Genomic DNA, 144179 nt, shown 5'->3' with positions numbered 1-144179 from the left:
ACAATCTCAGAATCAGCGGGATCCGTTTAAGCGTTTCAGAGTAACTACCTCAAAGTGACAGTGGTCAGAATTTTAAAAATTGGCCTGGTCATTAACGTGCAAACCACCCTCGGGTTAATTTTTTTTTTTTTTTTCCACAGGTACTATGGTACCCAGATTTGGAGTCTCCTCTACTCCAGACTCTGGTACCACCCGCACATTGAATCGCTTAACCCTGCTGTTCTGTTTGCATTTGCTATACACTTGTACTGTTCCCGGGTCAATATGACCCGACCTATTAATTCTTGATTTTTAGCTACTCTAAGTGTTTTATTTGAATACTTTTTTCATTATTATACTGTATGTGAACATGGTTGATCATAAACAAATTAAAAATTTAAATTCAAACTTAATTTATTTTTTTTCATAAAAAGGTTACACAGGCTTTTTACAATTATCTTTGATTGTTGGCATTCTGCACACAAACAAAGAAGCTTTACATTACTATTACATGAAATTTAACTTTTTGAAAACAATATTTATAAATCAGCAAATGAAAAATCATAAAAACTTCAACCTTTTTAGAAAGAAAAAACTGAACATGTTCATGCGTTTTTACACTGAACACAATAATAAGACACATGTCCTTTACACAGATATTTTGAACATCCAGCACATGTCAGATTAGTCTTATTGTGACAGGAAGATGGACAGAAGCTACATCTCTTCCTTTTTTTGCTGGTAGCTGTGCTGGTGGAGGCCATGGATGTGGAGTCTCTTTCTTGAGCATGCTGGACACTTTTTACAATGGCTGTTGCTCCTTCACTTCTGGGGGTCACTTTTCTGCTCTCAATATATGGCCTAACCAGGGATTTTCCCAATTCCTCAAGAAATAATCTTTTATGCAGCTTATTCCGGTTCCAATCGGGGTCGATTTCTCTCCATAAGACAAATGCATTGTATGCAGAAACGTCCAGTATGTTATAAAATAAAATCATTGGCCACCGATTGGTTTTGCGTTTGCATGTATATGTTGATATTGCTTGGTCTAAAGTTTCAACTGCTCCCTTTGTGGCATTCTAATCCAAAATAATGTCAGGCTTTCTGTCTTCTCTATCACTTACGGCATTGTCATGGTGCATTGTGCTCATTAGAATTACCTGTTTGGTTTTTTTTGGAACATAAGAAGCAACAGTTGTATTTCCAGAAAAATAAAAAGTTGAACTGAACACCTCTCTCTTGCTAAGGATACCTTGCGGTAGTTCAGGTTTGTTTTTTCTTATAGTACCCAGCATGGTAAGTTGTTTTTTCTTCAACATCTGGCCTAGTTGATAGGATGTAAAAAAGTTGTCACATGTGACATTTTGTACTTTTAAGCCATGAGTCAAATCGAGAACAACACGCATACCCTGATTTTTTTCAGGTCTTACCAGGGTTTTTTCCTGTATACACGAACATTTAGAGCATATGAACTTTTGCTGTCGCAAAGTGTCCAGATCTTGATGCCGTATTTTGCTGGCTTACTTGGTATATATTGTCTGAATGGGCACCTACCTCGGAATGCCACCAGTTGCTCATCAACAGTTACATTTTCACCACTATTATACAATTTTGGTAGAATCTCTACCCATTGATTCCAAACATTTCTAATAGGTGCTAGTTTATCTTTAGCTCTTCTTTCCATTCTATCCGTTTTAGAATCAAACCGCAGTACTCTAGAAATTTCATGAAACCTTTCACGACACATTGTAGCTCTAAATATGTCGCGACCGGTTTCGCAATTCCACAAACTTTTAGTTGATTCACCATAAGATTTGTATACTCCCGCTAAAAGAAGTAAACCAATATAAGCATTTAGAGCTGTCACATCTAATTTTTTCCATTTATCACCATAAACTACTTGTCCCTCAATGTTTGTCATTTGTATTATAATATTTTGGATAGTCATATTTAGGAACAATGCGAATGCTGATCCTATATCAGATATTCTTGATGTAGCGTACCTTGTAGGACCAGGAGTAGCTTTTATGATATTTTCAGAGGACAATCTACCAGCCTGTCTAGGCTGCAAGTTCCAAATTACACACTTGTTTTTAGAAGGGATTTCTTGCATCCGGCTAGTTGTCTGGGTATCATGTTCCTCTTCATACTCCACTTCAGAATCCGAATTTTCAACATTGCTTTCCATCTCACTTATGTGGTCCTCCTCTTCGGACATTATTTCCTGTGGGACATCATCTTCTGAATCAGAGGCGTTGACAAGCTCTTCCAATTCAGCGTCAGTCAATATACTTTTTCGAAACATTTTTATCTAAGTTTGGAAAAGAAAAGAATAGTTGTAAAGATATGTATTCACAGCGTCAGTCAATAGACATTTTAGAAACATTTTTATCCAAGTTTTGAAGAAAAAAAAAATAATACCTGTAAAGATGTGTATTCACAGCTCAGTGCTCTCGCTCACAAATTCCAGTGTCTCTTTCACAGGACTTAGCTTCAGGGTGTAAGTCAAATGACTGGTGTCCAATTTATAAGACAACAGTGTCTTCTCTCACAAACTGAAAATGCATTTGACTAAATAAGTACTTGATTACTGATAACAGTGTAACCCCCAGCCTTTGAATGATAGACAACCAGTCTCATCTCTCACAAACAGAAAATGGATAATACTAGATAATTACTTGCTTACTGATAAGAACAGTGAAACCACCACCATTTTGAGATGAAGTACACATAAAAAACACAACTTTTGCAGTCAGAAATAATCAGAGACCTGTAGAACAGTATAAAATGCTATCGGGTCAAATTGACCCGAACAGTACAAGTGTAACAATCAGCATGTAGCAAAAAGTAAACAAAAAAAATATATAGAGCTCCACAAATGAGGAGAAGTCAAGATACCACTAGTTTCAAATCCTCATATAAAAAAATCTACAGGGTCTCAAAAATCATTTTGGGTCATATTGACCCGAACAGTACAGCAGGGTCCACATGTAGTCATACGGATATTAAGCGATTCAATGCAAGTCAATGGCAGTAAAAACGCAGTGCTTACGCAAAATAATTGGTAGTGCTGCGGATTATTCCGCAATGATAATCCGCAGCGGAAATTTCCACAGCATGTGCACAGCACATGCGGATTATCATTGGGGAACATTGCAGACCTTCTACCAAGCGTTTAAGCGTTTCTGCGGCGGAATTGCTTTAAAAAAAAAAAAACGAATAGTGGGCACACAGCCTAAGGGTAAAGTGCCCCCTTCCTCCTCTCACCCTCAGCAGCTCTTACCTTTTATACTTTCTTTTAGGTGGTGTACAATTATCTGGATTTTTGTGGCTCACAAGCTCTACCCTTTACAAGCTTCTTATAGAAACAAAGATTGAAAATGAGTCCGGCTTCCTCCCATCATATCACCACAGGTCTTTCAGCAATTATCTGACAGTGTACATTGTCCTCAGTATGCTACACAGCTCATTACTGTGTTCAGAAGGACCTGCAATGATGTCATGGCCTTATCACTCCCTCCCAAAACGACATGACATCCTCAAGCTGCGTTCACACATTGCGTATTTCCCTGCGTTTTTTTACGAGCGCTTATTTCCTGCTTTTTTTACCAGCGTTTTTTAACGCAGGTAAAAAAAAGCACCTCCATTCACACACTGCGTTTTTTCCTGCGTTTTTTTACGGAGGTGCAGGAGAAAATTGAAGTGTGAGGAGAATTGACACCTGTATGTAATGTAATGTATGTGTATGTATGTAATGTAATGTATGTGTCTGTGTGTCGTGTGTGTACTGTCTGTGTCTATATGTCGTGCGTGTGAGTGTCCCCCTAGCAGTGTATGTACAGACAGCTTCTGGCTGCAGTACATACACTGCTTTAAAAGAAAAAAAACTATGGATACTCACCTATCCGATGGATGGGAGAGGTGTCCGGTCCGGTCCCGCGGCTTCCAGCATTTGCAGTGAAGCGATCAGCTGACCGGAAGCCGGTAAGCTACAGTCAGCTGAACGGTTCTCCGGCAGATGCTGGAAGCGGTGGGACCGGAGCGGACGCCTCTCCCATCCATCGGATAGGAGAGTATCCATAGTTTCTCCTGTGCCTCCATAGAAAAGTGCTGGAATTACGCAGTGTGTGAACACTGCTGCGTAATTCCATCGCTTATAATGGGCACAATAGGAGAAAGCGCAGGACGCAGCTGCGTAAAGAATTGACATGTCAATTCTTTACGCAGCTGCGCTTTCACGCTGCGTAAAATCACACTGTCTGAACGGCAAAGTGAATTTCCCATTCACTTTGCTGGCAGACACAAGGCACATTGCGAATTTTGAAAAAGTGCGCGCAAAAAAAACGTAATGTGTGAACGCAGCCTCACATGGCATGATCCACCCCCTGGCCCCTCCACCAGCAACCCTGACTACAAAAAAGTAACAAACACTGGTGAGTACATGATAAAAATAGCAGGGGCCTGAAAGGCCCCCGTTCCGTACAGATGTGGTTTTCCCCAAAAAAGCATTGTTACACCAAAATGCCTATCAAAAAAATTTATATGAACAACGGTATATTACCAACAACATACTTGAGGAATACCTAGAGTTTCAAAATTCAAAAGTAATTTTGCAGATAATAGCAAAAAAGTAAGCACCAGGGTCTAAAAGGCCCCCGATACGCATTGTAGGGTTAACATGATACCTTGGTTGATGAAGTCAGTTCTGTGGTTCTTGTGTAATCTTTACTTTCAGTTTGGAGATGATATGCTCTGCTTCGGGGCAGCATCTGGTGCTCTGATTACATTTTCAGCTGTATGCTCTTATGGCAGGTCACGGTGCCTTCACTGACCTGCCTCCTATTTTACATAATGCATCTAGTAGTGCAGGGCTAGGTAAAATAGGAGGCAGGTCAGTGAAGGCACCGTGAGCTGTCATAAGAGCAGATGAATATGCAAGCACAGCACCAGATAGAGCGCCCCCACAGGCCATCCTGAAGCACAAGCATATCATTATCTATAAACAGAAAGTAAAGCTTACACAAGAACCACGGGACGGATTTCATCAACCAAGGTATCATGTTAATCAGTGTAATGTTGCCCACCTGACAGTATGTAGTTTACTGAGCACAATCCTGCTGACAGGTATGCTTTAAATTAAAGGCGTTGGTCGCCTTTTGTCAAGCACAAAATCACTGATTTCCCGGTGCAGTTATCTTCTCATTGACTGATCGGTCATTTCCCATCTCAAAAGAAAGGAAAGCACTTTTTTTTTAACCCACCATTGTAAGTGCATTAAAAAAAAAAAAAAAGTCTTTGTAACATGGAATGTACCATTTATGCTTTGTTAGGTGCAGGCATATTGAGCACAAACTGTATTATATAGCCAGCAACCAAAGGTAGCACTGATCGCCATTGTATAACCCCTTACATGGAATCCGTCAGCAGTTTTTTTGCTATGTAATCCGAGCACAGCATAACGTAGGGGCCGAGACTACGATTCTAGGATATCCCATGCCATCATGTGACCACAACTTCTGACTAAGCAAGTCACAAGCTCTCAACCCAAGTCTATGAAAGCCAGAAAGAGGGTCTCAGCCTTGTATTGAGTTGTGACCTCCGGCAAACTCTGGAGCAATACAGCAGATAAACTGCTAGAGAACAACGGGAGCAGTGGTGATGGGAGAAGATGGCACAGATGAGAGTACAGACAGAAGCACCATTCCAGCGCAAGATAAAAACCAAGATCCCGCTGGAGTTCTGCTTTAAAGAGGTGGTGCACGACATTGTATAACGTCCCCCATCGATTTAAACCTTGCAAGTCTTTGTAAATAGCTACTGCTGCCATACATGGCTGTTAGCAGCGCCACCGCTGACCGCTTGATCCGCATCACGTGAACCTGACTACAGCCGCCGGCACCTTGCGGAATTCCCCAGATGTGACCCAGTTGCATGCACTCACCCTGATTGACCTGGGCTATGTTACACCGAGCGCCACAGTCCAGTATCCAGCATGCGCTTGCGGCAATGAAAGCAGAGAGGGAAAGCGCGTGCTGGATATTGGGCTGTGACTTGGGGTGAAATGCCACCCACAGCCCAGTCAACTGGGAGGGGAGGAGAGCGCATGCGACTGGGTCACACATGGGGAAATCAGGAAGTTGACGTGACATCAGAAGAGGCTGCAACCGGGAAGGGAGGGAGTGGTCACATGATTCAGACCGAGCTAACAGCGATAGCGCCGCTCACAGGCACATGGCAACAAGAGGTATTTACAAAATTTTAATTGATGGAGGCATTACACAGTGTAGTTGACCATCCCTTTAGGCTATGTGTCCACGATGCAGAAATGCTGCATATTTTTTCCGCTTCTCCCTGGCAGGAAAAACGCATGCGGATTTTGCATGCGTTTTTCTCGCCAGGTAGAAGCGTTTGTCAAGCGTTTTTGCATGCATTTCTGCATGTGGGTTATCAAGTGCTTTTCCAAGCGGATTTTAGCATCACTTAAAAAAGTGCTTGACAACTTGTTCACACTATATAAATCCATGCAACCGGCACAGATTTATAGTAGTGTGACCAAGTTAGTTAAAAAAAAAGAAAAAAAAAAAAAAAAAAAAAAAAAAAAAAAAAGAATAAGAATGGTAAAAAATAAAGATTATACTTACCTTCCGATGTCCTCCCGGTGTTTTCTCTGCTGCGTCCGGTCTCTTGCACTGCTCGCGGTGGTGTGAAGGACCTGCGGTGACATCATTGAGTCATGTCACATGACTCAATGACATCACCGCAGGTCCTTCACACCACCGCGAGCAGTGCAAGAGACCGGACGCAGCAGAGAGAACACCGGGAGGACATTGGAAGGTAAGTATAATCTTTATTTTTTACCATTCTTATTCTTTTTTTTTTTTTTTTTTTTTTTTTTTACAGTTTCTATGGTACCCAGGTCTGGATGAGAGTCTCCTCTCTTCCAGACCTGGGTACCATCCGCACATTGAACCGTGTGATATCCGCTTGTGCACATGTAGTCATGCGGTCCAATGCAAGTCAATGGCGGCGATTATGCTGCGTGTCCGCAAAATTAATGGGGGACGGATTACCAAGCGTTTCAGCTGAGAAAATTCCACAGCATAAACATTGAAAAATGCTTAGTGGGCACACAGTCTTAAATTTCAAATCAACGTAAACCGTACTGACCTGCAGAATTGAACTGCCAGGTCATCTTACAAAACCGTAAAAACAATGGCGGCATAGTGTGTCCCCCTCCTATTTTCTAGTACATGATATAGTATAAAATGAAATGGTGTTAAGCTTTGCCTAAAAACAAAACAAACAAAAAACCCCACTTGGTTACATAATCAGAATAAATCAAACTTTGGGCTTTAACAAAAAAATATATATATTAATTTTAATTTTTTTAATAAAAAATAAAAAGGGACAAAAAAAAAGTGTAAAACAAACAAAAAAGGGGCAAATAAAGGATTATCTTCTTCCCCCAAGATCAGCTCCTACAGAATACATAAGGAAAGTTGTGGAAAACCGAGTAGGTCTGCAGTGAGCTCTAGTGTAGCCCTCAGGAAAGCTCATTCACCAGGGACACAACACCCAACATCAACCCTACGCCAGCTCCTACACACATACCGGACGCTAACGGACCGATTTCACTTGCGCCTATGCCGCCGTTATTCAGCGGTAAAAATCGATATAACACCCGGATAACACTCACCGTACAACCACACGAGCGAACGACACAAAATGGCAACTGCCGAAGCTGCGCTGTAAGAGCTGTGAAAGAGATGGGCGGGGCTCACACATAAACGCCGTTGATTGGTCAGCTCAGGCTGCGTTTTACATGATGATTGGCTAGTTTAGTTTCAGCCTTGGTGGACAGGAAGTGGTTCGTTACTCGGCGGCAAGCGCTGGCTCGCTTCTTCCTGAAGGCGGCGGCCATTTTGTCGCTCAGTGATTCCTATTCACGCTTGTTCTCGGTGGCGCCGTGTAAAATGGTGAGCAGGAAACTGCTCAGAACAGAAACGTATAGAATGAGTTAGCGCATACGCGATACTGAAGTGATACAGCGCATGCTGTTAATGTTTTACCTCATAAGGCATGCAGCCATTTTATGCTGAGGTAACTTCCCATTCTGTCACGTTTCCACAAAGTTTTTCCTCACGTGTGAGCAGGAATTTGCACCAATGGCCTCAATGCAAAATCTCAGACTTCCACAGCCTATTTTCCATTTTTGCTTCTTCCAAAGGCCATAACTTTTTATTTTCCATCGACATGGCCGTACAAAGGCTTTTTTTTTTTTTTAAGAACAAGACGTATTTTCCAATGAAGCCATTCATTTTACAAAACAATATACTGGAAAATATGAAAAAAAAATTGAAATGGCGGAAAAAATGCAGTTTCGCCATTGATATTTTTGGAGGTGGAGGTTAAAACATTCATTGTATGGGGAAAAAAAAATTACCTGGAAATATGATTCCCCAGGTGTGTACGCTCATAAACATACCAAACTTGATTAGATTTATTTTTTTTTGCATTTAAACGGGTTGTCCACTACTTTATATTACCCCCCAAATATGTCCCCCCAGGGCCCCTAAGACTTTTTGCAAATACGTTATGTTGCAGATAATGCCTGTGAGTGGCGATATCACTGGCCGCTCACAGGTGACCCCCGGCTGCAGGTGGCTCTGACATCCGCTGATGTCATGACAAGTGCTGGCAGCAGCCGGGGATCTTTTTCTTACTGGTTCCATGGTGGATGCCAGGCTGTGGGCGGGGTTACCCCCCGCGTCACACCCGTGCGCGGTGGATGCTAGTTGTGATGCGGGGAGGGTATCCCCGCCCACAACCCAGCAGACACCGCGGGGTCCCCAGCGCTGAGTCACGCCTCACTTGTCGTGACGTCAGCGTGGGGTCACGTGATGCCTGTGAGCGGCCACCGATACACGAAACAGGAGTGAAGGCGTCGGGGTCGGCGCATGCGCATAGTGCTATCCGACGCCATGTGCAGTGTGTCTTCAGCAAAATGGCGCTGGACAGCGCGGTATGGGCACGCGCCTACTCCGGCGCCACACTCTTCCCTCGGCCTCCGTCAGAACAGGACACCGCAGCGCTGGAGCACAGGGAAGAAAGGTGAGTATAAGTGTTGTTCTTATTTTGTATGTGTGCAGTGTGAAAGGGATGAGGGGGTCACACATACCAGGATTCGGGGATGTGGGGGCCACGCATACCAGGATTGGGGGATGAGGGGGCCACGCATACCAGGATTGGGGGATGAGGGGGCCACGCATACCAGGATTGGGGGATGAGGGGGCCACGCATACCAGGATTGGGGGATGAGGGGGCCACGCATACCAGGATTGGGGGATGAGGGGGCCACGCATACCAGGATTGGGGGATGAGGGGTGCCATGCATACCAGCATTGGGGATGAGGAGTACCATGCATACCAGGATAGCATTGTGGGGTACCATGCATACCAGGATGAGGGGTACCATGCATACCAGAATAGGGATGAGGGGTACCATGCATACCAGGATTGGGGGATGAGGGGTACCATGCATACCAGGATTGGGGGATGAGGGGGACCATAAATACCAGGATTGGGGGATGAGGGGGGCCATGCATACCAGCATTAGGGATGAGGAGTACCATGCATACCAGGATAGGAATGCGGGGTACCATGCATACCAGGATGATGGATGGGGTGCCATGCATACCAGGATGAGGGGGGTACCATGCATACCAGAATAGGGATGAGGGGTACCATGCATAACAGAATAGGAATATGTGGTGCCATGCATACCAGGATTGGGGGTCAGGGGTACCATGCATACCAGAATAGGGATCAGGGGGCCATACATACCAGGATTGGGGATGAGGGAGCCATGCACACCAGGATGAGGGGTTGGGTGCCATGCATATCAGGATTAGGGGAGGAGGAGGCCATACATACCAGGATTGGAGGATGAGGAGTGCCATGTATACCAGGATGAGGGGTACCATACATACCAGAATAGGGATGTGGGGTACCATGCATAGCAGGATGAGTGATGGGGTGCCATGCATACCAGGATGAGGGATGGGGTGCCATGCATACCAGGATGAGGGGTACCATGCATACCAGAATAGGGATGAGGGGTACCATGCATACCAGGATAGGAATGCGGGGTACCATGCATACCTGGATTGAGGGATGAGGAGGCCATACATACCAGAACTGGGATGAGGGGTGCCATGTATACCAGGATGAGGGGTACCATACATACCAGAGTAGGGATGCGTGGTACCATGCCTACCAGGATGAAGGATGGAGTGCCATGCATACCAGGATGAGGGGTACCATACATACCAGGATGAGGGATGAGGTGCCATGCATACCAGGATGAGGGGTACTATACATACCAAGATAGGGATGAGGAGTGCCATGCATAGCAGGATTGGGGATGAGGAAGCCATGCATACCAGGATGAGGGATTGGGTGCCATGCATACCAGGATGAGGAGTACCATACATACCAGGATAGGGATGAGGAGTGCCATGCATACCAGGATTGGGGATGAGGGGTACCATGCATACCAGGATTGGGGATGAGGGGTGCCATGCATACCAGGTTTGGGATGAGGGGTGCCATGCATACTGGGATAGGGATGAGGGGTAACATGCATACCAGGATAGGGATGAGGGGTAACATGCATACCAGGATAGGGATGAGGGGTACCATGTATATCAGGATGAGGGATGGGGGGCCATGCATACCAGGATTCGGATGAGGTGCCATGTATACAAGGATAGGGATGAGGGGTACCATGTATATCAGGATGAGGGATGGGGTGCCATGCATACCAGGATGAGGGGTACCATACATACCAGGATAGGGATGGGGAACCATGCATACCAGGATTGGGTATGAGGGAGCCATGCATACCAGGATGAGGGGCGCCATGCATGACAGAATTGGGGATGAGGGGTGCCATGCATACCAGTATTGGGGATGAGGGGTGCCATGCATTCCAGGATTGGGGGGTGAGGGGTGCTATGCATACATAATTGGGGGTGAGGGGTACCATACATACAAGGATTGGGGATGAGGGGTGCCATGCATACCAGGATTGGGGGTGAGGGGTGCCATGCATACCAGGATTGGGGGTGAGGGGTGCCATGCATACCAGGATTAGTGGTGAGGGGTGCCATGCATACCAGGATAGGGATGAGGCGTGCCATGCATACCAGGATAGGGATGAGGGCAGCACATAACAGGATGGAGGAACAGGATTGGGGGCAGCACAAATACCAGGATGGTGGCAGCACATACCAGCATGGGAGACCATATACCAATAAAAATGCTCGCCACCCGGGCGTAGAACGGGCTAAATAACTAGTATATATATATATATATATATATATATATATATATATATATATATATATATATATATATATATATACACACACACAATACAGACCAAAAGTTTGGACACACCTTCTCATTTAAAGATTTTTCTGTATTTTCATGACTATGAAAATTGTACATTCACACTGAGGCATCAAAACTATGAATTAACACATGTGGAATTATATACTTAACAAAAAAGTGTGAAACAACTGAAAATATGTCTTATATTCTAGGTTCTTCAAAGTAGCCACCTTTTGCTTTGATGACTGCTTTGCACACTCTTGGCATTCTCTTGATGACCATCAAGAAGTAGTCACCGGATATGGTCTTCCAACAATCTTGAAGGAGTTCCCAGAGATGCTTAGCACTTGTTGGCCCTTTTGCCTTCACTCTGCGGTCCAGCTCACCCCAAACCATCTCGATTGGGTTCAGGTCTGGTGACTGTGGAGGCCAGGTCATCTGGCGTAACACCCCATCACTCTCCTTTTTGATCAAATAGCCCTTACACAGCCTGGAGGTTTGTTTGAGGTCATTGTCCTGTTGAAAAATAAATGATGGTCCAACTAAATGCAAACCGGATGGAATAGCATGCCGCTGCAAGATGCTGTGGTAGCCATGCTGGTTCAGTATGCCTTCAATTTTGAATATATCCCCAACAGTGTCACCAGCAAAGCACCCCTACACCATCACATCTCCTCCATGCTTCACGGTGGGAACCAGGCATTTAGAGTCCATCCGTTCACCTTTTCTGCATCGCACAAAGACACGGTGGTTGGAACCAAAGATCTCAAATTTGGACTCATCAGACCAAAGCACAGATTTCCACTGGTCTAATGTCCATTCCTTGTGTTCTGTAGCCCAAACAAGTCTCTTCTGCTTGTTGCCTGTCCTTAGCAGTGGTTTCCTAGCAGCTATTTTACCATGAAGGCCTGCTGCACAAAGTCTCCTCTTAACAGTTGTTGTAGAGATGTGTCTGCTGCTAGAACTCTGTGTGGCATTGACCTGGTCTCTAATCTGAGCTGCTGTTAACCTGCGATTTCTGAGGCTGGTGACTTGGATAAACTTATCCTCAGAAGCAGAGGTGACTCTTGGTCTTCCTTTCCTGGGGCGGTCCTCATGTGAGCCAGTTTCTTTGGAGCGCTTGATGGTTTTTGCAACTGCACTTGGGGACACTTTTAAAGTTTTCCCAATTTTTCGGACTGACTGACCTTCATTTCTTAAAGTAATGATGGCCACTTGTTTTTCTTTACTTAGAATTAGTATTATGGCAAGAAAAAAGCAGCTAACAGTCTATCCAGGAGGACTATCAGCTGTGTAGCCACCAGACTTCTGCACAACACAACTGATGGTCCCAACCCCATGTATAAGGCAAGAAGTCCCACTTATTAAACCTGACAGGGCACACCTGTGAAGTGAAGACCATTACCGGTGACTACCTCTTGAAGCTCATCAAGAAAATGCCAAGAGTGTGCAAAGCAGTCATCAAAGCAAAAGGTGGCTACTTTGAAGAACCTAGAATATAAGACATATTTTCAGTTGTTTCACACTTTTTTGTTAAGTATATAATTCCACATGTGTTAATTCATAGTTTTGATGCCTTCAGTGTGAATGTACAATTTTCCTAGTCATGAAAATACAGAAATATCTTTAAATGAGAAGGTGTGTCCAAACTTTTGGTCTGTACTGTATATATCTCTACACTGCTCCAAAAAATAAAGGGAACACTTAAATAACACATCCTAGATCTTAATGAATGAAATATTCTCATTGAATACTTTGTTCTGTACGAAGTAGAATGTGCTGACAACAAAATCACACAAAAATTATCGAGGGAAATCAAATTTATTAACCAATGGAGGCCTGGATTTGGAGTCACCCCCAAATTAAAGTGGAAAAACACACTACAGGCTGATCCAACTTTGATGTAATGTCCTTAAAACAAGTCAAAATGAGGCTCAGTATTGTGTGCCCTCCATGTGCCTGTATGACCTCCCTACAACGCCTGGGCATGCTCCTGATGAGGTTGCAGATGGTCTCCTGTGGGATCTCCTTCCAGACCTGGACTAAAGCATCCGCCAACTCCTGGACAGTCTATGGTGCAACGTGACTTTGGTCGATGGAGCGAGACATGATGTCCCAGATGGAGGGGGCCGTAGGAGGGCAACAACCCAGCAGCAGGACCGCTACCTCCGCCTTTATGCAAGGAGGAACAGGAGGAGCACTGCCAGAGCCCTGCAAAATGACCTCCAGCAGGCCACAAATGTGCATGTGTCTGCACAAATGGTTAGAAACCGACTCCATGAGGGTGGTATGAGGGCCCGACGTCCACAGATGGGTGTTGTGCTCACAATCCAACACCGTGCAGGACGCTTGGCATTTGCCACAGAACACCAGGATTGGCAAAGTCGCCACTGGTGCCCTGTGCTCTTCACAGATGAAAGCAGGTTCACACTGAGCACATGTGACAGACGTGAGAGTCTAGAGACGCCGTGGAGAGCGATCTGCTGCCTGCAACATCCTTCAGCATGACCGGTTTGGCAGTGGGTCAGTAATGGTGTGGTTTGGCATTTCTTTGGAGGGCCGCACAGCCCTCCATGTGCTCGCCAGAGGTAGCCTGACTGCCATTAGGTACCGAGATGAGATCCTCAGACCCCTTGTGAGACCATATGCTGGTGCGGTTGGCCCTGGGTTCCTCCTAATGCAGGACAATGCCAGACCTCATGTGGCTGGAGTGTGTCAGCAGTTCCTGCAAGATGAAGGCTTTGAAGCTATGGACTGGCCTGCCCGTTCCCCAGACCTGAATCCGATTGAGCACATCTGGGACATCATGTCTCGCTCCATCCACCAACGTCACGTTGCACCACAGACTGTCCAGGAGTTGGCGGATGCTTTAGTCCAGGTCTGGGAGGAGGTCCCACATAAGACCATCCGCAACCTCATCAGGAGCATGCCTAGGCGTTGTAGGGAGGTCATACAGGCACGTGGAGGCCACACACAATACTGAGCCTCATTTTGACTTGTTTTAAGGACATTACATCAAAGTTGGATCAGCCTGTAGTGTGTTTTTCCACTTTAATTTTGGGGGTGACTCCAAATCCAGGCCTCCACTGGTTAATAAATTTGATTTCTGTAGTATCGGCGTCTCTGCCCCCTGACAGGCAGAGACGCCGTCCCTTTTACCGCCGCGCTCCCCGCCCGGCGTCCTCCGGCGCTCCTGTTTCTGCTGGCGCGCGTAGCTTCCCGGGCACTGTGTTCTGGGCGCACGCGCTCCCTCCCCCCTAAAGGGGCCGCGTGCGCCGTCCTAAGGAGTCCCCGGCCAATGGCCGGAAGACCTCTCATATATAAGGCACCTCCTCCAAAATGGAGGCGCCCGTGCAAGGTTGTAGCTTGTGTCTTAAACTCTGCTTCAACCCTCAGATCCCGCTGCTAGCCCGACTACCAGTCCTGCCTGCCTGCCTGACTACTAGTCCAGCGCGCCAGCCTGACTACAAGTCCAGTCCGCCAGCCTGACTACAAGTCCAGTCCGCCAGCCTGACTACCAGCCCTGTCCGCCAGCTTGTCTACTCTCCAGCCCGACAGTCTGTCTACAGTCCAGTCCGCCAGTCTGTCTATGGGCCCTGCCCGCCTGCTTACTTGGAAGCACCTGCCTGTTACCTGCCGTGCCTGCCCGCTTACCTGGAAGCACCTGCCTGTTACCTGCCGTGCCTGCCAGCCCGTTTACCTGGAAGCACCTGCCTGTTACCTGCCGTGCCTGCCAGCCCGTTTACCTAGAAGCACCTGCCTGTTACCTGCCATGCCTACCAGCCAGCCTACCTGAAGGCTGCTGCTCTCATACAAGGTAGGTCCCAGAGTAGCACCTGGTCCCTCTGCTCGGTCCCTCCCTGGTCACCGAGTCGAATGAGCCGCCGTACGACCTTGGTCAGTCCGAGTTGATACCTAGTTACGCCCCTCTGGTCCCTCCTTGCACCGCAGTACAGAGGTTCCACCACCCGGATCCGTAACAGTTTGCACGGGCCATGGTAACCGGTGGCCCCCAGGCCCCTTCGTTTGCTGACCTGTATCAGGAGGTTTCTCGTCAGAGATCCCAACAGGAAACCATCCTGACCTACCTGAGGTCTGTCAAGTCTCGCCTGGACATGCTGTCTGTTCCACCTGTGTCCGCCTCAAGTCGAGCGACACCCGCTCCGGGAGCGCCGCTGCCTACCGATACCACGGCATCCAGCCTAGGACCCCGGCTTTCTGCACCTCATTTTGGAGGTGACTCCGTCCTATGTCGGGGCTTTCTGAACCAGTGCATGCTGCACTTTGAACTTCTGCCACATCAGTTTCCCTCCGACCGGGCCAAGGTGGCATTCATCATGTCTCACCTCACCAGGGAAGCATTGCCATGGCTAAACCCTCTATGGGAGAGAGGGGATTCCCTGGTGTCCGATCTTCCGGCTTTCCTCACCGCCTTCCGGAGAGTCTTCGATGAACCGGGACGAAGGATTTCTACTGCCTCCTCATTGCTCCGTCTCCGCCAAGGGAGTCTCACCGTGGGCCAGTATGCCATACGGTTCCGTACCCTCGCTTCTGAGCTTGCCTGGGACAACGAGGCCCTGGTGTCCACCTTCTGGGAGGGTCTTTCCGGTCGGATTAAGGACCAGTTAGCCGGCCGGGACATTCCCACCACCCTTGATGACCTGGTGTCACTAGCTACCCGGATTGACATCCTTTTCCTAGAATGTGCTAAGGAGACTACCCGGGAGAGAAGATTTCCCCGTCTTGCTCCTGTGTTCCAGAAACCGGCTCCCCAAACAGCAACTCCCCGGGCATGCTCGCCCAAACCCATGCAGATCGACCAGACCAAGATGGTCAAGTCTTGCCAAGAAAGACGCCGAGCCGAGGGGAGCTGTTTCTTCTGTGGTAGTAAGGAGCACCTGATCCGCTCCTGTCCGGTGAAGCCGGGAAACTCCAGTGTCTAGGACCGCTCGGAGAGGTCGTCCTAGGCAAGAGTAAATCCTCTCTGTTCTTGACTTTGTCCATCTCTATCTCCTGTGGAGAGAAACGCTTCTTTGAAAACGCACATCTGCACTCCGGAGCCGCTCGGAATCTCATTTCCCAGTCCCTTGTAGAGAAGTATGGCAGTCGCTTCAGTGGATGGAAGACTCCTTCCGGCGATCATCTTGCTCGTCACAGCAGGTAACCCTGCAGGTGGGAATGCTGCACTCAGAGAGAATCTCCTTCCATGTGCCTTCCGGACTCTCTCACCCCCTTTTGCTAGGTCTACCCTGGCTACAGAGACATGAAGCCATTCTGAATTGGCAATTCGTGGAGGTGCTCCGTTGGGGGCAGGATTGCCATGAGACCTGCCTGGTTCCGGTTCGCCCGGCTCGACCTCCATCTACTCCGGCTAATTTACCTGGTCTACCGGCACCTTACTGGTCCTATGCTGATGTCTTCGACAAGAAGGAGGCAGAGACACTGCCACCTCATAGGCCATATGATTGCCCTATCGACCTGGTACCCGGTGCCACTCCACCCCGTGGGCGTATTTACCCGTTGTCATTGGCCGAAACCCGGGCCATGTCGGAGTACATCGAAGAAAATCTGGCTAGGGGATTCATCCGGAAATCTTCCTCCCCGGCTGGAGCCGGATTCTTCTTCATAAAAAAGAAGGACAGTTCACTATGCCCCAATATCGATTACAGAGGACTCAACCAAATTACCATCAAAAACAAATACCCCCTGCCGCTCATCTCTGAGCTGTTCGACCGCCTTAAAGGCGCGAAGATCTTCACCAAGCTCGATCTTCGTGGGGCGTATAACTTGGTCCGGATCCGCCAAGGAGAGGAGTGGAAGACAGCATTCAATACCCGGGACGGTCACTATGAATACCTTGTGATGCCCTTCGGTTTCTGTAATGCTCCCGCCGTCTTCCAATAATTAGTTAACGACATCTTCCGTGACCTCTTATATTCTTGTACCTGGACGACATCTTGGTCTTCTCTCCGGATCTTCCTACACACCGGAGGGATGTTCGTCAGGTCCTGCTTAGGCTCAGGCAGAATCACCTATATGCAAAATTTGAGAAATGCCTCTTCGAGCAGACCTCTCTTCCATTTCTGGGCTATATTATCTCTAAGACTGGTCTACGGATGGACCCCGAGAAGGTCTCTGCCGTCTTAAAGTGGCCCTGTCCGGAGGGGTTGAAGGCGATTCAGCGATTCCTGGGCTTCGCCAACTATTACCGTCTCTTCATCCCACATTTCTCTTCCCGGACTGCTCCCATCTCTGCGCTCACACAAAAGGGAGCAAATCCTAAGGAATGGCCATCCGAAGCGGAGGAGGCCTTCCTCTCCTTAAAACAAGCCTTCTCTTCTGCCCCTGTGCTGCACCGTACGGATAGCAGTTCTTTCTGGAGGTTGATGCTTCCTCTTCCGGAGCCGGAGCGGTGCTCATCCAGAAATCTTCATCCGGGAGAATGGTAACCTGCGGCTTTTTCTCCAAGCTCTTCTCCTCGTCTGAGCGCAACTACTCCATAGGAGACCAAGAACTGCTAGCCAGCAAATTGGCACTGGAGGAGTGGCGTTACCTGCTCGAGGGGACTCTGCACCCGGTGGTCATCTATACTGACCACAAAAACCTGGCATATCTACAGAATACCCAAAGACTCAATCCGCGTCAGGCCCGGTGGTCTTTGTTCTTCACCGCTTCAACTTTACCCTACATTACCGCCCGGCGGACAAGAACGTTAAAGTCGGCGCCTAATCATGATCCTTCCTGTCTTCAGTTCAAGAGGCGGAGCCTATGCATATCATCGATCCTTCCAAAGTGATGAATGTGGCCCCTTGGACCTGTCTCGTCTCCCACCCGGTAAGACGTTTGTAGTGGTTCCGGATCGTAAAAAGGTTCTTGACTGGGGTCATTCATCCAATCTAGCTGGCCATGCTGGCCAGAAGACCTTCCTGCTCATTACCCGGCATTACTGGTGGCCTTCCCTGTGCAAGGATGTTGTAGACTTCGTCACGGCCTGTTCGTCCTGTGCCCGCAACAAGGTTCCCAGACATCTTCCAGCCGGCCGTCTCCTGCATCTTCCCGTACCTGCTGCCCTGTGGCAACACATTGCTATAGACTTTATTACTGATCTTCCTGTTTCTGCCGGTTGTAAGGTCATTTGGGTGATCACCGACCGCTTTTCTAAAATGGCCCACTTCCTCCCTCTGCCTGGTCTCCCGTCAGCATCTGTGCTGGCTAAGGACTTTGTCCATCACATCTTTCGTCACCACGGCCTGCCCCTCCACATTGTGTCTGATCGGGGGATCCAGTTCACTTCGCGCTTCTGGAGAGCCACGTGTAAGCTGCTGGATGTCACCCTGGATTTCTCCTCTGCTTACCATCCGCAGTCCAGTAGCCAAGTGGAACGTATCAACCAGATCCTTACCAGCTTCCTCCGGCACTTAGTCACCGCTCACCATACCGATTGGGTGGAGCTCCTACCATGGGCCGAGTTCTCCTATAACAACCATGAGAGCGAATCTTCTTCCAAGTCCCCGTTCTTTGTGGTCTACAGGCAACATCCCCGGATTCCGTTTCCCGTTTCCGCTTCAGTGGACAACCCTGCCGCGGAGTCTCTGGTCAGCGAATTTTCCACTATTTGGGAGAACATTAGATCCGCACTTCTTCATACCTCCGAGCGGATGAAGAGACATGCGGATAAGAGACGTCTGGATCCGCCTCAATTCCGTCCGGGAGACAAGGTTTGGCTCTCCTCCAAACATGTTCGTCTCAAAATACCCTCCTATAAGTTGAGTCCACGGTTCATCGGTCCATTTCAAGTCCTCAAGCAAATCAACCCAGTAGCCTACAAGTTAAAACTCCCGGCCACTTACGGATTCCCAACTCCTTCCACGTATCTCTCCTCAAACCAGTTGTGCTTAATTCTTTTTCCGACAAACCAAGTACCTCCCAAGCTCCGGTCTCCGCTGAGGACGTCTATGAGGTAGAGAACATTCTGGCCACCAAGAGGGTAAGAGGAAAGACCTTTTTTCTGGTGGATTGGAAGGGGTTTGACCCAGAGGAGAGAACTTGGGAACCCAGGGAGAACATCCACGCCCCGCTTCTCCTTAAAAAATTTCTTTCAGGCCTAAAAAAGAGGGGGCGTAAAGGGGGGAAAACTGTAGTATCGGCGTCTCTGCCTCCTGACAGGCAGAGACGCCGTCCCTCTTACCGCCGTGCTCCCCGCACACGGCGTCCTCCGGCGCTCCTGCTTCTGCTGCTGCCGGCGCGCGTAGCTTCCCGGGCACTGTGCTTAAGGCACGCTCCCTCCCTCTTAAAGGGGCCGAGTGCGCCGTCCTAAGGAGTCCCCGGCCAATGGCCGGAGGACCTCTCATATATAAGGCACCTCCTCCAAAATGGAGGTGCCCGTGCAAGGTTGTAGCTTGTGTGTTAAACTCTGCTTCAGCACTCAGGTCCCGCTGCTAGCCTAACTACCAGTCCTGCCCGCCAGCCTGACTACTAGTCTAGCCCGCCAGCCTGACTACTAGTCCAGCCCGCCAGCCTGACTACTAGTCCAGTCCGCCAGCCTGACTACTAGTCCAGTCCGCCAGCCTGAATACAAGTCCAGTCCGCCAGCCTGACTTCCAGCCCTGTCCGCCAGCTTGTCTACTCTCCAGCCCGACAGTCTGTCTACAGTCCAGTCCGCCAGTCTGTCTACGGGCCCTGCCCGCCTGCTTACCTGGAAGCACCTGCCTGTTACCTGCCAGCCCGTTTACCTGGAAGCACCTGCCTGTTACCTGCCGTGCCTGCCAGCCTGTTTACCTAGAAGCACCTGCCTGTTACCTGCCGTGCCTACCAGCCAGCCTACCTGGAGGCTCCTGATTGTTACCTGCGGTGTCTGCCAGTCCGTCTGCCCGGATCACCCGTCAGCCTTCCTGCCGTGCTCATCTGCTGTACCGGTCAGTCCCTGCCTTCTGACCAGTGCGAGTCACCTGCTCTCATACAAGGTCGGTCCCAGAGTAGCACCTGGTCCCTCTGCTCAGTCCCTCCCTGGTCACGGAGCCGATTGAGCCGCCATACGACCTTGGTCGGTCCGAGTTGATACCTAGTTACGCCCCTCTGGTCCCTCCTTGCACTGCAGCACAGAGGTTCCACCACCCGGATCCATAACAATTTCCATTGATGATTTTTTTGTGATTTTCTTGTCAGCACATTCAACTTTGTACAGAACAAAGTACTCGATGAGAATATTTCATTCATTCAGATCTAGGATGTGTTATTTGAGTGTTCCCTTTATTTTTTTGAGCAGTGTATATATATATATATATATATATATTAGATAAATATTTATATATACTAGCTATTGAGCCCGTTCTATGTGCGGGTGGCGAGCATTTTTATTGGTATATGGTCTCCCATGCTGGTATGTGCTGCCCCCATCCTGGTATTTGTGCTCCCCAATCCAGTTGCCCTATCCTGTTATGTGCTGCCCTCATCTCTATCCTGTTATGCATGGCACCCCTCACGCCCAATCCTGGTATGCAAGGCACCCCTCATCCCCAATCCTGGTATGCATGGCTCCCTCATCCCCAATCCTGGTATGTATGGCCCCCTCAGCCTTATCCTGGAATGCATGGGCCCCTCACTCCCATCCTGGTATTCATGGCACCCCTCATCCCCAATCCTAGTATGCATGGCACCCCTCATCCCCAGTCCTGGTATGCATGGCACCCCTCATCCTGGTATGCATGGCTCCCTCATCCCCAATCCTGGTATGCATGGCCCCCTCAGCCTTATCCTGGTATGCATGGGCCCCTCACTCCCATCCTGGTATGCATGGTACCCCTCACTCCTATCCTGGTATACATAGTACCCCATCCCTCATCCCTAGCCTGGTATGCATGGCACCCCATCCCTCATCCTGGTATGCATGGTTCCTCTCATCCCTATCCTGGTATGCATGGCACCCCATCCCTCATCCTGGTATGCATGGTCCCCCTCATCCCCCAATCCTGGTTTGCATGGTCCCCTCATCCCCAATCCTGGTATGCATGGTACCCCTCATCCCCCAATCCTAGTATGCATGGTACCCCTCATCCCCCAATCCTGGTATGCATGGTCCCCCTCATCTCCCAATCCTGGTATGCATGGTCCCCCTCATCCCCCAATCCTGGTATGCATGGTCCCCCTCATCTCCCAATCCTGGTATGCATGGTCCCCCTCATCCTCCAATCCTGGTATGCATGGTCCCCCCACATCCCTATCCTGGTATGCATGGCACTCCATCCCTCATCCTGGTATGCATGGTTCTCCTCATCTCTATCCTAGAATGCATGGCACCCCATCCCTCAATCCTGGTATGCATGGTCCCCCTCATCCCCCAATCCTGGTATGCATGGCCCCCCCAAATCCCTATCCTGGTATGCATGGTACCCCTCATCCTGGTATGCATGGCACTCCTCATCCCTATCCTAGTATGCATAGTACCCCATCCCTCATCCCTATCCTGGTATGCATGGCACTCCATCCCTCATCCTGGTATGCATGGTTCTCCTCATCTCTATCCTAGAATGCATAGCATCCCATCCCTCAATCCTGGTATGCATGGTCCCCCTCATCCCCCAATCCTGGTATGCATGGCCCCCCCAAATCCCTATCCTGGTATGCATGGTACCCCTCATCCTGGTATGCATGGCACTCCTCATCCCTATCCTAGTATGCATAGTACCCCATCCCTCATCCCTATCCTGGTATGCATGGCACTCCATCCCTCATCCTGGTATGCATGGTTCTCCTCATCTCTATCCTGGAATGCATGGCACCCCATCCCTCAATCCTGGTATGCATGGTCCCCCTCATCCCCCAATCCTGGTATGCATGGTCCCCTCATCCCCAATCTTGGTATGCATGGTCCTCTCATCCCCCAATCCTGGTATGCTTGGTCCCCTCATCCCCCAATCCAGGTATGCATGGTCCCCTCATCCCCCAATCCTGGTATGCATGGTCCCCTCATCCCCCAATCCTGGTATGCATGGTCCCCTCATCCCCCAATCCTGGTATGCATGGTCCCCTCATCCCCCAATCCTGGTATGCACAGTCCCCTCATCCCCAAACCTGGTATGCATGGTCCCCTCACCCCCAATCCTGGTATGCATGGTCCCGCTCATCCCACAATCCTGGTATGAATGGACCCCGTACATCCCTATCCTGGTATGCATGGCCCCCCCACATCCCTATCCTGGTATGCATGGTACCCCTCATCCCCAATCGTGGTATGCATGGCACGCCTCATCCCCAATCGTGGTATGCATGGCACCCCTCATCCCCAATCCTAGTATGCATGGCACCGCTCATCCCCAATCCTGGTATGCATGGCTCCCTCATAACCAATCCTGGTATGCATGGCCCCCACAGCCTTATCCTGGTATGCATGGGCCCCTCACTCCCATCCTGTTATGCATGGCACTCCTCATCCCTATCCTGGTATGCATGGTACCCCATCCATCATCCCTATCCTGGTACGTATGGTACCCCTCATCCTGGTATGCATGGCACTCCTCATCACTATCCTTGTATGTGTGGCGCCATGCTGCGCATGGTGCCACAGAACCCAGAAGGGTGCATTGACGGATTTATCCACAAGAGGCCCTCACTACATGCAAACACCTCCACCTTCCATCTCATACCAGCAGAGGGAGCCCTGATAGGGATATATAAAGGGAAGGTGGAGCCAGGCAGCTCAGTCTAAAGTTAGTGATTAGATAAGTCTACAGTTAGTGTTCAGAGAGGAGCACGCAGGCTGCTGTGTGAGGCAAGCTAGGCCTCCAGCAGTACTGAAGCCTAGTGAGGGCCCCGAGCGTGGCCGAAGGTGAGTGGAAGAAAGGAGTGATAAAGGGGGCAGAGGAGCATACCAGGCTCACCCCAGTATATATACCGGACACCGGGTCCAAGCCTACCGGGACCCTTTACGCCCAGTAGGGATAACCGGAATCCCAGGAGGACTACAAGTCCCTGGCAAACCGGAAGCTAGACACATACAGGACCAGGAACCACGAAGGCCCCGACGTCCAGGGAAAGTGGTTACCAACCGGAGGTCCTACTTCAGAGCAACAGGTGGAGTAGAAAAAGCAAGACACATAAGCTAGGCACAGTTGCAGGCTGGCCAGGAGCTTACACGGAGGCAGACACGGATCAGGAGGCCTTATACCCGCTCCCTGGGGAGAAGTCCAAAAGTGCGCTCTTCACCTAGAGTACCCTGGACTGTATTTACCAGCTGTTCCAGTAAAGGTAACGAAGCAAAACCCCGTCTCTGTCCGTTACTCCTGCTGCATTCTCTACCTGCACAACAACGCCCAGCGCACCCACCATCTATCTATCTACACTGCCCTGAGGCCCGCTCCACCTGTGGGGAGCTGTACCATCTTTAGCTGCCTTGTCACCTGCCTCAGAGGACTGCTGCAGCGCTGGTGACCTTCACCAGACACCACAGGTGGCGTCACGAATTTCTCTGAACTTTATTAGTAATCGCTACCCCTTTTGTGCACTGTCCGCCCTGGGCCAGCCACCGTGATATATATATACTGTCCCCAAACAGTAAGGCCCCCAGGGGCGCGACATCCCAACTGGCGTCACGAACAGGATTGCGTGCCCGTTGCCACCTGGTACTGTGCGCCTTAAAAAAGACTGTAAATCTTACTGTGGTGAAGTTTTTTCCCGCCAATTGCCGCTGTTTCCCGCCATTATCTGCCATTTTCGGGTTGCCGCGCGGGAAGAAGAGGGGTGTAACAGCTGGAAGCGCGCAAAGTCGAGGACACGCCCCGCCCCTGACGTTGAACCAGGAAGCGTCAGGTCCTGGAAGGAGCCAGAGGACGTCAGAAGCAAGCGACGCAAGGTCCTGAAAGAAGACCGTCGCCCGCGGAGCTGCGGCCTACCTCAATGAAAAGTTCAGAAGGTAGGCTCTAGTTCACTAGGGGGGCACAACGATGTCCGAAGCCCAGCAGAGCGCCGGAATACCGGTTAACGGCCCCGATGTCACACTTGCGATCGACGCTGAGCAGGCTGAAGCGGCCGCTCCACCAGCAGGGCCTGTAACCCCTGTCATACCTATGGCCCTGCCGTATATCCCGGGAGCAAAGTGGTTTCCCCAGTATAATGGCAAACCAGACACCCTGTCCGGATTCAAGAGGAAGATATGCGGCATACTGGACATGTATTCTATGACTGGTAAGCAGAGAGCCGCTGTAGTGTTAGGACAATTGACTGGTGCCGCTGAGCGTGAAGTTGAAACCTGGCCAGACGCAGACCAAGAATCAGTGTCCACCATCTTTAAAAGACTGCAAACAGTGTTTGAAAACCGCACTGAAACAGATCTCCGGATGAGGTTCTACCATTGTGTCCAAAAACCTGAGGACATTATCCTGGACTATGCCTGGCGCTTACAGGAGGCCCTGCGGTCCCTGAAACAGGTTAGTCCAGCCAGCATCCATGATGAAAATAAAATGCTGATGGAACAGTTCATCCGGGGGTTAAAGTCCCAGGAGGAGAGCAGAACTGTATGGTGGTGGGCCTTAGACCATCCAGATGCCACCTTTGACACCCTTAAGGACATGGCTATAAAGGGCCTGCAGCCCCTGGAAACAACAGACACTGCTATCCAGCGTTACCAGGGTGGGGCCACCCCCGTGCCTGCAGCACCCACCGTTCCTTCACTAACGGCCGAAACAAGGAAGCAAACAGTGCCCCCTAGCGAGCTGGACAGCCTACGCTCTGAGGTGCGCCAGCTAAGTAAAACCCTGGCCACTGTCATGAGCACCCTGCAGCTACAGACGGAGCCTGAGCCAGAAGGAAGGATCTTGCTAGCCGACAGCCCTGATGATGTCCCCTGGATGAGAAGAAGAAGGAGGACAACGCCACCCCGTAGGGCGAGAAAACCACCCCGGAGGGGGACAATGCCGCCCCGTGGAAGGACCAACGACCAACGGCGCCCTCCAGAGGACTTCATTTGCTACCGCTGCCATAAAGCAGGCCACACCACGCGGAGGTGTCCTTTAAACGAGGAAACCCTGGGGCCGAGGGCCGACACCCAGGAGTAGACCAACCAGGCCCATCAAACTGGTACCACCGGTTCGTGGGAGGAAGACCTTTCCTGCCAATTGTGGTGGACGGCATCGCGACCCCTGCCCTGCTGGACACAGGATCTCAGGTAACCATCATGCCTGATGTCCTCTACGATTCACTGACTGAGGACCAATAACTCAAAATATATTATAACCACCAACATACACAAAAATTACTGACTGAGGTGGAATAGCAATAAATAAAAAATGATATTTTATTATAAATATTAAAATATGATGAACAAACCACCATACTAAATGCAGTTTATCCTGTATGTCCCCTCCTTTATCACACGGGTCATACTCAGGATATTAATATTCCCTAAAACCAATCACCCAATGTGTAATAACTGATGTCTAGACTACTCTCAATATATCTCTATCCTAAATTGCCAACCCTTAGACGAATATAAGCTATTTCCACAGGGGGAACATGGAATTATTATTGCACTTTGCCCTCTGCAGAATATAAGACTATAGACCCCTTCTTATCCTATATATAGTCGGGGTTATATGAAAATGGAGAGGTTTAAATTATTTCCACAGGGGGAGCATAGAATTATTATTGCACTTTGCCCTCTGCAAAATATCAGACTCTAGACCCCATCTCATCCTATATATAGTCGGGGTTATATGAGACAGGAGAAATATTAATGTAGTAAATCGCATTACACATAAAGATGCATACCCTTTACCACGTATAGAGGAATCCCTGTCTGCCTTAAAGTCTGCAAATTACTTCTCCACCCTTGACCTCACTAGTGGGTACTGGCAAGTAGGTGTTGCTGAGGAGGATCGGGAGAAGACGGCCTTCACCTCCCCGATGGGACTCTGCGAGTTCAACAGTATGCCGTTCGGACTCTGCAACGCCCCCGGAACGTTCCAGAGATTGATGGAGTGCTGCCTGGGACACCGCAACTTCGAGACTGTACTACTATACCTGGACGATGTGATAGTGTACTCCAAAACGTATGAGGACCACTTGAAGCACCTGGCAGAGGTATTTGAGTCGCTGTCCCGGTATGGGATGAAGCTGAAGCCCTCAAAGTGCCACCTGCCCAAGCGAAAGGTACAGTACCTGGGGCACATCGTCACTCCAGAAGGAGTAGCACCAGACCCGGAGAAGGTCACTGCCATCCAGAAATGGCCGGAGCCGAAGAGCCTCAAGGAGGTACGTCAGTTCCTGGGACTAGTCGGGTATTACCGGAGGTTTGTGAAGGACTATACCAAGAAAGTGGCACCTTTGCAAGATCTCCTGGTAGGACAGTCCGGGAGAGGCAGAAAACCCCCTGTTTCAGTGGGGTAAGGACCAAGTTGAATCCTTTAAGGTGATGAAGGAGATCCTGACCGTCAAAGAGATCCTAGCCTACCCTGACTACAGCCAACCGTTCCTGCTGTACACTGATGCCAGCAACGAGGGATTAGGAGCTGTGTTAAGTCAGAAGCAGAATGGCCAAGTAAAGGTGATCGCCTATGCAAGCAGGAAGCTCCGCCTGACCGAGAGGAACCCAGAGAACTATAGCAGCTTCAAGTTGGAGTTCCTGGCCCTGGTCTGGGCCATCACCGAGCGGTTCAAACACTACCTAGCCTCCAGTAAGTTCACTGCCTACATAGACAATAACCCCTTGACTCATCTGGAAACAGACAAGTTAGGAGCCATGGAACAACGATGGATGGCTCGACTGTCAAATTACCAATTCACTATTAAGTACCGGGCGGGCCGCAAGAACGCCAACGCCGATGCCCTGTCCAGGATGCCTCACCAGTCGGACACTGAAGAAGTGGATGACCTGGAAGAGATTGAGCTACCTGCCTTCCACCGTAATGGAATGGTCCACGAGCAACGAGCCTCCAGGAGGCATCGCGGTAAGACGCTAAACCCTTTGCCTCACCACAGCTGGAAGGAGACCCAGGACAGCGACCTGGTTGTCAGCCGTATCAAGGAACTGATAACCCAGGAAGGTTCCTCCCTGGAGAAGGAAGCGTTTCCACAAGCCAAGCAACTGTGGGGTGAGAGAAGCCGGCTGTTCATCTATAGAGAAAAGCTGTGCCGAAGGTACGTCAACGCGAGGACCCATGAGATGGTTTGGCAGATCGTAGTGCCCAGGACGGACATCCAGATGGTGTTGGAGGCCTACCACGATCAAGCGGGGCACTTTGGCTGGAAGAAGCTAGAAACCCTGCTAAAAGGTCGGTTTTACTGGGTTGGAATGCGGAGCTCCATAGAGAGATGGTGCCGAGACTGTGGACCCTGTAGCCTCAGAAGGAAAGACTACAGCAGCCAGAAGGCACCCCTGCAACCCATCAAGACAATTCGACCCTTGGAGATCGTGGCCCTGGATCATGTCAAGCTGTCACCCAGCAGGTCAGGATATTCCTATGCCCTGACCATGGTGGATCACTACTCCCGGTTCCTGGTGGTAGCCCCCTCAAGGATCTGACGGCAGAAACTGTGGCGAAGACGTTTCAGGCGTACTTCTGCAGGCCCCATGGATACCCAGAGCAGGTGCTGACAGATCAAGGCTTAGCCATTGAAGCCGAATTGTTCAAGGAGTTCTGTCATCTGTACGGGTGTAAAAAGATCCGGACTACACCGTACCACCCCCAAACCAACGGTCTCTGTGAAAAGATGAATAACATCGTCATCGACCTGCTGAAGACCTTACCACTAGAGGAGAGAAATCAGTGGCCAGACCTACTACCTGACCTGGTAGATCTGTACAACCACATACCTGTGAGTTCCACCAATTGTACTCCAGCATATCTCATGCGAGCAAGACCTGGAAAGTTGCCCATGGACCTGGAGCTTGGTGTAATAGAACCCGAAGCAGATATATCCACTGAGGACTGGGACACGACCAGACAGGAGCAGTACAGAAGAGTACAGGCCTGTGTCGAAGACGGTCTCACTCGGGCACGGGGCAAGCAGGAAGCCCACTACAATAAAAGTGCCCCCACAGAACCCTTCACACCAGGAGAAGTGGTGTTAAAGAGGAAAAGGAGAAACCACAAACTTGATGACCAGTGGGAGAGAGAACCCTACACTGTGTTAAAGTCAAGATTTGATAGCAGGAAGACCTGTCTAATTACCAAGGACGGAGGAAGAACAACTGCAATGGTATCAAGAGACCACCTGAAGTTGTGTCCAGATCTGCTAAAGCCCCAGGAGGAAGTGCCTCTCACTGAACCGGAGGGGCCTAAAGAAGAAGTAATCCACACTGAATTAGGAGATTGGCCCCAAATAGGAGGAGCAGTGATAATACCTGTGATCCCCTTCTTTCAACAGCCAGAAGACCCTTTACAGCAAGAAGAACCTATAAGTGCTCCAGAAGAGCCTGCTCAAGAAGAATCCCCGGAAGAAGGATTCCCGGTTGGAGCAGAGCAAGAAGGCCCAGCCAATGGTACACTTGCCAGTCCCATGGAGAGGTTAAGGCAGTTTTACAACCTACCCACACATAGAGCTGACAGGGTAACAGATACAGATACCATTCACACTCCCGTACTACGCAGATCCACACGTAGCACCAAAGGCCAGGCCCCTGTTAGGTTTAGTGAATAAATAGAAATATCTACAGTATAAATAGTTGCCCCTGGGGTATATTATTATTGTGAAATTTTCATGTATTCATTTATTGTTGTGTTTTGCCTTGCTAATGGACAATTTGGGTGATATGGAGACTTTTCTATTGTATTTATTACCCGTAAGGGTATATATAAAAAGACTCTGTGGCTGAGGACTGTGAGCAGCCCAAAAACTGTTCATGTACATAATTGCACTCCCTGGAGTGCCTTGTTACAGACCACTGAACAAAAACCCATTTGGCGTGGCGGAAGACGTGGTCCATCACCTGGATCACCTATGCCCTGCACCCACGCCCAGGGCCTACGTGGAGGGTTTGCGGACGGGTCCCTCATGCTACCATGTACTTTTGGTGAAAAGGACACCAGGTTACGGGACTTGCAGTTACCTTATTATTGTAAATATTGATGTAATTGTTATTATTGTTGTTTAACTTGTTTTTGCAAAAATGCTTCAGTCCAGGAGTACTGAGTTTTACTAGGGGGGAATGTGGCGCCCTGCTGCGCATGGTGCCACAGAACCCAGAAGGGTGCACGGATGGATTTCTCCACAAGAGGCCCTCACTACATGCAAACACCTCCACCTTCCACCTCATACCAGCAAAGGGAGCCCTGATAGGGCTATATAAAGTGAAGGTGGAGCCGGGCAGCTCAGTCTAAAGTTAGTGATTAGATAAGTCTACAGTTAGTGTTCAGAGAGGAGCACGCAGGCTGCTGTGTGAGGCAAGCTAGGCCTCCAGCAGTACTGAAGCCTAGTGAGGGCCCTGAGCGTGGCCGAAGGTGAGTGGAAGAAAGGAGTGATAAAGGGGGCAGAGGAGCATACCAGGCTCACCCCAGTATATATACCGGACACCGGGTCCAAGCCTACCGGGACCCTTTACGCCCAGTAGGGATAACCGGAATCCCAGGAGGACTACAAGTCCCTGGCAAACCGGAAGCTAGACACATACAGGACCAGGAACCACGAAGGCCCCGACGTCCAGGGAAAGTGGTTACCAACCGGAGGTCCTACTTCAGAGCAACAGGTGGAGTAGAAAAAGCAAGACACATAAGCTAGGCACAGTTGCAGGCTGGCCAGGAGCTTACACGGAGACAGACACGGATCAGTAGGCCTTATACCCTCTCCCTGGGGAGAAGTCCAAAAGTACGCTCTTCACCTAGAGTATCCTGGACCGTATCTACCAGCTGTTCCAGTAAAGGTAACGAAGCAAAACCCCCTGTCTCTGTCCGTTACTCCTGCTGCATTCTCTACCTGCACAACAACGCCCAGCGCACCCACCATCTATCTACACTGCCCTGAGGCCCGCTCCAGCTGTGGGGAGCTGTACCATCTTTAGCTGCCTTGTCACAAGCCTCAGAGGACTGCTGCAGCACTGGTGACCTTCACCAGACACCACAGGTGGCGTCACGAATTTCTCTGAACTTTATTAGTAATCGCTACCCCTTTTGTGCACTGTCCGCCCTGGGCCAGCCACCGTGATATATATATATACTGTCCCCAAACAGTAAGGCCCCCGGGGGCACAACATATGCATGGTACCCCATCCCTCATCCCTATCCTGGTATGCATGGCACCCCATCCCTCATCCTGGTATGCATGGTTCCCCCACATCCCTATCCTGGTATGCATGGTACCCCTCATCCCCAATCCTGGTATGCATGGCACCCCTCATCCCCAATCCTGGTATGCATGGCAACCCTCATCTCCAATCCTGGCATGCATGGTCCCGTCATCCCCCAATCCTGGTATGCATGGTCCCCTCATCCCCAATCCTGGTATGCATGGCACCCCTCATCCCCAATCCTGGTATGCATGGCACCCCTCATCCTGGTATGCATGGCTCCCTCATACCCAATCCTGGTATGCATGGCCTCCTCAGCCTTATCCTGGTATGCATGGGCCCCTCACTCCCATCCTGGTATGCATGGCACTCCTCATCCCTATCCTGGTATGCATGGAACCCCATCCCTTATCCCTATCCTTGTATGTATGGTACCCCCTCATCATGGTATGCATGGCAGTCCTCATCCCTATCCTGGTATGCATAGTACCCCTTCCCTCATCCCTATCCTGGTATGCATGGCACCACATCCCTCATCCTGGTATGCATGGTTCCCCTCATCCCTATCCTGGTATGCATGGCACCACATCCCCCATCCTGGTATGCATGGTCCCCCTCATCCCCCAATCCTGGTATGCATGGTCCCCTCATCCCCAATCTTGGTATGCATGGTCCCCTCATCCCCCAATCCTGGTATGCATGGTCCCCTCATCCCCCAATCCTGGTATGCACGGTTCCATCATCCCCCAAACCTGGTATGCACGGTCCCCTCATCACCAAACCTGGTATGCATGGTCCCCTCACCCCCAATCCTGGTACCCCTCATCCCCCAATCCTGGTATACATGGCACCCCTCATCCCCAATCGTGGTATGCATGGCACCCACCATCCCCAATCGTGGTATGCATGGCACCCACCATCCCCAATCGTGGTATGCATGGCACCCCCCATCCCTCAATCCTTGTATGCATGGCACCCCCCATCCCCCAATCCTGGTATGTATGGCCCCCTCGTCCCTATCCTGGTATGCATGCCACTCCTCATCCCTATCCTGGTATGTATGGTACCCCTCATCATGGTATGCATGGTATCCCATCCCTCATCCTGGTATGCATGGTACCCCACATCCCTATTCTGGTATGTATGGTAACACTTATCCTGGTATACATGGCACCCCTCATCCCAATTCTGGTATGTATGGCATCCCTCAATCCTGGTATGTCCTCCTCATCCCTATCCTGGTATGCATGGCACCACATATTCCTATTTTAGTAAGCATGGTACCCCTCATCCCTATTCTGGGATGTATGGTACCCCATCCCTCATCCTGGTATGCATGGTACCCCGCATTCCTATCCTGGTATGCATGGCACCCCTCATCCCCAATGCTGGTATGCATGGCACCCCTCATCCCCAATCCTGGTATGCCTGGCACCCCTCATCCCCAATTCTGGTATGCAAGGCACCCCTCATCCCCAATCCTGGTATGCAAGGCACCCCTCATCCCCAATTCTGGTAAGCATGGCACCCCTCACCCCCCCCAATCCTGGTATGCATGGTTCCCTCACCCCCCCAATCCTGGTACCCATCATCCCCCAATCCTGGTATGCATGGTACCCCTCATCCCTATGCTGGTATGCATGGTACCCCTCATCCCCAATGCTGGTATGCATGGCACCCCTCATCCCCCAATCCTGGTATGCATGGCACCCCTCATCCCCCAATCCTGGTATGCATGGCACCCCTCATCCCCAATCCTGGTATGCATGGCACCGCTCATCCCCAATCCTGGTTTGCTTGGTACCCTCATCCCCCAATCCTGGTATGCTTGGTACCCTCATCCCTAATCCTGGTATGAATGGTCCCCCTCATCCCCCAATCCTGGTATGAATGGTACCCCTCATCCCCCAATCCTGGTATGCATGGTCACCCTCATCCCCCAATCCTGGTATGCATAGTCACCCTCATCCCCCAATCCTGGTATGCATGGTCCCCTCATCCCCCAATCCTGGTATGCATGGTCCCCTCATCCCCAAATCCTGGTATGCATGGTCCCCTCATCCCCCAATCCTGGTATGCATGGTACCCCTCATCCCTATGCTGGTATGCATGGTACCCCTCATCCCCAATGCTGGTATGAATGGCACCCCTCATCCCCCAATCATGGTATGCATGGCACCCCTCATCCCCCAATCCTGGTATGCATGGTCACCCTCATCCCCCAATCCTGGTATGCATGGTCCCCTCATCCCCCAATCCTGGTATGCATGGTCCGCTCATCCCCAAATCCTGCTATGCATGGTCCCCTCATCCCACAATCCTGGTATGCATGGTCCCCCTCATCCCCCAATCCTGGTATGCATGGTACCCCTCATCCCTATGCTGGTATGCATGGTACCCCTCATCCCCAATGCTGGTATGCATGGCACACCTCATCCCCCAATCATGGTATGCATGGCACCCCTCATCTCCAATCCTGGTATGCATGGCACCCCTCATCCCCAATCCTGGTATGCTTGGTACCCCTCATCCCCCAATCCTGGTATGCATGGTCACCCTCATCCCCCAATCCTGGTATGCATGGTCACCCTCATCCCCCAATCCTGGTATGCATGGTCCCCTCATCCCTCAATCCTGGTATGCATGGTCCCCTCATCCCCCAATCCTGGTATGCATGGTTTCCTCATCCCCAATCCTGGTATGCATGGTCCCCTCATCCCCCAATCCTGGTATGCATGGTCCCCTCATCCCCCAATCCCAGTACCCCTCATCCCCCAATCCTGGAATGCATGGCCCCCTCATCCCCCAATCCTGGTATGCATGGTCCCCCTCATCCCCCAATCCTGGTATGCATGGTACCCCTCATCCCTATGCTGGTATGCATGGTACCCCTCATCCCCAATGCTGGTATGCATGGCACCCCTCATCCCCCAATCATGGCATGCATGGCACCCCTCATCCCCAATCCTGGTATGCATGGCACCCCTCATCCCCAATCCTGGTATGCTTGGTACCCTCATCCCCCAATCCTGGTATGCATGGTCCCCCTCATCCCCCAATCCTGGTATGAATGGTACCCCTCATCCCCCAATCCTGGTATGCATGGTACCCCTCATCCCCCAATCCTGGTATGCATGGTCACCCTCATCCCCTAATCCTGGTATGCATGGTCACCCTCATCCCCAATCCTGGTATGCATGGTCCCCTCATCCCCCAATCCTGGTACGCATGGTCCCCTCATCCCCCAATCCTGGTATGCATGGTTTCCTCATCCCCAATCCTGGTATGCATGGTCCCCTCATCCCCCAATCCTGGTATGCATGGTCCCCTCATCCCCCAATCCCAGTACCCCTCATCCCCCAATCCTGGAATGCATGGTCCCCCTCATCCCCCAATCCTGGTATGCATGGTCCCCCTCATCCCCCAATCCTGGTATGCATGGTACCCCTCATCCCTATGCTGGTATGCATGGTACCCCTCATCCTCAATGCTGGTATGCATGGCACCCCTCATCCCCCAATCATTGTATGCATGGTCACCCTCATCCCCCAATCCTGGTATGCATGGTCACCCTCATCCCCCAATCCTGGTATTCATGGTCCCCTCATCCCCCAATCCTGGTATGCATGGTCCCCTCATCCCCCAATCCTGGTATGCATGGTTTCCTCATCCCCAATCCTGGTATGCATGGTCCTCTCATCCCCCAATCCTGGTATGCATGGTCCCCTCATCCCCCAATCCCAGTACCCCTCATCCCCCAATCCTGGTATGCATGGCCCCCCTCATCCCCCAATCCAGGTATGCATGGTCCCCCTCATCCCCCAATCCTGGTATGCATGGTCCCCCTCATCCCCCAATCCTAGTATGCATGGTCCGCTCATCCCCCAATCCTGGTATGCATGGTCCCCCTCATCCCCCAATCCTGGTATGCATGGTCCCCTCATCGCCCAATCCTGGTATGCATGGTACATCTCACCCCGGTTATGTATGGTCCCCTCACCCCTCCAATCTTGGTATGTGTGGCCCCCCTCATCCCCCAATCCAGGTATGCATGGTCCCCCTCATCCCCCAATCCTGGTATGCATGGTCCCCCTCATCCCCCAATCCTAGTATGCATGGTCCGCTCATCCCCCAATCCTGGTATGCATGGTCCCCTCATCCCCCAATCCTGGTATGCATGGTTTCCTCATCCCCAATCCTGGTATGCATGGTCCCCTCATCCCCCAATCCTGGTATGCATGGTCCCCTCATCCCCCAATCCCAGTACCCCTCATCCCCCAATCCTGGAATGCATGGTCCCCCTCATCCCCCAATCCTGGTATGCATGGTACCCCTCATCCCTATGCTGGTATGCATGGTACCCCTCATCCTCAATGCTGGTATGCATGGCACCCCTCATCCCCCAATCATTGTATGCATGGTCACCCTCATCCCCCAATCCTGGTATGCATGGTCACCCTCATCCCCCAATCCTGGTATTCATGGTCCCCTCATCCCCCAATCCTGGTATGCATGGTCCCCTCATCCCCCAATCCTGGTATGCATGGTTTCCTCATCCCCAATCCTGGTATGCATGGTCCTCTCATCCCCCAATCCTGGTATGCATGGTCCCCTCATCCCCCAATCCCAGTACCCCTCATCCCCCAATCCTGGTATGCATGGCCCCCCTCATCCCCCAATCCAGGTATGCATGGTCCCCCTCATCCCCCAATCCTGGTATGCATGGTCCCCCTCATCCCCCAATCCTAGTATGCATGGTCCGCTCATCCCCCAATCCTGGTATGCATGGTCCCCCTCATCCCCCAATCCTGGTATGCATGGTCCCCTCATCGCCCAATCCTGGTATGCATGGTCCCATCATCCCCCAATCCTGGTATGCATGGTACATCTCACCCCGGTTATGTATGGTCCCCTCACCCCTCCAATCTTGGTATGTGTGGCCCCCTCATCCCCCAATCCTGGTATGTGTGGCGTCACAAATTTCTCTGAACTTTATTAGTAATCGCTACCCCTTTTATGCACTGTCCGCCCTGGGCCAGCCACCGTGATATATATATACTGTCCCCAAACAGTAAGGCCCCCGGGGGCGCGACAAATGCATGGTACCTCATCCCTCATCCCTATCCTGGTATGCATGGCACCCCATCCCTCATCCTGGTATGCATGGTTCCCCTTATCCCTATTCTGGTATCCATGGTACCCCTCATCCCTATCCTGGTATGTATGGCCCCCCCACAACCCCTATCCTGGTATGCATGGTACCCCTCATCCCTATCCTGGTATGCATGGCACCCCTCATCCCCAATCCTGGTATGCATGGCACCCCTCATCCCCAATCCTGGTATGCATGGCAACCCTCATCCCCAATCCTGGCATGCATGGCAACCCTCATCCCCCAATCCTGGTATGCATGGTCCCCTCATCCCCAATCCTTGTATGCATGGCACCCCTCATCCCCAATCCTGGTATGCATGGCACCCCTCATCCTGGAATGCATGGCTCCCTCATACCCAATCCTGGTATGCATGGCCCCCTCAGCCTTATCCTGGTATGCATGGGCCTCTCACTCCCATCCTGGTATGCATGGCACTCCTCATCCCTATCCTGGTATGCATGGCACCCCATCCCTCATCCCTATCCTTGTATGTATGGTACCCCCTCATCCTGGTATGCATGGCACTCCTCATCCCTATCCTGGTATGCATAGTACCCCATCTCTCATCCCTATCCTGGTATGCATGGCACCACATCCCTCATCCTGGTATGCATGGTCCCCCTCATCCCCCAATCCTGGTATGCATGGTCCCCTCATCCCCAATCTTGGTATGCATGGTCCCCTCATCCCCCAATCCTGGTATGCATGGTCCCCTCATCCCCCAATCCTGGTATGCACGGTTCCATCATCCCCCAAACCTGGTATGCACGGACCCATCATCAGCAAACCTGGTATGCATGGTCCACTCACCCTCAATCCTGGTACCCCTCATCCCCCAATCCTGGTATGCATGGCACCCCTCATCCCCAATCGTGGTATGCATGGCACCCACCATCCCCTAATCCTGGTATGCTTGGTGTTAGAACTCTCCTGTTAGTTTTTTTCTATTTTGCTGGTCACATGACCTTTTTGCCTATTTAATCCTGCTCCGTCCTTCTGGCCATGCTGGACTTCATTGTAATTTCTACTCTTAAGCTAGCCAGGTGCTTTGTAACCTTTCTCAGTCAGTTTAGCTAAGTCTTTTGACCTTTATGTTCTATGTTGTGTGTTTGTCTTTTTACTGCTACAATTTCTGCTAGGAGGTGTCCATCTTTCTCCTAGTCCCTAGTTCTTGTAGGGATCCCTCCATCACATCTATAGGTCTTCGTTCAGCCTAGCTGAGGACTTTAGCGGGTCTGATCGCAGGATTAGGTTCCCCGTTACATCGTAGGGATCTAGCTTAGTTCTATTGTAGGGACAGATCTCCTGTCTTTCCTTAGTGCTTGTAGCCTATCATAACAGTAAGTCCAGCCCAAAAATATCTCTAAGGAAAGACCTCCAGTTTCCATCATGGTGTCGGTTCAGGATTTGGCTCAACGCCTGCAGGGACTCTCTCTGGAGGTGGCCGAGCTCCAACAACACGTGAGTAGCTGTTCTGGAGCGCATTTTGTGGAGCCAAAGGTACGATTGCCTGATTTATTTTTTGGTGAACAACAAGATTTTTTTTCCTTTAAAAATGCTTGTTTATTGTATTTTCGTTTGAGACCCAGATCCTCTGGGGATGAATCACAGCGCATAGGGGTCATAATGTCACTTTTGCGCAAAGAACCTCAGGGATGGGCCTTTTCTCTCCAACCTAGTGATCCGTGCTTTAGATCAGTGGATAGTTTTTTTTCTGCTTTGGGGTTGTTGTATGATGATCCTGATCGTGTCTCATCAGCTGAGACGGAATTGAGACTTTTGAGACAGGGATCAAGTATTGTGGAAAAATAATTGTACTCATTTCCGTAGGTGGTCTGCTCAGGTGGGATGGAAAGATTCAGCTCTGAAAAGTTTGTTTCCTGCTGGGATAGGTGAAAGGGTTAAAGATCTGCTCATTGCTTATCCTACACCTGGGAACTTGCAGGAGGCAATGCAATTAGCTATACGGGTGGACAGGAGACTGCGTGCAAGGGTTAATGAGAGTAAATCCTTTGCCATGTCAGCTCCTAGTCTTGAGAGGGTCTGTACTGACATTGGAGAGCCGATGGAGATTGGGGCGATGTCACCCCGCTCTCAGAAAAAAGACCGCAGGTTTTCTGAAGGTTTGTGCTTTTATTGCGGAAAATCTGACCACTTTATTAAGAACTGTGTGCTTCGTATGAACAAAGAAAAAAAAAAAGGTCAGTCACGCCCGTATTGCCTGTTTAAATTCTAAGGGGGTATTTCTTTCTGGAAGCACCTCAGTCCAGGAGGAATTGATTGAATTTCGGGTATTTGTGGATTGTGGTTCTACACTCAATGTGATTGACAAGGGATTTTTGGAAAAACTTAAATTAAAACCCGAACCTTTGTCATCCCCTATTGACGTGGTTTCTGTCGATGGCTCTCCCTTGAAATGTGTTACTCACAAGGTTTATGAATTTCCCTTCACTATTAATGGTATTCACCAAGAAAATTTGGATTTGGTAGTATTAAATAATTTGCCTTCTCCAGTAATTTTGGGGTTACCCTGGTTAAAATTGCACAATCCTGTACTGGATTGGTCTACTAATGAAATTAAGTCCTGGAGCCCTAAGTGTTATGACAAGTGTTGTAACGGGCGCATTGCTGCTGTGGATAAAGGGGAATTACATGTACCTATTCAGGATTTTTGGAAAGTTTTTTTCTGAGGAGGAGTCGCAAATTTTGCCTACCCATAGAGACTATGATTGTACCATTGAATTTGTCCCTGGAGCGACTCTTCCTAAAAATCGTTTAATCTTACTATTCCTGAGAGAAAGGCTTTGGAGGAATACATACAGACGAGGTTGGCCGCCGGTCATATCAGACCCTCTAAGTCACCTGTGGCTGTTGGATTTTTTTTTGTTAAAAAAAAAGGACAGTGGTTTACGTCCTTGTCTGGACTTTCGCGAGATTAATAAAATTACTGTACGTAATCCTTACCCACTGCCATTGATTCCTGATTTGTTTAACCAGTTAGTGGGGGCCAAGTGGTTCTCTAAAATTGATCTCCGGGGGGCATACAATTTGTTGCGCATGAAGGAGGGTGATGAATGGAAGACTGCTTTTAACACTCCTGTGGGTCATTTTGAGAATCTGGTTATGCCTTTTGGTCTTACCAATGCACCAGCATTTTTTCAGAATCTTATTAATGACATCCTTAGACCTTTGATCGGCAAAAATGTGGGTGTGTATTTGGATGACATTTTGATTTATTCGCCTGATCAGGAGTCTCATTGGCGGAGCGTACGTGAGGTATTACAGTTATTAATTGACAATTCGCTTTTTGCTAAGCTAGAGAAATGTGAGTTCGCTGTACAGAGAATTAGTTTTTTGGGCTACATTATCTCCAGTGAGGGCTTTGAGATGGACCCGGTGACAGTTCAAGCTGTGCAGGAATGGCCTAGGCCTATTGGTTTGAAATCGATACAGAGGTTTTTGGGTTTCGCCAATCATTACAGAAAATTCATTAAAAATTTTTCTATTATTGTTAAACCACTGACCGATCTCACCAGGAAAGGTGCTAATACGGTTCAGTGGACTACTGAGGCCATTGAGGCGTTTGTGTTTCTAAAGGAGAGGTTCAGCTCTGCCCCCATCCTTATGCAGTCTGATGTGACTAAGCCGTTTTTGGTTGAGGTTGATGCTTCTTCTGTGGGGGTCGGTGCGGTGTTGTCCCAGGAAAACAAGGATGGAGTACATCCCTGTGCCTTTTTTTCAAAAAAATTTTCTGAGACTGAACTTAATTACGATATTGGTAATCGGGAATTGCTGGCTATTAAACTCGCACTTGAACACTGGCGTCATCTCTTGGAAGGTGCTGAATTTCCCATTCAGGTTTTCACTGATCATAAAAATCTGATCTATCTTGATGCTGCCAAGCGCTTGAATGCCCGTCAGGCTAGGTGGGCACTTTTTTTTTCGCGGTTTAATTTTTCAGTTACTTACATCCCGGGTACCAAAAATGTTAAAGCTGATGCGTTGTCTCGCAGCTTTTCTCCCATGGTCGGTGCTGAGGAGGAGGAGAGCATTTTACAAGAAGGTGTTGTGATTGCTGCAATGGACTCCGTTTGGGAAGATGAGATTCTTAAAGCACAGGAGAATGCCCCATCTAACACTCCCCATTGGAGGTTGTTTGTGCCTAGGACCTTTAGGAGAGATTTGTTTGTTGAGTGTCATGAGTCTCGGTTGGCAGGTCATCCAGGAATTTCTGAGACCAAGAGACTTGTGGGTCGCAGTTTTTGGTGGCCTGGATGGCAGAAGGAAGTCATTAAGTGGGTGCGTCAATGTACTGTGTGTGCTAGATCTAAGTCTTCTCATACTCCTGCTGCGGGGTTGCTTTGCCCTCTGGAAGTTCTTAGTGCACCTTGGACACATCTGGCTATGGACTTTATTACTGACCTTCCCTCCTCTGAGGGTTTCACGGTCATCTGGGTGGTCGTGGACCGTTTTAGCAAGATGTGTCACTTGGTTCCCTTCATCAAACTGCCCTGCGCTAAGACACTCGCTAAGGCCTTTGTCAAGGAAATTGTCAGACTCCATGGTGTTCCTACTGACATTGTTTCTGATAGGGGACCTCAGTTCGTGGCTCGTTTTTGGCATGCCTTTTGTGACAGGTTGGGAGTTCATTTGTCGTTTTCCTCTGGATATCATCCTGAGTCTAATGGCCAGACAGAAAGGAAGAATCAGGATGTTGAGCAGTTCTTGCGTTGTTTTGTGGCAGACAATCAAGAGGGGTGGTCTGAGTTTCTGCCGCTTGCTGAATTTGCTCTTAACAACCATACATCCTCTTCTGCTGGGTGTTCGCCTTTTTTTTGTTGTTCTGGGAGACATTCGTCTTTTGGGTCATTCTCCAAATTGGTATCGGCTGTGCCTGAGGAGGAGAGTTTTTCCGGTGATTTGGAGAGAGTTTGGACGGATGTGCGTGGTAATCTTCAGGAGGCTAACAAAAAATCTAAGAGGTACTTTGACAGGAAACGTCAAGGAGGTTTTGTTTATGGTTGGTGACATGGTTTGGTTGTCCTCTAAGAATCTGCGGTTGAGGATTCCTTCTAAAAAATTGGGTCCCAAGTTTGTAGGGCCCTTTAAGGTGCTTCAGGTATTTAACCAATCTGCTGTTAGGTTGGAGGTTCCTACCTCCTGGAAGATTAATCCGGTGTTTCACGTTTCTCTATTGAAAAAAGCTGATGTATCAGATAGAGACGCCACTGCCACTGTTCCTCCGGTGGTGGAGGACGGGGAATATGAAATTTCCCGCATCCTTAATTCTAGACGGTATAGGGGGAGTTTGCAGTATCTCGTCGCTTGGAAGGTTTTCGGTCCCGAGGATAACTCATGGGTGAGGGCGGATGATGTTTCTGCTTCCAGACTTGTCAGAGCATTTCACAGGAGGTTTCCTGATAGGCCTGGTCCTAGGGGATCCGGAGGATCCTCTTAGAAGAGGGGGTACTGTTAGAACTCTCCTGTTAGTTTTTTTCTATTTTGCTGGTCACAAGACCTTTTTGCCTATTTAATCCTGCTCCGTCCTTCTGGCCAAGCTGGACTTCATTGTAATTTCTACTCTTAAGCTAGCCAGGTGCTTTGTAACCTTTCTCAGTCAGTTTAGCTAGGTCTTTTGACCTTTATGTTTTATGTTGTGTGTTTGTCTTTTTACTGCTACAATTTCTGCTAGGAGGTGTCCATCTTTCTCCCAGTCCCTAGTTCTTGTAGGGATCCCTCCCTCACATCTATAGGTCTTCGTTCAGACTAGCTGAGGACTTTAGCGGGTCTGATCGCAGGATCAGGTTCCCCATTACATCGTAGGGATCTAGCTTAGTTCTATTGTAGGGACAGATCTCCTGTCTTTCCTTAGTGCTTGTAGCCTATCATAACACATGGCACCCCCCATCCCCCAATCCTGGTATGTATGGTAACCAATCCCTCATCCCGGTATGCATGGCTTTCTCATCCCCAATCCTGGTATGTATGGCCCCCTCATCCCTATCCTGGTATGCATGCCACTCCTCATCCCTATCCTGGTATGCATGGCACCCCATCCCTCATCCTGGTATGCATGTTACCCCACATCCCTATTCTGGTATGTATGGTAACACTCATCCTGTTATACATGGCACCCCTCATTCCAATTCTGGCATGTATGGCATCCCTCAATCCTGGTATGTATGGCCTCCTCATCCCTATCCTGGTATGCATGGCACCACATATTCCTATTCTAGTAAGCATGGTACCCCTTATCCCTATTCTGGGATGTATGGTACCCCATCCCTCATCCTGGTATGCATGGTACCCTGCATTCCTATCCTGGTATGCATGGTACCCCTCATCCCCAATGTTGGTATGCATGGCATCCCTCATCCCCAATGCTGGTAGGCATGGCACCCCTCATCCCCAATCCTGGTATGCCTGGCACCCCTCATCCCAAATTCTGGTATGCAAGGCACCCCTCATCCCCAATCCTGGTAAGCATGGCACCCCTCACCCCCCCAATCCTGGTATGCATGGTCCCCTCACCCCCCAATCCTGGTACCCCTCATCCCCCAATCCTGGTATGCATGGTACCCCTCATCCCTATGCTGGTATGCATGGTACCCCTCATCCCCAATGCTGGTATGCATGGCTCCCCTCATCCCCAATTCTGGTATGCATGGCACCCCTCATCCCCAATCCTGGTATGCTTGGTACCCTCATCCCCCAATCCTGGTATGCTTGGTACCCTCATCCCCAATCCTGGCATGAATGGTACCCTCATCCCCCAATCCTGGTATGCATGGTACCCCTCATCCCCCAATCCTGGTATGCATGGTCACCCTTATCCCCCAATCCTGGTATGCATGGTCACCCTCATCCCCTAATCCTGGTATGCATGGTCACCCTCATCCCCCAATCCTGGTATGCATGGTCCCCCTCATCCCCCAATCCTGGTATGCATGGTACCCCTCATCCCCCAATCCTGGTATGCATGGTCCCCCTCATCCCCCAACCCTGGTATGCATGGTCCCCCTCATCCCCCAATCCTGGTATGCATGGTCCCCTCATCCCCCAATCCTGGTATGCATGGTCCCCCTCATCCCCCAATCCTGGTATGCATGGTCCCCCTCATCCCCCAATCCTGGTATGCATGGTCCCCCTCATCCCCCAATCCTGGTATGCATGGTCCCCCTCATCCCTATGCTGGTATGCATGGCACCCCTCATCCCCCAATCCGGGTATGCATGGCACACCTCATCCCCAATCCTGGTATGCATGGTCCCCCTCATCCCCCAATCCTGGTATGCATGGTCCCCCTCATCCCCCAATCCTGGTATGCATGGTCCCCTCATCCCCCAATCCTGATATGCATGGTCCCCCTCATCTCCCAATCCTGGTATGCATGGTCCCATCATCCCCCAATCCTGGTATGCATGGTACCCCTCACCCCTGGTATGTATGGTCCCCTCACCCCTCCAATCTTGGTATGTGTGGCCCACTCATCCCCCAATCCTGGTATGTGTGGCCCCCTCATCCCCCAATCCTGGTATATATGGCACTCCTCATCCCTTTCATGCTGCACACATACAAAAAAAACCCACTAATACTCACCTTTCTTCCCTGTGCTCCAGTGCTGCCGTGTCCTGTTCTGCCGGAGGAGGAATGCGGCGCTGGAGTACGCGCGTGCCCATACCGCGCTGTCTGGCGCCATTTTGCTGAAGACACACTGCAAATGTGTCTTCAGTAAAATGGCGCCGGATAGCGCTATGCACATGCGCCAATTCCGACACCTTCACTCCTGCCCTGGTCTCTGGCGAATAGAGTCGCCGCGGCAACACTCCTCCCCGTCAGGTAAGCATGTAAGTATGGCGCCAGATATATATATATATGTATGTGTGCATATATATAAATATATATATATATATATATATATATATATATACACACACACACACACTTATGTGTATATATATATATATATATATATATATATATATATATACACACACACACTTATGTGTATATATCTATCTATCTATATATATGTATATCTATCTCTATATACAGTACAGACCAAAAGTTTGGACACACCTTCTCATTTAAAGATTTTTCTGTATTTTCATGACTTTTAAAATTGTACATTCACACTGAAGGCATCAAAACTATGAATTAACACATGTGGAATTATATACTTAACAAAAAAGTGTGAAACAACTGAAAATATGTCTTATATTCTAGGTTCTTCAAAGTAGCCACCTTTTGCTTTGATGACTGCTTTGCACACTCTTGGCATTCTCTTGATGAGCTTCAAGAGGTAGTCACTGGAACTGGTCTTCCAACAATCTTGAAGGAGTTCCCAGAGATACTTAGCACTTGTTGGCCCTTTTGCCTTCACTCTGCGGTCCAGCTCACCCCAAACCATCTCGATTGGGTTCAGGTCTGGTGACTGTGGAGGCCAGGTCATCTGGCGTAGCACCCCATCACTCTCCTTCTTGGTCAAATAGCCCTTACACAGCCTGGAGGTGTGTTTGGGGTCATTGTCCTGTTGAAAAATAAATGATGGTCCAATTAAACGCAAACCGGATGGAATAGCATGCCGCTGCAAGATGCTGTGGTAGCCATGCTGGTTCAGTATGCCTTCAATTTTGAATAAATCCCCAACAGTGTCACCAGCAAAGCACCCCCACACCATCACACCTCCTCCTCCATGCTTCACGGTGGGAACCAGGCATGTAGAGTCCATCCGTTCACCTTTTCTGCGTCGCACAAAGACACGGTGGTTGGAACCAAAGATCTCAAATTTGGACTCATCAGACCAAAGCACAGATTTCCACTGGTCTAATGTCCATTCCTTGTTTTCTTTAGCCCAAACAAGTCTCTTCTGCTTGTTGCCTGTCCTTAGCAGTGGTTTCCTAGCAGCTATTTTACCATGAAGGCCTGCTGCACAAAGTCTCCTCTTAACAGTTGTTGTAGAGATATGTCTGCTGCTAGAACTCTGTGTGGCATTGACCTGGTCTCTAATTTGAGCTGCTGTTAACCTGCGATTTCTGAGGCTGGTGACTCGGATAAACTTATCCTCAGAAGCAGAGGTGACTCTTGGTCTTCCATTCCTGGGGCGATCCTCATGTGAGCCAGTTTCTTTGTAGCGCTTGCTGGTTTTTGCAACTGCACTTGGGGACACATTCAAAGTTTGCCCAATTTTTCGGACTGACTGACCTTCATTTCTTAAAGTAATGATGGTCACTCGTTTTTCTTTACTTAGAATTTGTATTATGGCAAGAAAAAAGCAGCTAACAGTCTATTCAGTAGGACTATCAGCTGTGTATCCACCTGACGTCTGCACAACACAACTGATGGTCCCAACCCCATTTATAAGGGAAGAAATCCCACTTATTAAACCTGACAGGGCACACCTGTGAAGTGAAAACCATTTCCGGTGACTACCTCTTGAAGCTCATCAAGAGAATGCCAAGAGTGTGCAAAGCAGTCATCAAAGCAAAAGGTGGCTACTTTGAAGAACCTAGAATGTAAGACATATTTTCAGTTGTTTCACACTTTTTTGCTAAGTATATAATTCCACATGTGTTAATTCATAGTTTTGATGCCTTAAGTGTGAATGTACAATTTTCAAAGTCATGAAAATACAGAAAAATCTTTAAATGAGAAGGTGTGTCCAAACTTTTGGTCTGTACTGTGTATATATATATATATATATATATATATACACTGTAAGGCAGCGCTACTTATTATCCTGGGGGATACTCGCTTGCTGCGTCAATCAACTCACATATGATAAGTTCAACAATGCTCAGCAGTTTATTAAACTCCATAAACTGTAGTTCACACACATAAAGTCAAACAAGGCCAAGTGGCAGACAGGCCCACTTGGTTCCAATAACAGCCTTCCGCAAGGTAATAACAAAGCAATGTCCATGTGAATGTCCATAACACAAAGAGTATTACCTTAGTCGGTTTTAGCTGCTTCAGTCCGCCACCACTGTGGCTCTAAGGCTTGACCACACGTGGTCTCCAGCCCTCCACCCCTTAAGGCTTACTGGCGTATTTCACATACCCAGGCTTCACCCTCCAGGACGCTTGTGTGGCACTCCGAGGCTTACTGGCATCCCACACACACACACACACACACAGGGATCCAGGCTTCACCTCCACGGGAGTCCACCAGGCCTCACCAGGCCTCACACGAGCGGTGTTCCCCACACACACAGGGAACAACCTCGTTCCAGCCGTCACTCCCTTTTAAGGCTTACTGGCATACTACACATATCCAGGCTTCACCCTCCAGGACACTTGTGTGACACTCCGAGGCTTACTGGCATCCCCCACACTCTCACACAGGGATCCAGGCTTCACCTCCAACGGAGTCCACCAGGCCTCACACGAGCGGTGTTCCCCCACACACACAGGGAACAGCCTCATGCCTCTCACACGGTCCCCACACAGGAGCTCCCAACACACAGGAACTCCTACACACCGGAACACACTCACACAGGAACACACAGGGTTTTTATATCTTGCAGAACACTCACAGATAGGACCTTAACTGATGTCAGAGTCATGTGTCCACACCCTCTGTGTGCATAAGGACCTGTGTGATGTCACAGTCATGTGACCAGTCCATTAAAGGGGAAGGTACATGGTCATTCAAAAACACACTGAACCATTAAAGGGATGTCTGCTACATCACATATTCCCCCCCTCTGTTCAAACTTGTGGGGTTGAACACATAATATACACAAACAGTCTATATCCCACAGTTCACACTGAGACCATGCACTTGACCCTTGCGTTGTCCAGCCCCTGGAACATTAGTCATTGACATTAGCCCACTCCTTAGGGACCTACCATCTGTCAATGTCATTGACTCCGTCAAGTCACATTTCCGGGTCGTAAACTTGTCAGACTTCCCTCGCTCCCAGCGGCTCCCCCGCTCCCAGCGGTCAGTCGTAACCTTGTCAGGTCTCCCCCGCTCCCAGCGGTCAGTCGAAACCCTACCAGGTATCCCCCGCTCCCAGCGGTCAATACAACAGTGTGACTCTACATAGTTCCGTCCTCTATTGGGTCGATTGTATGGGCCACTCAACCCTGAGTCACTGGAGGTCTCACTACCTCCAAACCCACTCCCAGGACATCTTGAAAGGTCCCTAACCTCAGCTGTTCTGATGATATTTAGGGAGCCTTTTCTATGTCTGGTCTCACACTTTCTAGACGGCTGCCATCTTCTGCTACTCAGATGATGCTGTCTATCCACTCGCAGTCTAGCGAGATTCAACTTTTCCACCTCTCGCAGGTAGGTCACTCGGTACTCCACCAGCATGCTCATATCTGCAAGACTTTCTTCCGTTCCTACCGCGTAGAACGACACCATGCCGTCTTCATCCGGCATCCAGTCCCGACGATCACGTGGACTGCTTACTTTTACCACACCAGACTTCTTCAGCATCATCTGCATGGCTCGGCCATTTCTCCCAATGAGCTCTCTCACCAGAACACGAGGCACCCGGATGACCTCTTCTCGCAGACTGTGAGCCTTTCTCATCAGCTCCAGTTGTCTAGCGGCTTGCTCCGTCTTCAACCGGAGAAACCGCTTCGTGCGAACACATCGCCAATGTATGTCACTCAGGATCGCCACCCTCTTCACTGTGACTTCAGTCGTGGACAGGACCACCAGCTGTTTAGCTTCTGAGGTCGAGTACACCTTCCAGGCTCCCACGGCCTTCTTAAACTGCTCATGCACGAACTCACGGGTGCATTCTTCCCTCAAGTCCTCGGGTACATCTACGAGGCACTTGTACCGAGACGTTTCAGTCTCACCAGTGGTTTCCAGACGATCAACCAGCTCAGATTTCAGGGACAACTGACTTCCAGCTTCTTCACCCTGGATGCTTCCCTTGAGCTGACTCACAGCTACAACTTCACAACTTTTCGTCTTGACCACCTCCACTTCACCTTTATCTTCCAACACCATACTCTTAGCTCTCCTCAGATCCACCTTCTCATGGTCTAAGGGAGTAAGTGCAACTTGTTTGCCTTTTCCCTTCTCCAAGGAGACCTCGTTCACCACGTGACACTTTGCTAGGCGACCTTTGAGCTCTGAAACTTCTCCTTCCAGCTCAGTTACTCGCCTCTCAGCAGTCCATCTCTGAAGCTCTTCCTGCTTCAACTGCTCTTCCAGCAGCAGAGCTCTCTCAGACCTCTCCGTCTCCAATGCACCCACTCGACTCTCAATAGCCAGTCTCTCACGCTTCTCTTGCGTGCACTGGGACAGTAGCAACTCCTTGAGCTGCTTGATCTCGGCTCCGACATCCACCGAATCCTCCGAGCCCACATCACTCGAGGAGGTATCTGCTTCATACCTCCCATCACCAGCAGTCAACTCCTGGCCCTGGTCTGTGGCTTTTCTGATGGACTCCTCCATCTTCTCTCGCTCAGCTTCCATCTTGCTGACTGTTTCCTTAAGGTACGTCTCCGCCTTCTGGAGAGTATCACAGGACATCTGTAGCTCCTTCATCTGAGCTTCCAGATCTAGGGTCTTTCCCCGGAGATCATCATTCTCCTCACGGATATCTTGCAGAGTGGTCTCAACCACTTGGCGCTCTTGCTCTGCACCCGCCTTATCCTCCTCTAGTTTTCCCTTCACCTTGAGGAGATCCTCATAATCTCTCTTACTCTGTTGCAGTTCCTCACTGAACTTTCCATACCTCTTTTCTGCCTCATGATCATGAACAGACACTTCAACTTTTATTGCCTCTTTCAGGGTGGATAGCTCCTGGTCTCGCTGGTACAGAGAGTCCTCCAGCCGCTCCTTCTCCTGCATTAGAGGCTTTACTTGGTCCTGGAACTGCTGCAGCTCCCTCATGAGTTCATCACACTCCTTCTTGGAGTCACACAGCTCCTGGCTGAGCTGTTTGCACAGTCGTTCTAGGATTTGTTCACGTCCAGAAACACCATCCTGCCGCGCCTCCTTCTCAAGCTTCAACTGCAAAACCTCTTCCTTGATTTTGCGGCGGCCCTCCTTAATTGCATGGAACATCTCCTTCCACTGGACAACTTCCTCGTTGCTTTCCTTTAGACTTCGCTGTAAGTCCTTCACAACCTGGTATACCCTCTGCCGTTCAGACTCCAGGCTCCGCTGGTCTGAGGACACGTTCTCCAGGTCCGTCACCTCCTCTTCTGCCTCCGAAGGAGGATCCACACTTGACACAATGGCACACACCATTACATTTTCTTTATTTTCACTTTTAGTCAAGACTACAGGAGCAACCTTTTTGTGGCCCTTGCGCCGTCTACGCGAGGTTGACTTTCTCACCTCATCTATCCCCTCCTGACTGACCTCTCCTTCTACTTCCGTAGTGTCACCGTTAGCTACGGGGTCTGTGTCACTCCCCATGATGTTGTGGACTACCAGGTCACCTCCCCCTTTGACTTCACCCCCTTCCACTGGAGCTACCCCGTTATCAACGGTCACCTTGTCATTTTTAGGAGGTACCCACCCACAATCATCAACAATTTCCAGTTTTTTACACTCTACGTTCTTGTGAAAATCCGCCCCTTTTGTAGACTCCGCCCCCTTTTTAACAACCACACCTATAAGGGAATTTTTGCACAAAACATCAGCGACAGTCTTAGGACTCAGTTCACAAGACCTCTTACCACCTCCCCGGGCACTCTGGGACAACACGGGCGCCCCCGGAGAGTCCATAGAATGGTCCACTGCCGCCATTCTATACGGTACCCACAGCTCTTGCGGTTCCCGCACCATGTCCAGTAACAGTTTCTCAAATACCTGCTCCGGTCCCAACCGGCCCTTCAAACGCTCAATAGCTCCAGACACCTCTGTTGCTTTGCTCACAGCCATCACGGTACACTGTTCACACTTGAACTTCACAGCTCTCCCCGAAAAAAAATTTGTGGCCCCGCCGAGCCACCGCAACACAGGATTTGAGTGCGATGTCAATCTTCGCAACCCCGCCGAGTTGCAGCAAGATGCTTTGAACTTCGTGAGCCCTGCCGAGCCACAGCAAACCAGGTTTGAGTTCGGCGACAACCTTCGCAACCCCGCCGAGTTGCAGCAAGATGCTTTGACCTTCGTGAGCCCCGCCGAGCCACAGCAAACCAGGCTTAAGTGCGACGACGACCTTCACAACCCTGCCGAGTTGCAGCCAGATGCTCCACCACACTCGTCGACCTGTACAGTTGCTCCCAGCAACCAGACTGCAGCTGCTCCCAGCAACCAGACTGCAATTGCTCCCAGCAACCAGACTGCAATTGCTCCCAGCAACCAGACTGCAGAGTGCCCCTAGCAACCAGACTGCAGTTGCCCCTAGCAACCAGACTGCAGCTGCCTGCACTCTCAAACCACATGTAAGGCAGCGCTACTTATTATCCTGGGGGATACTCGCTTGCTGCGTCAATCAACTCACATATGATAAGTTCAACAATGCTCAGCAGTTTATTAAACTCCATAAACTGTAGTTCACACACATAAAGTCAAACAAGTCCAAGTGGCAGACAGGCCCACTTGGTTCTAATAACAGCCTTCCGCAAGGCAATAACAAAGCAATGTCCATAACACAAAGAGTATTACCTTAGACGGTTTTAGCTGCTTCAGTCCGCCACCACTGTGGCTCTAAGGCTTGACCACACGTGGTCTCCAACCCACCTCCCCTTAAGGCTTACTTGCGTATTTCACATACCCAGGCTTCACCCTCCAGGACGCTTGTTTGGCACTCCGAGGCTTACTGGCATTCCACACACACACACACAGGGATCCAGGCTTCACCTCCACCGGAGTCCACCAGGCCTCACCAGGCCTCACACGAGCGGTGTTCCCCACACACACAGGGAACAGCCTCGTTCCAGCCGTCACTCCCTTTTAAGGCTTACTGGCATACTACACATATCCAGGCTTCACCCTCCAGGACACTTGTGTGACACTCCGAGGCTTACTGGCATCCCCCACACTCTCACACAGGGATCCAGGCTTCACCTCCACCGGAGTCCACCAGGCTACTCCAGGCCTCACACGAGCGGTGATCCCCCACACACACAGGGAACAGCCTCGTGCCTCTCACACGGTCCCCACACAGGAGCTCCCAACACAAAGGAACTCCTACACACCGTAACACACCCACACAGGAACACACAGGGTTTTTATATCTTGCAGCACACTCACAGATAGGACCTTAACTGATGTCAGAGTCATGTGTCCACACCCTCTGTGTGCATAAGGACCTGTGTGATGTCACAGTCATGTGACCAGTCCGTTAAAGGGGAAGGTACATGGTCATTCAAAAACACACTGAACCATTAAAGGGATGTCTGCTACATCACAACACACATATACACACATACAGTGCATTGTGAAAGTATTTGGCCCCCTTGAACTTTTCTACCTTTTGCCACATTTCTGGCTTCAAACATAAAGATATAAAATTCTAATTTTTTGGGGAAGAATCAACAACAAGTGGGACACATTCGTGAAGTGGAACGAAATTTATTGCATATTTTAAACTTTTTTTAACAAATTCAAAACTGAAAAGTGGGGCGTGCAATATTATTTGGCCCCTTTACTTTCAGTGCAGAAGTTCAGTGAGGATCTCTGAATGATCCAATGTTGTCCTTACTGACTGGTAATGATAAATAGAATCCACCTGTGTGTAATCAAGTCTCCATATAAATGCACCTGCTCTGTGATAGTCTCAGGGTTCAGTTTCAAATGCAGAGAGCATCATGAAGACCAAGGAACACACCAGGCAGGTTCGAGATACTGTTGTGGCAAAGTTTATAGCCAGATTTGGATACAAAAAGATTTCCCAAGTTTTAAACATCTCAAGGAACACCGTGCAAGTGAGCATATTGAAATGGAAGGAGTATCAGACCACTGCAAATCTACCAAGACCCGGCCGTCCTTCTATACTTTCATCTCGAACAAGGAGAAGACTGATCAGAGATGCAGCCAAAAAGCCCATGATCACTCTGGATGAACTGCAGAGATCTACAGCTGAGGTGGGTGAGTCTGTCCATAGGACAACAATCAGTCGTACACTGCACAAATCTGGCCTTTATGGAACAGTGGAAAGAAGAAAGCCATTTCTCAAAGATATCCATAGAAAGTCTTGTTTGAAGTTTGCCACAAGCCACCTGGGAGACACGCCAAAGATGTGGAATAAGGTGCTCTGGTCAGATGAAACCAAAATCAAACTTTTTGGCCACAATGCAAAACGATATGTTTGCCGTAAAAGCAACACAGCTCATCACCCTCAAAACACCATCCCCACTGTCAAACATGGTGGTGGCAGCATCATGGTTTGGGCCTGCTTTTCTTCAGCAGGGACAGGGAAGATGGTTAAAATTGATGGGAAGATGGACGGAGCCAAATACAAGACCATTCTGGAAGAAAACCTGTTGGAGTCTACAAAAGACCTGAGACTGGGACAGAGATTTATCTTCCAACAAGACAATGATCCCAAACATAAAGCAAAATCTACAATGGAATGGTTCAAAAATAAACTTATCCAGGTGTTAGAATGGCCAAGTCAAAGTCCAGACCTGAATCCAATCGAAAATCTGTGGAAAGAGCTGAAAACTGCTGTTCACAAACGCCCTCCATCCAACTTCAATGAGCTCGAGCTGTTTTGCAAGGAAGAATGGGCAAGAATTTCAGCCTCTCGATGTGCAAAACTGAGAGAGACATACCCCAAGCGACTTGCAGCTGTAATCACAGCAAAAGGTGGCGCTACAAAGTATTAACTCAAGGGGGCCGAATAATATTACACGCCCCACTTTTCATTTTTTTATGTTTAAAATATCCAATAAATTTCGTTCCACTTCACCATTGTGTCCCACTTGTTGTTGATTCTTCTCCCAAAAATTAGAATTTTACATCTTTATGTTTGAAGCCAGAAATTTGGCAAAAGGAAGAAAAGTTTAAGAGGGCCAAATACTTTCACAATGCACTGTATATATCTATATCTATCTATCTATATATATACACTACCATTCAAAAGTTTGGGGGTCACCCAGACAATTTTGTGTTTTCCATGAAAACTCATACTTTTATTTATCAAATGAGTTGCAAGATGAATCGAAAATATAGTCCAGACATTGACAAGGTTAGAAATAATGATTTTTATTTGAAAGAAGAATTTTCTCCTTCAAACTTTGCTTTTGTCAAAGAATGCTCCCTTTGCAGCAATTACAGCATTGCAGACCTTTGGCATTCTAGCTGTTAATTTGCTGAGGTAATATTGAGAAATTTCACCCCATGCTTCTTGAAGCCCCTCCCACATGTTGGATTGGCTTGATGGGCACTTTTTGCGTACCATATGGTCAAGCTGCTCCCACAACAGCTCAATGGGGTTGAGATCTGGTGACAGCGCTGGCCACTCCATTACAGATAGAATACCAGCTGCCTGCTTCTTCCCTAAATAGTTCATGCATAATTTGGAGGTGTGCTTTGGGTCATTGTCCTGTTGTAGGATGAAATTGGCTCCAATCAAGCGCTGTCCACAAGGTATGGCATGGCGTTGCAAAATGGAGTGATAGCCTTCCTTTTTCAAAATCCCATTTAACTTGTACAAATCTCCCACTTTACCAGCACCAAAGCAACCCCAGACCATCACATTACCTCCACCATGCTTGACAGATGGAGTCAGGCACTATTCCAGCATCTTTTCAGTTGTTCTGCGTCTCATAAATGTTCTTCTGTGTGATCCAAACACCTCAAACTTTGATTCGTCTGTCCATAAAACTTTTTTTCAATCTTCCTCTGTCCAATGTCTGTTCTTTTGCCCATATTAATCTTTTCCTTTTATTAGTCAGTCTCAGATATGGCTTTTTCTTTGTCACTTTGCCCTGAAGCCCAGCATCCTGGAGTCACCTCTTCACTGTAGACGTTGACACTGGCGTTTTGCGTGTACTATTTAATGAAGCTGCCAGTTGAGGAGCTGTGAGGCGTCGATTTCTCAAACTAGAGACTCTAATGTACTTGTCTTGTTGCTCAGTTGTGCAGCGGGGCCCACCACTTCTCTTGATACTCTGGTTAGAGCCTGTTTGTTCTCTCCTCTGAAGGGAGTAGTATACACCGTTGTAGAAAATCTTCAGTTTCTTGACAATTTGTCGCATGGAATAGCCTTCATTTCTAAGAACAAGTATAGACTGTCGAGTTTCACATGAAAGTTCTCTTTTTCTGGCCATTTTGAGAGTTTCATAGAACAAACAAATGTAATGCTCCAGATTCTCAACTAGCTCAAAGGAAGATCAATTTTATAGCTTCTCAAATCAGCCAAACCGTTTTCAGCTGGGCTAACTGTAACATACCTGGCAGCGCCCTTGCATAGTGGTCCATCTCCCACTGTGCAAGAGCGCGCACTTGATCTCCTATCCAGAATGTCTCTCTGGCTTCCCTCCATGCTTTCTGTTTGCTTCTGTTTCTGCTGCTTAAGGGCGGCGCCCGATCACTTCCTGCTTTTTGTACCTGCTGCAGGCACACCCCTTGTGCGTCCTCAGCCTATTGCTGTCTGTCACCTGGTATTTAAACCAGCTGCTCCAATTAACCCATGCCTGAGCATTGTGTTTCATTCAGTGTGCTCTTTCACTCTGAATGTGCCAGGTCCCCTTCTGTGTTTGCTTGCCTGCCCTTCCTGGAGGCTGTATTTCCAGGCCTGTCTGAACACGCTCCTTGCCTGTTCGTTCCGCCTTCTAGGGGCCGCATACCTAGACCCGCTCCTGTATCTTGTCTGTCCTGTCTGAACACGCTCCTAGCCTGTTCCTCCCGCCTTCTAGGGGCTGCATACCTAGACCCGCTCCTGTATCTTGCTACTGTGTCTGTTCTTGTCTGTATACTCTTCTAGCTTGTTTCATGTGTTTCTCTATGTCCGTACCTTTCCTTTTCCTGCAGAGTCTGAACTCGTACCTAACTCCTGCTCGTTGTCACTGTACTTCCGTTTGTGAGTTTGTGGTCCACTCGCTACTTCACTGCAAGTACCCTGTGGGTATCTGGTTCTGCCTTTCCCTTCCTGTCTGTTCCGTGTGTACAGAGCCCTGTCCCCCCTGCTCTGCCTTGCTCACCGCTCCGGTGGTTCTAGCCTGCTCTGCCTTTGCTCACCGCTCCGGCGGTTCTAGCCTGCTCTGCCTTGCTCACCGCTCCGGCGGTTCTAGCCTGCTCTGCCTTTGCTCACCGCTCTGGCGGTTCTAGCCTGCTCTGCCTTTGCTCACCGCTCCGGCGGTTCTAGCCTGCTCTGCCTTTGCTCACCGCTCCGGCGGTTCTAGCCTGCTCTGCCTTTGCTCACTGCTCCGGCAGGTTCTAGCCTGCTCTGCCTTTGCTCACTGCTCCGGCAGGTTCTAGCCTGCTCTGCCTTCTCTCACTGCTCCGGCAGTCTTGCTCCGCTCTGACCCTTTGCTCACTGCTCCAGCAGTCTTGCTCCGCTCTGACCCTTTGCTCACTGCTCTGGCAGTCTCGCTCTTCTCTGACCCTTTGCTCACTGCTCCGGCAGTCTCGCTCCGCTCTGACCCTTTGCTCACTGCTCCGGCAGTCTTGCTCCGCTCTAACTCTTTGCTCACTGCTAAGGTAGCCTCGCTCCGCTCTGACCCTTTGCTCACTGCTCCGGCAGTCTCACTCTGCTCTGACCCTTTGCTCACTGCTCCGGCAGTCTCGCTCTGCTCTGACCCTTTGCTCTCTGCTCCGGCAGTCTCGCTCCGCTCTGACCCTGTGCTCTCTGCTCCGGCAGTCTCGCTCCGCTCTGACCCTTTGCTCACCGCTCCAGGCGGCCTCGTCCTGCTCTACTCTCGCTCACCGCTCCAGGCGGCCTCGTCCTGCTCTACTCTCGCTCACCGCTCCAGGCGGCCTCGTCCTGCTCTACTCTCGCTCACCGCTCCAGGCGGCCTCGTCCTGCTCTACTCTCGCTCACCGCTCCAGGCGGCCTCGTCCTGCTCTACTCTCGCTCACCGCTCTAGGCGGTCTCGTCTTGCCCTGCTCTCGCTCACCACTCTGGGCGGCCTTACTCTGCTGTGTTTGTCCGCCACATCTGTGGTTCTGTTCCTGAGTCCCAGTGTGTACTGGGTCCTATCCCGCCTGTGTTCCTACCTGCTAGTGCCTCCCTGTCTGCACTCTAGCCGTGCTTGCCTGTACCCCCCTGCCTGCATACCCGCCTGCCTGCATACCAGTCGTGCTTGCCTATACCCACCAGTCTGTGTGCCAGCCTAACCTGTCTGTTCCTGTATTCCCCTGTGTGGGTCAACAGCCGTGTCCGGGGTCTGTCCTGGAGTAGCACCTGGTCCCTCTGCTCGGTTCCTCCTTGGTGCACTGGTGTCGTATGCCGTCGTGCGACCCTGGTCGGATCGGGTGGATACCTAGTTACGCCCCTCCAGGCATTCACTCTCCGGCACGGTCCAGTGGAATCACACGCACACGCCGCTCAGCCAGGGCGTGTGCATTACAGCATGCTCAGGCCATGGTTCCCGTTGAGCCCCACGGCCTTCGCTCTCTGAGACGTTTTCCAGCGAATACGTGCATTAAAAATAAATAAAAAAAAAAATATATATAATTTTTTTCTTTAGCGGAGTTCCAGGCGAATTACGCACCCGTCCAGATGGATCTTTCTGCACTCGTTCCTGCGGATCCGCCACGGTACCATGGGGATCCAAGACAGAGTCGAGCATTTGTGGAGCAATGCATGCTACACTTCAAGTTCTACCCTCTTTGTTTTCCCACCGATCGGGCTAAGGTGGGATTCATGATATCTTACCTAGCGGGTGATGCCTTGAAATGGATCACCCCCCTATGGGACGCACAGGATCCTATCGTCCTGGACATAATGGCCTTCCTGTTGGCCTTTCTAATGGTCTTCGATGATCCTAACCCAGAGGCTCCTGCTGAAGCTTCTCTTACCAATATCCCGGAGCAGCCCCGATGGGTAATGTGTGTGGGTAGCGCACTAGTCCTCCTGCCCGAAGAGACTACTGCCCATCCAGAATCCACACAGGATGACTACGCTCTTCTGAATACTTCTCCCAACCTCAAGAGGCAGTCCAGACGTGCTAGGCATAGAGGTAAGCCGTCACGCCTGGGTCTGTCCTCCCAAAGACCTCCTGATCCCAACCTTGAAGTCCCTGCTGAAGCTTCATTTCCCTGTATCCCGGAGCAGCCCCTACGGGTAATATGCGTGGGTAGCGCACCTGTTCTCCTGCCCGAAGAGACTTCTGCCCACCTAGAATCCTCCGGGATACCACCTGATGACAAATGGAGAGAGACTTCCCTACACCCGGTACCCGATACTTCGCCCGCTTCGTCCAGTGAGTCCGACCTAGTGTACTCCGAAGCAGAGGTTATCCCCGAGTCTCTACACCCCTCCGACCAGGCGGAGGACCTCCAGTTGTCTCCTGAACCCTTCGGGGTGCTACCTGATAGCGAATGGACAGAGACTCTCCTATACTCGGTACCTGATACCTCGCCCGCTTCTTCCAGTGAGTCCGACCTAGTGTACTCCGAAGCAGAGGTTACCCCCGAGTCTCGGCACTCTTCCGACCCGGCGGAGGACCCCCAGTTGTTTCCTGAATCCTCCAGGGTACCACCTGATAACAAAGAGACAGTGACTTTTCTACACCTTGTACCTGATACCTCGCCCATTTCATCCTGTGAGCTTGACAAGATGTACCCCGAAGCAGAGGTTATCCCCGAGTCTCTGCACCCCTCCAACCCGGCGGAGGGCTTCCAGTTGTCTCCTGAACCCTCTGGGGGTAGTACCTGATAATAAGTGGAGAGAGACTTCCTTGTGTGCTGTTCCTGGTACTCCACCCGTTTCGTCTGTTGCTGAGGATGGCTGGATAGGAGGTAGCATCCTAGCTAACCAGAGGAGACCAGTTTTTCCGGTGGACAGTGGAAGTGATCTCCTTGAAGTGAAGGATTGGCCCTCGAATTCCCTGCGGAACATTCTTGCAGGCCTGAAAAAGAGGGGGCGTAAGGGGGGGGGTACTGTAACATACCTGGCGGCGTCCTTGCATAGTGATCCATCTCCCACTGTGCAAGAGCGCACACTCGATCTCCTATCCAGAATGTCTCTCTGGCTTCCCTCCATGCTGTCTGTTTGCCTCTGTTTCTGCTGCTTAAGGGCGGCGCCCGATCACTTCCTGCTTTTTGTACCTGCTGCAGGCACACCCCTTGTGCGTCCTCAGCCTATTGCTGTCTGTCACCTGGTATTTAAACCAGCTGCTCCAATTAACCCATGCCTGAGCATTGTTTCATTCAGTGTGCTCTTTCACTCTGAATGTGCCAGGTCCCCTTCTGTGTTTGCTTGCCTGCCCTTCCTGGAGGCTGTATTTCCAGGCCTGTCTGAACACGCTCCTTGCCTGTTCGTTCCGCCTTCTAGGGGCCGCATACCTAGACCCGCTCCTGTATCTTGTCTGTCCTGTCTGAACACGCTCCTAGCCTGTTCCTCCCGCCTTCTAGGGGCTGCATACCTAGACCCGCTCCTGTATCTTGCTACTGTGTCTGTTCTTGTCTGTATACTCTTCTAGCTTGTTTCCTGTGTTTCTCTATGTCCGTACCTTTCCTTTTTCTGCAGAGTCTGAACTCGTACCTAACTCCTGCTCGTTGTCACTGTACTTCCGTTTGTGAGTTTGTGGTCCACTCGCTACTTCACTGCAAGTACCCTGTGGGTATCTGGTTCTGCCTTTCCCTTCCTGTCTGTTCCGTGTGTACAGAGCCCTGTCCCCCCTGCTCTGCCTTGCTCACCGCTCCGGCGGTTCTAGCCTGCTCTGCCTTTGCTCACCGCTCCGGTGGTTCTAGCCTGCTCTGCCTTTGCTCACCGCTCTGGCGGTTCTAGCCTGCTCTGCCTTTGCTCACCGCTCCGGCGGTTCTAGCCTGCTCTGCCTTTGCTCACCGCTCCGGCAGGTTCTAGCCTGCTCTGCCTTTGCTCACTGCTCCAGCAGTCTCGCTCCGCTCTGACCCTTTGCTCACTGCTCCGGCAGTCTCGCTCCGCTCTGACCCTTTGCTCACTGCTCTGGCAGTCTCGCTCCGCTCTGACCCTTTGCTCACTGCTCCGGCAGTCTCGCTCCGCTCTGACCCTTTGCTCACTGCTCCGGCAGTCTCGCTCCGCTCTGACCCTTTGCTCACCGCTCCCGCAGTCTCGCTCCGCTCTGACCCTTTGCTCACCGCTCCGGCAGTCTCGCACCGCTCTGACCCTTTGCTCACCGCTCCGGCAGTCTCGCTCCGCTCTGACCCTTTGCTCACCGCTCCGGCAGTCTCGCACCACTCTGACCCTTTGCTCACCGCTCCAGGCGACCTCATCCTGCTCTACTCTCGCTCACCGCTCCAGGCGGCCTCGTCCTGCTCTACTCTCGCTCACCGCTCCAGGCGGCCTTGTCCTGCTCTACTCTCGCTCACCGCTCCAGGCGGCCTCGTCCTGCTCTACTCTCGCTCACCGCTCCAGGCGGCCTCGTCCTGCTCTACTCTCGCTCACCGCTCCAGGCGGCCTCGTCCTGCTCTACTCTCGCTCACCGCTCCAGGCGGCCTCGTCCTGCTCTACTCTCGCTCACCGCTCCAGGTGGCCTCGTCCTGCTCTACTCTCGCTCACCGCTTCAGGCGGCCTCGTCCTGCTCTACTCTCGCTCACCGCTCCAGGCGGCCTCGTCCTGCTCTACTCTCGCTCACCGCTCCAGGCGGCCTCGTCCTGCTCTACTCTCGCTCACCGCTCCAGGCGGCCTCGTCCTGCTCTACTCTCGCTCACCGCTCCAGGTGGCTTCGCCCTGCTCTACTCTCGCTCACCGCTCCAGGCGGCCTCATCCTGCTCTACTCTCGCTCACCGCTCCAGGCGGCCTCGTCCTGCTCTACTCTCGCTCACCGCTCCAGGCGGCCTCGTCCTGCTCTACTCTCGCTCACCGCTCTAGTCTTGCCCTGGTCTCGTTCACCACTCTGGGCGGCCTTACTCTGCTGTGTTTGTCCGCCACATCTGTGGTTCTGTTCCTGAGTCCCAGTGTGTACTGGGTCCTATCCCGCCTGTGTTCCTACCTGCTAGTGCCTCCCTGTCTGCACTCTAGCCGTGCTTGCCTGTACCCCCCTGCCTGCATACCAGTCGTGCCTGCCTATACCCACCAGTCAGTGTGCCAGCCTAACCTGTCTGTTCCTGTATTCCCCTGTGTGGGTTAACAGCCGTGTCCGGGGTCTGTCCTGGAGTAGCACCTGGTCCCTCTGCTTGGTTCCTCCTTGGTGCACTGGCGTCGTATGCCGTCGTGCGACCCTGGTTGGATCGGGTGAATACCTAGTTACGCCCCTCCAGGCATTCACTCTCCGACACGGTCCAGTGGAATCACACGCACACGCCGCTCAGCCCGGGCGTGTGCATTACACTAACATACTTGTGCAAGGGTTTTCTAAACATCCATTAGCCTTCTTACACAGTTAGCAAACACAATGTACCATTAAAACACTGGAGTGGTGGTTGTTGGAAATGGGCCTCTATACATCTATGTAGATATTGCAAAAAAAACAAGACGTTTGCAGCTAGAATAGTCATTTACCACATTAACAATGTATAGAGTGTATTTCTGATTCATTTAATGTTAGCTTCATTAAAAAAAAAAAAGTGCTCTTCTTTCATAAATAATGAAATTTCTAACTGACCCCAACATTTTAAACGGTAGTGTGTGTGTATATATATATATATATATATATATATATATATATATATATATATATATAATTTCAGGGGAGGGGGGTTCTGTTGCCCTTTTCTAGCGAGCTGGCGGTTTGCTTGGTACCACTTTGGGGTCCAAACATTTTTTTTCTTTCCATCATTATTACAGCTTTTGCTAAATTTCTATTTTAATAAGACCGGGCTATTATGGATGCAGCGATACCAAATATATTTAATTTTTAATGAGGGGAAAGGAGGGTGATTAAAATTTTTAGTTTTTTTATTCTATGGACCTTATTCAACTAAGTTTTTGCGACACAATTCTTTGAAAAGTCGCAAAATGTTGGATGAACTCAAAGCTGCACTAAAATGTTGCGACTTTTGGCGTTCTCACACCACTTCCGCCGAGTTCCAACAAAGTGGGCGGAAGGGCCAGGGGTTTGGTTATCGCTAAGCCACAGATCTCACTCCGGTCCTTGACTGGAGTAAAATCTGTGGCAAGGCGCATGCCACTTGTCAGATGTGCCGGATTCATTAAAACGCTATGTGCTATGTGATCAGGAAATAGCAGTGTTTTTGACGCAGCATATTTTCGCTGCTTCCAAAATGCTGAGTTCTAATCATGCAGGTAAATCCGCATGTGTTCAGTGAACCATGTGGATTTACCACATGTAATGAATGGCTATGGGTGAAACTATGCTGCAGATAATTAACATGCTGCGGCTTCTAAACCCGCACCGCGGGTGAGTTTACGCAGTGTTAAATAGAAGCACAGTGGGCATGGGATTTCTATAAATCCCATCCACTGTGCTTGTAAAATAGAACGCAGCGTTTTGGACGCAGCGGTGAGCTGCGTCCAAAACTCTATTCCTGATTGTGGGCACATACCTTTACGCTCTTTTTTCAGTCCCCTTAGGAGACATGAACCTGCAATCGTCCAATTGCTTAAACTACAAAGTGTCCCTAAAGTCTGGACACACAGAAATTCTCTCATAAAGAATGAATGTGCTAATATTAACGGTAATGTGGATTTATTACATCGAGTTCACGTGAATTTTGCAAAGCGCATCAAGCTTTGCATTGCAAATTATGGAAATAATATTGAAAAAGTTATTTAATATTACAATTGAATAAAATGTTAATACATTTCATTTCTTTAAAATATGTAATTTTTGCCTGTGTCCAGACTTTAGGAACACCTTGTATATACCATACAGGAATATTGCAGTATATAGAGAAAATGGAGGTCCCCTATAAGGCCACGTTCAGTATTTGATCAGCATTTTACATCAGCATTTGTAAGCCAAAACCAGGAATGGAGCAATCAGAGGAAAAACATGTGCACCACGTCTGCATTTTTTCACCCACTTTTGGGCTTGCAAATACGGATGTAAAATACTGAACATGGCCTAAAGCTCAGCCTGTGGTGGAGCTTCACAGGAGTACCAAAATGGCAGTGATATGGCCCTTCGACAGGCCCTCGGATGCCATGGTAAACCATAGTTGCTTTGCATATTTATAGATTTTTACTTCATCTACCAACTCCTGCCCAATGTGGTGGAGACCCTAAGGCCTTCCAAAGTTTTGTATCAGTGCACAGTGCATTTTGAGCAGTTTATGTCTCAGTCGTCAAATGTCATCATTAGTTTTTGGAGAGGCTTTGGCGGCACCACAGTGGGAAGGGCTGACCCCATGTTATACTCAATCCCATTTATTCTCTCAGCTTTCCGTAAGATGTTTATTGGAGTCCAATTGAGTTTATTCAATGGTCGATACCTTACATTATCAATGTACCAATTTTGAAGAAATTGTAAAAACTGCAGCCAATCAGCTGCAGCGATCATGTTATACACTGATGTCTCATCAATTGCCAGGTACAGCAGCACCGACATCAGAATGCTGTGGGAGAGGAGTATATATTGTTTTTTTATTTTCTTTGGGGTCTTGAATTCATTATGCAGATGTTGTCCAGGAGTGGACAACCCCTTTAATCAATTGGAAGGGACACGGACCTCAGGACCATCATTGTTCCATTCTGCTACTGCTGTGCTTTGTGACATACCCAACTCTGTTATATTGCCACTGTGTGCCTCCTGACATACCCTGCTCTGCTACATCGCTGGGCTTGGCTACATTGTCATTGTCGCTATGCACTTCTGGACATATCCAGTACGTTGCTGGGCTCATCTACATAGCCAGAGTTTCTCCACACGCAGAGAAAACAGGGCATTGGAACAAGCACAAAGCCCAAGATGGAGCTCAGAGCCGTTATTAGGAGAACGGCTAAGGGAGAAGCCAATGCTCTGGGTTGGTGATTTCTTAGGATTAGAGTTGTTCACTATTAGGGCAACCCCTTCTAATTTCCCATGTTTGGCCTCGTTAAAATGAAAAAGCTCATACTCCCCTACTGTGTCGGGACCGTTCCAGCGATATTGGCATTTACGTTCCCGCGGCTCATGCTAATTTTTGGCACTCCCATTAGAATGAATGGAGCGGTGGTGCTTACGATCAACAAGCTTCAATAGTCTCCTTGGGAGACTAGAAGCTGCGATGTTCTGATTGCCTGTGTGTAGCAGAAATGCTTACTTGCTATGAGCGCTGGGGCTCTTCAGGGCCCCGGTTCTTGATATTGCTGAGGACCACAGTGGTTGGAAAGCTATTCCCTATTTTTTATACAGAGATTAAACTTTCAGACTCGGATACCACTTTAATATGAATTTTAATTGATAGAGCATTACTGCTCACCATTTGTATTATTGGTGACTTCATTGCTATTTCACAATGAGTTGTATTTATAACAGACATCATCGATGCTGAGGCACATCCCTTTTGATCCTGTTTTGTACATTCGTCTTTTTTTCCGTTCACTAGGCTTACTTTCCATGTAGTGCTCTAAATTTTTATATCCTGTATATAAGCTAATTTTTTGATTATTAATAAATTTGTACATTTTATCTATAGTGCTGGATATTGGTTCTCCTTTTTGCCAGTATTAAAGTGCTCATAGCCTTCATATGTGTGGTGAGGTTGGGGATGGCCAACCGAGTATCAGCTCTGAGGGAGTGGATCCTCACTGCTATAAAAACCTTCTAACAACTGTCAACTAGATATCGCTCTGTACATGTGAATGATCATGCCTCCTCTATCACTTTTTCAGATGCCACTGTATAAGGACTTTGCTAAATAAAAAAAAACAGTAACCATTCTGGTGTGAATAATTGAGTCAAAGGGGTTGTCTACTACTGCCCAACCCATGCTTAATTAATTCAAAGCCCTATAAAGAATATAAATGTATATCCACTACTCAGTACGTGCAGCATCCATGCAAGCCCCTGGTAGCTTCCACTCCTGCCCTGCACTGATCAGTGTCTGTCTTGAGGAAAGAAGTTGTCTCAGTGATCGGGAAAGATGCTGTGTTAGCATTCCCCTTGATCACAGGAAGCTGCCTCTACTACAAAACGCACACACTTTTTAGCAAGATTCTAACTTGCTAAAAAGTGTGTCTTAAAGTCCAAAAAATATGGTATATTGTTTAAGGATCACTTGTAATTTCTATACGGCGTTAGCATATCACAAATTGTATCAAATCCAAACTACAATAAAAAAAGGCAAATCTACGAGGTATCTTGAAAAATGAATCATGTGTGCAATATTGTTTAATATTATGACCCACGTATATCAAGCACGTAGAAGTTACTAGCTTGAATACCTGAGATAAGAAAGTCGTTATACAAGACACATGAATACACTCCTAAAAAGGAGAATATTTAATAATAAAAAAAGTATAAGGCCGACATTACACATCCGCGTTTCCAACTGACAGCACAAGAATAACATGATGACATGGCTTTCAGCTCTTGAAGTATTGGATTTAGGCTAGTAGCGGAGTCAAAAGTGGAAAAACCTGTTGTTCATTAGTATGTCCTTGATGAAAAAAAAAAATCCATCCACTTCTGTAGATGAGTGACTTATGCATTTACAATAGTGATCCATTGTTTCCTTCTGGCTTACCACAGAATGTAACCAAAAGAGACACATGTCCAGAGTAATAGGCACACCCTCAACCCCTCCTCACATTAAACGTGACTATAAATTTTGAATGGTCTCCATTGCGGCTCCAGCCATGAAGACTGGTGCTCTGGTTCCTCATGTCCAAGATAGCAATTGATGGGGATAGCTGAGAAATGTCTGAACCACTGCTTCCCTGGCCTTTTATTAGTATTGGCTGATGATAATGCTGTGTTCATATAGTCCCTATACATTAGAAATATATAGTCATATTTAATATAGGGGAGGAAGGTCGCTTTAAGGTTGATGAAAGCCTATTTGCCCTCGTTACTGGTTTCTGGAGCAACCTCCTCCATTTCCACATCCAGTTGAGGCTTCTTCGATTTTCTTTTTGTTGGGCCAATTTCAACTTCCATGATACGGACAGGTTTTTGAGGCTTTGACATAGTTTCCACTAGGAAATGAAAATGAATATTATTAGCAACCAATGACTTAGTTAATTTCAAAGGCAATAGACCTTTAGAGGTACAATGTCTATTAATTAGGCTCCGTTCACATTAGTGTTTCTCAGTATGCAGAGTAGTAGGCAGAGACTCATCTGAGCCTTGGGCATTCAGAAGCATGGGCCCCTTAACCAAGCATACACTTGCAATTACGTCTTTTTTTTGCAGGCTCTGCAGTCAACCATTTTTATTCCTTTTATAGTCTTTATTTCAGCAAAAAATAATTGGGGCATAGACTATAATGAGAGACCCAAGACAATGCAGAAATATATAAAGTGTGGTAAAAATCAGTTGTTAAAAACAGAACAAATGTGTTTGCTATTCAAAAGGTTACAGTAAAGAGAGTTAGTTGGCAACAAGTGGGGTGTTAGAAAAGTGCAGAATGTAAAAAAAAAAAAGGCCAAGAGAGCAACCTTAGCGCCTTGAATTTTTGACAAATGAGTTTACTCCAAATGGGTTCGGTATTCTACGATGGAGGGGTAGGTCTTTCTTGGAGAAAAAGACAGCTGTGCCTTTAGTTGAGGAGTTCAGATTTTCCAGTCTCATGATTTTGTTGACACCAGAAAACCAAAACCCTGTGAAAGACCTTCCTGATTTTTGTCACAACAAAGAGAGAGTAAGACTATGTTCACACATGTTGTGTTTTTCATCGTTTTTTTTTGCTGCAGATTTTTATGCAAATTTTCAGCTGCGTTTTGCAGTACCAGCAAAGTCTATGAGAAACCAGAATTCTCTGTTCACACATCATGTTTTTTTTTTGTTGCATATTTTGTGCCTTGGTTGGGTTTTTGGAAAATAGAGCTTGTCACTTCTTTTAGCGTTTTTTTACCCATAGGAAGTAATGGGTGGTAAAAAAAACGCATCAAAAACGCACCAAAATTTGCATCAGCGTTTTTGATGGCAAAATAGAATGGGGTTCTTTTTTTCACAGAACTTTATGTACATGCATAAATAGAGACAGAAGGACAGAGAAAAAAACGTTGAAAAAAATGCACAAAAAAAGCAGAAAAAAACAGTTTTTGACGCAGCTGATTTCCTGCCAGAGATCAGTTTTGCTGCAGATTTGTTACGTAAAAAAAACGCAACTATGTGTGAACATAGCCTTAGAATCAAGCTTCATTTATCATATGTTAGGAAAATGACGATTTGTACCATTGAGCAGCTGTAGAAGCAACAATTCAGACTGTGGAGGCCTAACAAGGACACCATGACTTACTGGACCCAAGAAGGGAAAAGAGGGGTATGTTGCTAAAAGACTAGTAAAAATGGAGTGAAAGTGTAAAGTAGTGTGGGGCGGCAGCTGTGGGTGAGGTACTCGTCTTTTACACCCCGACACGCTACATGAAGATGTTAACTGTTAAAGAGTTCAATGAAGGAGACCATCACTCGAAAATAAACAGTCTGTTACTTAACATTAACTTGGTGGCAACTATATACAATAGATAGCGGGTGCATAATTTCACGAGCATTTTATTTACAATATGGAGCATCTTCACACACGGACTCTCTACTTCTTCCAAGCTTAGTTTTTTTCCGCCTCAAGTTCCTCTGTCTTCACCACAACCCAGCACATTACTACAGTCCAGTAAGCAAGTCCTATACTTCAACCCACGGTTTCGCATCTTTTTCCCTTAGGCCACGGCCCCACTATCAGTATTTGGTCAGTATTTTTTCTCAGGAGTGGGTGATAAATGCAGAATTGGTGACTTGTTTCTATTATACCTTTTCTCTGATTGTTCCTCACCTGGTTTTGGCTCCCACTCCTGAGAAAAAATACTGACCACATACTGATAGTGGGGCCGTGGCCTTACTCAGCTTCTCTGATTACTGGGCATTACAAGTATAGGAGACCCACTCCTTTCTAAAGGGAACATTTTTTATGAGGCCCTCCTCCACGTCTCTTCCAAGGGGCATTGGAGTGCCTCCCAATTTTTGGCAGCCCTTGCATTCACTACATAGGCAAACACAATGGGAGACCACTTCCTAATAATGGGAACATTTTTATTCAGGAAGCCCTCCTCTACGTCTCTTCCAAGGGGCATTGGAGTGCCTCCAAATTTTTGGCAACCCTTGCATTCACTGCATAGTAAAACACAATGGGAGACCTAGTTCCCAATAATGGGAACATTGTTTTCAGGAGGCCCTCCTCTACGTCTGTTCAAAGTGGTATTGGGGTGCGTCTAAATTTTGGGCAGCCCTGCCACTCACTGCATACCCAATAACAGTATAGGAGACCCACTCTTTAGTAATGGGAACAATAAAACACAGCCGGCTGATGGCTCTGTAAGAATAATGAGGGAAGACTGCTGGCCCTTTAAGAATAGTAAAGGCCGCCTGATGGCCCTATAAAAATTAGCTTTGTGACTTTCAGAGTCCCTCCTGTATAAATGAAACACACGATGTGTCTGATGATGTCTCACACACCACATGGCCAGATAAGGTTGTAAAATGTTAAAATGACATTTCCTGGTGAATGCATTTGTCTTGGTTGAAAGCAATACAAAAGTGCAAAAACGCATCAAAAACGCTAAGTGTGAACATAGCACAAGGTGTGGAGGAGTATTTTTGTTTTTGGTTATTTATTTTGCTTTATATACAAGTCATTACCCTGCAAAGGATGTTCCTTAACATATTTCCCAGGAAAATCCATTTTGATTTCGTTTTTGTATGTTTTATTGCGAGTCCGTAAAAGTGGCGTAATACCTCTGACAACGTTGTTGACAGAAGTGCCCTGGGAGTCAGAAATGCTTCCAGGGGTCTTCTCCATGCTGTCCCCATGTCATTTGAGCACTGTTCCCATTGATTTGGGCAATTATTAGGCCCTCTGCAGACAGCCAGGGGAGCCGCCTGAAAAATGCTCGAGTTTCCCATAGACTTACATTGGGCTTGTTGCTCGGGTTGAGCACCCGAGTATTCCAATGTGCTCGACCCGAGCATCGAGCACCCGAGCATTTTAGTGCTCGCCCATCACTACTGATCTCATTTTTGCCTTTAGATCTACTCAAAAGATAAAAGTATGTATGAGAAGGAATTGTATTATGGGAGCAAAAAGGTGTCCAGTTTGGAAAGTCTTAATAGCCATTTCCAATTTCGTTTCCGCAGTCGGGTAGGTCAATATGCTCATCCACTGCACTGTTCTTACATTATCCCAGGCATTAAAAATAATTGTAACCAGTTACAACAACATAAGACAGAATCTATTCTCCTTTTCCGTAAGGTTTTCTTTTTCAATCTGTTAAAAAGCTTTTCCAGGGAAAAAAAAAGTAGTATATGTCTGTCACAAAAAATGAGTCACAAAACCCCCTTACCTTTATTTTCATTTTTTTAGGTCCTCTGCAGCTATGCTTGTGATTAGTTATTCCTTACATCCCAAAATTCCTACACGCTTTCCCTTTGTGTCTCTAGACATTTCCCAAGAGGCAGAGCAGTATCTGTCCCATCCTCCCTCACACACACACACTCCATCTACAAAGCACCATCCTGAGACTCCCATACAGGCTCAATATGGATAAATCTCTGCACACAAGTTTCTCCTTCCTCACATTCCTCCCAATTCCCTGAGTATGTTCTATCCTGACACTTTCCTGCCATCAGTAATGTTACATGTGCGGCCACTGGCCCCCACACAGGCACAGTGTAATGTAGGGGAGCAATGAGTCATAAGCTAAACACATTTAGTCAGCACGGGTGTAACGCACGACAGTGACGCATGTGGATTTGTGGACCCACTGTGCCACAGGGCCGGGCCTGCCTAGGAAGGGGCGTAGCTAAGTGGCTACCTGGTGTTCACTGGAGCTTCTGATGGTGGAAACAGGCTGAACTGCAGGTAGCCGCCTGGTACCACTCCTAGGCAGATCTTGGTACTGCAGCAGCTGACCCCAGGGAACAGGTTAGCTGACACAGGCTCAGGCTACGTTTAGACTAATAGATTCGGGATCACCACAGAACGGTTACTGACATGGAGACCCAGACAGGTACTTTAGAGATAGGTTGGAGCAGTCCCAATACATGGGATACTCGGATAGGGAAACATTCAAATGCTGTCCGCACCGGGACCAGGGGACTTCGGGACAGGACTGGCCACACAGGGACCAGGGATTACGGTTCAGGACACTGGCCGCACCGGGACCAGGGGACCTAACAACTCACTAGTAGGGAAGACTACACACTAATAAATGCTGTTGCTTCAGCGACTCCCTAAAGGGGAGGGAGTTTTTTTTATACAAGATGCCTTCCAGCTCTTGGCTGGTAGCCAACTTGCAGGTGTACTAATTATACTAAATGCCTCTCAGCTACAAACCGAGGGCATTTACTATAAATGCATGCTGCCCCTTTAAGAGCAGTGGAGCGTGCGTGCACTACAGCAAAGTGGACCATGTCAAGGGCCGGGGCGTAGAGTAAGCATGGAGGGAGAAGAGGACACCACGCAGGGGAGTCGGCCATTGCGCTACAACGGGACAGCCAGTATGTAAAATACATACATGCAATCACAGGACCATCCGCTGGCAGCAGAAATACCGAAGAATCCTGAGAACGTTAGCATCACATGCAGTCTTGATTTAGCAGTCTGCAATCGCACAATGTGACTGCAGATTTTTTTCCCAAGCCTGGACAACCCCTTTAATAATCCATGTGACTGTAAAACCTTTTAGAAGTTGAAGCCTCATCTCTAGTGTGAACAGAATCTAACAAGCATTTTGAGAAAAGTTATAGAGAGAAGGACAGACAGATATTTCAGACAGCCACAGATATGAAGTGTAATTCGTATTATTCCTAACAGTACCATCCATGACCTCTTTCTCCTTCACTAGATGTCGTATCTGCTTAATCAATTTTCTTTTCTTCTTCCCAGAAAGTGTGATGTTCGCTCTAGCGCTAGAACTAGAAAGACAAAAAAACAGAATTTACATGTAACAGATATCAGACTATTAGTTGAAGAAGACAAATGACAGTGTAATCCAGATCTGTGCCGTCATAATCAGGAGCCAGGAAAGAATTTCACTTAGGAAATGTATGGATGAAATAATGTAACATTGTGTTAATAGGAGATCTAAACTTTTTGGATAATATACGAGGGCAGATGGAATAATTCAGCGTCAGTCTGCAGTCTGATGATCCATTCACAGACTAAATGTGACAGCAGCCCGTGCTCTGCTGATAGATGTACGGCTCTATAAATTGAACTTTTTTTTTAATAAGTCTTTAGCTCTACTGCCATTCGCAGTTACCTGCAAATTGTAGTAAATGTTGAAACATCATAAACCTCAATGTTTTCCTAATAGAAAACAAATGCTCAGACGACCAGTATAAAACAAAGAAACAGAGTCCAGACATTACAATGTCCAACAAGGTCACTTATTTTCAATTACAGCGCATCCCCTCCCTCCCCCCCTTATAAAAAACATTAACAACCAATATTCAGAAGTATATCCTCCTTTCGGGATCATCGTCTCTCCACCCACGGTGTCCACAATGCATTGAATGTTTTTTCTTTTTTTTTGGCATAAACACCTTTTTCCATATTTACAATAAAGTCAAGATTGTCAAAAAAATTCTTGTATCGTCGGCGGTTCTTCATTTATCCAATGCCTGGCTATTAAAGGGAAGGTGCCATCAAAAAAAATTTTTTTTCAACAATTGCGAAAACGTAAAGTATTATTGTTTTGATTCGTTTTTCCAATATTATCATATTTTTTTAATGGAGTAAAATATGAAAAATAATTTAAAAAGTTTGACATGTTCCACTTTGAAACACTAGGGGGAGCAGCTACTGAAATTTGGCATGAAAACCTTGTGTAGAGCTGGCATTCATTACAACTGCTGAAAATCTGGGCCGGATTTGCTCCATGTATGATGTCTCCTCCTCCCCCCTCCCTTTCTGGGTGTTTACAAATGGATAAGAGACAATGAAGTTTAGGAATTAGGATCTCTCACAGTGAGGAGCCATTTTGTTGTAGACACAAAGTGATACCAACACACAACTACATGCAGATCCTTATGCAGCAAGGTCTGATATTAGGCTATGTGCCCACTTTGCGTAAATTAAGCAGAAATTTCTGCATCATTTCCGCATCCCCCTGCTGCGGGAAAGCGCAAGCCTAATTCACATGCGTTTTCCTGCAAAACACAAGCGCAAATCAAGCGTTTTTGCATGCATTTTAGCATGCACATTGTCAAGAGCTGTCCAAGAAATATTAGCATCACTTGGAAAAGTGCTTGACAGGTTGGTCACGCTGCATAGTGCTTGACAAGTGTGACCAACTTTTTACTATTGATGCTGCATATGCAGCATCAATAGTAAAAGAAAGAATGTAAAAAATAATAAGTCTCCTCGCCGCTACTCCCCGGCAGCTTTGTTCCCATAGATACAGAGAGGCAGGACCTGTGAGGACCTCACTGTCACATGACCGCAACGTCATCGCAGGCCGTTGCCGCAATGCATCTCTGGGTTCGGAGGCAGCGGCAGTGAGGAGATTGTGGGCTGACAGAGGGGAAGTATATTGATATTTATTATTTTAATTCTTTTTTTACAACAGGTTTTATGGTACCTGGGCCTGGAGGAGAAAAAAGTTAAATGTTCATTTTTTTCTTCCACATTCAAAAAATTCCTGTGAAGCACCTGAAGGGTTAATAAAGTTCTTGAATGTGGTTTTGAGCACCTTGAGGGGTGCAGTTTTTAGAATGGTGTCACTTTTGGGTATTTTCTGTCATAAAGACCTCTCAAAGTGACTTCAAATGTGATGTGGTCCCTAAAAAATGGTTTTGTTTTCGATGGTCAACTTTTAACCCTTATAACTTCCTAACAAAAAAAAATTTTGGTTCCAAAATTGTGCTGATGTAAAGTAGACATGTGGGAAATGTTATTTATTAACTCTTTTGTGTGACATATCTCTCTGATTTAAGGGCATAAAAATTCAAATTTTGAAAATTGCTAAATTTTCAAAATTTTCGCCAAATTACCGTTTTTTTTCACAAATAAACGCAAGTGATATCGAAGAAATTTTACCACAATCATGAAGTACAATATGTCACGAAAAAACAGTCTCAGAATCAGGGGGATCCGTTGAAGCGTTCCAGAGTAATTACCTCATAAAGTGACAGTGGTCAGAATTGTAAAAATTGGCCTGGTCATTAACGTGCAAACCACCCTCGGGGCTTAAGGGGTTAAAGATCCAGTATCTCTTGTTAATTAATATTAACTGCCACCTCAAAACTCAGCAGATTCTACAGTCCCAATTCGTCTTCCCACTTTCCTTTAGTCTTAATCAGGTAATTGATTAAAAAGGTGTGCATTAAGTCCTTATAAATACCAGACATAACTCCTTTTGTTCCCCCATCACTACACACATAGTCCACCAATATGTCTTTTTGGACCCTCATAGAAACAGTCTTACCCTGCGCTATGTAAGCGTGACAGAACTGTCTATACTGGAATCTACAGATCTCAGATAACTCATATTCCTCCTGTAGTTTCTCAAAAGTCACTAGTCCTCGCTAGTCCTGTAATTGGGCCATGTATTGAATTCCTTTCCTCGTCCAGTTTTTAAATTCCCCCATTTTGTCAAACGCCGGCAGTTTTTCATTTTGCCATATAGGGGAATAATTAGTCAAGGCCTCCACTCCCCTAATCATTTTAATCTCCTCCCATACCTTGTGTATCAAGGCCAGAGTGGGGCATGACAGTCCCAGTTTACTAAAACTACCTGCCTCCAGTCCTTGAACCAATGAATCTCTCCCCAGCACCTGAGTCAATATCCGCCACACCGAACCCGTTCCCTCTGTCTCTCTCCGTCCCCTTAGCTGTTGACCTTGAGCTGCTAGATAGTAGATCCACGGGCTCAGGAGTGCCAGCCCCCCTTACTCTTTGGGCCTCTGTAATATTTCCAATCTAATCCTCGGTTGTTTTTACCCCCATACAAGATCCCTAAATATAGAATTGATTGTCCGGAACCACCGTTTAGGTAACCATATGGGGGCATTGTGCAGCACGTACAGCACCTGCGGCATCAGCACAATTTTAATAAGGTTTGCCCTTCCCACCACTGATAGATCTAATCTACACCACGCCCCCACTTCGCTTCTGAACTTACCCAGTAGTGGGATCAGATTCAGGTCTATATAGCTAGGGAGTGGGAGTGATACCTGAATGCCCAGGTACTTGGACTACCGCACAACCGCCAACCTACTGCCATCCCCCTCTATCCTAAGGTCTTCACCACTACCATCCACAGCTAGAATGTTGGATTTCTCCCAATTAATTTCCAGGCCCGACATACCCCCAAATCTCCCAAGGATGCTTATCACATCCCGCAAGGACTCATCAGGGTCTTCCAGGAAGAGCAGCACATCATCTGCATCATCTGCATCTAAAGCTATTTTTTCCTCTACAGATCCATATTTATACCCCTTGACTGAGGCTGCCTTTCTAATTGTCTGCGCCAAGGGCTCCACTGCCAACGCAAAAAGCAGTGGAGACAGCGGACACCCCTGTCTGGTTCCCCTATGAAGAGCGAATTGTCTGGATGTCTGCCCACTAACCCTGACCCTAGCAGTTGGGGATGTGTACAACATCCGTATCCACGATATGAAGGTTGGTCCAAATCCAAAGCACTCCAACATCTTCCAAAGATAGCTCCATTCGACGATGTCGAATGCTTTGCGTGCATCCAACGACACTAACTCCCTACGACCCCCATTATCCGACGGCAACTGCAGATTAAGGAAGAGTCTATGTATGTTTATTGCTGTAGACCTATCCGGCATAAATCTGGATTGATCGGGGTGGATAAGATCTTGCACCACACTCACCAATCGGTTGGCCAGAATTTTTACATCCACCGTCAGTAACGAAATGGGCCTGTAGGACTCTTGCAACTTTGCGTCTCTATCTTCCTTAGGGATGACCACTACCACAGCCTCCCTCATGGACAATGGTAATGCACCACATTCCAAAGCCTCCTCGAAGACTGCCTTTAGTCTAGGTGCTACCACCTTAACCAACTGTTTATAGGTCTCACCCGGGAGTCTGTCCCCCCTGGAGCCTTATTATTTGTCAAAGAGATTATAGCTGTTTCAACCTCCTCCTGTGTTACAGGCTCTTCCAGTCTCCTCCTGTCACTCTCTACAATCCTAGGGAGTCCTGCCTCCACAAGAAACCCTTCCATCTCTGCTGATGAGGCTCAAGATTCAGAAGAGTATAGATGCTCATAACACCGTCTAAAATCTTCCAGTATATCCTCCGCATCCACCACCTCCGTCCCTTCTTCCGTCTTCAGATTGTATACAAATGAGAATTCCCTCTGTGCTGCCGCTACTACTGATAGCAAATGTCCCACCCTTTCACCCTTATCGTAGAATTGTGTCTTCTGGAAAGCTCTTTTCCTCTCTATTCTATTTATATATATAGTTTGGTGACTCCCTTCCGAGCTTCCTTGAGCCCGTTCTTACTCTCTACTGAGGGGTTCACCGTCAGTTCTCTTTCCGCCCTTTCTAAAGCCTCCATCACTGCCCTGTCTACCGATCTAGTTTTAGACTTACATCTAGAAATTTCTCGAAACAGAAGACCCCTCAAGTATGCCTTCATGGCATCCCACACCACTCGCCTATCTGCACTACCTTCATTGAACTGCCAATATTCGTCTAACTCCCTCTTTATTGCTTCCATATTAAAATGCTTCAGCCATAGTGGATGGAGCCTCCACCCGCACACCTGTCTAGATCTCCCCCCGTCTATTTAATAAGCAGCTCCAGAGGTTTATGGTCCGAGACCACTCTAGGGAGATATTCCACCCCACAAATCAATTGTGTCAACCATAGTTCCCAAATGATGTCAGTTTCCGGCCACCTTTTCCTATTCCCTGTTTATGCCTATCCCATCCCTCATCCATCACATTATTAAAGTCACCAACAATTAATAACGATAGAATTGCACAAAAGGGATATGGGACTATCACCTCCTGGATCTTCTTCCCCTAATATGGAGGTGGTATGTACATGGCCACTATACATAACAATTGTTCATAAATTTTACAAATTACAAAAATGTATTGGACTTCACTGTTGATATGTCTTTCAATGTCCTCAAAAGGGTGTGGACGCTCCCACCAACAACGAGACCCCCCCTGGCATATGAGGAGTACGTGGAGTGATATGCCCTCCCGATCCATCTTCTCTTCAACACCTCCACTTTCTCCTTAATCAAATATGTTTCTTAAAGGCATATCACATCCGGTCCCTACTTCCTAATATACTCCATAATCGCCGCTCTTCGTGTTCCATCAGATAATCCCCTCACATTCCAATTAAGAATTTTAATCTTATCACCCACCATATTTCCCTATACGTATATATTCCCAATCCCGTAAAGGACAATACTTCTCCCAAGAACCCCTGATACCAACCCATAGCCTGAAGGGCCTCTCCCCTCCCATCCACTTCCCTCCCCACTGTTGTTGAACATAAAAACCATTACCAAAGACGCCCAATGTGTTTCTTCCCTCTAAACCAGAGAATAGGTGACTCTATACCTATCAAACTTACAAACGTTATCTCAAAACCGTGAATTACTTTCAATCCCTCCATTTCTCCTCCGCTTATATGTGCTATCCTCTACAGTCCCTCCATTGTCCATGATAACTAGAAGGCAGGAACAAAAAGTCTCTATATAACAGCATCATCCATCTTTCTTCCTTCACAAGTATAAGGCCCGCCAAGTCTCTCAGCGTGTCTTCTCACTTCCTTTACCAGCTCTGATATTTTTCTCGTTCAAGTCCAGCCACTTGGTGGCCTCCTCCGGAGTTGGAAAAAAATGAACAGATCCCAGGGCCACAACCCTGAGCTTTGCAGGATACAAAGTAGAGTACGCCAGTTCCATATCTCTCAACCTTTTCTTCACCCCACCATAAAGCATTCTTTGCTTCTGAACCTCAGCCGAGTAGTCGGGGTATATGGACACTGTTTGGCCATTAATACTCATATCCTTAGCCGTTCTTGCCTTCCGAAGAATAATATCTCTATCCCCAAATTTAAGAATCCTGGCCAGGATGGTACGGGGGGAGGAACCCGGAGGGAGGGGCCTCATGGGAACGTGGTGTGCTCTCTCCACTGCAAACAGTTTGGTCAGATTGTTAGCGCCAATTTTATTGCGGAGCCAGTCCTCAACAAATGCTGTAGCATCAGTCCCTTCTGCCTTTTCAGGGATACCCACCAGCCGCACATTGTTCCGCCTGGAGCGGTATTCTAAATCGTCATTTTTATCAGCCAGAATGGCACACCGCTGCAGGCATTGAGTATGGGACTTCTGCAGCTTACAGAGCTGTTCCTCCAGTGTGCTCACTCTTTCTTCCACCACCCCCACTCTGGTATAAGCCTTGTTAACGGCTGCCTTCATATTGATCATTTCCTCCTTTATTGTCACGGGTGTGTCGCCACGAAGATCGTCACGATTACACAGCCTGACTTCTTGCAGCTGACTTTTTGGTGCTTTGTGTTTTCGGCAGTGAGGGAGTTAATTCTCTCTCTCTCTGTGCTAGACGAGGTCCAGCCTCGCCCAGCTGCAATCAATGCTGCTGTAGTGAGTCTCCTTCAAATGCCTGCTGGTCTGTTTGGGAAGTGTCGGTGAAAGCATTTCATACAGACTTACAGAGCGGATCGTGGTATTTGGAGTTTCTGAGATAAGTGTATTTGGAGTGGTTTTTCCCTTCCTCGCTTTATCATTTATCTCCTTTCCCGTTGGTGTTCCCTCTGTTGTAGTTGTGTAGTTTTTGTATGCAAGGTGGTTTTGGTTTTTCCCTTGTACTGTCTCGTTCGTCTAAGTACTGTGTGTGGGCATATTATTACTTGTCCTCTTTTGTTGTGATCGGGGTCCTTCTCAGGACTAGATTACTTAGGTGCAGGGATCCTCAGGAGGTAGGGGTTACGCTGGTGGCCTGGACCTCTGTACCTTTAACAGTACCTCCAGGTTGAGGGATTAGTCAGGGCCCCAGCTTAGGGTCAGCTTAGGCCCCCTACCTCCAGTAGACAGAGACAGCGTGACATTTTCACCGACCTACTTAGTTTTTCTCCAGCTACCATGGATCCAGTAGCCGGTCTAGCTCGGCAGTTGCAGAGTTTGTCCATGGAGCTGGCGGACGTTAGGTCCAAGGTTTTGCATCCTCAGGAGCAAGCCGGACCAGAACCTAAAGTAGCTCTCCCTGACAGGTTCACTGGGGGGCGGGACAAGTTTTTTGTTTTCCGGGAGGCATGCAAATTGTACTTTCGGCTGCGGCCTCGGTCATCGGGGAGTGAAGAACAAAGGGTGGGAATTGTCATCTCGCTCCTACAAGGGGACCCACAATCTTGGGCGTTCTCTCTTCCCCCGGGCTCCCCGGCTCTCCAGTCAGTGGATAGGTTTTTCGCTGCTCTGGGACTCGTATATGATGACCCAGATCGGATCTCCCTTGCTGAGTCTAAGTTACGTAGGATCCAGCAGGGAGATCGTCCGGCGGAGGAATTCTGTTCGGAGTTCCGTAGGTGGGCCACGGACACCCAGTGGAATGACCCGGCTCTTAGGAGCCAGTTTTGTCAAGGTTTATCCGACAAATTACAGGATGTGTTGGCACAGTATGACTCTCCCGCGTCACTGGAAGCCGCTATGGCCCTGGCTATTCGCGTTGACAGACGGCTTCGGGAGAGGTGCGGGATAACTCGACCCCCTGTGATGACTCCACCTCCTACAAGGTCCCCTCATATGGTGGTTCCCCTGGTCAGTCCAGAGGAGCCTATGCAATTAGGAGGGACATCATTTCGGAGGAGGGGACCGGTGGTGCGCCATAAGACAGGAAGGTGTTTCTTCTGCGGGAGAAAGGGACATTTTATTGGGGGGTGTCCATCCCGTCCCTTGCAGAGTGAAGAGTCGTCGGAAAACTGTTGATCCCAGGTTGTGTGGTGGACGGCAATCTGGGAGTAGGTATTTCGTCCCTAGGTTCGTCTCAGTTTCTCGTACCGGCGGAGGTGGTGGTGGGTACGAGAACTGAGAGGATATCTGTTCTTCTGGATAGTGGGGCCGGGGCTAATCTGGTTGATGCTCGGTTTGCCCGGGTTCAAGGTATGCGATTGAGTGAGTTGGCTAAACCCATCCCCATATTCTCGATCGATGCCAGGCCTCTCGGTCAGGGAAGTTTTCTGCAAGCTGTGCATGACGTAAAACTTCAAGTGGGGGCGATACATAAAGAACTGTTATCTTGCTACGTGTTGGAGGGTCTTCCCACTCCTATAGTGTTGGGCCTTCCTTGGTTAACTAAACATAACCCGGTTATTAATTGGCAAACCAGAGAGATAAGCCAATGGAGTAAATTCTGTAATAAAAACTGCATGAACACGGTCATCGGTGCGGTTACTCCTTGGGTCTTACCTCCATTTCTGGCGGACTTTGAGGATGTATTCTCGGAGAAAGGGTGTCAGGAACTACCTCCTCATCGCGAGTATGACTGTTCTGTAAAACTGCTCCCTGAGGCCAAGTTACCTAAAGCTAGGTTGTATAACCTTTCTGGTCCTGAGAGGCAGGCCATGAAGGATTATATTTCAGAAAGTCTGGCTAAGGGGCATATTAGACCTTCATCTTCACCGGTGGCTGCGGGGTTCTTCTTTGTTAAGAAGAAAGATGGAGGCCTACGCCCTTGCCTGGATTTCCGTGAACTTAATCGGATTACGGTCCGAGATCCGTATCCACTCCCACTTATTCCCGATCTCTTTAATCAGATCGTGGGCGCCAAATGGTTCTCTAAGTTGGATCTCAGGGGGGCGTACAATCTGATTAGGATGAAGGAGGGGGATGAGTGGAAGACGGCGTTTAACACTCCGGAGGGGCATTATGAGAACCTTGTCATGCCATTCGGTCTGACTAATGCCCCGGCGGTGTTCCAACACTTTGTTAATGACATTTTTCGCCGCCTGGTGGGACAGTTTGTTGTCATATATCTGGATGATATCTTAATTTACTCGCCGGATCTGGTGTCTCATCAGGAGCACGTTAGGCAGGTGTTACAGATCTTGCGGGATAATAAACTGTATGCCAAATGGGAAAAGTGTGTGTTCGCCGTACAGGAACTCCAGTTTTTAGGCTTCCTGGTTTCAGCGTCCGGTTTTCGTATGGACCCTGGGAAAGTGCGGGCAGTTCTTGAGTGGGATCGGCCAGAGAATCTTAAGGCACTACAACGTTTCCTGGGGTTTGCTAATTATTACCGGAAGTTCATTCGTAATTTCTCGTCCATGGTTAAGCCTCTCACAGACATGGCTAAAAAGGGGACGGATTTTTCTAGGTGGTCTGACAAGGCTTGTCAAGCATTCTCCTGCTTGAAAAAATGTTTTGCCTCGGCACCCATACTCATTCAACCTGATGCGTCACAGCCATTCATTGTAGAGGTAGACGCTTCTGAGGTAGGGGTGGGAGCAGTATTGTCACAAGGTTCGTCCCCTGGTAAGTGGCATCCGTGCGCCTTTTTCTCTAAAAAATTGTCGTCCGCTGAGAGGAATTACGATGTCGGCAATAGGGAACTCTTGGCCATTAAGTTAGCTTTTGAGGAGTGGCGCCATTTTTTGGAGGGGGCAGTCCATCCGGTCACCGTCATCACCGATCACAAGAACCTGCTATATCTGGAGTCCGCGAAACGTCTGAATCCCAGACAAGCTAGGTGGTCATTGTTTTTTACCAGGTTTAATTTTGTCGTTACATATCGTCCTGGGTCAAAAAATGTAAAGGCGGATGCCTTATCTCGCAGTTTCCCTGGGGCCGGGAATACGGACGACCCGATTCCTATCCTTCAGGAGGGGGTGGTGGTTTCGGCAGTATGCTCTGAGCTGGAGGAGGAGGTATTGGAGGCTCAGGGGGACGCCCCTGTTGGACCTCCGGGGAGACTGTTTGTTCCAGATCAGTTGCGACAAAAGGTGATCGAGGCACACCATAACTCAGTTTTGGCAGGACACCCGGGGAGTAAAGCAACTGTGGATCTCCTCTCGCGTCGGTTTTGGTGGCCTAACTTACATAAGGAGGTGGTAACTTTTGTCGCGTCCTGTGGGGTTTGTGCGCGCTCTAAGACCTCACATACCCGTCCGTCTGGGGCCCTCTTACCTTTGAAGATCCCGGAGCGTCCTTGGACTCATCTGTCTATGGACTTTATTACGGACCTCCCTCCGTCTTCGGGTAAAACGGTCATACTCGTTGTAGTGGACAGGTTCAGCAAGATGGCACATTTTATCGCTCTTCCGGCTCTCCCTAATGCTAAAACTCTTGCGCAGGTGTTCATTGGGGAGATTGTGAGGCTTCACGGGGTACCCTCCGATGTGGTGTCTGATCGGGGGTCTCAGTTTGTGTCCAAGTTCTGGAAGGCGTTTTGTGCACGGCGGGGGATGCATTTGTCATTCTCATCGGCTTTTCACCCTCAGACCAATGGTCAGACGGAACGTATGAACCAGAGCTTGGAGACATATCTCCGGTGTTTTGTGTCAGAGAACCAGGAGGACTGGGCTTCTTTCTTACCTCTGGCAGAGTTTGCTCTTAATAATAGGCGGAGCGAGTCCACTGGTAAGTACCCGTTTTTTGGGGCATATGGTTTTCACCCCCAGTTTTGTACTTTCAGTAGGGGGGGGCTCTTCGGGGGTTCCTGAGGAGGAACGATTTTCCTCATCACTCGCTTCAGTATGGAGAGGGGTGCTGAAGAATCTGAATACTATGGGGAACCGATACAAACGTATGGCTGATAGGAGGAGAGTGTCTGGTCCGGACCTAAGTGTGAACGATCTGGTATGGTTGTCTACCAGGAATATTAAACTTAAGGTTCCCTCCTGGAAACTGGGTCCCAGGTTCATCGGGCCGTACAGAATCAGTTCTATTATTAATCCGGTGGCATTCCGTCTTGACCTCCCCCCTACGTTTAAAATTCACAACGTGTTCCACAGATCGTTGCTTAAGAGGTATGTGGCGCCGGTGGTACCGTCACCTTTACCTCCCCCTCCAGTGGTGGTCAATGGTAACTTGGAGTTCCAGGTATCAAGGGTCATAGATTCACGTTTTAATCGCCGGTCCCTTCAGTACCTGGTTCATTGGAAAGGGTATGGTCCTGAGGAGAGGATGTGGGTTCCTGCGTCGGATATTAACGCAGACCGATTAGTTCGGGCCTTCCACACGACTCACCCGGATAAACCTGGCCCTGAGGGTCCGGAGGCCCCTCGTAGAAGGGGGGGTACTGTCACGGGTGTGTCGCCACGAAGATCGTCACGATTACACAGCCTGACTTCTTGCAGCTGACTTTTTGGTGCTTTGTGTTTTCGGCAGTGAGGGAGTTAATTCTCTCTCTCTCTGTGCTAGACGAGGTCCAGCCTCGCCCAGCTGCAATCAATGCTGCTGTAGTGAGTCTCCTTCAAATGCCTGCTGGTCTGTTTGGGAAGTGTCGGTGAAAGCATTTCATACAGACTTACAGAGCGGATCGTGGTATTTGGAGTTTCTGAGATAAGTGTATTTGGAGTGGTTTTTCCCTTCCTCGCTTTATCATTTATCTCCTTTCCCGTTGGTGTTCCCTCTGTTGTAGTTGTGTAGTTTTTGTATGCAAGGTGTTTTGGTTTTTCCCTTGTACTGTCTCGTTCGTCTAAGTACTGTGTGTGGGCATATTATTACTTGTCCTCTTTTGTTGTGATCGGGGTCCTTCTCAGGACTAGATTACTTAGGTGCAGGGATCCTCAGGAGGTAGGGGTTACGCTGGCGGCCTGGACCTCTGTACCTTTAACAGTACCTCCAGGTTGAGGGATTAGTCAGGGCCCCAGCTTAGGGTCAGCTTAGGCCCCCTACCTCCAGTAGACAGAGACAGCGTGACATTTATACCGTTCACTCTCTTTGTAAGGGTAGTTAATGCAGTTTTTCAAAACTTAACCAGATCATATATGTCCCTCATTGTGGGCTCCCCTATTAAAGGCTCGTTAAAAGGCTCCTGTATCATGCTTTCCTGCTCCTGTCGTCCCTCTGGCCCCTCCTGTACTGCATAGTCATCCAGATCTTCTCCATCCAGTTTCTCCCCAGTCTCCTCCTCATCCTCTTTGGCCACTTCCTATGCTGCTCCGTCCACCCACGCAAATCTTTCAAGTTTAGCAGCAATTTCAAGCCACTTTATGTATGTTGCATTAGCTGCACCGGATTTCTCCACTGCCTCCTCACTGTCGGCTCCATCTTGGGCCTAGCTCCCTGCTCCCGCGTCCCTCTGCCTTCTTCTCACCATTGCCGCAGTCCTCAGTTACACCGCACGTCAGGGCTGGTTCCTGCGATCTTCTGCCACCGGCAGGGCCTGCTCCAGGTTTTTGTGGGCCCTGGGCGAAAGAGTCTCAGTACGCCCCTTTAACACATACCACGATTCATGATGCACAGATACCGCAGAGAAATATACACTGCTCAAAAAAATAAAGGGAACACTTAAACAACAGAATATAACTCAGAGTAAGTCAAACTTCTGTGAAATCAAACTGTCCACTTAGGAAGCAACATTGACTGACAATTTCACATGCTGTTGTGCAAATGGAATAGACAATAGATGGAAATTATTGGCAATTATCAAGACACCCTCATTAAAGGAGTGGTTCTGCAGGTGGGGACCACAGACCACATCTCAGTACCATTGCTTTCTGGTTGATGCTTTGGTCACTTTTGAATGTTCTTTGTGCTTTCACATTCGTGGTAGCATGAGACGGACTCTACAACCCACATAAGTTGCTCAGGTAGCGCAGCTCATCCAGGAGGGAACATCAATGCGAGCTGTGGCAAGAAGGTTTGCTGTGTCTGTCAGCGTAGTGTCCAGAGGCTGGAGGCGCTACCAGGAGACAGGACAGGGGGCCGTAGGAGGGGAACAACCCAGCAGCAGGACCCCTACCTCCGCCTTTATGCAAGGAGGAACAGGAGGAGCACTGCCAGAGCCCTGCAAAATGACCTCCAGCAGGCCATAAATGTGCATGTGTCTGCACAAACGGTTAGAAACAGACTGCATGTGGGTGGCATGAGGGCTCAACGTCCACAGATGGGGGTTGTGCTCATAGCCCAAAACCGTGCAGGACACTAGGCATTTGCCACAGAACACCAGGATTGGCAAAGTCGCCACTGGCGCCCTGTGCTCTTCACAGGTGAAAGCAGGTTCACACTGAGCTCCATGTGGCCGCCAGAGGTAGCCTGACTGCCATGAGGTACCGAGATGAGATCCTCAGACCCCTTGTGAGACCATATGCTGGTGCGGTTGGCCCTGGGTTCCTCCTAATGCAGGACAATGCCAGACCTCATGTGGCTGGAGTGTGTCAGCAGTTCCTGCAAGATGAAGGCATTGAAGCTATGGACTGGCCCGCCCGTTCCCCAGACCTGAATCCGATTTAGCACATCTGGGACATCATGTTTCGCTCCATCCACCAACGTCACGTTGCACCACAGACTGTCCAGGAGTTGGAGGATGCTTTAGTCCAGGTTTGGGAGGAGATCCCACAGGAGACCATCCACAACCTCATCAGGAGCATGCGCAGGCGTTGTAGGGAGGTCATACAGGCACGTGGAGGCCACACACAATACTGAGCCTCATTTTGACTTGTTTTAAGGACATTACATCAAGGTTGGATCAGCCTGTAGTGTGTTTTTCCACTTTAATTTTGGGGGTGACTCCAAATCCAGGCCTCCATTGGTTAATAAATTTGATTTCCATTGATGATTTTTGTGTGATTTTGTTGTGAGCACATTCAACTTTGTACAGAACAAAGTATTCAATGAGAATATTTCATTCATTCAGATCTAGGATGTGTTATTTGAGTGTTCATTTTATTTTTTTGAGCAGTGAATATACAGCACAAGGCCAAAGATTTCACTTCTTACATTACATGAGTGATATCTATTGTAAATTCTACAATATCTCAGAAACCGGCGAATCCTCGCAGCGCACAGTGCAGACCAGATAGTATAGTCCTCCATACAGTATTATGGGCCCCATATACTGCTCCATACAGAATAATGACCCCAAATAGTCCTCCGTACAGTATTATGGGCACCACATAGTCCTCAATACAGTATTATGGACCCCATATAATGCTCCATGCAGGATGTCACCTCTCCCCCCATATAATGCCCCATGGATGATGTCACCTCACCCCCAATATAATGCCCCATGCAAGATGTCACCTCTCCCCCCATATAATGCCCCAAGCAGGAGGTCACCTCTCCCCCCATATAATGGCCCATGCAGGAGGTCACCTCTCCCCCCATATAATGCCCCATGCAGGATGACACCTCTCCCCCCATATAATGGCCCATGCAGCAGGTCACCTCTCCCCCCATATAATGCCCCATGCAGGATGTCACTTGTCCCCCACCCATATAATGCCCCATGCAGAATGTCACTTGTTCCCCCCCATATAATGCCCCATGCAGGATGTCACTTGCCCCCCCCATCATATAATGCCCCATGCCTCCATACATCTAAAAAAAAAAAAAATCAAGTACTCACCTCACTTCTCCTCACCTGCTGCAGCTGCTCACTCCTCAGCGTCGCCAGCATCTTCCCGCTCTTCACTGTGACTGCTCAGGAGAGAGCGCGGTTTAAAGACGTCACCGCGCCCTCTGACCTGAGACGTCACAGTGCAGCAGCCGCGGAAGAGACCGGAGCTGCTGCGGAGGCACGGGGAGAGGTATTGTGCCGCTGGAGCCCTGAGCAAGCGGGGTGGGGGGGCGCTGACACCGCACCGCTCACGGGTCCCATAGCACGCAGGAGTGCCCGACTGTGATTGGGCCCCCCCCGCCTGCTCAGGGCCCCGGCACTTGCCCGGGTGCTGATGCCAGCCCTGGCCACCGGTACAGGGCAATATCGGTACTCTGGAGGCACTTTTAACCGGATAAAATCAGGATTACAGCCTGGGAATCCTGAAAGCAGACTGCTCATATCGAGTGCTAGGCGATGCCCGCCTCGGTTTACTGTTCTTGATAGTCTCATCAACCCCAGTAATAGAAGTCACGATTCTATCACTCACAGGGTCCTAAGGACGCTGTGAGTGACAGTCCAGCCGCCCTATAGGATCAGGGGCGTGCTGAGCTGTCAGTATTGTGAATGACAGCTATGTTGCCCAATCTGGCTGGGCCTGTATGGTTTCCTCCAGGTGTTGCCCGTTCTGGGCGATTACCTGGTCAGTAATGATTAGACCATTACCAGTTGTAGCTTAGCTCCAGAGATGTGTGTTTCCTCTGAGTTCTTATATTCTGATCTTTGTTACCTGACCTTGGATTTGCCTTTGACCATCCGTTTGCCTAGCCCCTTTGTCTTGATCCTCTACCTTCTTGGAATTCTGACCCCCGGAGTGTGACTTGACTACTCTTTTGACTCTGCCCTCTGTTTATGACGTACCCTCCTAGCTCCTAACCTCCAACTCCTTGACTTCTCCACCTCACAGCTTGTCCATGAGAAGTAACTCAGAGTCACAATAGATAGCAAATGTCCTATCGTTACATCTACCTCAGATGCTGCAGTTCTCCTCCCATTACCACACATTATCATCCTTTTCACTGTTGGCTAACTATGCAACATGAGCAGGGAAGCTATTGAGCAAGTCGGTCCACCACTTCCTCTGGAGAAACAGCTGGGGGGGTGATATCATAATGTGTATACAAAACTGCATAATATTTTTAATTGATGCAATTCGCAAATATTCTTCTTTTTGACATGCTCTATCGAGCTTTGAACAAAGAGCCTTCACGTTATAAATGAAAAGTTCTACAACTTTCTAATATGACTTGTTATTCAATGTCTTGTTATTTTCAAGTTATTAGTTTGCAGGTAGGAGAATGAGAAGACTCTTCCAGAGGAAACAAACCAGTACAGACCTAGTCCTGGTCTCAGCACAGAAGTGGATATAATTGCTGAACATCCAGTCTAGACAATGCTCTTGATCTAAACTACCTGGACTCCAGACTGAAGCAGGAAACCATCAGGGCTTCACCTGGAGAGGACACGAGTATATTCCCTTTTCGGCAGGGAGTAGCGCTGCATCTATATAGGTTTGCCGCCTCAGAATTTAAAGTACCACTCCAGCGGGGGGGTTTTCAGCGCTGGATGGGCGCTGTAAATATAAGTCCCCTGCCCCCGGTCATATACTCATCCTCCGGTCCCACGACGCCATCTTGTAACAGTAGCTTCTGACAGCCAGAAGTTACGTCACAGGCTCTCAATGAAAGTCTATGAGAGACAGCTCAAGGCCAGAACGAGGCTCTCATAGACTTGTATTGAAAAGTGACCATGAAACATTGGATCAGATGACAGATCAATTTTCGACGGAGACTGATGGGAGTGACACTGGAAAACCATGAAGGTGAGTATGAGACGGGGCAGGGGAATTATATTTAAAGTACCACTCCAGCAGTGCTTTAAGGATAAGAGTTTTTATTCACTGACTGCAAATCAGTATTTGGAAAACTGAAAAGAATTGTAAGGCTGTGTGCCCACGAAGCGTTTTTTAAGCGTTTCCGTAGTGGCAAAAACGCTGCAGAAACGCTTAAAAAACGCATGGTAGAAGGTCTGCCATGATCCCCAATGATAATCTGCATGTGCTGTGCAAATGCTGCGGAAGTTTCCGCTGCGGATTAACATTGCGGGAAAAAACGCAGCACTACCAATTATTTTGTGGAAGCGCTGCATTTTCGCCGCCATTGACTTGCATTAGACAGCATGGATTCCGCATCACTGTATATGTAAATGCGCATTCCATGCGTTCCAATGTACGGATGGTACCCGGGTGTGGAGGAGAGGAGACTCTCATCCAGACCCAGGTACCATAGTACCTGTAAAAAAAAGAATAAAATAAAAAATATAATGTTATATTTACCTTCTGACGGCACCCGCTGCGCTCGTCCTCCCATGCCGGCAGATTGCGGTGGACTGAAGGACCTGCGCCGACGTCATAGTCATGTGACGGGTCACGCGATGCTGACGTCGGCAGGTCCTTCAGTGTACCGCGATCTGCCGGCAGCCAGGACGGAGCGAATAAAGACTCCGGGGGCCATCGGAAGGTAAGTATAGATTTATTTTTTTATTTTTTACCATTCTTTCGGTCACAGTTTATAAATCCATGCCGTTTGCATGGATTTATATAGTGTGATCAAGTTGACAAGCATTTTCCAAGTGATGCTAAAATAGCTTAGAAAGAGCTTGTCAACCCGCATGCGGAAATGCAAGTGAAGAACGCTTCACATCCGCATGTCCCTGGCAGGAAAAACGCACGTACAATCCGCATGTACAATCCGCATGGGTTTTTTCTGCCAGGGGAGATGCAAAAACGCTTAGGAAAAATCCGGAGCATTTCTGCATCGTGGGCACATAGCCTCACACCAAGTTCACAGGAAAGTTTCTGAACTGCTCGTTTATACAGCAACCAGGGCTGTGGAGTCAGTAAGCCAAACTGACTCAGACTCCTCAATTTCCCTGACTTCCGACTCCCAACTCCACAGAACTGCTTCACTACTGAGCTTGTACATAAAGTGCAGCACAGATTCATCTCAACTAAAAGCCGAGGTCCTTAGATCAGGAACAGAACAGCCATTTATAGGACATTTCATAATTTTCCCAAATTCTTATGAAAACATTAAGAGCACATCCTGAACTGAACCCAATTTATTATATATTTTAGGAGTCGGAATCGGTCCATTTTATACCGACTCCACCAAAATGAACACAGACTCCGACTCCACAGCCCTGACAGCAATTACGTTATATTTTGTTTAAATTAGGACAACACATAGATTTCCAAAATTTTTTGCAACTCACCTTCTCTTCCTTAAGTGATGAACGGTTATTAGCTCTTTGTCCACCACAGCTCCAACTATTTTATGCTTCTTCCGTTTCTCCCGAGTAATTAAACGACGGCGTTTCAAGATACTTTTTTGCAAGTCCTGTTGTGGAAAAGCATAGTGAATATTACGCCTGGTAACAATTTTAAAGGGCTTGTCTACTAATGGACAACCCCCTGTTAATGTAATGGGCCAGGAGGAAGAGGAAAAAAATAAATAATACAAAGATACATATATATATATATATATATATATATATATATATATATATATATATATATATATATATATATATATATATATATATATATATATATATATATATATATATATATATATATATATATATATATATATATAATGCTCTTCTGGAATAATCGCTGCATCCCCTGGCAGTCTGATGGCACTGACCTCTTACAGGAACGTCACATGTGCCACTGCCAGATGTTGATGACGGGAGATTGGGGAGGATGCAGTGCAAAGTATGGAGGAGCACCACCAGTCCAGGAGGTGAGCTTGTTTTTTTTAACTGTCATGGGTCCATTATTAGGAGTTGTTCAGTAGTAGACCACCCCTTATATAATAAAAAAAAAAAAAAAAAAAAGAACCGGCCTCCCCACTCCTCTACTCGATGTGTACCTGTACCTCAAAAGTTTCCTTATACATGCTGTTCAGCTCTATGTGGACTTCAACTGAGCTCTCAATCTAGTCCTTTCATTCTATTGATCAGTATTGGCCCAATTGATGAGACAGTTATGTGATCACCAGTTCTAGAGAACACTTGAAATTCAGTGTCTCTCGGGCTCTGTGCCCACGAGGAGTTTTTGACGCTGCATATTTTCGCTGCATCAAAAACGCAGCGTCTCACAGTTCCAACAAAGTGGATGTGATTTATAGAAATCTCCTGCTCACTGTGCTTTTTTCTTTTTATTATTACTCAGCGTAAACTGACCTGCGGTGCGAGTTTCAAATCCGCAGCATGTCACTTTCTCTTGCCGATACGCTGAGTTTTATGTGCGGATTTTTCCCATAGACTTGTATTAGGTGCAGAAAATGCACAAGTAAAAACAACATGTAACCCACACATGACTGTATCGATAAGATACCAGAAAGAATAAAAAACAAAGCAGATTTTTTAAAACATGACATATCATATAGAGGCAAAAACCACAGCCTCAAAAATTGATAAAAAACGCAAGTCACCTAATTTACTTAAAGGGGTTGTCCAGTCTAAATTGATAAGTCTGCAGTCACTCTGTGTGACTGCAGACTCATGAATCCCCCCAGCGCACACACTGTGCAATGCGAGGATTCGCTGGCTTCTGAGCCTGGACCGGAGGGTATGTATGAGTTATACATATTCCAGGCCAAAGCAAGTCTAGTGGGCGGGGCCTCACACCAAACACTAGTCGACCACGCCCACTTCAGGGCCCTGTCACTATAGGATGCGTGGCCTTGCTCAATACAAGTGCATGGAACGAAGCCACGCCCATTAGAAGGACTCCGGTCGTATGTAAAACTCATACATACCCTCCATTCCCGGGACTGAAACTGGTAAATCCCTGCAGCGCACAGTGCGTACGCTGAGGAAATTCATAAGTCTGCAGTCACACAGAATAACTGCAGACTTATCAGTTTGGACCAGACAACCCCTTTAATAGATGCAGAAAATCTGCAACATCAAAAACTCACCAAAAGCTCATCGTGGGAACGTAGCATAAATAGTTTATGAAAATGGATTTTCATTGGGATATTCCCGGTAATCATAACTTTTTTTTTCTCTTGATGGAGAAGTGTGAGGCTGGGGACACAACCAATTTTCTCTCATCCAACAAAATCGGTCCGATTATGCTAATCACACTCATCAACGTGTCATCAGAGTGTGAGCAGATTGTCTTGGATGCGGAGAAGGAAAAAACATTTCTCCATTCTGTCAGTCTGTGAAAATTAAGACGGCCCTCAGATGTCATCCCAGGGTGGTCCGATTTTCTTGACAGATGCATTGACTTGCATGGCCGAGGGAAATCTGATTTACAGATGCAAACTGTGCACGCTGCAACATTTTGTAAAAAATCTGACATGTGCACGCAGTGCTGTGGAGTCGGTAAGAAAAACCTCCTACTTCTCAATTTCCCTGACTTCCGACTCCACAGCCCGGCCTCACTACTGCACATGTACATAAAGGGCAGCACAGATTCATCTCAACTAAAAGCCGAGATCCTTAAATCAGGAACAGAACAGACATTTATAGGACATGCCATACTTTTCCCAAATTCTTATGAAAACATTCACAGCACATCCTGCATTGCACTAGTGTACCCAATTTATCATATATATCTTAGGAGTCGGTCCATTTTATACCGACTCCAAAAAAGTGGACACCGACTCCGACTCCACAGCCCTGTAACGGCCCCATAGACTAAAATTGATCCAAGCGCGATCTTTTGTTTCGTCAGATCACACTCAGACCAAAAATAATAAGGCCGTCTCCTGGGCTGAAAGGAATCACGTTAGGATAGGTTCCTAGCATAAGAAGCTTGTCTTGTCGTTGGCTGCGGGGCATACATGAATTGGCCAAATTAAGTGCTAAGAATCTTCATTTTTTTCCTATTTTCTAGAGCCTTAATGCAATTCAAATTTCATATATTTCATGTTTACATGCTTTAGCGTTAAAAAAAAATACACTGTGCAACTTTGTTAGTTATATATGGAGATGGCTATGTGGCACCACAGGTCTTGTCGCCACAGTGGCAGCAATGTCATGTCTGAGAGCAGGTGGGAGGTTCCCTGGTTGGGGACAATTAGCATGCAGCACCTCCTGCCTCAGTCCAGGGAGGGGAGAAACCAGCCCTTTATAAACTGGATCTGGAGCGGGGTTAGAGAGACCATCCAGAGTCCAGTGAAGCCAGACACAAGTTCCAGTCTAGTTCCAGAGACAGGGACAGGTCAGCAGCAGGCTGAGGAGTCCCTGTAGGCAGAGGAGGAACACGAGGCCAGGAGGGGAACTAGCAGAGTTCGTCCTGACCAGAGACTTACTAAGCCGGACACTGGAGTCCGAGGCTGTGAGGGTTATAAGCCCAGCAGCAGAAAACCACCACGCAGGGGACTTCAAGTCCTCTGGCCCAAGGAAGCCGGGAGGCTCAGCCACACGAGAGGGACCACTACTGCCCTGGAGGGGTGAGAAGCACAGAAGGCCCGAGTCGCCAGTCATACGGGTGAGTACAACACGGTACACTCAGGGACGTGGGCTAGCCAAGAAAGAGTGGTCAGCACGGTAGGCCTACAAACTTCCCCTGACCAGCAGGATTTCCCAGCTGCTCTCAGACTGACCAGGCCTCCATTGTTAACCTGTATTCCGGACGGGTCCTTTAATAACACCAACAGTAAAGACCCTGACTTGCATGACAGACTCCGTGTGGTTACTGCTGCTCCCGCGCACCATCACGACCAAAATCCCTATACACTGCCCTGAGGCTACACTCCTCCCGTGGGGAGTTGTACTACACTCTGCTGCACCCACAACACCAGCCTCAGCGGTCTGCCCTGCAGCGGCGGTTCATCCTGACCGCAATCCACGGGTGGTGTAGTTGGACATTCAGCATACAGACTGCCATTTAGTTTGAGCACCCTGAGCCATGGACCGGTTCACCGCCACGCGGAGACTACAACCCCCAGCATCCCACAAAAGGCCCGGTTCCGGGTTCCCCACACGGCCCAGGGGGCGCATCAGCTACTCTTAGTATGCACCTGTTCAGACCATTGTTCTGCTTGGAGGTGACAGTCAGTCTTTTGTTATTTGGATTTTTTATTGGCACCTTTTTGGGGTACATAACATGTTATTGTTTAACCTACATCATACAGGCAGCACGGTTTTGTTAAAAAAAAAAACAAAACACAAAACACTTCTCTGGGAGCGCCATATTCTGAGTCATAACTTTTTTACTTTTTCAACGGCTGTCGGAAAACTATTTTTCTTTTTTTTTTGCACACGTTTTCATGGGCACCAACATTTTGAACGCTTCTCATTCCAGTTTTCAGGAAGCAGCAGGAACAATAAACAGAATTCTGCTATTTTTTTTTTAGCTATGGAGTGAAGACTTCCTAAATCTACTGAGCAGATTATAGTATGTCATAATTAGAGAATTCTAATGATGTGATATATACATACAGTACAGACCAAAAGTTTGGACACACCTTCTCATTTAAAGATTTTTCTGTATTTTCATGACTATGAAAATTGTACATTCACACTGAAGGCATCAAAACTATGAATTAACACATGTGGAATTATATACTTAACAAAAAAGTGTGAAACAACTGAAAATATGTCTTATATTCTAGGTTCTTCAAAGTAGCCACCTTTTGCTTTGATCACTCTTGGCATTCTCTTGATGAGCTTCAAGAGGTAGTCACCGGAAATAGTCTTCCAACAATCTTGAAGGAGTTCCCAGAGATACTTAGCACTTGTTGGCACTTTTGCCTTCACTCATTAAAATCTTTAAATGAGAAGGTGTTAGGCATCAGGCTGTTGCTGGATTCTAAATGGGTCAAAGAGCCTTCTGTGGTCTCCCATTGTGGTCCAGCCAGGGCTGATGCTGCTCAGCATCGTCGTCAGCCCCAACACCTAGCTGGTCCACGATATGTACAGATGGTCTCTCGGGTATTTGTGCCTAGCAATGTTAAGCATAGGTTGCTGAGGGAGACAGGGCTGTTGGAGCCTAAGTCCAGGATGCTCCGTAGTGAGCATGTCCGTGACCTGGCGGACCGTGATTGGTGGTTTGGCAACCACCTGATCCGGTGACCTGGCACCGCCTGATTGGTCGCGGGTGACGCCACCAATGGTGCGACGGTGGGCAGGGCTTAGTCTTTAAAAGGCCCGCCCACAAACATGGCGGCGCGCTCTGATCATTGAGCAAGTGATGCTGTTGTGTGGACGACTGTGTTCCACGTAGTTTCTATAGGCAGGCTAGTGGAAATAGGCAGGTAGCTCAGTCTTGCAGTCTGGCTCTGCGAAAGGGGTCGCCTAACACCCCGAGCAGCCTGCAGACGTCCTGTCCACTGCTATCGCCTGTCAGCCACGTGGAGTAATACCCTTCAGTCCGGTAGCACGCCAGCTGAAGGCACGTGTACCCGTGGGCGTAGTCACACACGCATCCTAGCGCCGCCCGTGTAGTCCCTGTGTAGATAACAGGGCTACAGCTACTTCCCCGGTCGCGCATCTCCCGTGCAGTTAACGGAGATAGAGCGGACCGCTATACCCGTTCCTGTGTGCAGTAACACGGAAGGGTTTATTATTTAAGTTGGTTGCTTTCCTTTTCACCCGGAAAGTGTTCGGCAGCAGTCCACCAGGCTGCATCGCGGACCCCGGGGTCGGTTGCGTTCCATTATAATAAAGTTGTCTGCAACCGCCCTCCTAACAGTATCAGAGCGCCAGGGTCTTGCCGAACATGGCCGACAACCAGCAACTGCTGCAATATATACAGCGAATTGAGGCCAGACTTAAGTCTCTTGAACAAGGTGTCCCGGTAGCTGATATCACTGCAGTAGCTACCCAGGCGGCTTCTCTAGCAGCCAATATTATTAACTCGGCTGCGGTGAATAATGCGACCACTGCAAGTGCTCCATTACACCATTTTGCTCTCCCGGAAAAATTTTCTGGGGACAGTAAATTTTGCAGGGGTGATGGAGGCACGGTTCCCCTCCGAAATATCTCTCGCAAACCGAATTGATTTGCGTCATGCAGAAAACAGGTTAGAGCTGGAGGTCGCCAAACCTCAGTATCGTTTGGCATCAACCTTCTCTAGACCAATTTCCGAACTCGCGACTCCCGACCCGGAGCCTGAGGCTATGGATATATCCCGGACTGATTCTAGTCTCTCTCGTTCCCGACCTGCACATCTCTTGGAGTACCCCGCAAATAAGGGTTCCAAGCAGTCGGGAAAACGAGTAGGTCTTACCACCGTTGGAGGAGGTGTATTAGATTCTGGGACTTCTTCCTCCAAATTGTTATATAATGTGACATTGTCCTTTGGTACATGTGCAGTTACTGCCAAGGCGTGGGTGGACTCTGGTGCTGATGGCAATTTTTTGTCATCTGCGTTTGCCCAGAGGCACGCCATCGCTATAGAGTTACTGTCAAGACCAATGAATATCAGTGTAGTCAATGGTTCACTCCTGGACACGCAAATCACCCACCAGTCGATTCCCCTCACCATGTCATTTCCTCAGGGCCACCGGAAGGTCATCTCCTTTCTTATTATTCGCGGTGGATTAGACAAGGTGTTATTGGGTCTCCCCTGGCTACGTTGTCATACTCCACACATTGACTGGAATAAGGGGAGAATTTCTTCCTGGAATGAGAATTGTGCGTCTCAGTGTATGGTCACAGTCACCCGGAGGGTAGTCTCTGATCCCTCTACCGTTGTGGCTTCCGGTACAGATTCTTAGTCTGTCCCCAGAACCCGGGCCTTGTCAGACTATGTCAAAAAGAACTCTCAGGTAGAGAGGGTCGCTGCAGTGTCCTCTAACCAGGTTCCGTCAGGGAGAACGTTTGTTTCCCCTAATATACAAAATATGGTGCTCTCCTGGGCTCATGCCTCTAAGATCGGAGCTTATCTGGGGGTCAAACGTACCACTAACTCCCTTCAACGGTCCTATTGGTGGCGCCAGGATGTCAAGGACTTTGTTCTCACGTGTCCCGTCTGTGCGAGAGATAAATCTTTCCGTCATAGTCCGGCTGGTCTTCTCCATCTGTCACCCGTGACGAACTCCACACATAGAGAGTCGGTTGTCACTTCTCGTCGTCCTGCCTCCGTATGCTATCCGGGCGACAGAGTGTGGCTCACGGCTCGCAATACTAAAGTACGCGGTGAGTCTGCTAAGTTTGCCCCCCGCTTTAAAAAAGGATACCCTGTACACCAGAGGGGTCACAGTTCTGAGAATCTTCTCTGTGACCCGGTGGACCACATTCATGCTCCCCTGCTCGTTGAGGAAAATGAGCATCAAGTGGAGGGGGATGTTAGAAGGGGGGATAATGTTAGGCGTCGGGCTGTTGCTGGATTCAAAATGGGTCCAGAGTAGTGTTGAGCATTCCGATACTGAAATATCGGGTATCGACCGATATTCGCGGTATCGGAGTTCCGATACTGAGTTAAGATACTTTTAGAATATCGAATACCGGAATCGGAAGTTCCCATAATGCCTGCGCTCTGCAGTGTCTCTGAAGAATGACAAGCTGGATGGCAGCACTCAGCTTACTGTACTTGTCATTTAGTGTAAAGGATTTATTAAAAAAAATAATAATGTTTTCATGCACCGTCTCTTTAAAAAAGCCGGCCGGCAATTCAGCAGCAGTACCCGACAATTTAGAATAGAAAGAATAGAGCATCACACATAGATTAGATATAGAAACATGTCAGTCACATATATAAGAAGTACAGTGATAGTGTTGATTACTGTACTTGTCATTTAGTGTTAAAATAAAAGATTAAAAAAAAATTGGCGTGGGGTTCCCCGTAATTTTAGGCTCTAGCGGAGGTTAAGCAGACGGCTGGGGCAGATGTTTGAAGCCTGGGAAGGGGGTAATACCCACGGAGCTTCCCAGGCTACTAATATCAGCCCCCAGCTGAATACCTAGCCTTTACTAGCTATTAAAATGGGGGACCCCCCCCAAAAGAAATGACGTGGGGTCCCCCCTATTTTAATAGCTAGCAAAGGCTAGGCAGACAGCTGGGGGCTGATATTAATAGCCCAGGAAGGGAGCCATGAATATTGGCCCCCTCCCAGGCTAGAAACACCAGCCGTCAGCCGCCCCAGAAATGGCGCATTCATAGGATGCGCCAATTCTGGCACTTAGCCTCGCTCTTCCCACTTCCCTGTAGCGGTGGCAGTGGAGTAATAGGGCTGGGGTTGATGTCAGCTTATAATGCCAGCTGACATCAAGCCCAGGTTAGTAATGGAGAGGCGTCTATAAAACACCCCCATTACTAACCCCATAGTCAAAGTAAAAAAAAACAAAACACAAACACCCAGAATAAAGTCCTTTAATTGAAATAAACACACAATTTTTTAATGTTCTAAATTAAACCATACTGACCATCACGCCCATTCCAGCTGAAGCCAATGTCTTCTGCAATAAAAGTAAAATAATAAAGCAACATCATCCTTACCTTTCCATGCTTCCCACGACAGCTTCAGCTCTGCTACATTGACATGACAGACTGGATCGCAACAGAACGCTGCCATCCAGCTTGCCATGCCGCAGAGACTGAGAAGCGCAGGCATGCTTGCGCTCCTCAGTGTCTCGCTGTGACGGCATAAAGATGAGCCGAGTTCATGTCCAATGAACTCAGCTCACCTCATGCACGTCACAGACAGCGTGGGAAAATTCTCCAGCTCAAGCGCTGAGAGCAGGAGAATTTTCCCACGCTGTCAGTGACGTGCATGGTATGGTTTAATTTAGAACAATAAAGAATTGTGTCTTTATTTCAATTAAAGGACTTTATTCTGGGTGTTTGTGTTTTTTTTTTAACTTTGACTATGGGGTTAGTAATGGGGGTGTTTTATAGACGCCTCTCCATTACTAACCTGGGCTTGATGTCAGCTGGCATTATAAGCTGACATCAACCCCAACTCTATTACCCACTGCCACCGCTATAGGGCAGTGGGAAGAGCGAGGCTAAGTGCCAGAATTGGCACATCCTATGGATGCGCCATTTCTGGGGCGGCTGACGGCTGGTGTTTCTAGCCTGGGAGGGGGCCAATATTCATGGCACCCTTCCTGGGCTATTAATATCAGCCCCCAGCTGTCTGCCTAGCTTTTGCTAGCTATTAAAATAGGGGGTCCCCCATTTTAATAGCTAGTAAAGGCTAGGTATTCAGCTGGGGGCTGATATTAGTAGCCTGGGAAGCTCCGTGGGTATTACCCCCTTCCCAGGCTTCAAACATCTGCCCCAGCCCAAGCTGTCTGCTTAACCTCCGCTAGAGCCTAAAGTTACCGGGAACCCCAAGCCAATTTTTTTTTTAATAAATCCTTTATTTTAACACTAAATGACAAGTACAGTAATCAACACTATCACTGTACTTCTTATATATGTGACTGACATGTTTCTATCTATCTAATCTATGTGTGATGTTCTATTCTTTCTGTTCTAAATTGTCAGGTACCGGCGTATACCGCTGCTGAATTGCCGGCTTTTCATGTAATACATTCTACATTATTCTTAGTTGTTTTCCTTCATGTAGAATTAACCTACAAGGAAAGAAAGGGTTTATTTTTATTCCAATATTTGTGTCCCATTGACTGGCCTTTGTTTCCGGTATCGGAATCGGCGATATCCGATACTTTTTAGGTATCGGTCCGATCCAATATTTCCCGATATCGGAAGGCATCGCTCAACACTAGTCCAGAGCCTTCTGTGGTCTCCCATTTTGGTCCAGCCAGGGCTGATGCTGCTCAGCATCGTCGTTAGCCCCAACGCCTAGCTGGTCCACGAGATGTACAGATTGTCTCTCGGGTATTTGTGCCTAGCAATGTTAAGCATAGGTTGCTGAGGGAGACAGGGCTGTTGGAGCCTAAGTCCAGGATTCTCCGTACTGAGCATGTCCGTGACCTGGCGGGACCGTGATTGGTGGTTTGGCAACCACCTGATCCGGTGACCTGGCACCGCCTGATTGGTCGCGGGTGACGCCACCAATGGTGTGACGGTGGGCAGGGCTTAGTCTTTAAAAGGCCCGCCCACAAACATGGCGGCGCGCTCTGATCATTGAGCAAGTGATGCTGTTGTGTGGACGACTGTGTTCCACGTAGTTTCTATAGGCAGGCTAGTGGAAATAGGCAGGTAGCTCCGTCTTGCAGTCTGGCTCTGCCAAAGGGGTCGCCTAACACCCTGAGCAGCCTGCAGACGTCCTGTCCACAACTATCGCCTGTCAGCCACGTGGAGTAATACCCTTCAGTCTGGTAGCACGTCGGCTGGAGGCACGTGTGCCCGTTGGCGTAGTCACACACGCATCCTAGTGCCGCCAGTGTAGTCCATGTGTAGTTAACAGGGCTACAGCTACTTCCCCGGTCGCGCATCTCCCGTGCAGTTAACGGAGATAGAGCGAACCGCTATACCCGTTCCTGTGTGCAGTAACACGGAAGGGTTTATCACTTAAGTTGGTTGCTTTCCTTTTCACCCGGAAAGTGTTCGGCAGCAGTCCACCAGGCTGCATCGCGGACCCCGGGGTCGGTTGCGTTCCATTATAATAAAGTTGTCTGCAACCGCCCTCCTAACAGAAGGTGTGTCCAAACTTTTGGTCTGTACTGTATATATCACATATATAAAATCTATTATATATTCATATACAGATATGATATATATATATAATCGTTTATATATATACTAGATGGAGGCCCGATGCTATCGCATCGGGAGGGCGGTAATGTCACGATGGGGGCAGGCTTTGCAGCGTTGAGAATCTCTCCCCCCCCCCTCCCATGTGCTCACCCACCTATCCACTCTCTCTTTCCCCCATGTGCTGACTTCTCCCGTCTGTGCCCTCTTCTGTGACCTGTCTACCCCATGTGCTCTCTCCCTCTTGTCTGCTGTCTCTCTCCTTCCTGTGCTGTGTTCTCCCCTCATGTGCCATCCCATTTGAGCTGTCTCCCCCCTGTGCACTGTCTCTCTCCCACATGATCTCTTCTTTGACCTGTCTACCCCATGTGCTCTCCCCCTTGTCTGCTCTCTATCTCTCCACCCCTGTGCTGTCTTCTTCCCTCATGTGTTCTCTCGTTTGAGCTGTCCCCCCCCCCGTGTCCTCTTTCTTTCCTATGTGTAGTTACCCCTCCCATTGTGTTAAAATGAAAGCAAAGTAGGTAAAGGGAACATTTTATTAACATGGAAAAATTTATGACAAAGGTGCTTTCATTTACATTGTATCCACATAAGGACAAAACGTACATACGGCGTATACAGTGTGTGTGTGGGGGGTGCGTCCAGAGTATACAGTGTGTGTGTGTGTGTGGGGGGGTGCGTCCGGTGTATACAGTGTGTGTGTGTGGGGGGGTGCGCACGGCGTATACAGTGTGTGTGTGTGTGTGTGTGTGGGGTGCGCACGGCGTATACAGTGTGTGTGTGTGTGGGGGGGTGCGTCCGGCGTATACAGTGTGTGTGTGGGGGGGTGCGCACGGCGTATACAGTGTGTGTGTGGGGGGGGGGGGGTGCGCACGGCGTATACAGTGTGTGTGTGTGGGGGGGTGCGCACGGCGAATACAGTGTGTGTGGGGTGCGCACGGCGTATACAGTGTGTGTGTGTGTGTATACGGCGTATACAGTGTGCGCGTGTGTATACGGCGTATACAGTGTGCGTATACGGCATATACAGTGTGTGCGTGTGTGTATACGGCGTATACAGTGTGCGCGTGTGTATACGGATGTGTGCGCGTGTGTATACGGCGTATACAGTGTGCGTGTGTGTATACGGCGTATACAGTGTGCGCGTGTGTGTGTGTACGGCGTATACAGTGTGCGCGTGTGTGTACGGCATATACAGTGTGTGCGTGTGTGTGTGTTGCGTACGGCGTATACAGTGTGCGCGTGTGTACAGCGTATACAGTGTGTGCGTGTGTGTACGGCGTATACAGTGTGTGCGTGTGTGTACGGCGTATACAGTGTGTACGGCGTATACAGTGTGTGCGTGTGTGTGTACGGCGTATACAGTGTGTGCGTGTGTGTACGGCGTATACAGTGTGTGCGTGTGTGTACGGCGTATACAGTGTGTGCGTGTGTGTGTGTTGCGTACGGCGTATACAGTGTGTGTGTTGCGTACGGCGTATACAGTGTGTGTGTTGCGTACGGCGTATACAGTGTGTGTGTATGGTGCTGCGAAGGTGTTCCGGTTTCCATATTGAGACACCCATCACTTGGGTGTCCCAATATGGCGGTCGGTGAACTTCCGCCGCTTGGAATTCTGGGATCCGGACACATTTGATGTGAAGACATTACAAGGTAAGTATATTAAAATATATATATTATATATACACACACATATATAATATCTAATATACTTACATAATAAAACCCTTTTAAGGTGAAAAAAAGCTTTCTGTGAATAGATCTACGAAAGAAAGTGCATTAAAGCAAAAGCCGCCAACCAGATTGTGGCTTTTTAATTTTCCAAACGCTAATGCAAAATGACAACTAGTTCCTGATTGGCTGCTATAAGGATAACTCCTCCATTTCCCCTTGCTCTTGTTTGGGCAACTCTCCCGCCCAAAGCTTTACTGCTGTCGCAGATATCAATGTGTACTAAGAAAATATCGAGATGTTCATACCGTTTTCGGCCGGTTGATCTTTCCCCCAGGAGCCATGCTGCCGTCACGTGTGCGTTGCTTGCGGGACAACTTCCGTTTTTTTCTGCGTTCCGAGACTCAGTTTCGATAGCCAATCACGGGTCAGTAAGTGGGCGGGTCGCGCGTGATGCGACAGGTATATAAGTGCTGTCCGAACGTGCGTCCTTCTCTTCGTGGTGGGCCAGGTAAGGGGGATAGATGGCGGAAGGGATGTAGGATGGGCTGTTGCCTCCATTTCTTGGCATGCAGGGTGTTGTCTGTACCCCTGTGTGTTATGTGCGGAGGTAGATGATTTCCGGTGCTATGTCTTCGGTGCCAGCTCTTCTCCTGGGCTGGTTCTATCCTCAATCACTGGGACACTTGGTGTTTGGGCCCGGCATGGCGTCTCCTATGTTCTTGATGCAGGTGTTGTAGTAGGTGGCTGCATTCTGGGTTATGTAGGTAGATCATTACTTTATGAGCAATGGTGCAGTAATATCCCATGATCAATATATTTTTATGTAACTACATAATATTAAGCCTTATGTAACAACACCTAATGTGCTGGTGTAGACATTTACTCCATGGGCCTGACCTCTGCAGGGACTGGTGGAATTTTCTGCTGGGGACAACCCTCAAAGGCTTTTATCCTTTACTAAGACTAAAGGGTAATCTTGTCAATGGTTAAAATTGCAAAAAATAAAAAATTGTTTAAAATCCCCCTCCATTCTTTGAAGTATTTTTTAAAATTTAATGTAAGTGGGCAGCTTACAAGGCTAATATAGAGCTTGGAGGGGTTGCTGTACTGTTAGCCAGCAGCATACTATTATCTCCCACTCTTCCTGACCTGTCCCTGTGCTCTTGATACTGTAGAAGGCTCTACTTGCAGTATCTGTAAGAGCAGTGTGGGCCAGATATGCAAAGATGCCTCTGAGCTGGCAGGGGGCGTTGCACTATGGAAGTGAAGAGCTCTTTAGGTGGAAGTGGTCTGTGTCCCATAGGTGGAGGTCTAACACCTGATAGTCCCACTGATCAGAAATTCTTGAGGCCTGAGGAAGAGCAGTGACCAGGGCTGTGCTGTTCCAGCTCTATAAACTGTATATCCACCGATGCAGGACCTGATATCATCTGATCCATGTGAGTGCCAGGTGTTGGACCCCCCCCCCAATCTGAGATTAGATGTACCCCAAGGAAGTTTAGTGTCTCTGTCATGTTCAACCCCTGTAATGTCCTCGCGTGCTATCGTCTTTGTGCTTTGTATTCTAACCCGCGCTGTTTTTTTTCAGATCACCTATACTACTATCAACACTACAAATACAGGTGTGCGCAGAATCTGCGCTGAAGACTGAGTATTTGGGGTTTCTACGTGTGACCTAGGTGTGATGAATGGACTCGTTGACAAGTGGTGTTGCAGTTCTAGAGGTTAAAGGGTATTCCCATTCTAGACCCTTATGACATCCACTGGACTTTCTTTAAATATCTGATGAATGTTGGTTCCATCTCTGGGACCCATGCATCTTGCACATAATGCTGTCTTGCACTTTTCTGAAGCGAATTAGTTATAGGTGCAGCAGATTGGGCCATGGTGCTGAGATAAATGGCCGTCCTTTTAACCGATCAGACTTATATGGTATCATATCGTAATTGAGTAGGGGACACCCCTTTATTGACAAGAAAATTGAATATTAACCTGCTAAGCTCGCTTTATTTGACCACTTGTGGCTGGATGTGTATAGTTTGGCTACTGTGCTTTTACAATGCGTTTAGGCACCGATTCAATGGTCTTGTCGGCGCTTGCATCTGAACCCCCCCCCCCCTGCAAAATGTATGCACCGACGGGGTCATGGGCTATAGTGGTGCCAACAGCAGGAGGGTGGTTGGACGCACTGAACATGTGCCTAAATGCAATGTGAAAGCATCCTTAAGAAATGGCCCTTGGGATTGTGTAACTTACTACTTGTATCATGCAGTGGCCTGCTCTAAGCTTCACATCCCCATGGGTGGTATACTGGTTATTAACTTTGCTCTGCCTTCTCCTGTATTGAAAGACTTGTAAAAACTGGTCTTCAATAAAGCTTCTTGAAAGAAAAGTCTGTTTTTTTTTATTTTTTCCACTTACAAATAGTTTGAACCTTTTATCACACTTTTTTTTTCTTTTCCCTTAAGATTGCATGTGGTGATTACTAATGACAAAGGATAAATGGGGCTGATCGTGGCCCAGTATCGTGCACCATTCCATGGATTGCAAATTGATTGGTACTCGTTACAGGCCACGGAGGACTGATGGGAACAGAACTATTGATGTGATCATTCTGTCCCCATACAGCGTAATGTTATCGGCAGCACATCCTGTTTACAGCAGTGTGATGTGATTGTGTTTTTTTTTTTTTTATGTTTTAAGCAGACCAATAATCTAAAATGGATGTTCATAAATATTCACATAGATTCTGTGTAATTGCACATTAAAGGGGTTGTCTATTCTAAATTGATAAGTCTGCAGCCCAAACCAGCAAACCCCTGCTGCGCACAGTAGACCTATCAATTTAGACAGGACAACCCCTTTAAGACATGTGCCTTAATAGTACGACACGTCATAACCCCCTGCCTGTGATGATGAGCCTTCTGAAAACTTTCTGAAGGGACAGGAACTGTCTCACTGAAATAGAGCCAGTGGCCAGAGTGAAAGTTGCCGAATTATTTTTTGTATGACCTTAAGTATATCCAAGGTCATATCCCTGCATGCCATGCGGGCTCTGTCCACATGACAACTGATCTGATCAGTCACGGGTGGAATCATGATCCACGCGCAGTTAACATGTTAAATGCTGCTGTCAATCTCCAACAGTGGCATTTAAAATGGCTGCACGTTGCTAATCCCACCCATCTGCACCTGAGTCACATGACCGTGGGTTGGCATGACAGCCTGGGGTCTGCAGGAGACCCCTGCAGTTGTCATTGCCAGGATGCTATGAGTGCCACCCAGCAGTCTGCTCATAGCAAGTGAGAATTTATCGGTCGACCATGACGGCACCACGAGACAGGGGATCTGCCCACCAAGGACAGGAAACCTACAGGCTTAAAAGGGGCGGCCCTCTCTCTTGCCTCAGTTTGGTTTCCTGTCCTTGATGGGGTGGGAGGGGGGGGGTCTATAGCAGGCTCATGGAAGACATGTGTTGTGTTGTATTTGGCGACAGCTGTTGAGCAGCGCCCCTATCTGGGATCTGCAGCTACAGTGTCAGATATGCGGGTGCACCCCTATCTGGGGAATGCACAGCATCCTTACACTGGATAGCGGGTGCTGTGCCCCTATCTGGGGTGGCAGCCCTGTCATCTACTACAGCCAGGTCTGTGCCCCTATCTGAGGGGGGGGCTGCCCCTGGACTGATCCTGACTGCAGTGGGACTGTGCCCGTATCCGGGGTGGCAAGCCCACGAATGCCCTAAAGTGGATGGTGGGTTGCGTGGTGTGTCATTCCCATCAACACCCGGTGGAGGATGGCGCTCTGGATATTCTGTGGGGCTGTGCCCCAGTCTGGGGAAGCGGCCCCGTCGGTTCAGCAGAGCCTACCTGGAGTGGCGACTGCTGAAACATCCCAGCGTCCTCTGGGCTCGTGCGGGCGCCGGTGACGTGCATCTAAATTGTAAGTGCGGTATTAACCGTGGTGCTGTCCCTGAGGGGGCGGGGAAAAGAGGATATATAATTTTAAAACGGGTTGTTGAGGGAAGGGTGGAACAGGTGCTATTTAACTGGCTTCCCTGCTTTACTTCTCTATCATGGAGACTGATGGTGGCTTCTGAACTTGCTGCTGCTCACCATCTTCACCATCTCAGCGGCTGTTTGGGGAGGTTCAAAAGGTGTAATGCCCGGTCCTCAGGAAAACTAGGTTCGGCGTCAAAGTCCAGTCATCACAGCTCCAGCAGGATGGATGAATCTGCAGCCTCCACGGAAGGTCCCCCGGCTGAGAAAGGTCTTTCCTCCAAACCGGTACCAGCCTTTTGAGCCGCCTAGGTAAGTGATCTTCGAGAAAGTTCACTTAGTAATGGAGTATCCCTTCTCCCCTTCTGTTATTAATAGGGGAAGAAGTGTGCCTCCAAGACCAAGTATTTTCAATGTGCATTGTGTAACACCATCCTTCCTGACTCGTATCCCAAAAAATTGTCAGTCCTGTATAAATCAGACGCTAGCAGATGAGACCCCTAGTTTGGGCTCAGGATTGAAAACCTTGGTCAAGTCTGAAATTGGTAAAATCCTCTCTAAAAAGGCTAAGGGAAAGGTGGATACAGACTGTGAGATCTCCCTAGCCCCTAATGACTCCTTGTCGTCGGCTTATGAGTTGGACTCGGACAACTCGGCCTCTTCATCATCCAGTTCCTCAGAGTGCTGCGGGTCAGCATTGTTTCCAACTTAATTGAGTTGATGGCTTGATTAAAGCGGTTTGTTCAACCATGGGTATTACAGATGCCAGACCAGAGAAATCAGTCCAGGACGTAATGTTCAGGGGGCTGGGGCAAAGGAAAAGCTTTCCCTTTAACGATAAACTTCAGGATTTGATACGTAGAGAATGGGTGTTCTCCCTCCTTTCTTTAAGAGGAAATGCCCCTTTGAAGACTCAGTTTCTTCCTCCTGCGAGAGCCCCAAAAATAGATGTGGCCATAGCTAAGGCATCTAGACAATCGTCTCTCCCCTTTGATGATATGGGAGCTCTTAAGGACCCTTTGGATAGGAAAGCTGACGCCTTTCTCAAAGGGACCTGGGAAACGTCTGCGGGGGGCCTTAAAACCGGTGGTTGCCACTACTTGTACCGCCAGATCCCTATGGCTGGACCAACTTGAATCCCATATGAAGAATAACGCCCCCCAGGAAAGATTTTCAGATATGTCACTCTTAGAGGGGGCAGCAGTCTTCCTGGCGGATGCCTCTACGGATTCAGTCAGATTGGCAGCAAGGTCAGCCGCCATGTCCAACGCAGCCCGTAGAGCCCTGTGGCTTAAATGTTGGCCAGGTGATATTCAGGCAAGAACGAGACTCTGTACTATACCATGTGAAGGAGAGCATCTTTTTGGGCCTGTTCTGGATGAGATTCTGGATAACGCTAGTGACAAAAAGTAAGGGTTCCCTAGCTTGCCTGTTCCCGCTTATAAACGTCCTTTCCATAGAAGAAGAAGTTTTCTACGAAAGACCACAGAAGGGTCAGGAAAAAATGGGAAGACCGCAGACCGAAAGGTAGAGGGCTCCTATTCGGCTCTTCTCCTTCTAACCTAGGTCCCCGGAAACAGAGTACATGACTCGCAGCCCAGGTAGGGGGGAGGCTGTTGGGCTTCTTACCTGCCTGGACAAAAAATTTTCTGCTAGTAACTGGATCCTTGATCTGGTAGGTTTGGGTCTGAGGTTCGAGTTTCGGCAGCTTCCTCGTGGGAGATTCATCTTGACCCCAATCGGTTCCTCAGTATTGGAGCAGACTGCCCTGCAAGTGGAAGTCCTGGACTTGGGTCTTAAAGCGGTCCTAGTGGAAGTCCCAGCAGCAGAAAAGGGGCTAGGAGTCTACTTGCCTCTTTGGTTTCTAAGCCTTACGGTTCATTTAGGTGCATCATTAACTTAAAAGCCTGTAATAAGTTTTTGATAATTTCCACCTTTTAAAATGGAATCTGTTAAATCAACAAAGTTACTTTTTTCAGGCTGTTACATGGTAGTGTTAGATTTAAGACTCCTATTACCATGTACCTATACATATGTATTTCCAGAAATGCCTTATGGTAGCTTTGATCATAGATGGAGAAGTTAAACATTTCCAGTTTAGAGCCCTACCGTTCGGTCTCGCCATAGCCCCCCCCCCCCCCCCCCGGATATTTACTAAGGTTATAGCGGAGGTCATGACTCATGTTGGGGAACATAACATTTTAATTATCCCTTACCTGGATGATTTCTTGATAGTTGAAGACTAAGCCTCCCAATGTGATAATCACCTAAAATTAGTATCCTCCATCTTAGAAAGTCTGGGCTGGATCCTGAATCTAGAAAAATCTAGGGTCGTGCCTTCAAAAATACAGCAGTTTTTGGGTATTATGCTGGATTCAGACCTTCAAGTATGTTTCCTCGCGGAAGCCAAAAAACAAAAGGTTAAAACTTTAGTAGGGAAAGCATTATCAAACCCGGTCATCTTGTCTTCCTGGGGTTCTGTGGGCACAATACCACTCCAGGGTTCTACAGTGGGACGTTCTACATAATGAGGTTTTGTTAAATGGGTACTTAGAAGGATGAATGTCCTTGTCACCCCAATCAGTTGAGTCCTTGCAGTTGTGGGTGAACAAGGCAAACCTATCACGAGGAGTTCCCTGGGTGTTTAGAGTCACTAAGATAACTGCAACTGATGCAAGCTTCTGTGAGTGGGGGGCCTATCTGGGGGATATGGTGGCCCAGGGGTCCTGGTCAGATGCTGATAATGGTCTTTCCTCCAACACTAAAGAACTTCTAGCAGTGGATAAAGTGATTAATCACTTCTTGCCTTTCCTTCATGATAAAAACGTTAAGATCCTTTCAGATAATAGGATAGCGGTAGCTTATGTGAACCATCAGGGGGGTACACGTTCAGGTTCACTGAGTGACGGATCTTTTTCAGATTTCGGAATGCCATCTCCTTTCCTTAACGGCCCTCCACATCAAAGGAAAAGAAAACAAAGGCAGACTACTTAAGCTGTTATTCTGAGGCAGGACGAATGGGAACTAAAGCAGGACATTTTTTTTTCCCAAATAGTCCGAAGATGGGGGCTTCCGGTGGTAGATCTTTGCCACAAGACTAAATAGAAAGACTGCGCTCTTTTGCTCCCTAAATCCCAGAGAAAACCCCCTAGCAGTGGACGCTCCAAGTAACTAGGGATTTCAGCCTGGCCTATGCCTTTCCCCCATTGAATCTTCTTCCCATGGTCCTAAGAAAGATCAGAGAAGACAAGGCGAGGGTCCTTCTGGTCACCCCCTTTTGGCCCAGGAGGCCCTGGATCTCATGCCTGAGGAACATGTCCATCTCCGATCCTTGGGTCCTGCCCGAGATTCCGGATCTCCTCGGCCAGGGTCCAATAGTCCATCCTCAAGCTCCTGGCCTCCACTTGACGGTGTGGAACTTGAGGTCTCTGTTAGAACGCAAAGGATTCTCCTGAGACCTAGTTGCTACACTAATGCGTAGTAGAAAACCTGTCACTACTAGGATTTACGCTAGAACTTGGAATTTTTTTTTCTTTTTCTGGTTCTACAGTTGGTGAGGGGGCACCAATTGGTAAAATTTTAGAGTTTTTACAGAAGGGCCTCGAGTTTGGGTTGGCAACAAGTACCCTTAAAGTCCAAGTCTCTGCCTTGGGTGCCCTATATAACTGTGACTTGGCAGGAAATTACTGGATTTCTTGCTTTATCAAAGCTGTGTTTAGATCCAGGCATGTTATCAAAAGCAGTTTAGTACCCTGGGATCTAAATTTAGTTCTAAAAGCATTAACTGGTTCACGATTTGAACCAATAGATTCAGCAACCCTTAAGTCCATCTCTCTTTAAAACAGCAGTTCTAATAGCTCTAACATCAGCTAGGAGGATCAGTGATATCCAGGCTCTGTCTTCAGCTTCACCTTCCACTCAGATCCTGGACGATAGAATAATTCTTAAAACTGACCCAGCATATCTCCCTAAAGTAGTTTCCCGTTTCCATAGACTCCAAGAAATAATCCTACCCTCGTTCTGTCCTAATCTAAGTAACCAAAAAGAGGCAGAATTCCATACCTTAGATGTAAGGAGATGTGTGATTAGGTACCTTTCGGTTACCCAGGCTTTCAGGAAAGAAACTAAGAACTATCTCCTACCAAGGGGTTAGAAAGGAGCTTAAGGTTGCTAAGTCCACCATAGCTAGGTGGATCAGGGAGGCTATTACTCTAGCCTATGCCTCCAGCGGTGAGGAAGCGCCACAGGGGTTGAAGGTTCACTCTACACGAGCAGTGGCGACCTTGTGGGCGGAGAAGACGGGTGTCTCGATGAAAGACATATGTAAGGCTGCTACCTGGTCTTCTCAGTCTACTTTCTATAGGCGCTATAGACTGGATTTGGGTGTTTTATCTGACCTCACATTTGGGAGAAGGGTGCTCGAGGCTGTGGTCCCTCCCTAGACTTCATCTCTGTAATTCTCTCGTGGTGCTGTCATGGTCGACCGATAGTTATAAGTTGCTTACCGGTAACGGGATTTTTCGGAGACCATGACAGCACCCTTATATTCCCTCCCTTCACTTTATGGGAGCACTCCTCATTTATTAAAGTTTTTCTCACGTAGTGTTGTATAAAAATATTATTTTTATGGTTGTTTGCTATGTCTACTAACCTGGTGGTCCTCTCAATGCTCTGTAATCCAAACTGAGGTGAGAGAGAGGGCTGCCCCTTTTAAGCCTGTAGGTTTCCGGTCCTTGGTGGGAGTCCTCGTGGTGCTGTCATGGTCTCCGAAAAATCCTGTTACCCGTAAGTAACTTATGACTGTTTGCTACATGCAGCAGGGCTGAAGCCCTGCTAGGTGTAACACAGGCGATCAGATGATCGCAGCTTCAAGTCCCCTGAGGAAGCTATTGAAGCAAGTGTAACGTAAATTTAAAAAAAAAAAAAAAAAAAATATTAAAATATAAAAGTTCAAATCCGCCCCATTCAAAATAAAACAATAATAAAAAAATCAAATATACACACATTTCGGCATCGCTGCGTTCAGAAACGCTCGATTTATCAATATAAAACAAATAATTGATCCGATTGGTAAGCAGCGTAACGAGAAAAAAAAAGTGATCTCTGCAACATGGCAATACAGGCGATCAAATCATGCTATCTACCCTAATATGGCATCAATAAAAACACCAGCTCGGAGTGCAAAAAAAAATAAGCTCTTACCTGGCCCCAGATCCCAAGAAATAAAGACACTATGGGTCTTTGAAAATGGTGTGTGGTTGTTTTTGTTTTTTTTTTTGTTTTGTTTTTTCTCACCGCTTTAAATAAAGAGGCTATACGTCTTTGGTATCTACAAACTCTAGATGACCTGGAGAATCATAATGGCAGGTCAGTTTTAGCATCTAGTGGACATGGTTAAAAAAATAAAATAAAATTGTGGAATTGCACACTTTTTTTCTTTTTTTTTTTTTTGCAATCTCACCACATTTTTTAATTTGGTTTTCCACTGCACAATATGGTAACCAATGGTATCATTCAAAAGTACAACTTGCCCAGCAAAAAAAAAACAAAACAAGCCCTCACATCGCCATATTGACCGAAAAATAAAAAAAGTTATGGCTCTGGGGAAGAGGGGAGCAAAAAACAAAAATGCAAAAACCCAAGGTGGTAAAGGGGTAAATACAGATCATCCTATGGGGGGGAAAAAAAAGCCTTTTTTCATTTAAATGTATATAATAAACCCCACACCAAAAACAACTACATCTAGTATTTTGTATGACCTCCCAGTCTTCTAGGCCGGAATGAACAGGTTGGTGACATAATGTAATATCTATCTTTTTCCATTCTTCAACAACGACCTCTTAAAAGTGTAGCTCCCGACACAAGCACTTGTGCAGCCCCACAGAAGGATACTGCCACCACCATGTTTTACTGGAGGCACCATGCATTTCTTTGTGCTCCTCACATTTGTGATGCCATAGTTTGTTTTGAACAGTCCAGCTGCTATTAAGTGAACGTTGATCTGTCTGTGTTTGCCCAGGGTTTTTATAGGGTAGGCAGGGACGAACAACATTTGGTCGTAAACCCCTGTCTTGTGAATAATCAATGTTCCGTTTATTGGGGGTACTGACCACTGTAGCACTTCTGCATGCACCAGGTTTCCCCCAATATTGGAATTGTGACATGTCCCATTTAAGAGATCACCAGTTCTAGAGAACACTTGAAATTCAATCGCCGGCTCTGTGTGTGTTTTTGACGCTGCATCAAAAACGCAGCATCTTACAGTTCCAGCAATGTGGATAAGATTTATAGAAATCTCCTGCCCACTGTGCTTTTTTTTTTTTTTTTTTTTTTTTTATATATTACTCAGCATGAACTGACCTGCGGCACGTGTTTCAAATGCGCAACATGTCAATGTACGCTTAGTCGTAAGTGTGGATCTTTCCTATAGACTTAAATTAGGTGCAAAAAATCCACAAGTAAAAAACACATGTAATCCGCACATGACTGTGTCAATTAGGTTTTGCCAAATACCAGAAAAAGAGAGCTTTTTTTTATTTTTTTATTCTTCTAAAACATCATCAAAAGGCAAAAGCGGCTTAAAAGTTTATGAAAATGGATATAGTCCAGGTAACAACTTTTTATTTTCCTCTTGATGGAGCAGTGTGAGGCTGGTGATACACCAGTGTATATTCTCTCATCCAAGAAAATAGGAACAACTATGCTAATCACACTCTGAGCAGATTCTCTCAGATGCGGAGAAGAAAAACAGCATTTCTCCATTCTGTCAGTCTGTGAAAATCAGACGGCACTCAGATTTCATCTGAACGCAGTCCAATTTTCTTGAGAAACCTGATGAAGGAGCCGGATCGGCCCCGAAACGCATTGTCTGAATAAATACCTGGTTCTAGCCACGCTCTCCTCCTCATTGGCAGCACTCACCAAGACTGCAATTTTTTTTTCTTGTATAATGAAAATTGCGCAGCACTCAGATTTCATCCGAGTGTGGTCTGATTTTCTTGACTTGCATGGCCCACCGAGTGCAATCTGATGATTTGTCAGATTGCACTCAGACCAAAAGTCCGGCCGTCTGCACAAACCATAAGGGCTTGTTTTAATTATTTTTTGTAGGATGACTTGGATTATTCATTGCCACCTTTTTAAAGTGCGTAAAATATAATTGTTTAACCTGCATCATACAGGCAGCAAAATTTTGCAAAGAAAAACAGCAAAACATGTGTTCATAGCGCCGTATTCTTCATCATAACTTTAAAAAAATAAAAAAAAGTTAGCACTAAATCCGCTGTTGGAAGACTTTTTTTTTTTCACACGTTTTCATGGGCACCAACTTTTTGAACGCTTCTCATTCCAGTTTTTAGGAAGCAGGAGGAACAATAAACAGAGTTCTGCCATGTTTTCTTTTTTAGCTATGGGGTGAAGACTTCCTAAAGATATAGGAAAGAAAGTGAATTAAAGCAAAAGCCGCCAACCAGATTGTGGCTTTTATTTTTCCAAACGCCACTGCATAATGACAACTAGTTCCTGATTGGCTGCTATAAGGATAACTCCTCCATTTCCCCTTGCTCTTGTGTGGGCAACTCTCCCGCCCAAACCCTTGCTGCTGTCGCAGATAGCAATGTGTATTAGGAAAAAACCGAGAGGTTTATACCGTTTTCGGACGGTTGATCTTTCCTCCAGGAGCCATGCTGCTGTCACGTGTGCGCTCCTTGCCTAACAACTTCCGGTTTCTCCTGCGTTCCGAGACTCAGTTTCGATAGCCAATCACGAGTCAGTAAGTGGGCGGGGTATATAAGCGCTGTCCGAGCGCGCGTTCTCATTTTCGTGGTGGGCCAGGTAAAGGGGACGGATGGCGGAAGGGATGTGGGATGGGCTGTTGCCTCCATTTCTTGGCATGCAGGGTGTTGTCTGTACCCCTGTGTGTTATGTGCGGAGGTAGATGATTTCCGGTGCTATGTCTTCGGTGCCAGCTCTTCTCCTGGGCTGGTTCTATCCTCAATCACTGGGACACTTGGTGTTTGGGCCCGGCATGGCGTCTCCTATGTTCTTGATGCAGGTGTTGTAGTAGGTGGCTGCATTCTGGGTTATGTAGGTAGATCACTACTTTATGAGCAATGGTGGAGTAATGTCCCATGATCAATTCATTTTTTGTGTGTAACTACATATTAGGACTTATGTAACAACACCTAATGTGCTGGTGTAGACACATTTGCTGATATCGGCAAGGACTGGTGGAACTTAAGTCTGCTGGAGACAGTCACCAGATGTTACTAAAGGCTTTTACCCTACTAAGATTAAGGGGTTAATCTTGTCATAAATTGGGGATGTACTAAAAAGAATGAAGAAAAAAATAAACCTAATAACTTTTAGATCCACAAATATGGAGGTGTAATAGATTTCTTGTGCATCTTGGACATAAAATGAACATGCAGTATATAGATTATATGTGGATTACAGGGAATAAGCACATCTCACATAGAAACAGGTGTATAGTATATTCTTGATGGGTGAGGAATGAACATGAACTATATGTAGATAATAGGGGAATTAACACATATTCCATATAAACAGGAACGGTGGGAAATGAACATGGATAGATAGATAGTAAGGGAATGGACACATACGTGTATATTATATTTCCTGAGTACACCATATATACAGACTGCTACAACCAGTCTCCAAATTGGTCCTTTCTGAGTCTCTGTGACAGTAACTGTTCTGCCAGAGGATCCAAAACTTAGTCTGAATGGAGCCCAAGTCCATGTCTGCGTACCTGACCCCTGGGGTCAGCGCATGCAGTAACGAGGCTGGCTAGGAGTGGTACCTGGTGGCTACCCGCAACCAAGCTTGACTCCACCATCAGGAGCTCCAGTGAACTCCTGGTAGCCTCTTGGCAACATCCCTCTTAGGCAAGCCGGGCCCCGTGGCACAGTGGGTCCACGAACCACGTGCACTACACACCTGTCTGCCGTCCCTGCCTCTTCTGACAAAAAAAAGTTTTAGTAAATAAACTAGTCATTGAGACGGCTAAAATAATCTCCTGACAGACTTTCACAAAGTGAGATCAGTAGGTACACAATGTAATGTAAAACACTTTGCACGTGTTAAAAGTTTAGTCCCCACCTAACAAGCAGAGAATGCAATATGTACCGGTTTATATGGTATGTGTTCATTTCTGTCACACACGCAGGTAGTGCACATGGTTCATGGACCCATGTTGCCCCGGGCCAGGCTTATCTAGCAGGGGAGTAGCTAATCAGCCATCTGGTTTTCACTAGAGCTCCTGATGGTGGAGTCCGGCTTGAGCTGCAGGTAGGCGCCAGGTACGACTCGTATGCAGTACCCGGTACTGCAGCTGCTGACCCCGGGGGTCAGGTACGCAGACACTGACATGAACTCAAGCTCAATTCAGACTACACTGGTTCTGGATCCTCAGGCAGATTATACACTGAAACATATTCAGACAGGGCTGTATTTGAATACTGGCTATACAGTCCGGGCAACACTGAGTACTGGGATAGGTACACAGGTCTTGGGAAGTGCTTCAGGCACCGCTGACCCAGCTCCATGTTTATGTTCAAGGACCAGGGATTCATGCTCAGGGCGTGGCCACACACAAGGACCAGGGATTCATGCTCAGGGCGTGGCCACACACAAGGACCTGGGATTCAGGCTCAGGGCGTGGCCACACACAAGGACCTGGGATTCAGGCTCAGGGCGTGGCCACACACAAGGACCTGGGATTCAGGCTCAGGGCGTGGCCACACACAAGGACCAGGGATTCAGGCTCAGGGCGTGGCCACACACAAGGACCAGGAATTCAGGCTCAGGGCCTGGCCACACACAAGGGCCAGGGATTAATGCTCAGGGCCTGGCCACACACAAGGACCAGGGGTTCATGCTCAGGGCCTGGCCACACACAAGGACCAGGGGTTCATGCTCGGGGGCCTGGCCACACGCAAGGACCAGGGGTTCATGCTCGGGGGCCTGGCCACACGCAAGGACCAGGGGTTCATGCTCGGGGGCCTGGCCACACGCAAGGACCAGGGGTTCATGCTCGGGGGCCTGGCCACACGCAAGGACCAGGGGTTCATGCTCGGGGGCCTGGCCACACGCAAGGACCAGGGGTTCATGCTCGGGGGCCTGGCCACACGCAAGGACCAGGGGTTCATGCTCGGGGGCCTGGCCACACGCAAGGACCAGGGGTTCATGCTCGGGGGCCTGGCCACACGCAAGGACCAGGGGTCCATGCTCGGGGGCCTGGCCACACGCAAGGACCAGGGGTCCATGCTCGGGGGCCTGGCCACACGCAAGGACCAGGGGTCCATGCTCGGGGGCCTGGCCACACGCAAGGACCAGGGGTCCATGCTCGGGGGCCTGGCCACACGCAAGGACCAGGGGTCCATGCTCGGGGGCCTGGCCACACGCAAGGACCAGGGGTCCATGCTCGGGGGCCTGGCCACACGCAAGGACCAGGGGTCCATGCTCGGGGGCCTGGCCACACGCAAGGACCAGGGGTCCATGCTCGGGGGCCTGGCCACACGCAAGGACCAGGGGTCCATGCTCGGGGGCCTGGCCACACGCAAGGACCAGGGGTCCATGCTCGGGGGCCTGGCCACACGCAAGGAGCAGGGGTTCATGCTCGGGGCCTGGCCACACACAAGGACCTGGCAACAAACAGTTGCACTCTCACACTATGTAGGGAAACCACAGGGGTTACTCAAGCACCTTCGTGTTGGAAAGGGGGCCTTCTATACAAGATGCCAACCAACCATTGGCTGGGAGCATCTTTCAGGTGCGCACGTTGCCCCTTCGAGAACTGGGGAGCGTGCATGCACTTTGCGCTCTTCCGGGAACTGTGGTGCACAGAATGACAGATGGGCAGCTGGGAGCCACGACGAGAACCATGCCACACAGCTTGGGCAATGGACACTGACATGCTCCTTCATGGAGGAGGAAGGGCTATGCAGGGGCGCCAGCATTAGTGTAACAATTTCCCTGTAATCTACATATATTTCATGTTCATTCTCCATCTACAAGGCACAGGGAATATAATATACACCAGTTCATAGGGCATATAGGTTCATTCCCCTATTATCTGCATTTATTTCATGTTCATTCCTCATCCATCAAGCTTTAAATATAATATACACCTGTTTACATGGGATATGTGTTCATTTCCCTGTAATCTACATATATTCCATGATGCACAAGAAATCTTCTGTATAAATTTGATCCAGAAATATGGAGAAGCATATGTTCATTCTCTTTATTTCCTTTCATTCTTTTTAGTATTTCCTCATAAATTGTTAAAATTGCAATAGGCTCAGCAACAAAAAATCTAAGCAACTTAAAAAAAATTTAAAATCCCCCTCTATTCTCAAGAGGGATTTTTTTTCTTAAATTTACTGTTGCCTAGGCTTTGGCTGCCTTAGCAGTCTAGCAACAGTGGCGCTTACAAGGCTGATATAGAGCTTGGAGGGGTTGCTCTACAATTGGCCAGCAGCTCACCATTATCTCCCAGTCTTCCTGACCTGTCCCTGTGCTCTTTTGAGACTGTGGAAGTCTCTACTTGCAGTGTCTGGTAGAGCACCGTGTGGGCCAGATATGCAAAGATGCCTCTAATCTGAGCTGGCAGGGAGCGGTGCACTATGGAAGTCGAGCGCTCCTTAAGGCCCCTTCACACATAACGAGATTGCTAGCGAGATCGTTATTACGTCACGGTTTTGGGATCGCTGGAGCGTCGTTACGTGATCGCTGGGGAGCTGTCAAACATGCAGAACTTCCCAACGATTTCGGCCGCTCCAGCGATCTAACGAACAATCTCGGTGGTCGTTGGGACGCTTTCACACAGCAGCTATTTCAACGATCCACACCTTGATAGGGACTGTACTGTGTCACAAAGGCGTGCATAAAATTACGCAAAATCAAGACTCAGTCGAATAAACGGATATCAACAGCCTGGAGAATTCTGCTAGGAGCTGCAATCCAGCACGGGGTCAGAAACAAAGGATGGAATCGCTATTCTGTTGCCTTCTTTATGCACGGCGGAAAATGAGAACGCTGTAGCGACCACCAATTGGGGACGAGGGGCGCGGAAAAGTCCAATTTATGCACGCCTACGTGTCTCGGTTCTGAATCGCTAACGAGGTCGTTGGTTAGGTGTCACATACAGCGATGCACACTGCCCAGCGGGAGCGCAATGACCCAGGAATGGTCCAGGAAGCTTTGTAACGATCAGCGATCTCACAGCAGGGGCCTGATCGTTGCTACCTGTCAGACATAACAAGATAGCTGTTGCTTCACAAAAAACGTGAAGTATCAACGATCTCGCTAGCGATCTCGTTATGTGTGACTGGGCCTTTAGGAGAAGTTTTCAGGATCAGATCGGTGGGGGGGGGTCTAACACCTGACAGTCCCATTGATCAGCAATTCATTGGGGTGTGAGGAAGTGCCCTGACCAGGGCTGTGCTGCTCCTGCTCTGTAAAACGTACATCCACAGATGCTGGACCTAATATCATCTGATCCATGTGAGTGCCAGATGTTGGACCCCCCCCAAGGAAGTTTATGGTCTTGGTCATGGACAACCCCTCTGATATCCTCACTTTTTGATTTCACGTGTTGTCGTCTGTTTGTGCTTTGTATTCTAACCAGTGCTCTTCTTTTCAGCTTCTTTCAGGAGATCACCTACAGTCCTGCTCATCGTTATTGCCACCTATGAAGTTTAAGTACATAATGTGGAATATCTCCTGAAAAAAATGAATCGAGGGAAAGTTTTTTGTATAGAGCACTTGTGTTAAATACAAAAGATCAAACGATAAGCAATAATTTAAAACCAAAAAACAATGGGAGGGAAAAATAGAAAAACCTAAAGCTTGCTGTGACACTGGTATTGGCACCCTTTACATTAATTTAGTAGGGCAACACATGTTGACTCGCCTGTGGTAAATCACAAGAGATTCACCTGTGATTAATTGTTGGTGCCTGTGTGACATGAATTAGCCAGTGAATGATGACTTTGTTGTTTTAAAAAAGTCACATGGTAGGCCCTGTCCCTCTGTCACCATGGCGAAGACAAAGGAGCTATCCGAGAACATCAGAACTGCTATTATTAGCAAACACAAAACCTCCAAAGGGTATAAGGCCATCTCCAAAGACCTTGATATCCCAGTGTCTACAGTGCGCAATGATATTAAGAAGTTTACCACTTATGGAACTGTCCAGAACCTCCCAGGACGTGGGAGAAAGCGGAAAATTGATAAGAGATGCCTTCGAAAGTTGGTACGAATGGTGGAAAAAACACCACGTCAAACATCCAAAGACCTGAAGGCCAGCCTGGAACAGTCTGGGGTCATGGTTTCAAGAAGTACCATACGCCGCACACTTAACCAAGCGGAACTTTATGGATTAAGGCCAAGGAAGAACCCATTGCTGAAGAAAAGAAATTTGCCAAAGAGTACCTTGATAAACCACAGAACATTTTCTCAGAAGGATTGTAGACAGCTGAAACAAGAATAGAGCTTTTTGGCAATGCAAAGCAATAGTTTGTAGACGGCGCAATGAAGCTTATAAGGAAAAGAACACCTTACCAACAGTTAAGCATGGTGGAGGAGCCGTAATGCTGTGAGATTGCTATGCTGCATCTGGTACTGGAGGCTGTGATTGTATCACAGGAATCATGAAATCAGAGAATTATCAAGAGATTGTAGAGCGAAATGTCCCACCCAGTGTAACAACTTGGTTTGAGTTTAAGATCATGGATCATCCAGCAAGACACTGATCCAAAACATACATCCAAAAGTACACCGGAATGGTTGAAAAAGGAAAAAATGAACTGTTTTAAAATGGTCAACAATGAGTTTTGACCTCAATTCCATTGAAAATCTTTGGGGTGAGTGGAAATCTGTGATTGGGGAAAGAACCCTGCAAACATTCAAGAGCCTGGAACAAACTGCAAAGGAAGAGTGGGAGAAAATTGCAGCTGAGAAGTGCAAGAAGCTTATAGATGGCTACAAGAAATGTTTGGAGGCTGTCAGCAATACCAAAGGGTGTGCAACTATTAATTAGGGGGCCTTTATTGCTGCATGTGCTGTTTATTCTTTGTTTTTCAACTTCCATGTTGCAGTTTCAAAGTTTTATTGTTGGAATACTTTGGACCACTAAAAAAATCCAGAGGAAATAACTGGTACATTTCCATTTATTTCTGAAGATATTGTACAGTCTGAAAAAAATGAAGGGGTGCCAATAATGGGGACCAGCACTATGCTATTAGGAAGACTACAAATTCTGACTTGTATGCAGAATCTGCGCTGAAGACAGAGGATTTGGGGTTTGTACGTGTGACCTAGGTGTGGCAAATTGACTCCTTGACAAATTTTGCAGAAGTTTTAGTGGTTAAAGGAGTATTCCCATCCTAGACCCTTATGACCTATCCACAGGACTTTCTGTAAATAACTGATAAATGTCTGTTCAATCTTTGGGACCCATGAATCTTGCACATAATGCTGACTTGCACTGTGCATGCAGGGCTCTGCTTACTTCTATGGGAGCCTCTGGGGGTTAGTTGGGTGGGGGGTGGTACTGTGAAGTTAGATGGCCTTCCTTTTAACCCATCAGACACTTATATAGTATCATAACGTGTTGGGAACACCCCTTTAACTATTGAGAATTTCTATTTAATAGATGCTAATCTCCCTTTATTTGACCACTTGTGGCTGGACGTGTATAGTTTGTATACTGTTGAAGGTTAGGAAATAACCCTTGGTTTTGTGTAACTTCCTACTTGTATCATGCTGTGGCCTGCTCTAATCTAGAAGAAAGCTTTTGGCCCCTTCACATCCACATGGGTGGTTTACTGGTCATTACTGTAATTTTGATCTGCCTTATCCTGTATTAAAATACTTGTACAAACTAATCTTTAATAAAGCTTCCTTTAAGAAAAAGGGTCTGGTTTTTATTTTTTCCACTTACGAATAGTATCAAACTTTTATCACTTTTTGTTTCCTTGAAGTATTGCATGCAGTGATTACTAATATGACAAAGGATAAATGAGGCTGATCGTGGCCCAGTATCGTGCACCAGTCCATGAATTGCAAATTGATTGGTACTCGTTACAGATCATGTAGGACTGATGGGAACAGAACTATTGATGGGACCAGTCTGTCCCCATACAGCACATCCTGTTTACAGCAGTGTGATTTGCTGCTGATTGTTGGTGATCCTTTTTTTTTTTTTTTAAACCAGCTAATAATCAGAGATGAGTGTTCTTGAATATTCATGCAGATTCTGTAATTGCACCTTTTTTTTTTAAAGGGGTTGTCCAGTCTAAATCTATAAGTCTGCAGTCACTGTGTGATTGCAGACTTGTGAATCTGTCCAACTGCAGTGATGTATGCATAACACACTCCAGCCACAACCCATCTCATGGCTGCAGCCTCGCTCCATACTCTTCAGTGGGCATGGCCTCACTCAATGCCATAGCCCTGTCACTAGATGGGGCATTGCCTCACTCCATACAAGTGTTTGGAACGAGGCCGCACCCACCAGACGGGTTCTGGCCGGGAGTATGTATAAGGCATACATCATGGGGAATCCCTGCAGCGCAGTGTGTGCGCTCTGTTGGGACTCATAGGTCTGCTGTCACTGACTGCAGACCAGACTTATCATTTTAGACCTGATAACCCCTTTAAGGTTGAACTACCACAAGTTTATGCTGCTGTGGGGCAACAGACGTTCACAAAACTCAGCATTTTACCGTTCTAGCAAAGTGTAAGGTGTTTTTTTTTTTTTTTTTTTTTTTTTTAACACTGCGTAATGTGACCTAAAATCCACAACCTGTCAATTTCTCTTGCGGGAACGCTGCGTTTTCGTACAGGTTTTCACCATAGAATTGCATTAGATGTAGAAAATTAATGTGCTTTTAAGGTTTATGCTACTACAAAAATGTAATCTATCACATTTTTTTTATTTTGTCAAATACCTCTGAAGTATCAAACAAAAACTGAACTGAAAAAAACTAGCTGTATGCAATATAGGAGCATGTTCACATTGACCATTAAACAGACAAAACTTAAAGAAACAAAATAAATACCCTGCTGTGAGTAAAAGCTATAGTGCCTATAAATAACATGGGGGACTTGGTAAACTCTGTTTTGATTGAAAAAAACAAACCACATGAAAGCCATCCCAACAGCACCAAGGTGTAACCAAATTTGGGATGGTCCAAACTTCTAGTTTTAAAACTTACAATGCGTCAGTGATGGTCCTACTCAGTCCTTATTCACACAGGACATCATTGGCACATGGTGTCAGGAATTCTGTTGCCTTCTACAGTTTGACCACCAGTGGCCTCTATTGTTCACTTTAATAATTGTGCTGCAGTTTCACTCCTTACCACTGGAGGCTGCTGTTGTGTTCTACAATTGCCCTTTTCAAAGATAATGGATTCTGAACCTATGGAATCCATCTTGTTTCCTGTTTTGGCCTACTTAAAGCTGATAAATCTTTCATTGCTTGAGTATGGTCTAGCTCAGGGGTCCTCAAACTACGGCCCGCAGGCCACACGCGGCCCGCGGAGGACTTTTATCCGGCCCACCGGGCTATGGGCGGAGGAGAGGGGAGCAGTGTCAGCGCCCGCCCTTCTCCCCCGCTTGCTCAGGGCCCCGGCAGGTGGATACTTGCCTCTCCCCGTGCCTCCGCAGATCCGCTGTCTTCCTGCTCTGTGCTTCCTGTGACGTCTCAGGTCAGAGGGTGCGGTGACGTCTTTACACCGTGCCGTCACAGGCAGCGCAGAGCGGGACGACGCCGCCGCGACGCTGGAGTCCAGACCAGAGTAGAGCAGCGGCAGCAAGTGAGGTGAGTATGATTCTTTTTTTTTAATTTTTATAATGTATGGAGGCATAGGTCATTATATGGGGGGTGACATCCTGCATAGGGCATTATATGGGGGGGGTGACATGCTGCATGGGGCATTATATGGGGGGGGTGACATGCTGCATGGGGCATTATATGGGGGGGTGACATGCTGCATGGGCCATTATATGGGGGGTGACATGCTGCATGGGCCATTATAAAGACAGGGGAGCGATATCTTGCATGTGGCATTATATGGGGGGGGGGGTGACATGCTGCATGGGGCGTTATATGGGGGGGTGACATGCTGCATGGGGCATTATAAAGACAGGGGAGTGATATCCTGCATGGGGCATTATATGGGGGGGATGACATGCTGCATGGGCCATTATATGGGGGGGTGACATGCTGCATGGGCCATTATATGGGGGGGTGACATGCTGCATGGGCCATTATATGGGGGGGTGACATGTTGCATGGGGCATTATAAAGACAGGGGAGTGATATCCTGCATGTGGCATTATATGGGGGGGGTGACATGCTGCATGGGGCGTTATATGGGGGGGTGACATGCTGCATGGGACATTATAAAGACAGGAGTGATATCCTGCATGTGGCATTATATGGGGGGGTGACATGCTGCATGGGGCATTATATGGGGTGATGAGATCCTGCATGGGGCATTATATGGGGGGGTGACATGCTGCATGTGGTATTATATGGGGGGGTGACATGCTGCATGGGGCATTATATGGGGGTGACATGCTGCATGGGGCATTATAAAGACAGGGGAGTGATATCCTGCATGTGGCATTATATGGGGGGGGGGGGGGTGACATGCTGCATGGGGCATTATAAGGGGTGGAACTGCCTGCATATGGCATTATAAGGGGGAAACAGCCTGCCTATTGGGAACATTTGGAGAAGTAAAGCCAGTATCCACTAAATAGTGTGTGGAAGGCACCGCTCACACTAATAAAGAACAGAAATACCGCTTAAAGTGCAAATTGTATTTATTTTTTATTGTACCTGCCTATTGAGGACCTATGCTGCCTATTGGGTACAGTTATCTACCTATTGAAATACCGGTTGATTTAACTTTACCTGTTCTTCATTTTAAATATTGTATTTGTTCCTGTATTGTTTTTTTTTACTACAAAATAAGATATGTGCAGTGTGCATAGTAATTTGTTCATAGTTTTTTTTTTTTAAAACTATATTCCGGCCCTCCAGTGGTCTGAGGGACCGTGAACTGGCCCCCTGTTTAAAAAGTTTGAGGACCCCTGGTCTAGCTGTTAGCTTGGCTTCAGTCTCCAGCTCCTGAACATTCTTACCCAGTCTGTTCTAATTTATCTACGGATTGTTTCCTACAACTCCTTGCTATCTCCGAGAACTTCTACTACTGCTTGCTGTTCCTGCTTGTGCTCCTGGTTTCCAGCAGTACTACGCCAGTATCGCAACACATGGGTAAGGTTTTAATACTAGAGGTTGGGACCATTTCGATTTGGGTTCACCTTGTCGTGGTGGGATGGCGTTTACGCTTTTTTTTTTTTTCTTCAAAAACTTTTTACTAAGGCCCCCATGTTATTTTTATGCACTATTGCATTTAATTTAATTGCAGGGTATATGTTTATTTTGTTTCTCTTTGATACTGACAACCCAACAAAGAATTTTACAACGTTACATACAAAAAGTGACCTGAATTGCTAAAGAGGTGCGGAAAACCTGCAACATTAACAGCTCCCCAAATACTTGTGGTAGGATCGTTGCCTAAAAATAACCTATATACCATAGCTGTAAATATTGAAAGGGATGTGTGATCTGGGAGAAAATGGAAATTCTGAGTTGGCACCACTGTGCCGTTTTGAACGTGTCATTTGACAACCCTGATAAAGGGCAAATGTCTGGAATAGTGCTACATGTTCAGCACATTGTTGTGGTGTTTTTTTTTGTTTTGGTTTGTTTTTTTTACTGAATTGGAAAACTGCTGTTTTTGAAAACTGAAGCATGTCACTTCTTTGAGCAGTTTTTCACCCATAGAAAGCAATGAATAAGTGCAAAAAACACAGGTATAGATTTTTACTTTGCTTTTAGTGAAAAAAGAAGGTACAGTAGTATGTGAAACACTTATTTTTGTAATTTTTCCCAAGTTTAAACCATAGTGTCTTGGTCTCGTCACCTGGGAATGACAGTTAGGACTAGTACAGTTTAATTTAGTGATAGGTGAAAAGTAAACATTGGCTGACCAAGGTGTGAGATTGAACAATACCTGATCAACTCAAGGGCTGACCAAAGTGTGGAAAGTAAACACTGTCCTACAAACTCAATGTACTGCCAATATCTTTGGTAAACTATTCCCGACCAATTCACCCCCACCTGCTGTTAAATTTGTAATTGTGTATTTTTTCATGAACTTTTTTGTTCAGAATAATCACTATATTTTTCAAACCAATCTTTTTCCACTAAATAATTTGATCAAATTGCCCTTTTTTTTTCTCAAAAAATAGTTTTATTGTTTCACATGTCTTGCATTGCTGACCTGTGTTCATGCTTCGGTGGTGAAAGCAAAGCTGAACTTTGGGATCTTTAAAACGCAGCAAAACCTGCATTTTGTAAGCAGCTTCTACCTTTTAAAAAATTTGCTGGCAGTATTTTTTCCTGGAGTGTATTTGACTTTTCCAACTTTTTTTTTTTTTTTTTTTTTAAACCTCAAGGTCGAATGTGCCTGAAAGACGCCATGTGCATATATCCTTTTCCAAATCATGCTCTTGATATGCTGTTTCCCATGACCTTCAGTAGCTAAACACACAATAAAAATAATCATGCCCATCAAAGCTAAAAACTCACTAACTGCGCCATATTATGTATTTTGGACACTTTCCATGTTAAAATTCAGTCATTTTGCAGTTTTTACACTGGTCACTGGGGCTATTGCAACACTCGTACTTCTCTTTCTTTAAGGACATGCACATGTACATTAGCAGCAATGAATAGACTGACTCAATCTTTTGTATTGCAGTGTCTAATGAGTGTGTGCAATGGTCATTAGGGAGGGGGAGCAGATGCGTGACATCACCTATGATGGCTGGATCCTGAGTTATCAGCTGTATATAAAGGTGTTACCGGTTATTGTAATCCTGCCTGTGATGATAATGAGCCTGCTGAAAGCTCTTCCAGAAAGAACAGGAAGCATATGACTAAAATAGAGCCAGTGGCTAGTGTGAAAGTTTCAGAATTTAATACAGATCATCCTCTTGTTAAAACACTTTTTTTTTTTTTTTTCATTTATATGTAACAAACACCTGATTTAAAAATGGGTAAATTTCTGATATTGCTTTTAAAAGCATAAAAAAAAACCCTCAAAACCTGGCTAAACTTCAATTGTATGAAAGTAGTCTTCTTTACCCTAGCACTTAGTGCAGTTATGACAATATAGTGAAGCTGCCTCACCAAGGATCTAAGGAATGAATGCTCCTATTCATCGTGTGTTTTGCACAAATATAAACTGGAGAGTTTCATATGTATCTGCCATGAGTGTAATATACTGCCTTAAAGGGGTTGTCGCTATTACAACCAAGCACATTCCGACCAGATGTGTCCGACTTACCTCAATTGGCTTGTATTGAGTGAGTCCATGCACGTCTAGTCAGCACGTGACCGCATGCATGGAAAGCGTATACTTGCCGCTCACGCTTTTCACACTGGAAAATGCTGAGAATTACATCTGCTGTTACATAAAGTGACTGTATCCAAAGACAGGACAACCCCTTTTAAAATACACTAGTTTCATTTTGGGCGGTGGCGGCCTCCAATATTCTGTAACTCTTTCAGGCTAACATCTAGAGAAGCTTTGGTCTGAGACCACTGCTTGATTGGATAGTGTTGTCCTACTACATTGTGTCAATTTGAGTCTTTTTAGAGCTGAATGGAAAAATGTATGTACACCCCCTTTCAAAAGTAAGATTTAAATAAATATCTCACTGAACACAAGAACAATTTCCCAAACTGATAAGGTGGGGTTTTATAGAACTTTTTTTTAACCCAAAACATGAAAGTAAGGTTAATATAACTTTCATTATAAAATCTTTATTTTTAACTCAAATTAGTTGATTCAAAAAAACTGATTACAGCCTACATCAAAACCAGCTACATCTAGTATTTTGTATGGCCTCCCAGTCTTCTAGGCCGGAATGAACAAGTTGGTGACAGCTTTTTCCATTGTTCAAGAACGAGCTCTTTCATAGCCTGGATGGAGAGTGATGACAACTTCTCTTTTCAGACTTACCCATAGGTCTTTGGTTGGGTTCAGATCAAGAGACACTTGGCCACTGAATCACTTTCACCCTGTTCAGAAATGCAACAGATGTGGGTTTTGGATCATTATGTTGGAAAAATGCACGTCTACCAAGGGCACAGAGTACTGGCAGCATCTTCTCTTTCAAGAGAGAGCAGCACATCTGTGAATTTATAATGGCATCAATGAAATGTAGCTCCCGACACCAGCAGCCCCACATAAGGACACTGCCACCACCATGTTTCACTGTAGGCAACATGCATTTTTTTGTGCTCCTCACCTTTGTGATGCCATAGTTTTGTTTTGAAGACATCATTTCCAAAAACATGTATCTTTGTCTCCTGACTCCAGAGTATAGAGTCCTGGTAATCTTAATATTTATCAGCATAGGCCCTCACAAATTGAAGGCTGAATTTTTTTTGTGCATGGGGTTTAGGAGGGGCTTTCTTCGTGGACAAACCCCATGCATGTCATTCCTCTGCGGTGTATGTTGTATTGCGTCACAGTAAACACTCACCCGTTTGGCTTTCTACTTCCTTAGTTAACTGCAATGAACCTGCATGTGGACTTTCTTCCACCCTGCTCGCAAGACGCTCCTGTTTAGGTGCTAACTAGTGTTGAGCGAGTATGTTCTATTAACCCTTTTGCCGAGTATGCTCGGGCCGAGCTCCAAGTATTTATAGCTGCTCGTATTTATAGCTGCTCGATGATATGGTTGAATCGCTCCCGTGTGCATGATTTGCAACTGTTAGACATTCCTCACATGTAATAAAACTGTCACAGTTGCAAATCATGCACACGGGAGCGATTCAACCATATCACCGAGCAGCTGTAAATACTCGGAGCTCGGCCCGAGCATACTCGGACAGAACATGCTCGCTCAACACTAGTGCTAACGTCCATGGTCGGCTTGGACATTTGTGAGATGGTTGCTGTTCCATCTTTGTTACATTTTTGTATCACTTTTTTGCTCCAGTATTCTGACTGATAAATCTTTGCTGATCATCTTGTAGCCTTTCCCTTTTTTTGGGTAAAGAAATTAATTTCTTTCTCGGGTCTTGTGACATTTCTCTTCCATGTGGTGCCATTGTTGACAGCATGAAATGGGAAGGGGTTTTCTTTTAGTAACACCCTGTTATAGTCACCTGTGTAATGAATAATTCGACTTACCTGTGGTTGAATTCTTGTTAAAGGGGTTGTCCACTACTAGACCAGCCCCTTGTAATAACAACCACACGAGAGCCCCGGGACCACTGGAACAGCGCCGGCACGGGAGGTAAATATAGGCTTTTTTATTTTATCTGGGCCAAACATTTAGATCGAGAAGGGGTTGTCCTAGTAGTGGACAACCACTTTAATTATAATTTTGTAGTCTAAACTTTGGCTTTGCTCCTAAGACTTTTATTGGGGTGTACTCCTTTTTGCCACATGGTCTTGAATGAATGTTAGGAAAATTACTTTTTTGGATGCGCTATCAATGGCTCTACATTTGTAGGAGTATTTTGTAGTATGCATCCCATAGAAAATGTTGATTTTGAAAGAAAGCTCTAAATGTTTTTTGACAAATCTGTTTGGGTGTACTCATTTATGCTGAGCACTGTATATCCTTGATCCACAGACCAGTTGCTCCCTGTGATGTTCAGGCTTCATCGCATGCTGGTATTATGTCTGCGCAAGCCACTAGTGCAAAGATTTGGGACAAATGGCGACAGAATACATGGAGGTTGGTACAAATTTTCAGCTTTGCTTTTATTTTGGTAACCTATTTTGAGCGTTTGTCGTAGACTTTGGTACTGATGGCCAATTCTAAGGTAGGTCATCAATATCAGATCGATGGGGTCCGACACCTGGGACCACCACTGATCAGCTGTTTGCAAGTTCCCACGGTGTGCAGAAGTAAACATTGTGTGGAACGCTGTACACCGTATTGCAGTTGTGCTTGGGTAATGCAGCACCGCTCCTATTAACGTCACTGGGAGCCTGAGCTCTAGTATCTGAGACTGGTCATTCAACCATGTCTGAAGCTGTGGTGTCCCAGCTTTGAACACTATGAGAATTTGCAAGTAGATGATCAATGGGCATGCTGGGTGTTGGCCCAAAATAACTGTTCAAACCTAGCACAGGTGCACGGTGCACCCTTGGCATGACCAAGGACAGCTTCCCACTTTACACTTAGATCTACCCTCCTTTGGCTCCTGTAAAGCCAGAACTGTCGATTAAGGTAGAGGGGGAGAAGAGATAAATGCCAAAACGTAGGTGGAAAGGGGTAATGAATTACTTGGCCACACCAAGGGTGCACCGCGCTCCTGTGTTAGGTTTGAACAGTCATTCTGTGCTCAATCTTTTTAGCTGGTAACATTATATTTTCTAATCTCATTTTGCAGATAGCCTTCGTCACAGTATGGGCAGCAGCTTGACGTGGGATAACATTTACTCTAGTAAGGACGCATCGCATTTTGACTGGTTCTGTAACTATAAAGACTTGCGTGGTCTTCTGCTCCCGCTTATACAGGAGATGGCCCCCACTACGCAACACTCAGGGCAACCATTGCATGTGCTGGATCTGGGATGCGGCACCTCCGATGTTGGACTTGGTCTGTTTCGTGACTCTTCTGTTCCACTACTGATCTCCTGCGTGGATCGGTCACAACCTGCAGTTCTTGCTATGAAAGATCAATTTATGCAAGGACTTGTTATTCCCGAGCATCGAGGTTCTCGTCTGGACTACATCGAAGGTGACGTGACGGATCTACGCGACGTCCCGTCTGGCAGCGTATCGCTTGTATTAGATAAAGGAACCTCCGACGCGCTCTTGCGCTCAGGAACAGAACAAGCACAAAGACTGGTGCAGGAGGCGCTTCGAGTTCTGCAGATCGGAGGAAAATTGCTTCAGCTCACAGATGAAGATCCTGACGCTCGACTTTCCTTTTTAGAGAAAGCCGGAGCAGGACCAGACGTGACGTTTCATGATATTGGCGATAAGGATGTTATGTCGTATTATGTCTACATTGTGACCCGATCCTCATAAAGTCTCCAACATGATGGTATCTTGAAGTGGCAACACAACAAATTAAAAAAAAAAAAAAAAAAAAAAAATGAATCTTGTTTCTAAATTAGCTGGGAAATATTAAAGGAAATGCAAAAATAATAATAATAAAAAAAAATTCCTGGGGTGGTTTCCTTCACTTGCATCCTTTGGGTTAATACAGTATGTGTGACACAATCCTTATTCCTATAAAAAGCTGTATGTCCATTGTTTCTTAGGCAGTTTGTAGTGTTTTGCAGGGAGAACATTATTTTTTATTTAAGCTTTTTTTTTTTTTTTTGGTTAAAAAAAAAAAAGCTGGTCTTAGAACGCAGTCAGACGGCCGTATAAGTCGGTGCAAGATCGGAACGCAATGCTTGGACTGGCTGGCGGCTTTCCAGACCTGAGCATAGCTTCCTGTATTTCTATGCTCAGGTGGTTAGAGCCACCGGCCCATCCGCACACTGTGGTCCGATCTTGCTCCGACTTACTTTATGGACACAGTAAGAAGGCCATATAAGTTGGAGCAAGATTGGATTGGCCAGCAGCTTTCGCGACCTGAGCGTAACAGCTTCATGTATTCCTATGCAGCTGTCACGCTTGGGTCGGTAGAGCTGCCGGCCGGTCCGCGCACTGTGATCTGATCTTGCTCGCTTATATGGCCTTCTGACTGCCCATAAAGTATCTGGGGTTTTTTGTATGTGTTTTTTTTTTTTTTTTTCATATTAGGATAAGAATTTTAAGAGGACAACAAGTTACAGTAAGTTAGCTGCAGGATAGGTGATAACTTATTGATTAGTGGGGGTCCAACCACTGGGGCACTTTTATCCCCAGCTTGTGCTCTGCTCCATTCATTTTCTATGGGTCTTTTGAGCGCAGCACTCTGATTTTTCTGCCAGCCCCATAGAGCAGGAATGGAGCCGTGGTTGGGCGTCTGACTTGATACTCCATTTTGTAACAGGGTAACAGTTTCCCCTCGAGCATAAAAATTTCCTGTTCTGCCAATCGGCGGAGGTTCGACTACTGGGACCTGCAACGATCAACAAGTTATCATCCTAAGAAGAGGTGATCTCTTGTCACTGGAGGACAACTGCTTTAAGTTTTTAAATCCCAACTTTTAATGTCAAACTCCTAAAAAAAAAAAAAAAAAAACCTCACTAAACACAGGTACTAAAATCTTAAAAAGTCACAAAAATTTCATGCACATGCACTTAAAATGAGAAAAAATGCAGGAGTAAAGACTGCAATGGAGTGATCTGCCGCAGCCCTCTTAAGTTTAACCTGACCACCTCCTGTGTGCCTATAAGGTGAGTATGTGGCTTTTTTTTTAAACCTTTTGCCATTTCTCTAATTCCATTTGAATAAATTTTTCCCATCTTTAGTGATCGAGGACAAATCAGTGGACCCCTCCACTATTCTCCACAATATGGGAGCCCGATCCCTGTTCTTCCTGGGCCACAGGCTGAGTTACGCAGCAATTAGTCATGCACTCTGCTACTCAATTCAATGTAATTGCCACCGATAGAAACAACTATACTGTAAGGCTACGTTCACACAGTGAGGTTTTTTTTTGTCAGAAAAGAAGCGTCTGTTAACAGCACCAGCAAAGCATTTATCATCTATCTTTGGAGTAAAGTACCCCTTAAAATGGAGAGATTGTCACTATAGAGAGATATTTAAAGGGATTATCCACTACTTTAAGGGCACAGTCAGGCTGCTGTATAAATCGAACTGCAGTGCTCTGAGTGACCGTCGGCTCTCCCGACCCGAACATGACAGCTTCATAGAAAGCTGTCACTTTTGGGGTCGGGAGATCAGCGGTCAGTCGGTGCACAGAGGTCCGATCTTGGTCTGATTTATACAGACGTCTGACTTCGCCCTAAATGAGGGTGGTAAAAAAAACAGACTATAGTCACCTTCCGCCCTCACACCTTTCTTCCATACTGTGTCTCTTGGTTCCTTTTTTTTGTCTTTGACTAATCGTCATTTCTGCAGCCAATCGGCGGCTTCTGATTGGCTTTCAAGGTTATCTGCATTTTCTGCTAGGTAGGGCCGGGACATTGTATTTTGGTGCCCCAGGCAGATGATGCCGATGGTGCCCCACCACCCCTGATTAACCCTCAGCCCCCAAGTAAAGGAAAGAGCAAGAAAGTAATAGGTCTTCTAGCGCACACCCCCTTCTCCAACGATGAATCAGGTAACAAGCTCTGTAATTAATGCATGACCAGAACAATCATCCGTACATAAATATATCCCCAGAACCACTATCACTACATTAATGCGTCACTAGAACCTCCATCAGTACATGAATACATAAAGAGAACCAGTAAGTAAATAAACACACCATCATCATCATTACATGTATATGTTACCAGAACCACCATTAGTACATTAATATATCACCAGAACCACTGTCAGTACAGCAATCAGTTGTAAAGTTAGGCCCATTTACATTTGTATCTCATGAACCTACAACTCTCAGTATGTCTTACACAATAGTAAGGAGATGCTGTGACCTGTTGTTATCAGTCATCATAAGACTGCAGACCATACGAGCACCACAATACTGATGAAACGCAGGCAGTATCACACATAAACATTTACATCCAGGTGCCTTATAGGTGACTTCTTCTCTGATTCAGTCGTTTCTTTCCTTTCGTCTTAATCTTGAACAGACACCATAATGAGTGTTAACTAGTGTTGAGCATTCCGATACTGAAATATCGGGTATCGGCCGATATTCGCCGTATCTTAATTCCGATACTTTTACAATATCGAATACCGGAATCGGAAGTTCCCATAATGCCTGCGCTCTGCAGTGTCTCTGAAGGATGACAAGCTGGATGGCAGCGCTCAGCCGCGATCCAGCCTGTCATCAGAATGCCATCCCAGCGTGAGAGAATTCTCCTGATTGTTTAAAAGCCGGCGGGCGGTAAATAGCCGCCGGCTTTTAAACAATCACACAGCCCCATACTGCTTCCCCGCAGCCTCCCACGCCGGTCCTCCGCTCCCCCCATCCTGATCGTAAGTTAGGACCGTGCGGGGAGCGCAGCACCAAGGAGCGGGGAGCGAAGGACCCGGGCGGGGAAGCCGGCAGTGAAAAGACTTCACCGCCGGCTTTCCCGTTCTGTGCTGCGCTTTCCCGCCGGTTATTTCAAATGAACAGCTGAGGTATCAGGTGATGCCGATCAGCTATTCATTTGAAGTAGCCACGGTGCCCTCAGAGGGTTCATGTGAGTTCGTGCTTGACTGCATGAACTCACAAGAACTTTCCCACGGCCGCACAGGTCAGCCTCACCTCCCAGACCATCAGGCCGGTCATGATTGGTGTGTGTGGGTGTCTGTGCGATGTCTGCGAGTGTGTGCGGGTGTGCGCGGTGTCTGTGCGATGTTTGTGGGTGTGTGCGGGTGTGCGCGGTGTCTGTGCGTGCAGGCAGACATAGGCCGATGTGACACTACTACTCCCATCGGCCTATGTCTGTCCCCCGTCCACTCGTGCCAGCAGGATCAGCTCGATGGGAGCAGTAGTTCCCATCAGCCTGATCCTGCTATTTAAACTGCCCTACTGTGTCCCCAATAAATTTTAAATACATGTCATTGGTGGCCAGTGGTTACCTAAAATAAATTAGTTTATACATTACCTGTCCCCGCCGATCGCCACCTAAAATAAAGTAAAAAATAAAAAACTACACCTATACTCACCTAGACACCTAATTCCCCGAAGCCGTCGATCTCCTGTAATAAAATATAACATAATAAACCACAACCTTATCCTTACCCCTCCGTAGTAGTCCACGAGTGTCCCACGAAGATCACCAGTTTAGAGCAGTCACATAGAATGTGACCGCTCTGAACCGCTGCCGCCGCTAGAGTGATGGGGCCGTAAAGCAGCCCCGTCATTGCATGAGCGGGTTCGCCGGAGTTCAGGCAGCGCTGCTCCGGTTAGCTCCTTTATGGCCCTGCTGTACCGTGAGAAATTCCCACGATGCAGCAGTGCCGTGAAGGAGGTCTCCGGAGCTGCGCTGACTGAATGCACTCCAGTGACCTCAGTCAGTGGCTCCCGCTGCCGGGAGCGGACGTGTTCCCGGCAGCGTGAGCTTACAGCAGCCATGACAGCTGTCACCATCTCCAGATGTGACAGCTGTGCATGGGAGATCAGCGCAGGAACGTGGACAGGTAACTATTTTTTTTTTAGTAAACTAAGAATTAAATAAAATGGTGTGTTTTATTTCAAATAAATTATTTTTTTTCTGGGTGTAGTGTGTTTTTTCTTTTTAACACTTTGTAGGTTAGTAATGGGGGTGTCTTATAGACGCCCATCATTACTAACATGGGCTTCATGGCAGCTGGCGCTGACATGAACCCCAACCCTATTACCCCCTGCCACCGCACCAGGGCAGCGTGGAAGAGCGAGGCTAAGTGCCAGAATTGGCGCATCCTGTGGATGCGCCATTTCTGGGGCGGCTGACGGCTGGTGTTTCTAGCCTGGGAGGGGGCCAATATTCATGGCACCCTTCCTTGGCTATTAATATCAGCCCCCAGCTGTCTGCCTAGCCTTTGCTAGCTATTAAAATAGGGGGGACCCCACGTCATTTCTTTGGGGCGGGGGGGTCCCCCATTTTAATAGCTGGTAAAGGCTAGGTATTCAGCTGGGGGCTGATATTAGTAGCCTGGGAAGCTCCGTGGGTATTACCCCCCTTCCCAGGCTTCAAACATCTGCCCCAGCCGTCTGCTTAACCTCCGCTAGAGACTAAAATTATGGGGGATCCCACACCAATTTTTTTTTTAATAAATCCTTTATTTTAACATTAAATGACACTTGAGTTAATAAAGATGCAGTCCCTAAATTATTATTTATTTTTTAATTAATTTTTCCCAAAAATTTTGACGTGGGCTTTGCCATATTTTTGTATGCCAGCCAGGTACAGCATCCAGGAACGGGCTGCCCCCAACTCCCAGCTGCCTAATTGTACCTGGCCGGACACAACAATATAGGGAAGCCCTTTTTTTATTATTATTTCATGAATTTCATGAAATAAGTAAAAAAAAAAATACGTGGGGCTTCGCCCTATTTTTGTGTCCAGCCAGGTACAACTAAGCAGCTGGGGGCTGGAATCCACAGCGCAGGGAGGCCCAAGCTTTGTGGCCCCCCCTGCTGCGAACTGCAGTCCGTAGCCACCCCAGAAAATGGCGCGTTCATAGAAGCGCCATCTTCTGGCGCTGTATCCAACTCATCCAGGGCCCTGGTGCGGTGGCTCACTGGGTAATAAAGGGGTTAGGGCCAGCTTTGTATTATCCGCTGGCCCTAAGCCCGAAATTCATGGGGTCACGCCAATATTAGACATGACCGCCATGAATTTCTAGTAAAGTATTTAAAAAAAAAACACAACACCCAGAATAAAGTCCTTTAATTGAAATAAACACACAATTCTTTAATGTTCTAAATTAAACCATACTTACCGTCACGCCCATTCCAGCTGATGCCAACGATCTCCTGCAATAAAAGTAAAATAATAAAGCAACATCATCCTTACCTTCCCATGGTTCCCAGGACAGCTTCAGCTCTGCTACATCGAGATGACAGGCTGGATCGCAGCAGAAAGCTGCCATCCAGCCTGTCATCCCGCAGACACTGAGAAGCGCAGGCATGCTTGCGCTCCTCAGTGTCTGGCTGTGACGGCATCCAGATGAGCCGACAATGAACTTAGCTCACCTCATGCACGTCACTGACAGCGTGGGAGAATTCTCCTGCGCATGCGGTGAGCGTGAGAGACTCGGCTCATCTGGATGCTGTCACAGCCTGACACTGAGGAGCGCAAGCATGCCTGCGCTTCTCAGTGTCTGCGGGATGACAGGCTGGATGGCAGCTTTCTGCTGCCATCCAGCCTGTCATCTCGATGTAGCAGAGCTGGAGCTGTCCTGGGAACCATGGAAAGGTAAGGATGATGTTGGTTTTTTATTATTTTTCTTTTATTGCAGGAGATCATTGGCTTCAGCTGGAATGGGCGTGATGGTAAGTATGGTTTAATTTACAACAATAAATAATTGTGTGTTTATTTCAATTAAAGGACTTTATTCTGGGTGTTGTGGTTTTTTTAAATACTTTACTAGAAATTCATGGCGGTCATGTCTAATATTGGCGTGACCCCATGAATTTCAGGCTTAGGGCCAGCGATAATACAAAGCTGGCCCTAACCCCTTTATTACCCAGTGAGCCACCGCACCAGGGCCCTGGATGAGTTGGGTACAGCGCCAGAAGATGGCGCTTCTATGAACGCGCCATTTTCCGGGGTGGCTGCGGACTGCAATTTGCAGCGGGGGGGGGGGGGCCACAAAGCTTGGGCCTCCCTGCGCTGCAGATTCCATCCCCCAGCTGCCTAGTTGTACCTGGCTGGACACAAAAATAGGGAGAAGCCCCACGTATTTTTATTTTTTTAATTATTTCATGAAATAATAAAGAAAAAAAGGGCTTCCCTATATTGTTGTGTCCGGCCAGGTACAAATAGGCAGCTGGTGGTTGGGGGCAGCCCGTTCCTGCCTGCTGTACCTGGCTGGACACAAATATAGTGCGAAGCCCCACGTCAATTTTTTTTTAATTATTTCAGGAAATTCATGAAATAATTAAAAAAAAATTGATGTGGGGCTTCGCCCTATATTTGTGTCCAGCCAGGTACAGCAGGCAGGAATGGGCTGCCCCCAACCACCAGCTGCCTATTTGTACCTGGTTGGACACAACAATATAGGGAAGCCCTTTTTTTCTTAATTATTTCATGAATTTTATGAAATAATTAAAAAAAAAAATACGTGGGGCTTCGCCCTATTTTTGTGTCCAGCCAGGTACAACTAGGCCGCTGGGGGCTGGAATCCACAGCGCAGGGAGGCCCAAGCTTTCTGGGCCCCACCCGCTGCAAATTGCAGTCCGCAGCCACCCCGGAAAATGGCGCGTTCATAGAAGCGCCATCTTCTGGCGCTGTACCCAACTCATCCAGGGCCCTGGTGTGGTGGCTCACTGGGTAATAAAGGGGTTAGGGCCAGCTTGGCATTATCAGCTGGCCCTAAGCCCAAAATTCATGGGGTCACGCCAATATTAGACATGATCACCATGAATTTCTAGTAAAGTATTTAAAAAAAACCACAACACCCAGAATAAAGTCCTTTAATTGAAATAAACACACAATTCTTTAATGTTCTAAATTAAACCATACTTACCGTCACGCCCATTCCAGCTGATGCCAACGATCTCCTGCAATAAAAGTAAAATAATAAAGCAACCTCATCCTTACCTTCCCATGGTTCCCAGGACAGTTTCAGCTCTGCTACATCGAGATGACAGGCTGGATCGCAGCAGAAAGCTGCCATCCAGCCTGTCATCCCGCAGACACTGAGAAGCGCAGGCATGCTTGCGCTCCTCAGTGTCAGGCTGTGACGGCATCCAGATGAGCCGAGTCTCTCACGCTCACCGCATGCGCAGGAGAATTCTCCCACGCTGTCAGTGACTTGCATGAGGTGAGCTGAGTTCATTGTCGGCTCATCTGGATGCCGTCACAGCCAGACACTGAGGAGCGCAAGCATGCCTGCGCTTCTCAGTGTCTGCGGGATGACAGGCTGGATGGCAGCGTTCTGCTGCGGTCCAGCCTGTCATCTCGATGTAGCAGAGCTGAAACTGTCCTGGGAACCATGGAAAGGTAAGGATGATGTTGCTTTATTATTTTTGTTTTATTGCAGGAGATCGTTGGCTTCAGCTGGAATGGGCGTGGTTGTAAGTATGGTTTAATTTAGAACAATAAAGAATTGTGTCTTTATTTCAATTAAAGGACTTTATTCTGGGTGTTTGTGTTTTTTATTAACTTTGACTATGGGGTTAGTAATGGGGGTGTCTTATAGACGCCTCTCCATTACTAACCTGGGCTTGATGTCAGCTGGCATTATAAGCTGACATCAACCCCAGCCCTATTACCCCACTGCCACCGCTACAGGGCAGTGGGAAGAGCGAGGCTAAGTGCCAGAATTGGCACATCCTATGGATGCGCCATTTCTGGGGCGGCTGACGGCTGGTGTTTCTAGCCTGGGAGGGGGCCAATATTCATGGCACACTTCCTGGGCTATTAATATCAGCCCCCAGCTGTCTGCCTAGCCTTTGCTAGCTATTAAAATAGGGGGGACCCCACGTTATTTTTTTTGGGGGGTCCCCCATTTTAATAGCTAGTAAAGGCTAGGTATTCAGCTGGGGGCTGATATTAGTAGCCTGGGAAGCTCCGTGGGTATTACCCTCTTCCCAGGCTTCAAACATCTGCCCCAGCCGTCTGCTTAACCTCCGCTGGAGACTAAAATTACGGGGAACCCCACGCCAATTTTTTTTTTAATAAATCCTTTATTTTAACACTAAATGACAAGTACAGTAATCAACACTGTCACTGTACTTCATATATATGTGACTGACATGCTTCTATCTATCTAATCTATGTGTGATGCTCTATTATTTCTGTTGTAAATTGTCGGGTACCGCTGCTGAATTGCCGGCCGGCATTTTTAAAGAGACGGTGCATGAAAACACTATTATTTTTTTAAATAAATCCTTTACACTAAATGACAAGTACAGTAAGCAACACTATCACTGTACTTCATATATATGTGACTGACATGTTTCTATGTATCTAATCTATGTGTGATTCGCTATTCTTTCTATTCTAAATTGTCGGGTACAGATGCTGAATTGCCGGCCGGCTTTTTTAAAGAGACGGTGCATGAAAACACTATTATTTTTTTTAACTTTAACACTAAATGACAAGTACAGTAAGCAACACTGTCACTGTACTTCATATATATGTGACTGACATGTTTCTATCTATCTAATCTATGTGTGAAGCTCTATTCTTTCTGTTATAAATTGTCGGGTACCGGTGTATGCCGCTGATGAATTGCCGGCTTTTCATGTTTCACTGTGAGCACTGTTCCCATCGATTTGGGCAACCACCTCCCCCAATACATTCTACATTATTGTTAGTTGTTTTCCTTCATGTAGAATTAACCTACAAGGAAAGAAAGGGTTTATTTTCATTCCGATATTTGTGTCCCACTGACTTGCATTGGTTTCCGGCATCGGAATCGGCGATATCCGATACTTTTTGGGTATCGGCCCGATCCAATCCGATCCGATATTTCCTGATATCGGAAGGTATCGCTCAACACTAGTGTTAACATCCACAGCTCTTCCCTGCAGACTTCTCCGGTCTTCTGCAGCACATCTTGACATGGTGCCTTTAACCCCTTCATGGCATGTGCCATACATGTACGGCACATGTCGTGTCTCTCCCTTTGATGCGGGCTCCGGCGATGAGCTCGCACCTTTCCAGGGACATGACAGCTGATCTGATCAGCTATCATGTGCCCCTAACAGCCCATCGTCCCATGGACACTATTGAAGCATGTAAAAAGTTTTTAAAAATATTTTTTTTAAATATATAAAAGTTTAAATCGCCCCCCTTTTGCCCCATAAAAAATAAAATAATAAAAAAATCAAATATACACATATTTGGTATCGCCGCGTTCAGAATTGCCTCTTCTATCAATATGTAAAAAGAATTAATCCGATTGATAAACGGCATAATGAGCAAAAAAAATATTTGGGTCGCCGCAACATTGCAATAAAATGCAATAACAGGCGATCAAAACATTGTATCTACCCCAAAATAGTAGTAATAAATACGTCAGCTCAGGACACAAAAAATAAGCCCTCACCTGGGCCCAGATCCCAAAAAATAGAGACACTACGGGTCTCGGAAAATGGCGACTTTTTTTTTTTTTCAGAAATTTTGGAATTTTTTTTCACCATTTAAATAAAAAAAAGCCTACAAATGTTTGGTATCTGCGTACTCGTACTGACCTGGAGAATTATATTGACAGGTCAGTTTTAGCATTCAATGAACGTGATAAAAAAAAAAAACAACTGTGGAATTGCACTTTTTTTTGCAATTTCACCGCCCTTGAAATTTTTTTCCCATTTTCCAGTACATGATATGGTAAAAACAATGGTGTCGTTCAAAAGTACAACTCCTCCCGCAAAAAATAACCCTCAAATGGCCGCATTGACCAAAAAATAAAAATGTTATGGCTCTGGGAAGAAGGGGAGCAAAAAATGAAAGAGCAAAAATAGAATATGGCCCGGGGGTGAAGGGGTTAAAAATAAAAGTGATATTAAAATGCTCTCTGCGTAAAATATATCTGTACATACTGTGCCCTAAATAAACCACCTATGGTATATGGCCTCCACACTGCCCTTATGAGCTATAACCACCATATCATCCACCATTATGAATCACGGCCTTTACCATGGCTATCCCCTCTCCACTGTTTTCCCTGACACTCTCTATAGCTCCACACTGTCCCCCGCTATGCTAACCTATCTCCATACTGTGCCCCCATTTCACACTATGCCCTCATACTTCCCATCATTTTGCATTTTGTCCTCTACAAACTGTACCCTTACACAGTATGATGGTCAACATAGCAGCCCATACAGTATATCCACAACATCCCCCAAATATATTATATAGTATGGTCACCAGCACAGCCGTCTATATACAGTATAATGTCCCTCACAATCTCCCATATAATATTATGCCCCTCGTAATGTTCCCGCAGTCAGACCGCAGTCTTGTAAGGTCCCCACATCCACAGTAAAATGCAGTCCCCATAGTCCTCCATATAGTATATTGCACTCCCCATAGTCCTCCATATAGTATATTGCACTCCCCATAGTCCTCCATGTAGTATAATGCACTCCCCATTGTCCTCCATATAGTATAATGCTCTCTCCATACTCCTTCATATAGTATACTGCACTCCCTATACAGTATAATGCACTCCCCATAGTCCTCCATATAGTATAATGCACTCTCCATAGTCCTCCATATAGTATATTGCACCCCATAGTCCTTCATATAGTATACTGCACTCCCTATAGAGTATAATGCACTCTCCATAGTCCTCTATATAGTATAATGCACTCTCCATAGCCCTCCATAGAGTATAATGCACTCCTCATAGTCCTCCATACAGTATAATGCACTTCATAGGCCTCCATATAGTATAATGCACTCCCCATTGTCCTCCATATAGTATAATGCACTCTCCATACTCCTTCATATAGTATACTGCACTCCCTATACAGTATAATGCACTCCCCATAGTCCTCCATATAGTATAATGCACTCTCCATAGTCCTCCATATAGTATATTGCACCCCATAGTCCTTCGCATAGTATACTGCACTCCCTATGGAGTATAATGCACTCTCCATAGTCCTCCATATAGTATAATGCACTCCCCATAGTCCTCTATATAGTATAATGCACTCCCCATAATTCTCCATATAGTATAATGCACTCCCCATTGTCCTCTATATAGTATAATGCATTTACCATAATCCTCCTTATAGTATAATGCACTCCCGATAGGCCTCCAAATAGTATAATGCATTCCTCATAGTCCTCCATATAGTATAATGCACTCACCATAGTCCTCCATATAGTATAGTGCACTCCCCATAGGCCTCCAAATAGTATAATGCATTCCTCATAGTCCTCCATATAGTATAATGCACTTCCCATAGTCCTCCATATAGTATAATGCACTCCCCATAGTCCTCCATATAGTATAATGCACTCCCCATAGTCCTCCATATAGTATAATGCACTTCCCATAATCCTCCATATAGTATAATGCACTCCCCATAGGCCTCCAAATAGTATAATACATTCCTCATAGTCCTCCATATAGTATAATGCACTCACCATAGTCCTCCATATAGTATAGTGCACTCCCCATAGGCCTCCAAATAGTATAATGCATTCATCATAGTCCTCCATATAGTATAATGCACTCCCCATAGTCTTCCATATAGTATAATGCACTTCCCATAATCCTCCATATAGTATAATGCACTCCCCATAGGCCTCCAAATAGTATAATACATTCCTCATAATCCTCCATATAATATAATGCACTCCATAGTCATCCATGTAGTATAATGCACTCTCCATAGTACTCCATAGAGTATAATGCACCCCATAGTCCTCCATAGAGTATAATGCACTTCCCATAGTCCTCCATAAAGTATAATGCACCCCATTGGCCTCCATACAGTGTAATGCACTCCCCATAGCCCTCCATACAGTATAATGTGCCCCATAGTCCTCCATATAGTATAATGCACTCTCCATAGCCCTCCATAGAGTATAATGCACTCCTCATAGTCCTCCATACAGTATAATGCACTCCATAGGCCTCCATATACTATAATGCACTCTCCATAGTCCTCCATATAGTATAATGCATTCTCCATAGTCCTCCATAGAATATAATGGACTCCCCATAGTCCTCCATATAGTATAATGCACTCTCCATAGTCCTCCAGAGTATAATGCACTCCTCATAGTCCTCCATACAGTATAATGCACTCCATAGTCCTCTATACTGTATAATGCACTCCTCATATTCTTCCATAGAGTATAATGCACTCCCCATAGTCCTCCATACAGTATAATGCACTCCCCATAGTCCTCCATATAGTATAATGCACTTCCCATAATCCTCCATATAGTATAATGCACGCCCCATAGTCCTCCATATAGTATAATACACTCCCCATAGTCCTCCATATAGTATAATGCACTTCCCATAATCCTCCATATAGTATAATGCACTCCCCATAGGCCTCCAAATAGTATAATGAGTATAATGCATTCCTTTTGGTACTCCATAGAGTGTAATGCACCCCATAGTCCTCCATAGAGTATAATTCACTCTCCATGGTCCTCCATATAGTATAATGCACCCCATAGTCCTCCATATAGTATAATGCACTCTCCATAGCCCTCCATAGAGTATAATGCACTCCTCATAGTCCTCCATACAGTATAATGCACCCCATAGGCCTCCATATAATATAATATGCCCCATAGTCCTCTACACAGTATAATGTGCCCCATAGTCCTCCATAGAGTATAATGCACTCCCCATAGTCCTCCATACAGTATAATGCACTCCCCATAGTCCTCCATACAGTATAATGCACTCCCCATAGTCCTCTATATAGTATAAAAATCCAGGATGCCAATACAGTTGAACTTGTGATGAAGGGCGGGGGCCCCTACTGGCTCACAGGCCCCATAGCGTGGAGGGAACGACGGCCAGAGCGCAGGCAGAGGGAGTGACTGACACTGCTCCCCTGTGTGCCTGTGCCCGGCCGTCACTGTGCTGAATGCCTGCAGGCGGAGGAAGGGGCCAGGCAGCCGCAGGCACTCAGCCATGTCATTTTGTAAGGTAAACACGTACACTAACACTACACTAGCTTACCCACTCGCTGCACTTCCCCAAAAAATGCAGTAAAAACAATAAGACAAAAAAATAATAAAAATTAATTAAATTAATTAAATTAGAAAAAAATGCTCAGCACACAAAAAACAACCCCCCCCCACACTCGCCCTTGCACAGGTCCATAGACAGAAAAATAAAAAAGTAAAGATCTGGGAAACGACAACCGACAACAATTTTTCTTTTTTTCACAAAGTTCAGAATTTTTTTAAACTAAAAAAAATATACAAACTTGACATTTTTTTTTGTTCTTTCACCCGACCGTCATTCAAAGCTTAAAAATAATAAATCCTTACACGGCTGACGGAAAAGAACGTTTTGCAGAAAATTATAATGAAAACGTGAGAAATCTGCAGCATGTGAATGAGCACAGTGCGGCACCGGGAGTGAGGCGCACAGACACGGGGGAGGCGGGGCTGAGCAGTCACGAGCTGCGGGGGCGTGGTCAGAGCCGGGTGACTTTCAGCCGCACACTACTTCCGGTATCACTTCCGCTGTCAGTCATGTCCTCCTCCGGCAGCCGGGAGTCTCCGATCTCGCCGCGGACTTTGGAGAATTGCTTTACCTGTAGATTATTGTGCGGGGGCAGCCTGATCGGAGCCGGCGGATACGTGTACGCTAATGCTCGCAAACGTGTGGTGGGAAACATGACCTCAATGGGCACCATGGCTCAGATCATGTTTGCTATGGGTAAGCTATAAAAGAGGCTGATGACAGCCAATCACAGTAGAGATGTAGACAGTGCAGGAGCGATAGCCATTTAGAGGAGAGTATTGGCGGTTGTTGAACGATGGCAGCCAATGAGATGAGACTAGCGAGTAGTGGCAGCCAATGAGGTGAGATTAGCGAGTAGTGGCAGCCAATGAGATGAGACTAGCGAATAGTGGCAGCCAATGAGATGAGACTAGCGAGTAGTGGCAGCCAATGAGATGAGAATAGCGAGTAGTGGCAACCAATGAGATGAGAATAGCGAGTAGTGGCAGCCAATGAGATGAGACTAGCAAGTAGTGGCAGCCAATGAGATGAGATTAGCAGGTAGTGGCAGCCAATGAGATGAGACTAGCGAGTAGTGGCAGCCAATGAGATGAGACTAGCGAGTAGTGGCAGCCAATGAGATGAGATTAGCGGGTAGTGGCAGCCAATGAGATGAGATTAGCGGGTAGTGGCAGCCAATGAGATGAGACTAGCGAGTAGTGGCAGCCAATGAGATGAGACTAGCGAGTAGTGGCAGCCAATGAGATGAGACTAGCGAGTAGTGGCAGCCAATGAGATGAGATTAGCAGGTAGTGGCAGCCAATGAGAGGAGACTAGCGAGTAGTGGCAGCCAATGAGAGGAGACTAGCGAGTAGTGGCAGCCAATGAGAGGAGACTAGCGAGTAGTGGCAGCCAATGAGAGGAGACTAGCGAGTAGTGGCAGCCAATGAGAGGAGACTAGCGAGTAGTGGCAGGCAATGAGAGGAGAATAGAGGGTAGTGGCAGTCAATGAGATGAGATTAGCGGGTAGTGGCAGCCAATGAGATGAGACTAGCGAGTAGTGGCAGCCAATGAGATGAGATTAGCGGGTAGTGGCAGCCAATGAGATGAGATTAGCGGGTAGTGGCAGCCAATGAGATGAGACTAGCGAGTAGTGGCAGCCAATGAGATGAGACTAGCGAGTAGTGGCAGCCAATGAGATGAGACTAGCGAGTAGTGGCAGCCAATGAGATGAGATTAGCAGGTAGTGGCAGCCAATGAGAGGAGACTAGCGAGTAGTGGCAGCCAATGAGAGGAGACTAGCGAGTAGTGGCAGCCAATGAGAGGAGACTAGCGAGTAGTGGCAGCCAATGAGAGGAGACTAGCGAGTAGTGGCAGCCAATGAGAGGAGACTAGCAAGTAGTGGCAGGCAATGAGAGGAGAATAGAGGGTAGTGGCAGTCAATGAGATGAGATTAGCGGGTAGTGGCAGCCAATGAGAGGAGACTAGCGAGTAGTGGCAGGCAATGAGAGGAGAATAGAGGGTAGTGGCAGTCAATGAGATGAGATTAGCGGGTAGTGGCAGCCAATGAGATGAGACTAGCGAGTAGTAGCAGCCAATGAGATGAGATTAGCAGGTAGTTGCAGCCAATGAGATGAGAATAGCGAGTAGTGGCAGCCAATGAGATGAGACTAGCGAGTAGTGGCAGCCAATGAGATGAGATTAGCAGGTAGTGGCAGCCAATGAGATGAGACTAGCGAGTAGTGGCAGCCAATGAGATGAGATTAGCGGGTAGTGGCAGCCAATGAGATGAGATTAGCGGGTAGTGGCAGCCAATGAGATGAGACTAGCGAGTAGTGGCAGCCAATGAGATGAGACTAGCGAGTAGTGGCAGCCAATGAGATGAGACTAGCGAGTAGTGGCAGCCAATGAGATGAGACTAGCGAGTAGTGGCAGCCAATGAGATGAGACTAGCGAGTAGTGGCAGCCAATGAGATGAGACTAGCGAGTAGTGGCAGCCAATGAGATGAGACTAGCGAGTAGTGGCAGCCAATGAGATGAGACTAGCGAGTAGTGGCAGCCAATGAGAGGAGACTAGCGAGTAGTGGCAGCCAATGAGAGGAGACTAGCGAGTAGTGGCAGCCAATGAGAGAAGACTAGCGAGTAGTGGCAGCCAATGAGAGGAGACTAGCGAGTAGTGGCAGCCAATGAGAGGAGACTAGCGAGTAGTGGCAGCCAATGAGAGGAGACTAGCGAGTAGTGGCAGCCAATGAGAGGAGACTAGCGAGTAGTGGCAGCCAATGAGAGGAGACTAGCGAGTAGTGGCAGCCAATGAGAGGAGACTAGCGAGTAGTGGCAGCCAATGAGAGGAGACTAGCGAGTAGTGGCAGCCAATGAGAGGAGAATAGAGGGTAGTGGCTGTCAATGAGATGAGATTAGCGGGTAGTGGCAGCCGATGAGATGAGACTAG

At 47.5% G+C, this 144179-nt stretch overlaps 3 protein-coding genes, 1 long non-coding RNA gene and 2 other non-coding genes across 11 annotated transcripts in view; 4 read left to right on the top strand and 2 right to left on the bottom strand.

Moving 5' to 3' along the window:
* LOC141213735 (RNA-binding protein 4-like) overlaps positions 1 to 7791 on the bottom strand; it is a 17464-nt gene extending 9673 nt beyond the window's left edge. For both annotated transcript variants that reach the window (XM_073665327.1, XM_073665328.1), the window contains exon 1: positions 7676 to 7791. The gene's annotated coding sequence lies outside the window, so the exon portion shown is untranslated. The remainder of the gene's footprint in view (positions 1 to 7675) is intronic.
* A 56327-nt stretch (positions 7792 to 64118) lies between these two features.
* LOC141213734 (uncharacterized protein C11orf98-like) lies at positions 64119 to 100158 on the bottom strand. Its single transcript, XM_073665326.1, has 4 exons — positions 100022 to 100158; positions 87686 to 87810; positions 69673 to 69770; positions 64119 to 64840 (listed from the first exon to the last, which is right to left on the bottom strand). The coding sequence occupies exons 1-4, from the start codon at positions 100055 to 100057 to the stop codon at positions 64701 to 64703; spliced, it is 399 nt and encodes a 132-aa protein (XP_073521427.1). The 5' UTR covers positions 100058 to 100158; the 3' UTR covers positions 64119 to 64700.
* A 53-nt stretch (positions 100159 to 100211) lies between these two features.
* LOC141213733 (citrate synthase-lysine N-methyltransferase CSKMT, mitochondrial-like) lies at positions 100212 to 128026 on the top strand. 5 transcript variants are annotated; one of them, XM_073665323.1, is made up of 4 exons: positions 100212 to 100224; positions 101305 to 101338; positions 126476 to 126580; positions 127242 to 128026. In XM_073665323.1, exons 3-4 carry the CDS (start codon positions 126493 to 126495, stop codon positions 127883 to 127885), a joined length of 732 nt encoding a protein of 243 aa, XP_073521424.1. In that variant the 5' UTR covers positions 100212 to 100224; positions 101305 to 101338; positions 126476 to 126492; the 3' UTR covers positions 127886 to 128026. The 5 variants fall into 5 exon arrangements, 4 of the variants coding, with proteins under 4 accessions (XP_073521424.1, XP_073521425.1, XP_073521422.1 ...); XM_073665324.1 differs by lacking the exon at positions 101305 to 101338 and having other exon boundaries at positions 100216 to 100224; XM_073665321.1 differs by lacking the exons at positions 100212 to 100224; positions 101305 to 101338 and adding an exon at positions 111470 to 111547 and having other exon boundaries at positions 127242 to 128023.
* LOC141213749 (small nucleolar RNA SNORA57) lies at positions 100268 to 100401 on the top strand. Its single transcript, XR_012283092.1, has one exon. It is a non-coding gene; the product is annotated as a small nucleolar RNA SNORA57 (small nucleolar RNA).
* On the top strand, positions 111591 to 111724 carry LOC141213748 (small nucleolar RNA SNORA57). Its single transcript, XR_012283091.1, has one exon. It is a non-coding gene; the product is annotated as a small nucleolar RNA SNORA57 (small nucleolar RNA).
* Positions 128027 to 141685: 13659 nt separating the features above from the next.
* The window catches only part of LOC141213724 (uncharacterized), an 8619-nt gene continuing 6125 nt past the window's right edge, over positions 141686 to 144179 (top strand). Inside the window, exon 1 of the long non-coding RNA XR_012283086.1 lies at positions 141686 to 141946. This is a non-coding gene — a long non-coding RNA (uncharacterized lncRNA). The remainder of the gene's footprint in view (positions 141947 to 144179) is intronic.

Source organism: Phyllobates terribilis, unplaced genomic scaffold, assembly GCF_046119375.1.
Source record: "Phyllobates terribilis strain yellow unplaced genomic scaffold, ASM4611937v1 Scaffold_211__1_contigs__length_3443825, whole genome shotgun sequence".
NCBI lineage: Eukaryota > Metazoa > Chordata > Amphibia > Anura > Dendrobatidae > Phyllobates > Phyllobates terribilis.
Note: the sequence above shows the minus strand (reverse complement) of the source record. Positions and strands in the feature narration are given on the sequence as shown.

Bases quoted from the DNA above. Each gene is read 5' to 3' on its own strand.
- LOC141213734 (XM_073665326.1), bottom strand. From the start codon at position 100,057: ATGGCTCCTGGGGGAAAGATCAACCGGCCGAAAACG. The intron at 87,811-100,021 runs GTATGAACATCT...TTTCCACAACAG, and splicing joins AGATCAACCGGCCGAAAACG to GACTTGCAAAAAAGTATCTT. The intron at 64,841-69,672 runs GTACTGTTAGGA...TTCATTTCCTAG, and splicing joins GGAGAAAGAGGTCATGGATG to TGGAAACTATGTCAAAGCCT.
- LOC141213733 (XM_073665323.1), top strand. From the start codon at position 126,493: ATGTTCAGGCTTCATCGCATGCTGGTATTATGTCTGCGCAAGCCACTA. The intron at 126,581-127,241 runs GTTGGTACAAAT...CTCATTTTGCAG, and splicing joins TGGCGACAGAATACATGGAG to ATAGCCTTCGTCACAGTATG.